Source organism: Oncorhynchus gorbuscha, linkage group LG04 (genome assembly GCF_021184085.1).
Source record: "Oncorhynchus gorbuscha isolate QuinsamMale2020 ecotype Even-year linkage group LG04, OgorEven_v1.0, whole genome shotgun sequence".
In the NCBI taxonomy this organism is placed as follows: domain Eukaryota; kingdom Metazoa; phylum Chordata; class Actinopteri; order Salmoniformes; family Salmonidae; genus Oncorhynchus; species Oncorhynchus gorbuscha.
The window spans coordinates 63,687,564-63,817,214 of record NC_060176.1 but is presented as its reverse complement, the minus strand read 5'-3'; the positions used below and the strand labels follow the sequence as shown (position 1 = coordinate 63,817,214).

The window sequence follows — 129,651 nt, the reverse complement described above, 5'->3', positions numbered from 1 at the left end:
TCCCTCGCACTCCATTGGGAAATCTGACCATAACTCTTTCCTCCTGATTCCTGCTTACAAGCAAAAATTTAAGCAGGAAGCACCAGTGACTCAGTCTATAAAAAAAGTGGTCAGATGAAGCAGATGATAAACTACAAGACTGTTTTGCTAGCACAGACTGGAACATGTTCCGGGATTCTTCCGATGGTGTGGAGGAGTACACCACATCAGTCACTGGCTTTATCAATAAGTGCGTCGAGGATGTCGTCCCCACAGTGACTGTACGTACATACCCCAGCCAGAAGCCATGGATTACAGGCAACATTCCCATTGAGCTAAAGGGTATAGCTGCCGCTTTCAAGGAGCGGGACTCTAACCCAGAAGCTTAAGAAATCCCGCTGTGCCCTCTTATGATCTATCAAACAGGCAAAGCATCAATACAGGACTAATATCGAATCGTACTACACCGGCTCCGACGCTCGTCAGACGTGGCAGAGCTTGCAAACTATTACAGACTACAAAGGGAAGCACAGCCGAGAGCTGCCCAGTGACACGAGCCTACCAGACGAGCTAAATAACTTCAATGCTCGCGTCGAGGCAAGTAACACTGAAACATGCATGAGAGCATCAGCTGTTCCGGACGACTGTGTGATCACGCTCTCTGCAGCCAATGTGAGTAAAACCTTTAAACAGGTCAACATTCAAAAGGCCGCTGGTCCAGATGGATTACCAGGACGTGTACTCCGAACATGTGCTGACCAACTGGCAAGTGTCTTCACTGACATTTTTCAACCTCTCCCTGTTGGAGTCTGTAATACCAACATGTTTCAAGCAGACCACCATAGTCCCTGTGCCCAAGAACACTAAGGCAACCTGGGGCGGCAGCGTAGTGGTTAGAGCGTTGGATTAGTAACCGGAAGGTTGAGAGTTCAAACCCCCGAGCTGACAAGGTACAAATCTGTCGTTCTGCCCCAGAACAGGCAGTTAACCCACTGTTCCCAGGCAGTCATTGAAAATAAGAATATGTTCTTAACTGACTTGCCTGGTTAAATAAAGGTAAAATGAAAATGACTACCGACCCGTAGCGCTCACGTCCGTAGCCATGAAATGCTTTGAAAGGCTGGTCATGGCTCACATCAACACCATTATCCCACAAACCCTAGACCCACTCCAATTTGCATACCGCACCAACAGAGCCACAGATTATGCTATTTGTATTGCATTCTATACTGCCCCTTCCCACCTGGACATAAGGAACACTTATGTGAGAATGCTATTCACTGACCACAGCTCAGCGTTCAACACAATAGTGCCCTGGAAACTCATCACTAAGCTAAGGACCCTGGGACTAAACACTTCCGTCTGCAACTGGATCCTGGACTTCCTGACAGGCCGACCTCCAGGTGTTAAGGGTAGGTAACAACACATCCGCCATGCTGACCCTCAACATGGGGGCCCCTCAGGGGTGTGCGAACAGTCCCCTCCTGTACTCCCTGTTCACTCATAATGATCGGCTATGAAAAGCCAACTGACATTTACTTCTGATGTGCTGACATGTTGCACCCTCGACAACTACTGTGATTATTATTATTTGACCATGCTGGTCATTTATGAACATCTTGGCCATGTTTTGTTATAATCTCCACCCGGCACGGCCACCCCTCATAGTCTGGTTCCTCTAAGTTTATTCCTAGGTTTTGGCCTTTCTAGGGAGTTTTTACTAGCCACCGTGCTTCCACACTTGCATTGCTTGCTGTTTGGGGTTTTAGACTGGGTTTCTGTACAGCACTTTGAGATATCAGATGATGTATGAAGGGCTATATAAATAAATTGGATTTGATTTGATGACTGCACGGCCAGGCACGGCCAGGCATTAAGTTTGCCGACGACACAGCAGTGGTAGGTCTGATCACCGACAACAATGAGACAGCCTATAGGGAGGAGGTCAGAGACCTGACCATGTGGTACAAGGACAACAACCTCTCCCTCAACGTGATCAAGACAAAGGAGATGATTGTGGACTACAGGAAAAGGAGGACCGAGCACGCCCCCATTCTCATCGAAGGGGCTGTAGAGGAGCAGGTTGAGAGCTTCAAGTTGCTTGGCGTCCACATCACCAACAAACTAACATGGTCCAAGCACACCATGAGTTGTGAAGAGTGCACTACAAAACCTATTCCCTCTCAGGAGACTGAAAAGATTTGTCATGGGTCCTCAGATCCTCAAAAGGTTTTACAGCTGCACCATTGAAAGCATCCTGACTGGTTGCATCTCCGCCTGGCATGGCAACTGCTCGGCCTCTGACCGCAAGGCACTCCAGAGGGTAGTACGTACGGCCCATTACATCACCATGGCCAAGCTTACTGAAATCTAGGAAGGGCCAAAAAATCTCAGACTCCAGCCACCCTAGTCAAAGACTGTTCTCTCTGATACCGCACGGCAAGCGGTACCAGAGCGCCAAGTCTAAGTCCAAGCCATAAGACTCCTGAACAGCACATAAAATTGCTACCCAGACTATTTTCATTGCCCCCCCCCACACTGCTGCTACTCTCTGTTATTATCTATGCATAGCCACTTTAACAACTCTACCTCCATGAACATAACTACCTCAATTACCTCGACACCAGTGCCCCCTGCACATTGACACATCGACTCACATTGTACCGGTACCCCCTGTGTGTAGCCCCACTATTGTTATTTACTGCTGCTCTTTCATTATTTGTTATTATTTTATCTGACTTATTTAGGGATTTTATTAAAAATGCATTGTTGGTTTTAAGGGCTTGTAAGTAAGCATTTCACTGTGTGTAGATTGATGAGGAAAAATAACAATATAATACATTTTAGAATAAGGCTGTAAAGTAACAAAATGTGGAAAAGTAAAGGGTCGGAATACTTTCTGAATGCACTGTAAATCCGAGACACTCCAATTGGTATGGAAAGGGAAAGGGGGATACCTAGCCAGTTGTACAAACTGAATGCCTTCAACTTAAAGGGTGGTGGCATAGGGATCCTTATCTCTCCCATGTGGTCATTCTCTCTTTCTCCCCTTACCCATCTGTCTATCGCCTCCTTTGAATTTCATGCTGTCACAGTTACCAGCCCTTTCAAGCTTAACATCCTTATCATTTATCGCCCTCCAGGTCCCCTCGGAGAGTTCATCAATGAGCTTGATGCCTTGATAAGCTCCTTTCCTGAGGACGGCTCACCTCTCACAGTTCTGGGCGACTTTAACCTCCCCACGTCTACCTTTGACTCATTCCTCTCTGCCTCCTTCTTTCCACTCCTCTCCTCTTTTGACCTCACCCTCTCACCTTTCCCCCTACTCACAAGGCAGGCAATACGCTCGACCTCATCTTTACTAGATGCTGTTCTTCCACTAACCTCATTGCAACTCCCCTCCAAGTCTCCGACCACTACCTTGTATCCTTTTCCCTCTCGCTCTCATCCAACACTTCCCACACTGCCCCTACTCGGATGGTATCGCGCCGTCCCAACCTTCGCTCTCTCTCCCCCGCTACTCTCTCCTCTTCCATCCTATCATCTCTTCCCTCTGCTCAAACCTTCTCCAACCTATCTCCTGATTCTGCCTCCTCAACCCTCCTCTCCTCCCTTTCTGCATCCTTTGACTCTCTATGTCCCCTATCTTCCAGGCCGGCTCGGTCCTCCCTCCCGCTCCGTGGCTTGACGACTCAATGCGAGCTCACAGAACAGGGCTCCGGAAGGCCGAGCGGAAATGGAGGAAAACTCGCCTCCCTGCGGACCTGGCATCCTTTCACTCCCTCCTCTCTACATTTTCCTCCTCTGTCTCTGCTGCTAAAGCCACTTTCTACCACTCTAAATTCCAAGCATCTGCCTCTAACCCTAGGAAGCTCTTTGCCACATTCTCCTCCCTCCTGAATCCTCCTCCCCCTCCCCCTCCTCCCTCTCTGCAGATGACTTCGTCAACCATTTTGAAAAGAAGATCGACGACATCCGATCCTCGTTTGCTAAGTCAAACAACACCGCTGGTTCTGCTCACACTGCCCTACCCTGTGCTCTGACCTCTTTCTCCCCTCTCTCTCCAGATGAAATCTCGCGTCTTGTGACGGCCGGCCGCCCAACAACCTGCCCGCTCGACCCTATCCCCTCCTCTCTTCTCCAGACCATTTCCGGAGACCTTCTCCCTTACCTCACCTCGCTCATCAACTTATCCCTGACCGCTGGCTACGTCCCTTCCGTCTTCAAGAGAGCGAGAGTTGCACCCCTTCTGAAAAAACCTACACTCGATCCCTCCGATGTCAACAACTACAGACCAGTATCCCTTCTTTCTTTTCTCTCCAAAACTCTTGAACGTGCCGTCCTTGGTCAGCTCTCCCGCTATCTCTCTCAGAATGACCTTCTTGATCCAAATCAGTCAGGTTTCAAGACTAGTCATTCAACTGAGACTGCTCTTCTCTGTATCACGGAGGCGCTCCGCACCGCTAAAGCTAACTCTCTCTCCTCTGCTCTCATCCTTCTAGACCTATCGGCTGCCTTCGATACTGTGAACCATCAGATTCTCCTCTCCACCCTCTCCGAGTTGGGCATCTCCGGCGCGGCCCACGCTTGGATTGCGTCCTACCTGACAGGTCGCTCCTACCAGGTGGCGTGGCGAGAATCTGTCTCCTCACCACGCGCTCTCACCACTGGTGTCCCCCAGGGCTCTGTTCTAGGCCCTCTCCTATTCTCACTATACACCAAGTCACTTGGCTCTGTCATAACCTCACATGGTCTCTCCTATCATTGCTATGCAGACGACACACAATTAATCTTCTCCTTTCCCCTTCTGATGACCAGGTGGCGAATCGCATCTCTGCATGTCTGGCAGACATATCAGTGTGGATGACGGATCACCACCTCAAGCTGAACTTCGGCAAGACGGAGCTGCTCTTCCTCCCGGGGAAGGACTGCCCGTTCCATGATCTCGCCATCACGGTTGACAACTCCATTGTGTCCTCCTCCCAGAGTGCTAAGAACCTTGGCGTGATCCTGGACAACAAACTGTCGTTCTCAACTAACATCAAGGCGGTGGCCCGTTCCTGTAGGTTCATGCTCTACAACATCCGCAGAGTACGACCCTGCCTCACACAGGAAGCGGCGCAGGTCCTAATCCAGGCACTTGTCATCTCCCGTCTGGATTACTGCAACTCGCTGTTGGCTGGGCTCCCTGCCTGTGCCATTAAACCCCTACAACTCATCCAGAACGCCGCAGCCCGTCTAGTGTTCAACCTTCCCAAGTTCTCTCACGTCACCCCGCTCCTCCGCTCTCTCCACTGGCTTCCAGTTGAAGCTCGCATCCGCTACAAGACCATGGTGCTTGCCTACGGAGCTGTGAGGGGAACGGCACCTCAGTACCTCCAGGCTCTGATCAGGCCCTACACCCAAATAAGGGCACTGCGTTCATCCACCTCTGGCCTGCTCGCCTCCCTACCACTGAGGAAGTACAGTTCCCGCTCAGCTCAGTCAAAACTGTTCGCTGCTCTGGCTCCCCAATGGTGGAACAAACTCCCTCACGACGCCAGGACAGCGGAGTCAATCACCACCTTCCGGAGACACCTGAAACCCCACCTCTTTAAGGAATACCTAGGATAGGATAAAATAATCCTTCTCACCCCCTCCCCCCTTAAAATATTTAGATGCACTATTGTAAAGTGGTTGTTCCACTGGATGTCATAAGGTGAATGCACCAATTTGTAAGTCGCTCTGGATAAGAGCGTCTGCTAAATGACTTAAATGTAAATGTAAATGAGTCTTCTGCATTTAACCCCTCTGAATCAGAGAGGTGCAGGGGGGCTGCCTTAATCGACATCCACATCGGGTATATTATGTTTTGTATGTTATGTATTAATTTGTGGATAGCCATCACCCACTTTGTATAATATGTTATGAATTAGAATTCGTATTATGTGTTCTGCATTTGCAAAACGTACAATGTATTACAAAATTGCAAATTGTACAATATGGTACGAATTTGCACAATGTATAATATGTTAGGAATTCTAGCTAAGTGGCTAATGTTAGCTAGGCTAGGGGTTAGGGTTAAGGTTAAGTTTAGGGTTAGCTTTAGGGGAAGGTTTATCTAAAAGGGTTAAGGTTAGGGTTAAGGGAAGGGTTAGCTAACATGCTAAGTAGTTGCGTATGGTGAAGACACTGAAACGGAAAATAACCACCCACAAACAAGTGGGAAAACAGGCTACCTAAGTTTGGTTCTCAATCAGAGCCTACGATTGACAGCTGCCTCTGATTGGGAACCATACCAGGCCAAACACAGAAATATAAACACAGAACAAAACATAGAATGCCCACCCCAACTCACGCCCTGACCAACCTAAAATAGAGACATAAAAAGGAACTAAGGTCAGGACGTGACACCATCCCCCTGAACCCAAGCCCAGCAGCATTATTCAGACTGATCCTCCAGTGGGAGTAATATCTGACCCTCAACACCACAGCACCTTAAATTAAATCTTGAGGAAAAAAGCCAACTTGGCACATTCATTCATTGAATCAGATGGCTCATTCATCAAAAAGCCCACTGATAATGCAAACTACTACAAATTACTTTTTCATTGGCAAGGGGGGGGGGTCTTGAGGCAAGATAAGCAAACTTATGGATGACATGCCAGCAAAAAACGCTAACACTACACATCCAAGTATATTGGACCAAATTATGAAAGACAAGAATTGCACTTTTGAATTCCGTAAAGTCAGTGTGGAGGAGGTGAAACAATTGTTATTGTCTATCAACAATGACAAGCCACGGGGTCTGACAAGCTGGATGGAAAATGACTGAGGATAATAGCAGACAATATTGCCACTCCTATTAGTCACATCTTCAATTTAAGCCTACTTGAAAGTGTGTGCCCTCAGGCTTGGAGGGAAGCTAAAGTCATTCCGCTACATAAGATTAGTAAAGCCCCCTTTACTGGCTCAAATAGCTGACCAATCAGCCTGTTATCAACCCTTAGTAAACTTCTGAAAAAAATGGTGTTTTACCAGATACAATGCTATTTCACAGTAAACAAATTGACAACAGAATTTCAGCATGCTTATAGGGAAGGACACTCAACAAGCACATCACTTACAAAAATGACTGATGATTGGCTGAGAGAAATTGATGATAAAAATGATTGTGGGGATGTCTTGTTAGACTTCAGTGCAGCTTTTGACATTATCAATCATAGTTTGCTGCTGGAAAAACGTATGTGTTAAGGCTTTATACCCCCTACTATAATGTGGATAAAGAGTTACTTGTCTAACAGAACGCAGAGGGTGTTCTTTAATGGACGCCTCTCAAATATAATCCAGTTAGAATCAGGAATTCCCCAGGGTAACTGTTTAGGCCCCTTGCTTTTTTCAATTTTTACTAACTGACTTTGAGTAAAGCCAGAGTGTCTATGTATGTGAATGACTCAACACTATACACATCAGCTACTACAGAGACTGAAATGACTGTAACACTCAACAAAGAGCTGCAGTTTCAGAGTGGGTGGCAAGGAATAAGTTAGCCCTAAATATTTCAAAAACTAAAAGCATTGTATTTGGAACAAAACACTCACTACACCCTAAATCTCAATTAAATCTTGTAATAAATAAAGTGGAAATTGAGAAAGTTGAGATTACTAAACTGCTTGGAGTTACCCTAGATTGTAAACTCTCATGGTCAAAACATATTGATGCAGTAGTAGCTAAGATGGGGAGAAGTCTATCTATAATAAAGCGATGCTCTGCCTTCTTAACTACACTATCAACAAGGCATGTCCTACAGGCCCTAGTTTTGTCGCACCTTGACTACTGTTCAGTCGTGTGGTCAGGTGCCACAAAAAAGGATTTGGAAAAATTGCAATTGGCTCAGAACAGAGCAGCACAGCTGGTCCTTGGATGTACAGAGAGAGCTAATATTAATAATATGCATGTCAATCTCTCCTGGCTGAAAGTGGAGGAGAGATTGACTTCATCACTACTTTTATTTATGAGAGGTATTGACATGTTGAATGCACCGAGCTGTCTGTCTAAACTGCTGGCACACAGCTCGGACACCTATGCATATCCCACAAGACATGCCACAAGAGATCTCTTCACAGTCCCCAAGTCCAGAAGAGACTACGGGAGGCACGCAGTACTACATAGAGCCATGACTACATGGAACACTATTCCACATCAAGTAACAAACACACACACACACTGTAGATATATGTCACTGGGCATATGTCACTGGCTCGTGTCACTGGGCAGCTTGAGGCTGTGCTTCCCATCCTTCATCTTCCTCCAAACACAGCAAGTGGAGTTTTGACCAAAAAGCTCTATTTTTGTCTCATCAGACCACATGACCTTCTCCCATTCCTCCTCTGGATCATCCAGATGGTCATTGGCAAACTTCAGACGGGCCTGGACATGCGCTTGCTTGAGCAGGGGGACCTTGCGTGCGCTGCAGGATTTTAATCCATGACGGCGTAGTGTTTTATTAATGGTTTTCTTTGAGACTGTCGTCCCAGCTCTCTTCAGGTGATTGACCAGGTCCTACCGTGTAGTTCTGGGCTGATCCCTCACCTTCCTCGTGATCATTGATGCCCCACGAGGTGAGATCTTGCATGGAGCCCAGACCGAGGGAGATTGACCGTCATCTTGAACTTCTTCCATTTTCTAATAATTGCGCCAACAGTTGTTGCCTTCTCACCAAGCTGCTTGCCTATTGTCCTGTAGCCCATCCCAGCCTTGTGTAGGTCTACAATTTTATCCCTGATTTCCTTACACAGCTCTCTGGTCTTGGCCATTGGAGAGGTTGGAGTCTGTTTGATTGAGTGTGTGGACAGGTGTCTTTTATACAGGTAACGAGTTCAAACAGGTGCAGTTAATACAGGTAATGAGTGGAGAACAGGAGGGCTCCTTAAAGAAAAACTAACAGGTCTGTGAGTGCCGGAATTCTTATTGGTTGGTAGGTGATCAAATAGTTATGTCATGCAATAAAATGCAAATTAATTACTTAAAGCTTAAAGATCATACAATGTGATTTTCTGGATATTTGTTTTAGATTCAGTTTCTCACAGTTGAAGTGTACCTATGATAAAAATGACAGACCTCTACATGCTTTGTAAGTTGGAAAACCTGCAAAATCGGCAGTGGATCAAATACTTGTTCTCCCCACTGTATATACACCTGTTCTGAACAGCCCCAGAGTCTGCAACATCACTAAGCAAGGGACACCACCAAGCATGCTGCACCATGTAGACCAAGGAGCTCTCAAACAGGTCAGGGACAAAGTTGTGGAGAATTACAGATCAGGGTTGGGTTATAAAAAAATATCTGCAACTTTGAACATCCCACAGAGCACCATTAAATCCATTATTATTTTTTTTTAAGGACATGGCACCACAAACCAAACCTGCCACGAGAGAGCCGCCCACCAAAACTCACAGACCAGGCAAGGAGGACATTAATCAGAGGCAACAAAGTGACCAAAGATAACCTTGAAGGAGCTGCAAAGCTCCACAGTGGAGATTGGAGTATCTGTCCATAGGACCACTTTAATCTGTACGCGCTGGGCTTTACGGAAGAGTGGCCAGAAAAAAAGCCATTGCTTCAAGAAAAAAATTAGCAAACACGTTTGGTGTTCGCCAAGAGTCATGTGGGAGACTACCCAAACATATGGAAGAAGGTACTCTGGTCGAGTGAGACAAATTTAGCTTTTTGGCCATCAAGGAAAACGCTGTCTGGTGCAAATCCAACACCTCCCATCACCCCCAGAATATCATCCCCACAGTGAAGCATGGTGGTGGCAGCATTGTGTTGTGGGGATGTTTTTCATCGGCAGGGACTGGGAAATTGAAGGAATGATGGACGTCGCTAAATACAGGGAAATTCTTGAGGGAAACCTGTTTCAGTCTTCCAGAGATTTGAGACTGGGACGGAGGTTCACCTTCCAGCAGGACAATGACCCTAAGCATACTGCTAAAGCAACACTCGAGTGGTTTAAGGAGAAACATTTAAATGTCTTGGAATAGCCTAGTCAAAACCCAGACCTCAATCCAATTGAGAATCTGTGGTATGACTTAAAGATGGCTGTACACCAGCAGAACCCATTCAACTTGAAGGAGCTGGAGCAGTTTTGCCTTGAAGAATGGGCAAAAATCCCAGTGGCTAGATTTGCCAAGCTTATAGAGACATACCCCAAGAGACTTGCAGCTGTAATTGCTGCAAAAGGTGGCTCTACAAAGTATTGACTTTAGGGGGGTGAAAACTTGAGCGTGCATAACTATTCTGTTTTTTTGTCTTATTTCGTGTTTGTTCAAAACAACAAAAAATATTTTGCATCTTCAAAGTGGTAGGGATGTTGTGTAAATCAAATGACAGAAACCCCCCCAAAATCCATTTTAATGCCAGGTTGTAAGGCAACAAAATAGGAAAAATGCAAAAGGGGGTGAATACTTTTGAGGGACCATATATATATATATATGTGGTTTCTTGGGTTGACTGTCTCTTGATGGACATTCTACCTGTGTCTGGCATGAAAATAATTCTAATTGTTTACTGATAAGCAAGCAGTATATTTGAGCCAAGGGCACCTGAGTGGCAAAGCGGTCTAAGGCACTGCATCTCAGTGCAAGAGGTGTCACTACAGTCCTTGGTTCAAATCCAGGCTGTATCAGGCCAGCATCCCGGAGTCGCCTCTTCACTGTTGACATGGAGACTCATGTTTTGCGGGTACTATTTAATGAAGCTGCTAGTTGAGGATTTGTGAGGAATCTGTTCCTCTAACTTGACATTCTAATGTACTTGTACCTCTTGCTCAGTTGTGCACCGGGGCCTCCCACTCCTCTTTCTATTCTGGTTAAAGACAGTTTGCGCTGTTCTGTGAAGGGAGTAGTACACACCTTTGTTCGAGATCTTCAGTTTCTTGGCAATTTCTTGCATGGAATAGCCTTAATTTCTCAGAACAAGAATATACTGACAAGTTTCAGGATAAATTTCTTTGTTTTTGGCCATTTTGAACCTGTAATCGAATCCAAAAATGCTGATGCTCCAGATACTCAACTCGTCTAGAGAAGCCCAGTTGTATTGCTTCTTTAAATCAGAACAGTTTTCAGCTGTGCTAACATAATTGCAAAGGGGTTTTCAAATGATCAATTAGCCTTTTAAAATTATAAACTTGGATTAGCTATCACAACGTGCCATTTGAATACAGGAGTGATGGTTGCTGATAATGGGCCTCTGTAGCCGTTTCCAGCTACAATAGTCATTCACAACATTAACAATGTCTACACTGTATTTCTGATCAATTTGATGTTATTTTAATGGACAAAATAGCTTTTCTTTCAAAAACAAGGACATTTCTAAGTGACCCCAAACTTTTTAATGGTACTGTATATTTCTAGGCTATTTATATTGAAAATTGGTATAAACTGTATGCATAATTATATGATAATATTTTAGGCTGACTATAATTCCCTTACATAATTTCTGATACATCACATGCCATGCTTTTATTTCCCTGCATATGTACAAGCAGGAAATGCATCCTCTATGGCTCTAATGCCATTGATTCCAATTAGACTGGTTTTGGATTTCTCCCTGAGATTTTCACCCCATTTGGGAACTTTGAGGGTATATGATATAACCCCTCCAGTAATTTAATATAATAATTGTATAATATGTTGCAAACAGCCTCCATTCTCAGTTAATCTTTGCTCAAAGTATTTTATAATTGTTTAATTCAGAAACATTATTGCAAAGATGTCAACAATACTGAATATGGTCCAGATTGCCAAAAAGGTAGTAAGAGGCTTGGCTTCAATGTCACCTCCATTCTATGTTACCTTTCTTACCCCTTCACAATTTCTGTCATGGCATGGCAGGCACTATCCATCAGGCAAGATAGTTCCATCATTATATTGCTTTCAACAAATATTAAAAATAACAGGATAATTAAGGTACCCTACATCAACCAGCATAATACAATGCCTCCTGGTGGCCCTGTGAATGTTATCCAAGGAGGGCACATGACAAAATAATGAAAATAAAATCAATGAGATAAAGATTTAAAACACATTTTGTACCTCATGGGATTGCACTGTTTACTTACTTAGACGATTCCCCTACACATGCACAAGCATACTGCATCGGCATGACGTTTCGAGCGCTCTTGCTATGGTCGTAAACATGTAATACATTTGAATTAATACAAACCACAACATCTTCGCTCCAACTGACAGCTAACTGGCGGGAGATGATGGTCGCCGGATACAAAGCAGCGGATTAGTTTTATTTACAGTGGGCGGGCACGTGAGAAAGTTCACTGCAGCTGTTTGACTGGGGCTCGTCAGCGCGTCAGCGACCTTTCTCTTATCGATTGGTTAGTTCTTTTTTAAGGGGCAGGCGTAAAAACTAAGCAGTTTGAAGTAGATGGCAGAGACTTTGGGAGAAATCACATGTCTGAGGGATTCAGTTGAGGTCGGTAGTGTGAAGGATTTCTTTTAATAGCTTTTTGTTTTAGTGAGTTAAAAATGCAAAGCTGTGCAAAGTCTTGGGGGATCCTATTCGCCAAATCGGTGAATTCACATGCACCTTGCAGACATATATCTGGTCAAAGCCGATTCTTTGGGAAACTACAGACTAGAATCCAATACCGCAATGCTTTTGTAACTGTCCGCGGTCTTCGGATGTCTGCAGTCTATGCTTCTTCCAGACAGATAGACAGAATACTGCCGAGACACGATGATTTTGCAGAGAGACATATTGGTCCAGGCGAACGGGAGAAAAGGGAGATGCTAGATGTTCTTGGACTTGAGGTAAGATTTACAAACATTTGGATAAATAGAGAATTGATAGGACAGAAAGTAGGCTAATGTGTCGATCTAATCCCTTGCAGGCGCTCTTGCATGTTTATTGTCATAAACAGCTGAACTTTCAACAATGGATATAGTTTTAGTGCGTTTTTTGTGATCTATACATTGTTTTACAGTCAATCGCCCAGTTGATAGAAGATACAGTTCCAGAATCCATCCGTATTCAAAGAAGTATGAAAATGGATGATCCTCTCTGTAAGTTTATCTTCTTTCATCATCTTTAACAGCACGTGTTATTATTGTTGATGTGTGTGTGTTCTCTATATAGAAGCGGGATTTTACAACACGATGAGGCAATTCATCGTGTTATAAAATTCCGCTTCTGGTATGATTTTGTTTTTCCAGTGCGTTTCATTATTGTTGTTGATTTCCCCGTCAATTGTAATCTTGATCTGTTTGATTTATTTGCATTTATGTTTTGTCTGCCTGTTTTGCTGGTCTGAGTTTTCTTTTAACATTGTAAATCAAGCCAAGCAAGCGACTGGCTGAAATGTAGGTTGCACTCCTATTGTGAAGCCCTCTTCACCGTTAAGTCTTCCTTTGAACATATTTGGAGTTGTTTTTGCGGAACTCAACGAGCAGCACCAATCTCCTGTTGGGAAGCCGATGCTAATAGGATGGCAATTGGAGTGTAAAGTTCAGCCTTGAGCTCCTGTCCCAAGTCCAGTTCAATCTGGTTATAGCGTTAACATTACATCACAGACGAATGACTTGTGCACACAAGCTTCATGGAATTCCTAATATGGTTAATTTGATGGGTGTTGGTGTTCTTACTTTAATACATTTCTTTTTGTTGCATTTAATAAGAGCCAGACGGAGTTTCAATCGATTAAGAGAAGTAGGAGACCTTTTAAATGTCTTACTATAAATAATAGTTTATTGTCTACAAAACACTCACTAGGCATATTTCCCTGGCAAACCCCTGCATTATTCCACCAGAGACTAAAGTCTCATACTGTTATCACTTGAGATTTACAAGTCTATAAAAATACTATTCTGGACAAGTACAGTACATTGTATTACTAATTGACCTTGTTCTGTGTAATGGGTTGCATTTATGAAAATCATTGTTCTTAAGCAACTGACAATATGGCCATTTGAAAACAGACAAAAGTATTGCTGATGACAATTTTCATCGAAGGCACATCAAAGATTATTCTTATTTTGCCAATATTCTCACCAGGCCACATTGATGATGCACTCTTAACAGTGACCCATCTCTACAATAATCAATGTAATACAAACTACTCGTTTTGGAGTGTCAATGTCATGTATTGAAACTCTCAGCTGTCAAAATCCCTAGTATTATTGCTGCATAATTTTGCATCAGTTACATTAGTCATTGTTTTCACTATCCTGATATTCCAGCAGTGCTCAACATGGTGAGAGGAATAAGTAATTGGTAATGAAGGCTTGGCCTAGTGTACTTATATACTACTGTACTACTTACTGATCAGATGCTATAAAATAACACTTACTGATCAAATCTAAAATAACACTTATCTGCTATTTGGGGATTTTCCAACATTGTTATGCAAACTGATTGACTTAATATTCACAATGCTTAATAAGTAATAAGGTTGAGGGGGGGTTCTAAGACTACCCTCGGTCACTCCTTTCTGTCTTGTTCCATTATGTAGCTAACCATGCTGAAGGAACAAACTGGAGGCTATACTGCTTTTTGCCTGTTCAGCTTTTTGGTGGGGGGGGGGGCTTGGTTTGCAAAGCCAGCAAGGGATTCTCTTCACAACAATAGATGTGCTGGATGGTTCTGAATCAGGCTTTTCTGATGCTTTGAGGAACTTTGGGACCATGGGAAAACTGTCCTCTCTAATGAAATGTGCAGCTCCACAGTAGCCCCCCCCACACACACACACTAAACCACTGGCCTCCACTACTGATAATGCTTTCACTTGTTTTTGTCAAATGTTAGATTTCCAAACACCCTTCTCTTGTGCTGCTGAGTCATAAAGCAAGCATTTTTTAATGGATTTACAGTTAAATTCTTTGCCACCTAAACTCAAACTGCAAATGTTCACCTTTTTCTGATCGTATGGTGGTATACCCCATTAGAAATAACCATAGAAATGCTCATCCTGAATGAGAGTACTTTGGGCACTCGATTCAGAGGGGTAGTATTGTCCATTCCTTGCTGAGGGCGTTGCTAAGCAGCGACGGCATGCCTGAGGAATTCCAGTGTCTAGGTGTATATTGGTTGATCTCCCCTACAGCACTGGAGAATTAGGCTAGATTACTAACCTTTGGGAAAGGGCCCATATGTTGCACATAATTGTCCCCTACAATAGATAGAAATATGATGCACAAATGGAAGTGCATTCTACACGCACAGAAATGTTGTATACAGTTCACACAGAACACGACACAGTGATGTGGAGTACACAAAGCTGTTTAGTGTAATTTCCTTTCCACTCCGTTTTGACAGTGAATCTGATGCTATATGATGTTACTGCCCATTTGTTTGACTGTATGGGTATAATTGTTTAATGCACTTTTTCCTCAAATATATGTGATGCCAATTGTGATTTCTATTTCTGCAGGCGAGAATCAAGTCTTGGAGCATCTCCAAAAGATTGCATCAAAGAACAAGGTGTGGAGGTCTTATATCGGAATGGGCTACTACAACTGCTCAGTGCCTCCAGTTATACAGAGAAACCTTCTGGAGAATTCAGGATGGTAACGGTCACTTTGGTACAAACCCACAAAAACAAAAGAGTTGTGATGTGTTCTGCATCTAGCCAAGTTGTATCCATCAGTAGAGAAATATACTGTTTGATTGTGCACTCAAGGTGCATATATGTATGGGCTTCTGCTTGTAATTAAATCACTAATTGCTACATTGCAGAAAAAATGTGCCCCTAATCAAATACATCTTTTGACTTGAGGCTCAAGTTTCCAGTTTAGGTTTGCACTGCATTAAATTACATCCTCACATGTGGGATCTTGGGATCTGTTTTTTGTCCAACTTAAAACAAGACAACACTGACTTTGTCTTTATTTTCATTAACTTCCACCCACTTAACCCTAGTATCTCGATTCCTTGAAAAAGAGTTTTGTTTTTTCTCTGTATTGTCATACATTCTTACATTAAAAAAACATATTTGAGTCATTTACCCAGAGTGATTAGTGCATTCATCTTAAGATGGCTAGGTGAGACAACCACATATCACAGTCGTAGCAAGTACATGTAATGTGTAATCATTTTTCTGTGTCTCCTGTTCTCCTCAGGGTGACACAGTACACCCCCTATCAGCCTGAGGTGGCTCAGGGTCGCCTTGAGAGTCTGCTCAACTATCAGACCATGATCTGTGACATCACGGGCATGGCTGTGGCCAACGCCTCTCTGCTGGATGAGGCGACGGCCGCCGCTGAGGCCATGCAGCTCTGTCATAGGTGAGGGGAGAATAAACATAAGAGAAATAGTGGCTGACCATTAAAGGGTAGTTAATTTAGTATCGTTCATGTATATGGTCTAGTTATAGTCTATAAATAAGGCCCAGAGTTTCTCCTGGTGAGGTTACTTTTTCATGAAAAACTCCTGGCCCTACACATGTTAAAGGTGCACTATGCGGAAATCGCTTATCCATTTCCTGGTTCCTAAAATGTGCAGAATTTGTGACAAAACAAGCAAGTATAGTGTAGAGAATCATTGTATCATTGTACTTCTTAGACTTGCTTTAAATGAGAATGACAGATCTATAACTGAATTTCTATGTGGATTTGGTCAGGCTGCCTAAAGTGACATTGCATCTTTAATTGTTTATGTTCCCTACAGACAGAACAAGAGAAGGATGTTCTACATCGACTCACGATGCCACCCTCAGACGATTGCTGTGGTGCAGACCAGAGCCAAGTACGGACATACTTCAAAGCTTCACTCAGACCAAGGTTAGAACTGTGTACTAAAAGCAGCATCCTCATTATGGGTGCTCTGATTGTTGACCAACAGCTACATCGGGGTCAAGACTGTGCTGAAGCTGCCTCATGAGATGGACTTCAGTGGGAAGGATGTGAGCGGTGTGCTGTTCCAGTACCCAGACACCGACGGCAGAGTGGAGGATTTCACTGCGCTGGTGGACCGCACTCACAAGGGAGGGGTAAGAGAGCTGCCATGTCTGACATTGGTAGTAATGGTTTATTAACCTTGGATGCTATCTTAAAGTAAATGTGGGTTGGGGTTTGGTAGTGTTATTTTGGAATTGTTGCTCCTCGTTTGGTAGGAAAGGACCCCTCATTATGTGGTGATTCCAGTTTGGTGCTGAAGTGACTTGTTTGAAGACTCTCAGTCTCTCATCCCTCCAGGCTCTGGCTTGCTGTGCCACTGACCTGCTGGCCCTGTGTGTGCTGCGCCCCCCTGGAGAGTTTGGGGTGGACATCGCCCTGGGCAGCTCCCAGAGGTTCGGAGTACCACTCTGCTACGGTGGTCCCCACGCTGCCTTCTTCTCTGTCAAAGAAAACCTGGTCAGGATGATGCCTGGCAGGATGGTGGGAGTGACCAGGTGAGAGCCCTTAAGATTCACATGGGCCCTGTTCAGAATGGAAGTCAGATCTCTTGAGATTGTTCAATGTTGGGCTTTATAAACATGTTGATTGACTTCATAGAGTTCTTGCTCACAGTGGAAAAGAATGAAATATACAGAATGCACATATACATAAAGACTATCTCAATGCACATTGGTTTGAAATGTCCCTTGTTTGTCTGCAGGGATGCAGCTGGTAAGGAGGTGTACCGTCTGGCTCTGCAGACCAGAGAGCAGCACATACGTAGAGACAAGGCCACCAGTAACATCTGTACTGCACAGGTACTGTACACCCCCCCCCCCCTTAATACCAACACTCTTTGCCCCAGGACAGGATTGTTACCTTGGTGTATTCATCTCTTATGAAAGTTTGTTTGTGTAAAAAATCTCAATGCAGTGGTTGTCTTCATTTATGAATTATTAATATATATATATATTTTTAAAGAGTTTCTCACCTTCAAATGTATCTGTCTTTCAGGCTCTGCTGGCCAACATGGCAGCCATGTTTGGGGTGTATCATGGACCCCAAGGCTTAAAGCACATTGCTGAGAGGACACACAATGCTGCACTGATACTGGCTGAAGGTATGTCCTCTGACACCCTGACTGCACTGATCCATTTTTACGTCACAACTTTTACAATCAATCAATGGTTAGCTAATTTCAACTATAAGGGTGCATTGAGAAAGACAATGGTAACATAGCTTATTTTCAGATGATTTACAAATGTATTCTTTGAGTTTTTAGAAATGCCTCTCTCCCTCCTTTTGTATCAGGTCTGAAGCGGGCTGGACACAGGCTGCACAGTGAGATGTTCTTCGACACGCTGAAGGTTGGCTGCAGTGTGGCAGCCAAGGACATCCTGGAGAGGGCTGACCAAAGGGAGATCAATCTGCGTGTCTACAGTGAGGGAGTGGTGAGTAGTAACAGATACAGTTTGGGAACAAGTTACATACACATCCACCCAGTGTTCCCATGTCGTCAGTTTGTTTTGATATTTTAACCAGCGTGTCGTGATCGCGTTTGGTGATGGGGTACAAAATAAATGTATGCACGATGGCGCGCGCAGCCGGTTTGGGTTCTGTGTTAGAATACATTGTCATTAAAGCACACAGAAGCATAGATACTCTCATATTAAGACCCCCTCCACAGAGCTCCACAGTGGCGGTGTCATAACCTAGCAGGGAAATGGTTCCAATTGTTTTCGTAACATTCATTTTTCGCATAGGGGATTTTTAGAAACACTTCAAATAAGGGCGGTGTTTCATTTAGGCTGACCCTGGCGTGATGTTTTGTTAACCATGTAAATCTCTCGGACCAGTTGACTTTTGGTTGAAGTTATTTATTTGTTTACCTAGTTAGGTGTGTCTCTGGATGAGACCGTGACTGAGAGAGACTTGGACGATCTGCTCTGGGTCTTTGGATGTGAATCCTCAGCGGTACGTTTGCTTTCAATGGAATAAGATGATGCATATATTCAGCATTGCTTTCTTAAGAGCGTGCAAAGGTCCGTCTTGAAGCCATAGGACAAATATCAAATTTAATTTAAATCTCAATTTACAGGAGCTGATTGCTGAGAAGATGGGTGAAAGCGTGAAAGGCATTATGGGTAGTCCTTTCAAGAGGACCAGCAAGTACCTTGTTCACACAGTCTTCAACAGGTTGGTCTGTTTGTAGCTGCTAAATATTACAATATTTGCCGTAATAAAGATGAGCTTGTTATGCTGTAACTGTTGATGACATGTTCTCAGTGATGATAGTATTATCAGTATGACACCAGACTGGTGAGAGACATTAGGTGACGTTCCGTGATTATTGTCTTTGTTGTCCCAAACTCAGATTGATGCTTGGTAGAATCATTCCTTGCACTGATAGCACAAGGTTGTTACACATGCAGTACCAGTAGAAAGTTTGGACACACCTACTCATTCAAGGGTTTTTCTTTATTTTATTATTTTCTACATTGTAGAAAAATAGTGAAGAGCTCAAAACTATGAAATAACACATATGGGTTCATGTAGTAAACAAAAGTGTTAAACAAAAATATATTTTAGATTCTTCAAAGTAGCCACCCTTTGCTTTGCACACTCTTGACATTCTCTCAACCAGCTTCACCTGGAATGCTTTTCCAACAGTTCCCACATGCTGAGCACTTATTGGCTACTTTTCCTTCAGTCTGCGGTCCAACTCATCCCAAACCATATCAATTGGGTTGAGGTCGGGTGATTGTGGAGGCCAGGTCATCTGATGCAGCACTCACTCTCCTCCTTGGTCAAAAAGTTGCCCTTATACAGCCTGGAGTTGTGTTGGATCATTGTCCTGTTGAAAAACAAATGATAGTCCCACTAAGCGCAAACCAGATGAGATGGCGTATCGCTGCAGAATGCTGTGGGAGCCATGCTGATTATGTGTGCCTTGAATTCTAAATAAATCAGACCGGGTCCCCAGCAAAGCACCATCACACCACCTCCATACTTCACGGTGGGAACCACACATGCAGAGATCATCCGTTCTCTTACTCTGCGTCTCACAAAGACACAGCGATTGAAACCAAAAATTGCAATTTGGATGCAATTTGGACACATTTCCACCATCTAATGTCCATTGCTCATGTTTCTTGGCCCAAGCAAGTCTCTTATTATTGGTGTCCTTTAGTAGTGGTTTCTTTGCAGCAGTTTGGCCATGAAGGCCTGATTTCACAGTTTCCTCTGAGCAGTTGATGTTGAAATGTGTCTGTTACTTGAACTCTGAAGCATTTATTTGGGCTGCAATTTCTGAGGCCGCTAACTCTAATGAACGTATCCTCTGCAGCAGAGGTAACTCTGGGTCTTCCATTTCCATTTACATTTACATTTAAGTCATTTAGCAGACGCTCTTATCCAGAGCGACTTACAAATTGGTGCATTCACCTTATGACATCCAGTGGAACAACCACTTTACAATAGTGCATCTAAATATTTTAAGGGGGAGGGGGGTGAGAAGGATTATTTTATCCTATCCTAGGTATTCCTTAAAGAGGTGGGGTTTCAGGTGTCTCCGGAAGGTGGTGATTGACTCCGCTGTCCTGGCGTCGTGAGGGAGTTTGTTCCACCATTGGGGAGCCAGAGCAGCGAACAGTTTTGACTGAGCTGAGCGGGAACTGTACTTCCTCAGTGGTAGGGAGGCGAGCAGGCCAGAGGTGGATGAACGCAGTGCCCTTATTTGGGTGTAGGGCCTGATCAGAGCCTGGAGGTACTGAGGTGCCGTTCCCCTCACAGCTCCGTAGGCAAGCACCATGGTCTTGTAGCGGATGCGAGCTTCAACTGGAAGCCAGTGGAGAGAGCGGAGGAGCGGGGTGACGTGAGAGAACTTGGGAAGGTTGAACACTAGACGGGCTGCGGCGTTCTGGATGAGTTGTAGGGGTTTAATGGCACAGGCAGGGAGCCCAGCCAACAGCGAGTTGCAGTAATCCAGACGGGAGATGATTAGGACCTGCGCCGCTTCCTGTGTGAGGCAGGGTCGTACTCTGCGGATGTTGTAGAGCATGAACCTACAGGAACGGGCCACCGCCTTGATGTTAGTTGAGAACGACAGGGTGTTGTCCAGGATCACGCCAAGGTTCTTAGCGCTCTGGGAGGAGGACACAATGGAGTTGTCAACCGTGATGGCGAGATCATGGAACGGGCAGTCCTTCCCCGGGAGGAAGAGCAGCTCCGTCTTGCCGAAGTTCAGCTTGAGGTGGTGATCCGTCATCCACACTGATATGTCTGCCAGACATGCAGAGATGCGATTCGCCACCTGGTCATCAGAAGGGGGAAAGGAGAAGATTAATTGTGTGTCGTCTGCATAGCAATGATAGGAGAGACCATGTGAGGTTATGACAGAGCCAAGTGACTTGGTGTATAGCGAGAATAGGAGAGGGCCTAGAACAGAGCCCTGGGGGACACCAGTGGTGAGGAGACAGATTCTCGCCACGCCACCTGGTAGGAGCGACCTGTCAGGTCGCAATCCAAGCGTGGGCCGCGCCGGAGATGCCCAACTCGGAGAGGGTGGAGAGGAGGATCTGATGGTTCACAGTATCGAAGGCAGCCGATAGGTCTAGAAGGATGAGAGCAGAGGAGAGAGAGTTAGCTTTAGCGGTGCGGAGCGCCTCCGTGATACAGAGAAGAGCAGTCTCAGTTGAATGACTAGTCTTGAAACCTGACTGATTTGGATCAAGAAGGTAATTCTGAGAGGGATAGCGGGAGAGCTGACCAAGGACGGCACGTTCAAGAGTTTTGGAGAGAAAAGAAAGAAGGGATACTGGTCTGTAGTTGTTGACATTGGAGGGATCGAGTGTAGGTTTTTTCAGAAGGGGTGCAACTCTCGCTCTCTTGAAGACGGACGCTCTCTTCCTTTCCTGGTTTTTGCGACTGCACTTGAAGAAACTTTCAAAGTTCTTGATATTTTCCAGATTGACTGACTGTCTTAAAGTAAGGATTTATTGTTGTTTCTCTTTGCTTATTTGAGCTGTTCTTGGCATAATATGGACTTGGTCTTTTACCAAATAGGGCGATCTTCTGTATACCACCCTTACCTTGTCACAACACAACTGATTGGCTCAAACGCATTAAGAAGGAAAGAAATTCCACAAATTAACAAGGCACACCTGTTAGTTAATTGAAATGCATTCCAGGTGACTACCTCATTAAGCTGGTTGAGAGAATGTCAATATAAAATATTTTCATTTAATTTCATCACACTTTTTTTGCTTACTACTTTATTCCAAATGTTTTATTTCATAGTTTTGATGTCTTCACTATTATTCTACAATGTAGAACACAGTAAAAATACAGAAAAACCCTGGTTTGAGTAGGTGTCAACTTTTGACTGGTACTGTATAAGGGATAATACAGGGTTTAAGCACTAAGGTTTTAAAGAAAAATAACACATTAGGCCTAAAACATATCTTTATAATCTTGATTCACTCCTATTCTTCATCCCATGCAGTTACCATTCGGAGACCAACATTGTGCGCTACATGAAACGCTTGGAGAACAAGGACATCTCTCTGGTTCACAGCATGATCCCACTGGTGAGTTATGGGAAAGCAAAGAAGAAATGTTTTTTACTTTTTTAAATTTTTACTTTAGCATTTTTTACATGGTCTGAATACTAAAAACTTACGAACTACTGAAAAGATTTCTCGGCCAACGCCATTTGTAATATCCATTTTGTTTTCCATGTCAGGGTTCCTGCACAATGAAGCTAAACAGTTCTTCGGAGCTCATGGTGAGTTAATATCAAGGTTGGGGTCAATTCGGTTAGAAGGCAGTCAATTCAGGAAGTACTGAGATTGCACCAATAATTAAAGGGCTTTAGCTTGCAATGATTTCCCAATAAACTTAAAAGTAAAAGCTATTTATTCTAAGTTTCCATTTTTAAATTCAAATCAGTTCCTGAATTGACTCTTCGATTTGAATTGACCCCAACCCTGATTAATTAATCTTTTCTTTCTCCTCCTTATGGTGGTGGTGTTGTGAAAAACACTAGCTTACCTTAAGACAAAACATTGTACAAGTCATAAGGACATCGCTGACTGTCATTTCCCATATTTCTCCCTTTGTTCTCTCTTTCCCACTGTTTTTAGCCCATCACCTGGAAGGAGTTTGCCAACCTTCACCCCTTCTGTCCCCTGGACCAGGCTGAGGGTTATCAGCAGCTCTTCAGGCAGCTGGAGAAGGATCTCTGTGAGGTGACTGGCTATGACAAGATCTCCTTCCAACCCAACAGGTAAGCCCCTCACTGACAGCAATATTCAGTGTGGGGTATTCATGACCAACTGGGATTTCAGTTTCCCAGACTCCTCATCCGAGCGTGATCTCCCTGTCGCCCTCTGTTACACATTTTATTTGATCATATAACTCAGTTTGTGGCTGATAACTATGGTTCCAAGTCCCCCACTTATCAGTATAAATGGGGCTGATGAAAAGCACATCGTGCTACATTGGCCTGGAAAGATAGCGGCCTGGTTGTTCAACTCTTATTCCATGCTTTTCCTTTACAGTTACTATGACGCTCATATAGACTTACCTTTGAACTCGACACATTTTGATTATGCTGAGACTTCACTGGGAGCATGTGTCTGTGAGCATGTCTGGTACATTAAGACTGTATAACCTCGTCTTTCAGTGGTGCTCAGGGAGAATACGCTGGCCTCGCGGCCATCAAAGCCTACCTGAGCTCTAAAGGAGAGGCCCATAGAACAGTAAGTATGGTTCTGATGAAACTAAACACATCTTTTCTAGCACACATGCTAGGCCCTGTAGAATCAAAATAACCCACCCTTGGTTAATTGTTATAACATTAGTTCAAAGTACATGTTGGGGTTTGCATACTACAAATGACTTTAATTCATTTTCAGTCTGAATTTTTGAGGTCACCCATTTCCCTGTAAACAACCTGTATGTAATACATGATACTTAGACCCACCTACAATAATTTATCACATGTAAAGCCATAAAGGGACTCATTTTAAGTACAATCACTGGTTTGTCAACATACATTGTATTGGAAAAGCTCTATCTGAAGAAGAGGGTTGTTTTGGATACCTCTACAGGAACTTTGAAAGGCCCCAAGTGTCACAATGTGCTGGGTTGAAGTGATTTGAGTACATCTAGTGATGTGAATATGATAGAACAGTGACCGAAGATAAGAATGCTCGTTCAAGTAGCTTTCCAGTTTTCTAATTTGGCCTTTATTTTTTAACTATTATAAGCACTTCTTTGATAGTGGTGTGAGCTCTTGAAACAGTCAAGGTCCACAGTTGTGCAAATAAGGGACAGAAAATACCACACTGTCTGGAAGTTACTTGATTCCAAGATCCCATATTTGGTGTTTTTTGTGAACTGCAAGTCATGGGCAAAATAGATTGAGCTCAGTTTGTTTTTCCTGTTGGGGGGGGGGGGGGGATTTAAACGTTACCCAACAAACACACAGGTCTTGGTGACCTTGTGTGACAATATTGCAAAATGTCAAAATAAGTCTCCTTATAAAAGGGATAAAATAATTGGAAGACCTATTTTAAATAATGTTTGATGTCAATTGTAGATTTGTGCTTTGAAATCTTAAGACTGTGTGATTGCATATCTAATGGTTGATTTGTTGAGTCTTAATTCTCTCTTTTACTTTGATGGTTTGAGTGCAACTGTTTCTGATAATTTCCTTTTGCTCAGGTTTGTCTGATTCCCAAGTCAGCCCATGGTACCAACCCGGCCAGTGCCCAGATGGCTGGCATGAAGGTGCAGGTGGTGGAGGTGGACAAGGATGGCAACATTGACATGGCAAATCTCAAGGCACTGGTAAGATCTGGTTGGAGTGATTCTGCTAATCTGATTCTATTAGAGTAGCCTTTCGATCTAACCAGCCGCACTAAAAAAATAATTGAGGAACATGATGGCCCGACAGTCGGGTCACTCACTATGTACTGGTAGTGTAATTGGCAGTCAATTACCCCCCTTAAAAGTGGACTGTCATGTTGCAGAGTCACAGACTAACACATTATTCCCCTCTCAGGTGGACAAACACAAGGCTAACTTGGCAGCCATGATGATCACCTACCCCTCCACCTTTGGTGTATTTGAGGAGAGCATTGATGATGTCTGCAATCTCATCCACCAGAACGGAGGACAGGTCTACCTGGATGGTGCTAATATGAACGCACAGGTGAGGGAAGAGTATAAGCTGTGTACTAAAACTGTAGAAAGAAATTTTTTGGTTAAAAAAAACAATTGGGTTACTTATCCAGATGTTAATTGAATCATGGACCCATTATTTTAATATTGAGTCATATTACAGAAGTGTATTTGAAAGAACCTTATGAAAGTATGTATATATTTTTTACAAGCGTCTCAGGGATTGCACTATTCTACAGCGTATGGTTGAATATTTTCAGTATTTTACAAATGTTCCGTCCTGAGAATAAATCACTTTTCTCTCCAGGTAAGCCAGTATTTCCCACCAAAACAGGAAGTGCCATTCTGAAGCATAAATACACTACATGGCCATAAGTATGTGGACATCCCTTCAAATTAGTGGATTTGGCTATTTCAGCCACATCTGTTGCTGACCGGTGTATATAATTGAGCACACAGCCATGTAATCTCCATAAACAAACATTGGCAGTAGAATGGCCCATACTGAAGAGCTCAGTGACTTTCAACGTGGCACTGTCATAGAATGCCTCCTTTCCAACAAGTCCATTTCTCAAATTTCTGCCCTGCTTCGAGCTGCCCCGGTCAACTGTAAGTGCTGTTATTGTGAAGTGGAAATGTCTGAGCAACAACTGCTCAGCCGCAAAGTGGTATGCCCCACAAGCTCACAGAACGGGACCACAGAGTACGTGTAGTGTAAAAAAAAAAAGTCTGTCCCTGGTTACAACATTCAGTAGTTGTTTACTAACTGCCTCTGGAAGCAATGTGAGCAGAATAACTGTTCGTCGGGTGCTTCATGGAATGGGTTCCATGGCCGAGCAGCCACACAAGCCTAAGATCCCCTTGCGCAATGCCAAGAGTCTGCTGAAGTGGTTAGTTCCAGTGAAGGAAATCTTCACGCTACATTATACAATTACATTCTAGTGAATTCTGTGCTTCCAACTTTGTGGCAACAGTTTGGGGTAGGACGTTTCAGCATGACAGTGCAAAAAATGAGGTCCATACAGAAATGGTTTGTCAATCGGTGTGGAAGAACTTGACTGACCTGCAGAGCCTTGACCTCAACCCCATCGAACATCTTTGGGATGAATTGGAGTACCGACTGCGAGCTAGCCTTAATCGCCCAACGTCAGTGCCCAACCTTGAATGCTCTTGTGGCTGAATGGAAGCAAGTCCCTGCATGTCCCAACCTCTTGTGGAAAGCCTTCCCAGAAGAGTGGAGGATGTTGTAGCAGCAAAGGTGGGACCAACTCTATATTAATGCCCATGATTTTGGAATAAGATGACACCTGCTCAGGGGACCACATACTTTTGGTCATGTAGTGTATTTGAGCTATTCAATTGGAATATTTTTGAACTCAGGTCTAATGCATTTTACCCCCAGAGTACAGTAGCGCCCTCTTCTGCAAATGAGTAACTTTGGAGAATTGCCTTTCTACCACATTGTCATCACCACTCTCTCCTACCTGGTCTGCTCTCTACTCTACAGGTGGGCTTGTGTCGTCCTGGTGACTATGGATCTGACGTCTCTCACTTGAACCTCCACAAGACCTTCTGTATCCCCCACGGAGGCGGAGGACCAGGGATGGGACCTATTGGAGTGTACGTGAATGCACATTGATGGGCTAAGCACAAACTCAACCTGCCCAAAGCGGATCCATGTCTGGCCAAATCCATTATAAATGTAGAGTTTTTTTTTTCCTGGTCAGGAAACTCTACTCTCACTAAGTATTAGTGCAAAAAAAAAATATGTTTTTAAAAAGTGGATAAGTAATTACTTTTGACTTTAAATCGAGTTGTGTATGTTAAACAGGAAGGAGCACCTCGCCCCGTTCCTGCCTAGCCACCCAGTGGTTTTAATGTCAGCAGGCAACATGTCCAGCTCCCTGGGCACCATCAGTGCTGCCCCCTGGGGCTCCAGTGCCATCCTGCCCATCTCCTGGGCTTACATCAAGGTCAGTACTACATCTATCCTAAGAGCAGGTTGATGTTTGTCATGAGTATTGGCTTGGAGGAAGAACTGAGTGATATCTGCTAGATTGGCCAGATGCAAAATAAATATTGGCGATATTGTGAAAATGTAATGGAAACCAAAATGTGGTTTTTGGTCTTTAATTTAAGGTTAGGCATCAGGATTAACAGTGTGATTAATGTTAGGTTTAAAATCAGATTCTATGACTTTGTGGCTATGCCAGCTTGTGACCACTGCAGAGCTGCCTCCAGTATACAAGTCATGACATTGCATGCCAACATGCATCTTATGGTTCAGTGCCATGGAATTTCAATAATGATAGATTTGTTAGAATAGTGTTATTCAGGATACTCAAATTGTCTTTCTAGGCAAATGCAGAGAACATGCAACTAAAGCAGCGACAACAGTTGAGTACATGTCGATATAGACCATGACCTTGTATCCTACTGTGTAGATGATGGGAGCCAAGGGGCTGGTTCACGCCACAGAGGTGGCTATCCTGAATGCCAACTATATGGCCAAGAGACTGGAGAGCCACTACAAGATCCTCTTCAAAGGCAGGAAAGGTGAGTGGTAGTTCCTATTCACTCCATATGGCAGCGTTTTCCAAACTAGGGGTCATGACCTTGTCGGATTTCTTGATTTAAAAATGGGGTCGCGAGAAACTAATGTGCCATTTAGTTCATAGAACCACGGGTACATGAGTAATCTTTTGATATCTGCTAAAAGCGGTCGGGACAGAGCGGTCTGTTTTACTTCCTACAAATGTGGCTCACATTTTTGAACAGTTGGAGCTATAAGCTATTATGACCCCATTCCTGAAAGCTAAGACTCGCAGGAACACGCACGTGTCTTTTTCCCTCTACGATATGCACAAGCTGCACAGGACTTAAAACAGAGTGGACTTGACCAGTCACCAAATCTGACTGGAGGGAAAAAGAACACCATCATTACTGAAAGCAATGATCTTTTCTACACAGAAGATCATACAATTATTGCCAGATGATCTTCTTAGATTTTGTTCCTAAACTTTAATACCTTTGCATCTGTCACTTGGAACCACATTCCATTTGTGATGGACGGTCACACTCCCAAATAAAAGTAAACATTTAGCTTTTGATTACATCACTTTATAAAGTCCTTCAGTAATTAGCCAACACTAGCAACATGTTGCTTTAACACCGATTTGTTTTGGTCCACAGGCTTTTGTGCTCATGAATTTATTTTGGATGTGAGGCCATTCAAGAAATCTGCAAACATTGAAGCGGTGGATGTGGCCAAAAGGCTGCAGGATTACGGTGAGCTGGAACACACTGCATTAACGGATAGTTGGGCTTAATCTAAGTTTAAAAAAATGGGAATAGTTTTATTGAATTTACCCGTGAGCCTTCTCATCCCCCTGTGTGTCTGACCTTGGTCAGGTTTCCATGCCCCCACCATGTCGTGGCCCGTGGCAGGAACCCTGATGATCGAGCCCACTGAGTCGGAGGACAAGGCAGAGATGGACCGCTTCTGTGACTCGCTGATGGGAATCAGACAGGAAATAGCAGATATCGAGGAAGGCAGGATGGATGCCCGCATTAACCCATTGAAGGTACGTCACTGGCCTGACTCAGACAACTAACAAATTGCATGTCAAGCCATGTAATCAGCTACATACAGTGGTCATTAAACTCATAGCAATTTTACTAAGTCAAATCGGTGTTAGTTTCAACTTAACTGTTTTGTGTTGTTGACATCCTCTGAGGAAATGGCAAGCATTTTTGAAACTGTCTGTTTTGAGATGGGGTTTCTGAAGTGTAATTATTTTTTATTTATGTATGGTTTGGGCACATACGAGAATAGGACGAGTCATCATTATTTGGGGTTGGAGTTTAGAGTGAACTTAAAAAGCAAGATTTTCACTAGACTGTTTAAGAAATACCACTGTGATATGGACAACCTTTTATTATAGTGCTATTGAGTATAAATCTGTGCTTTTAGTGGTGGCACCTAAAATGTAGCATGAGTTGCTTTATGTCACCAGACCAGCTAAAATAGGTGTGACTGGGGTCTGTGTCCACAGATGGCACCTCACTCCCTGGCAAGCATCACCTCCTCTACCTGGGACAGGCCCTACTCCAGGGAGTATGCTGCTTTCCCCCTGGTGAGTCTTTCCTCTGGAAAACATCACACTACCAACTCCACGAAAAATAGTTGTTAGCTAAATCTTTACACCTTACTCTTTCTAATTACAAACTGTTAACAAGGTAAACTCACTTTCCCTATTTCCAGCCATTTGTGAGGCCCGAGACCAAATTCTGGCCATCTATATCCAGGATTGACGATATCTACGGTGACCAGCACCTGGTCTGCACCTGCCCCCCCATGGATGTGTATGAGTCACCATACGAGGAGAAGAGAGCTTCCTCATGACAAACGTCTCCGTTATACCAGTCGTCACACTTCCAAATTCTGAAAATCCATTGAGTTGTATCGTCCACTGTAGTTTCTGTATTTCAATGTGCCTCGACTCTTTTCTGTTGTACAAATAGTTGCCTTGACTCTCCCTTCATGACGTTTTTATGCTCTAAAGTAGCGGGCCGGACAGACACGTAGATCAAGTTGTAGGGTTTTGTTAATATTTGCTGTGTTCTGTGCATGAAAATGTTTAAAATGTGTATTGACACTTTTAGTCACTAGTTACTAGTCTTGATAGGAATTATGGATAGTTTTAATGATCTTTAAGGAAAATAGTTGTATTGAACATTGTCAATCTTTTCTTGTTCAGTTTGAAGTAGACTTCAGTCATTTCTTTTCCAAATAAGGAAATACTGCCACCTAGATGTGAATGTTAAACACCAATAACGTTCTCACATGATTTGTTCTGAGACACTAATACACTTGGACATTAAAATATTTCCAAAACAGAGACTAAGGTAACATTGAAGAACATCAATTTATCAAACTAATTGGGCTTTAAGTATTAGTTCAAAGAAAGATTTCAGTTCTGTCTATGGACATGGCATGTGAACCCCAAGGAAGTTCATTCCTTTTGTTAATCCTATTGGGTGATCATCTTTCCTTAGCCTCAAATACATTGACTTAATGTCCAACTGGGAACAGTTGTGGGTGCACGACTTTAAAGTGCTGTGGTGAATATCAAACGTAAAGATTGTTAGACCCAAAACGGAACTTGTAAGAGCTACAGCCTGTATGCATGATTAAATTACACATCGACTTGCGATTGAGGTCATTTTTGCAACTCATTCAACACCATGTATGAGACTCAATTTGAAGAGCTTGCAAACTTGAGCATCAGTTCCAGTCACACACACCATTGTTCTCACAAATGACTAGCATATGCCTTGGTCTGGTTAGTGTGTAAGTGAAATGGTAGCAAATCAACTTCAGGATCAGAGGAGAGCGACTATGCCCTAGACAATTGACTCATACCCATTGGATTAAAAGGTGCAGATTTGTGCCATTGTACAGCCACCATTTTTTTATTCAATTGCAAAAATAAAATATTGATGGGTGCAAAAGTACCCTTGTATTTATGTCTTGTTATATTTGGGGGGGGGGGGGGTTAGTCTAGGCAATATCACACAGGCAAGTGTTTTAACTTGCAACAGCTGCATGTAATTTGTTGGATTTTAAAGTTGGGTGGTTTCACTGCATCCAGTGCCAGTGAAGGTAGGTTTAAAAGCCACAGAAGACATTCAGCTTTTGAAAGAAACTGATCATTATTTCAGAAACACCGTTATAAGGGGAGGACTAAATGGTGTGACTACAGTTGACAATCTTTGATGTGGATGGAAGGAATTTGCACAACCATGAGGCTTGATATACTTGAATAGAGTCTATTGAAGATATGGCACTGGTGACATGTGAAGTGCTGAGCCACAGCACCAGTACTAGATTGCCATGTGCAATTTTCTATTGTGTAAAGGGGATAAATAACATTGATCATTAACTCTATAGCACATGACATTCCAGTTAATGTATGGGTAAAACGGCACATCGAAAGTACTTAACTTTACTCACATTATGTGCCTCAGCATAGGTGTTAGCAGCAGGTCTAACCAAAAAAGCATTTAATATATGCATTGCACCAGATATTGAAACAAAAATAAACTTAATTTGTTCATACAGGTATACTGTATGCCAAGTATATAACAGACAATTTCAAGACAAATCAGTGAACATTCAAATACATCATGGTAGGCATTAAAAGTGATAACTACTGTACAACCTGGTCAAACATATGTAAAAGGGGAACTTCACAAATGGTGAATGACCAGGTATAATGTCAACACCCTCCATTACTTACTCCTGTGATGCAGCTTAATATAGATAAAACCCTGACTTGGTGATACAAGCTCAGAATGAAGCCATCCCAAGAGCTCATGAACTGCAAACATTAACTGCCATATCCCTGAAACAGAGTAACATTATTTGCAGTTGCTCTCACGAACAACCAGCTTCACTCCCATCTTGTAGGCAAAGGCCTGAGTAGCTCGGTTTCACTTGGAGAGACCTTCCGCTCGACAAGCCGGTCCACCAGCACCACAAACACACCAGATAGGATGAGAACCAATCCAGACAGGTAGAAGCATGCACCAAAGTCTTTGTCCAGGTCAACCAGCCAACCTGTGCAAAGAGAAGACATTTGAGCCCACAAACTGCTGCCCTGGATGAATAAACCAGTAGCTTCACTGATTAAAAGCTTAGTTCATGCAAAGTGAAAATGGGTGCAATTTCAGTTATTGCATGTCAACACTGTAATTTCACCCCATCTCACCTGCAGCAGGTGGACCAATGAAGCCCCCGATACTTCTAAAAAGCATGAAGAGTCCCAGGCCGCTGTCGAACCTCTCCAGGCCCACTATGTCCACAATCGACGTCACATGGATGGCTACAACGCAGCCAAACAGAAAACCGTAGAGCGAGGAGAAGACCAGAAGGACTGAATAGTCCTTGCCAATGGGCAGCAGCAGTAGCACTACCCCCAACATGGTGACAACCATTGTCAGCAGTTGTAAGTTCCTCACCAGCCTCAGGTTGGCCAGCCAACCACAGGCCAGACGACCAAGCAGGTCAGCTAATGCCAGCACAGACAGGATGGACGCCGCCCAGTAGTTCTTCAATCCCAGGCTGGTGGCATAGGGAACCACAAATAGAGGTGGGATGAAAAATCCTGCAGCAGCGAAAATGGCAAACAGGATGTAGAGCAGCAATTCTGGTTTCCTTAGCAACGTCCACTGGAAGCTTAGCTTTTTTGGTGTCGGGTCATCATCAGCTTTGGAGTCCTGGTGGTCGTCCTTATTTGGGTTTGTGTGATTATGGGGTTTGGATTCAAGAGGTCTCATGAGGGCTCCACAGACGCAGAGGTTGAGCTGAAGGCTCCCTATGACGAGCAGAGCTCCCTGCCAGGTGTAGACCTCGATGAGCCACTGGAAAAAAGGACTGAACACCATGGCGAAAACACACTCCCCGGAGCTGGCTATGGCGTACGCTATGGGACGCCACTTCAGGAAGTAGTGGCTCACTATGCTGTTGGCTGGTAACCAGGAAAATGAAAGTCCCAAACCTAAAAATAAAGCGAAGATAAATCTAGGCTCTGTGTTGGTCTGTTACTAAATGTAATACATGTGTATGTGCTCACAATTAATGAGCCTATATAGCTAATCAATAACTACACCAAGTTCAGTTACAATGTGTTCTGGTTGGGGTCACAAGGCAAAACTCATCAGGATTGTTTACCCTCAGGGATGAACATTTCAGTTCTATTTTCTCAAACTCCTGAAATCATAAATCACTTGAGGTAATGCCTTTTGTTTTCCTCTAACTGATTATTTTAACTGTACTGGTACAGTAGGTTTTATGGGTTGGTGTGGTGATCATAGTCTCCTGTGATTGGTCATCGACAAAAAAAAAGAAGTAACTTTATCACCCTGGGAACACACAAATGTAAACGGTTCTTAAATGTTACATTTATTTTCCCCCACTTGGGGAGCCCTCAACCCTACCTTGCAGTACGCCAATGCTGAGATACATCCATGGAAGACTGAGGTCGAGAGACGCCAGGATCATCCCTGAAGCACTGAGGAGCCCTCCCGTCATGATGACTGCCCTCTGAGTACAGTGCATGCTCAGGACACTGGCAACTGGGGCTGAGGGGAGGAGACAAATTATTACAGGAACCAGAGTGGATTGTTCTAGTGGTTACTACAACAAAATGTCAACCTGGTCTCTAGTTGCTTGAGCAGGTTTGTTTATTTGGCCAACTTATAACACTCTATAACCATGCAACACATTTCAGTTGAATAATGAAATAGAAGTTAAACTGCAATGGAAACAAGACAAGTTTCCCCTCACTTACCTCCCAAGTGAAACATGACTATCATAGTGGAGGTGACCCATGAGGTGGTGCTGGTGAGGACTCCAAAATGGTTCTGGATCTCTAGGAAGAATAGGCCGAAGTTCTTAAGGACGCCTGTAGTGAGGCCCATGATAAAGAAGGCTGAGGTGACCACCACCCATCCATAGCCCCCATCAGGGGGGCCACCGGCCTTCATACCAGGGCTCTGCATCACAGCTCTACAGCCTTCGAAGAACATATGTACAGTAGGCATATGTTCACTGCTGCAATGTGGTCAGTAAATGGGTGGATCCACCACTTTATTTCATATCATTTTGACATGTCATAAAGAGCACATGTTCAATTTAATAAAAAACTAATCTTGCCCCCCCCCCCAAAAAAAACTGTAGATATTAAAAAAGGCACTTAATTTAATATAACCGGATTTCAAAATGCAATGTTTGCGCACAATTTCTACTTATGTCAAATGCATGTAAAAGGCACTCATTTCGTGGACACAAATACACTTAGTTGCAACCTGGTCTCAGAGCAATTGTATTATTCTGTATGTAAATCCAACACGCTCCATTTAGTATGATAGGTTACATTAGACAGATGGTTACTTAAGGCAAAAACAAAAGGAGGGTTGGACATATACGAAAAGTCAAGCAACCCAAAGGCTGAGAGTTCGAAGCGCATCACATGCAACTACTTATCATGTTAGCTAACCCTTCCCCTAACTAACTCGTCACCTAATACTTAACCCTAAAGCCTAACTTAGCTAACATTCGGGAGCTAGCTAACGTTACTTCGCTAGCTAGAATTAGTAACATATGTTTAGCCAATTCCTAACTTAATTTTACATTTAGCAAATTCCTAACATGTACAGAATAATACGAAATGCTCCGAGACAAGGTTGACATCAAGTATGAAAAACTTTCTTAAGAGCTGCTTCAGCTTGTCTGCCTGAATGTATTTCTGAGTATGATGACTGTTTCTGAATTTCTGACTATTAAATCGTGTCCATCCGCGCTCTAAACTCACAGCTTCTCGGTTGTTCACGCGAATGACCGCACGTAGTGGACTTGCACTGCAAACCAAGCAATGACGATCCGCACCACTTGTGATACAATGCATCGATCCACAATATCTATTCTTCCTCGCAATGAGATAACAGCAGTTACGGCACTTGCATCATGTCTAGTCATTCTGCCTTTTTTTATGTCTAAATTGACAGTATTTATCCTGCTAACCGTTCTGAAAACTCAACGCAAGCATGGAATAAAGAAATTGAGTATCACTCACGACTGGATCGTAGCCTCCTCACTTCCTGCTCTTCTCCTCCTGGTTCATTGGGAGATATTGCTATTCTCTTCTACCGGCCATATCGTAATTTCTATTTCAGCGCGGGAAGGTCTTCTATATATACATGTCGGAGTTGGACACTCCCCTTCGAGCTCATGCTCATTATGTAAGTCACGACTGTAGTATGATCTAAAATAAGGACGCGCGACAACGATATTCTAGCTCCAGCCTGTTTATTCACCTGAACCTCACATGTCCTACATAGGTACGGATACCCCCAAGGGACATCCTACTACATCTTCCCCTCTCCCATGAACAAGAACTCAACATGCATAACCACTGAAGCATAACTGAAATGCAATTCGGAAACCAGTATTATTCTCTAACATGCTACTTCCCATCCTGAAACAGTATGAAAGCATTAAATCACACAGTATGAGCATTAACTTAGGTACAGTCTATTTTTGCTGGATATGAAATCAAATTTTCTTTGTCACATACACATGGTTAGCAGATGTTAATGCGAGTGTAGCGAAATGCTTGTGCTTCTAGTTCCGACAATGCAGTGATAACCAACAAGTAATCTAACTAACAATTCCAAAACTACTGTCTTATACACAGTGTAAGGGGATAAAGAATATGTACATAAGGATATATGAATGAGTGATGGTACAGAGCAGCATACAGTAGATGGTATCGAGTACAGTATATACATATGAGATGAGTATGTAGACAAAGTAAACAAAGTGGCATAGTTAAAGTGGCTAGTGATACATGTATTACATAAGGATGCAGTCGATGATGTAGAGTACAGTATATACTTCTGCATATGAGATGAATAATGTAGGGTAAGTAACATTATATAAGGTAGCATTGTTTAAAGTGGCTAGTGATATATTTACATCATTTCCCATCAATTCCCATTATTAAAGTGGCTGGAGTTGGGTCAGTGTCAATGACAGTGTGTTGGCAGCAGCCACTCTATGTTAGTGGTGGCTGTTTAACAGTCTGATGGCCTTGAGATAGAAGCTGTTTTTCAGTCTCTCGGTCCCAGCTTTGATGCACCTGTACTGACCTCGCCTTCTGGATGATAGCGGGGTGAACAGGCAGTGGTTCAGGTGGTTGATGTCCTTGATGATCTTTATGGCCTTCCTGTAACATCGGGTGGTGTAGGTGTCCTGGAGGGCAGGTAGTTTGCCCCCGGTGATGCGTTGTGCAGACCTCACTACCCTCTGGAGAGCCTTACGGTTGAGGGCGGAGCAGTTGCCGTACCAGGCGGTGATACAGCCCGCCAGGATGCTCTCGATTGTGCATCTGTAGAAGTTTGTGAGTGCTTTTGGTGACAAGCTGAATTTCTTCAGCCTCCTGAGGTTGAAGAGGCGCTGCTGCGCCTTCTTCACGACGCTGTCAGTGTGAGTGGACCAATTCAGTTTGTCTGTGATGTGTATGCCGAGGAACTTAAAACTTGCTACCCTCTCCACTACTGTTCCATCGATGTGGATAGGGGGGTGTTCCTTCTGCTGTTTCCTGAAGTCCACAATCATCTCCTTAGTTTTGTTGACGTTGAGTGTGAGGTTATTTTCCTGACACCACACTCCGAGGGCCCTCACCTCCTCCCTGTAGGCCGTCTCGTCGTTGTTGGTAATCAAGCCTACCACTGTTGTGTCGTCCGCAAACTTGATGATTGAGTTGGAGGCGTGCGTGGCCACGCAGTCGTCGGTGAACAGGGAGTATAGGAGAGGGCTCAGAACGCACCCTTGTGGGGCCCCCGTGTTGAGGATCAGCGGGGAGATGTTGTTGCCTACCCTCACCACCTGGGGGCGGCCCGTCAGGAAGTCCAGTACCCAGTTGCACAGGGCGGGGTCGAGACCCAGGGTCTCGAGCTTGATGACGAGCTTGGAGGGTACTATGGTGTTGAATGCCGAGCTGTAGTCGATGAACAGCATTCTCACATAGGTATTCCTCTTGTCCAGGTGGGTTAGGGCAGTGTGCAGTGTGGTTGAGATTGCATCGTCTGTGGACCTATTTGGGCGGTAAGCAAATTGGAGTGGGTCTAGGGTGTCAGGTAGGGTGGAGGTGATATGGTCCTTGATATGGTCCCCAACAGTATGTTTTCTCTTCACGTAACATAGTCTTTCAGCCACTCTGGTGGCTTCACATCCCGTTTTGGGCGTGCTTGTGGCTCTGTGAGCATTCTCTCTCCTTCACCCTCTTTTTTGTGCATTTTCTGTGTGGCTGGTAGATCTGGAAGAGCTCTGAGGTGTGTTTTGTTCCTTCGTACCTCTTCTGAGCCTGTGTCCACCACATAGGAGCATGGGGCATCCGCTTTCCTCAGCACTATTGCTGGTGTCTTTGAGTTTGTAATCCACACACGTTGACCTTCGGTCAGCTCTGGCCTCTCCTTAGCACGGGGTCTCCGATTAAAGTCTCCAGTTTGCGTTTGTTTCAGACGTTTGTCCCTCTAAGCGAAGGCCTTCCCGTTAGGCCATCGGGGTTTAAGCTGAGCCGGCGAGACAGGCAATGGGGAACGCAGCCTCCTGCCCATCAGGAGCTCGGCAGGCAACGGCCCATGATGCAGTGGTGTAACTCTGTAAGCTAACAGAGCCCTATATGGATCCTTGTTCTTTTTCAGCTCTCTCTGCCTCACCATTACTCTGTGCATGGAGGCTACTGGTCACATGTATGAAGTCATATTCTGCGGCAAAAGCAGAAAAGGAGCTTGTAGAGAACTGGGGAGCGTTATCTGTAACCAGGACCTCAGCGACCCCTTGCCCGGAAAAAATGGACTTTAATCCATTGATAACACCAGCTGATGTGGTTATGGGTGTCTTTGCTATTTCAATGTATCTTGAGTAGTAATCTGCCACTAGCAGATCAGTGTCATTTTTCCAATAGAACAGATCCGCCCCTACCTTTTTGCCATGGCTGTTTTGGCAGCTCCGTTGCCATCATCGGCTCCGGATGACAAGGTTGACATTTTGTACAGACCACACACTGGGCCACTAGCTTGGCAATCTGAGTACTCAGACCAAGCCACCACACTGATTGTTGAGCCCTCAGTCTGCATTTGGTTATCCCCATGTGTCCATCATGCACTCTGTCAAGCATTTCTGGTTGTAGAGTCTCTGGGATAACTATCCGTTGTCCTTTCATGTATATAAACCCTGGATTGCAGATGCTATGTATTGGCCAATGAGCGGCTTTGGTCACAACTCATTTCTTTTTATTTAACATGTATTTAACTAGGCAAGTCAGTTAAAACAAATTCTTATTTTACAGCCTACCCCAGCCAAACCCTCCCCTAACCTGGATGACGCTGGGACAATTGTACGTTGCCTTATGGGTCTCCCAATCACAGCTGGGATCGAACCAGGGTCTGTAGGGACGCCTCTAGCACAGAGATGCAGTGTCGTAGACTGCTGCGCCACTCTGGAGCTCATACAGCAAAGGGAGTTGTGGTTGTATCTATTATATGGTTGTATTAGGTTGGTTGTATCCTACAACATAACCATCGTAGACTACTAAAATGTGCAGTCAAAATTAAGTATTACTGGAATGGAATGGACCAAGACCCACAACCTAATAATTGATTAAATCATGTGTGTATGCTTAGAGTCCATGGTGTGTGCCACCATGGAGAGAACCCCATCATTAATGGTGTAATTTGCCCTTGCCTTGAGAATCAGGCATGTTCATCATTACATAATTGTCTGAAGGAAATTAATGATGAATATTAGGGCAAACTGGTCCATTTACAACATCTGACAGCCCTTTTCAACTGTCCATGCCCCATCTGTTTGGTATCTCAACAGGTTTCCTGCTCTCTGCACAGGAGAAGGAACCATTGAAGATTGTAGACAGTACTACTACATAGCAACACTTGATTCACTGTTTTCACAACGTATGCCAACTCCCACTTCTCCCTCTCACTAGGGTGCATGTCCTCTGAAAGGGATTGGTTTTCCCCTGAGCTTAACCTTTAAAAACAGAGAGCATGGTTGAGTGTGAGAATTCAAGCCAATGTAACACATTTTCCAGAGTTGTATAGTAATAAAATTTCCACAGCAGAAGCAAATACAATCCATACGTTTTTGGACAGTGAGCACTTCTAAAAAATGTGGCATTTTGTATTTAAGACAGAATGTTTCATATAGGCGACAGTATAGAATGTCAGGTTCTTTTTGAGAGTACTTTTAGACATACAGTGGGTATAGAAAGTCAGAATGTTAACCTTTAGTTGCCTTACAGCCTGAAATGAAAACACATCAAATTTGATTTTTTCCCAGCTTTATTTTCACACAGTAAGTAACCCACAATATCCAAGTGAGAAAAATAAAACAAAAACCTCAGTCTTAAACTAACACAGTAAAATACCCTATTTGGATAAGTGAACACCCCCCTGAGTTAATACTTGGTGGAACCACATTTTGCTTGAATTACAGCCATGAGCCTCTTTGAACACTTCTCCACTAACTTTGCACAGCTAGACTGTGCAATATTTGCCCATTGTTCCTTGCAAAATTGTTCACGCTCAGTCAAATTGTAAGGTGACCACTCAGGGGCTGCACTCAAGTCATTCTACATATTCAACAGGATTTTGGTCGGGGCTCTGTCTAGGCCACTCAAGGACATTCACCTTCTTGTCCTTCAGCCACTGTACAGTTGCTTTGGGTCATTGTCATGTTGAAACATGAACCATCTTCAACTTCCTGACAGAGGGCTGCAGGTTCTCCTCAAGAATCTGTCAGTATTTTGCACTGTCCATTTTCCCTTCTATCCTAACAAGTGCTCCAGTTCCTACTAAGAGAAACACCCCCATAACAGGATGCTGCCACCGGCTGGCTTTACTGTAGGCATGGTGCTTTGGGTGTAAAGATGTATTGGGATTTCGCCAGACAGTTCAATTTTGGTCTCATCTGACCATAGAACCCTTTGCCACGGCCTCGGAATCTACAATGTGTTTTTTGGCAAAGCTCAAATGAGACTTGATGTGGCGTTTTTTTCTTTCTTGCCACCCTCCCATAGAAGCCAGATTTGTGGAGCTTGTGATATTGTGGTCACATGCACACATTGACTAGTGTTTGCCAAAATGGCCTGGAGCCCCTTCAAAGTTGACATTGGCTTCTTGGTAGCATCTCTAATCAGTTTCCTTCTTTCCCAGTCATCCAGTTTGGAGGGAGGCCTGATCTATGCAGGATCTGGGTGGTGCCATACACCTTAAACTTCTTAATAATGGTCTTACCTGTGCTCCGAAGGACAGAGAAAGCCTTCGAAATCTTTTCATATCCATCCTGACTCGTGCCTTTCCACAACTTTATCTCGTAGATCTTTTGAAAGTACCTTTCCGCCCATAGTGGATTCTTTGCTTTGAATTGCACTACTCAGCAATAGAGTTCTCTATGAACACTCTGCTTTTATTCTGAACTAATCAAAGTCACTACAAATGGTCACAGATGGAAGCCAATTAGCTTGATTTGTGATCTGGAAGGTGGTTGGTTATACCTCAGCATATTTGCAATTACAATTCTAAGGGTGGGGGGGGGGGGGGTCACCTATTTCAAATAGGGCATTTTACTGTTTTACTTTTAATTCATTTTAATATTTTTTAGAAAGAAACATTTACTTAGATATTGTGGGCTACTGTCTGTAAATAATTGGATGTGTTTTCATTTTAGGCTGTAAGGCAACATCAAAAGGTGAACATTTTGAAAGGGGGGTGGTGACTTTCTATACCCATTGTATCTGTTTTACTGTTAAGAAATTAAAACACTATGTATCCAGTCCCACCATTTGGACAAATTCACTTAGTGTATTAAAGTAGTCAAAAGTGTAGTATTTCTTGCACGCAAGGACTACATCAAGCTTGTGACTCTACAAACTTTTTGGATGAATTTGCAGTTTGTTTTGGATTATGTTTTTCCCAACAGGAACTGAATGGTGAATAATGTCTTGTGCCATTTTGGAGTCTACATTCATCCTAATAAGGAAAATCATGAATTAATCATTTAGTCATATCATTGAAGAAACATTAAGTGGATGCTACCATGATTATGGATAATCATAAATGAATCATGAATGTATGAGTGAGGTTACAGAGGGACAAAGATCATACTCCCCCCAAAATCTTCCCTGTTATTGGTAATTGTGAGAGGGTAGCATTTTGTTACAGCCTCTGAATGGCATAATTATTCATGATTTTTCTTATCAGGATTAATTTATAAGTGTTCAAAAATACCTTACCTACTTAATTAGAAATACAGTTACTCTAGTCATCATTCAATTACTATTGGGCAAAACATAATCCAAAACACAACCAAAACAAACTGCTTGATTAAATAAGCATTCAAACCCTGAGTCAATACATGTTTGATGCACCTTTGGAAGAGATTACAGCTGTGAGTCTCAGTCTCTAAGAGCTTTGCACATCTGGATTGTACAATATTTTGCACATTATTGTTTTTTTAAATACGTCCAGCTCTGTTAAGTTGGTTGTTGATCATTGCGAGACAGCCATTTTCAAGTATTACCATAGATTTTCAAGACAATTTAAGTCAAAACTGTAACTAGGCCACACAGGAACATTTAACATTGTCTTGGTAAGCAACTCCAGTGTATATTTGGCCTTGTGTTTTAGGTTATTTTCCTGTTGAAAGTTGAATGTCTCCCACTGTCTGTTGGAAAGCAGACTGAACCAGTTTTCCTCTAGGAGTTTGCCTGTGCTTAGCCCAATTCCATTAATTTTTTAAATCTTAAACAACCTACCTAATCCTTTCAAATGACAAGCATACCCATATCATGATACAGCCACTGTCATGTTTGGAAATACTGATCGGTACTCAGTGATGTGGTAAATGACCTTTTAATGGCATCAGACCGAGGCTCTGCATCTATCCTCGTGCTCCTAGACCTTAGTGCTGCTTTTGATACCATCGATCACCACATTCTTTTGGAGAGATTGGAAACCCAAATTGGTCTTCACGGACAAGTTCTGGCATGGTTTAGATCTTATCTGTCGGAAAGATATCAGTTTGCCTCTGTGAATGGCTTGCCTCTGACAAATCAACTGTAAATTCCAGTGTTCTTCAAGGTTCTGTTTTAGGACCACTATTGTTTTCACTATATATTTGACCTCTTGGGGATGTCATTCGAAAAGAACATAATGTTAACTTTCACTGTTATGCAGATGACACACAGCTGTATATTTCAATGAAACATGGTGAAGCCCCAAAATTGCCCTTGCTAGAAGCCTGTGTTTCAGACAAGGAAGTGGATGGTTGCAAACTTTCTACTTTTAAACTCGGACAAAACGGAGATGCTTGTTCTAGGTCCCAAGAAACAAAGAGATCTTCTGTTGAATCTGACAATGTTAATAGTTGTACAGTCGTCTCAAATAAAACTGTGAAGGACCTCGGCGATACTCTGGACCCTGATCTCTCTTTTGAACAACATATCAAAACTGTTTCAAGGGCAGATTTTTTTCCATCTACGTAATATTGCAAAAATCAGAAACTTTCTGTCCAAAAATGATGCAGAAAAATGAATCCATGCTTTTGTTACTTCTAGGTTAGACTACTGCAATGCTTTACTTTCCGGCTACCCGGATAAAGCACTAAATAAACTTCAGTTAGTGCTAAATACGGCTGCTAGAATCCTGACTAGAACCCAAAAATTGATCATATTACTCCAGTGCTAGCCTCCCTACACTGGCTTCCTGTCAAGGCAAGGGCTGATGTCAAGGTTTTACTGCTAACCTACAAAGCATTACATGGGCTTTCTCCTACCTATCTCTCTGATTTGGTCCTGCCGTACATACCTACACGTACGCTATGGTCAGAAGACACAGGCCTCCTAATTGTCCCTAGAATTTCTAAGCAAACAGCTGGAGGCAGGTCTTTCTCCTATAGAGCTCCATTTTTATAGAATGGTCTGCCTACCCATGTGAGAGACACAAACTCAGTGGATTGAGTAGGTTGAGTCACTGATGTGATATTCCTGTCTGGGTTGGCGCCCCCCCTTGGGTTGTGCCGTGGCGGAGATCTTTGTGGGCTATACTCGGCCTTGTCTCAGGATGGTAAGTTGGTGGTTGAAGATATCCCTCTAGTGGTGTGGGGGTTGTGCTTTGGCAGTGGGTGGGGTTATATCCTTCCTGTTTGGCCCTGTCTGGGGGTATCATCAGATGGGGCCACAGTGTCTCCTGACCCCTCCTGTCTCAGCCTCCAGTATTTATGCTGCAGTAGTTTGTGTGTCGGGGGGCTAGGGTCAGTTTGTATATCTGGAGTACTTCTCCTGTCTTATCCGGTGTCCTGTGTGAATTTAAGTATGCTCTCTCTAATTCTCTCTTTCTTTATCTCTCTCGGAGGACTTGAGCCCTAGGACCATGCCTCAGGACTACCTGGCATGATGACTCCTTGCTGTCCCCAGACCACCTGGCCGTGCTGCTGCTCCAGTTTCAACTGTTCTGCCTGGAATCCTGACCTGTTCACCCGACGTGCTACCTGTCCCAGACCTATTATTTGACCATGCTGATCATTTATGAATATTTGAACATCTTGGCCATGTTCTGTCATAATCTCCACCCGGCACAGCCAGAAGAGGACTGGCCACCCCTCATAGCCTGGTTCCTCTCTAGGTTTCTTCCTAGGTTTTGGCTTTTCTAGAGAGTTTTTCCTAGCCACCGTGCTTCAACACCTGCATTGCTTGCTGTTTGGGGTTTTAGGCTGGGTTTCTGTACAGCACTTTGAGATATCAGCTGATGTACAAAGAGCTATATAAATACATTTGATGTGTTGTATTTGCCCCAAAATAATGTTTTTTATTCAAGAACAAAAGTGTATTTCTTTGCCACAGTTTTTGCAGTATTTCTTTAGTGCCTTATTGAAAACAGAATGCATTTTTTTTATTTGCAAAAATTTCTGTACATGCTTTCTTCTTTTCACCCTGCCATTTAAATTAGTATTGCGGAGTAACTACAATGTTGTTGATCCAACTTCAGTTTTATATCACAGCCATTGAAGTCTTTAATGGTTTTAAAATCACAATTGGCCTCATGGTGAAATCCCTGAGTGGTTTCCTTCCTCTCCGGCAACTGAGTTAGGAAGGACGCTTGTATCTTTGTAGTGACTGGGTGTATTGATACACCATGCAACATGTAATTAATAACTTCCCCATGCTCAAATGGGGATTCAATGTCTGCTTTTATTTTATTTTTACCGATCTACCAATTGGTGACCTTCTTTGTAAGGCATTGGAAAACCTCCCTGGTTTTCTTGGTTGAATGTGTGCTTGGGACCAAAAGATACTTTTATGTGTGGGGTAGAGAGATGGGGTAGTCATTCAAAAATCATGTTAAACACTATTATTGCAAACAGCATGAGTCCATGCAACTTATGTGTCTTGCTATGAACATTTTTATTCCTGAATGTATTTAGGCTTGCCATAACAAAGAGGTTGATTACTTATTGACTCAAGACATTCCAGCTTTTCATTTTTAATTAATTTGTAAAAATGTCTAAAATCATAATTCGACTTTGACATTATGGGGTATTGTGTGTAGATCAGTGACACACAATCTCAATTTAATCCATTTTAAAATCAGGCTGTAACAAAATGCTGAAAAAGTCAAGGGGTGTGAATACTTTCTGAAGGCACTGTATGTATGAAAATACCCTCAAATAAGATCTGTCATTCTGTACTGCCACTTCATATGAAACATTTGATCTCAAATCCAAAGTATAAAGTATGGAATATAAAGCCAAAAAAATAAAGAAATATTCAATGTCCAAATACATATGGAGGGGAATGCATGTAGACACATTTTAACAAATAGAAGAATCTGTCATAATCTTTGAAAAACGTCAGTAAACTTGTACCTGGGTTCATTCACTGACCAGTTGTGACCCCTGGATTTGATACACTAGTTTGTAACACTCACATTTTGTAATGACGTGGGGAGAAAATGCATGAGATGTTGCAATAATAAAGTAGCTCTAGGAAAAATAAAGTATCTCTAGGAACTTAAAGGCCAGTGGTGTCAAGTATTTGAAAGGGATTGTGTAGGACTATGCACCATAATGTCTTGATAGAGTTCAATGTTAGCTGACAAACCCAACTAGTGAAATTGAAGAGCTCATGTCACACTAAGATTATACTGATAGTGTGACCCTATACAAATGAAAGAGATCTTGTGATTTGAGGAGTGATATGATGAGTAGCCTGTTCGGTTGAAGGGATATTTTTAGAATGGACATGGGATATGGAAGGAATGAGTGTCACACACTCTCAACTACTTTTGAACTATCCTCAAGCAGAGTTCTGCCTGTGTACAAAGTATCAGAAGAGTCCTATAATCTGTACTGACCTTGAACATAGTATTATTGACTGTAAGGCCAGCAGAATAAATTACTGACCCCACTAACGGGTTTTGAAAAACATTCTACAACCCTTTTTCATATAGCATGGATATATATTTTAATCTTACAACACCTGCTTCACAATGGAATTTTAAATCAATGGATTTTTAAATCTCTAACTGTACTTCATTTACACTGACTTCTGGTCTAACATTTCAAATACAGACTGCACTGTATTCTTTTCATTTTATAAAATTATAAAATCCTCTTGACATATGTACACAAATATATGTATATACATACATAAAACGACACAAATAAAAAGAAGAAACATTCCGTTCCATCAGTCCAGCATACTTTCATTTTTCAGATGGGGGGACAGAAAGGTGAAGGCTAGCCCTGCTAGCTTAGAAAACAAAGGGCTGGAGAAGAAGAGAAAAAAACACACTCTCAAGAGAAATGAGACCTTGTTTGATACAAGTGTCTCTATAGTGTCCTGGTAGAAGATCTTGTTCTCAGTCCAATCTATTGCCACACTGCAAAAGGACAGGGGGGGGGCGGTCACACACACACACACACACACACACACACACACACACACACACACACACACACACACACACACACACACACACACACACACACACACACACACACACACACACACACACACACACACACACACACACACACACACACACACACACACACACACACACACACACACACACACGGCAACCAAGTGAATGCAGAAAAACAGTCTCTTAGAAGAGGGGCACTTAGGGTGTTTGTCTACGTATCCTTGCTGTCACGGAACAGGTCGACACGCAGGGCCAGCTCCTTGAAAGAGGGCCGCAAACATGGGTCTTTATCCCAGCATTCCTGCATTATCTCATGCATCTGAGAGAACGAGAGAGAGAACCAAAGACATGTTTATTTGGGATGGTCACAACTGGTAGCCTTCCTATGGTATATATTCATTGAAATCTGATTGTAACATAAACATGTTAACACTCACTCACATTGCTCAGTTAAGGTACTAAGTTAACTGTGGAAACCGCAACCCCTCTTTTACACATATGACACTGCATCATTAAGGAAGGCAAACGCACTATATAGACTGAACAATGCAAGACAAAACGGACATAATGACTACAACCCAGCCCTTACCTCCATGGGACAGCCCACAGGTTGAGGCAGCCTGCTGCCCGACTTGAGGAGCTCAATGAGATGATAAACAATCAGCTGGCCCTTCTTGTCATTACCCATCATGCCCATGAACATCTGAGGATGTGGAGAAAGGTTGGTTGGTCAGGTGTGAACTACAAATGATCAAACAAATATATGTAAACTAGGTCAGTGTAACGCAGGGATGTTAGCAGTTTTTTTTAGGTCTCTATTGCACACATACAGTATACTTTCCTTTATGTGCAGGCTCATGTGTAAACAAGTAGACTCAAGTAGAGTCTGTGACAATGTGTCTTAACATACAGTGCCTTCAGAAAGTACTCACACTCCTTCAATTTTTTTCTTATTTGGTAGTGTTACAAATTAGGATTATGATGGATTTCATTGTATTTGTTGGTCATTGATCTACACAAAATACTCTAATGCCAAAAAAAGCTAATATTTATGAAACATATGAAAAATAAAACACTTACATATATCTTGATTAGATAAGTATACACCCCCCTGAGGCAATACATGTTAGAACCCCCTTTGGCAGTAATTACAACTTTGGCAGTAATTTTGGGGTAAATCTGAGTACAATCAGAATCTCAGAGATTTACAATATTAACATTCTTTAAGCTCTGTCAAGTTGGTTGTTAATCATTGCTTAACAGCCATTTTCAAGTACGGCTATAGATTGTCAAGCCGATTTCAGTCAAAACTGTAGCTAGGCCACTCAGGAACATTCAATGTCGTCTCGGTAAGCAACCAGTGTAGATTTGGACTTGTGCTTTAGGCTATTGTCCTGCTGAAAGGTGCAATTTTCTCCAAATGTGTTGGAATTAATTAGACTGAACCAGGTTTTCCTCTAGGATTTTGCCCGTGCTTAGCTGTATTCGTCCCTAACACGGACGACGCTAGGCCAATTGTGCGTCGCCCCACGGACCTCCCGGTCGCGACAGAGCCTGGGCGCGAACCCAGAGTCTCTGGTGGCACAGCTAGCGCTGCGATGCAGTGCCCCTAGACCACTGCGCCACCTGGGAGGCCCCCATAGTTTGTTTTAACAGGCTATGTGATCTTAACGTAGTCTGAGGTCAGTAGGCTTTGCATATACAGTGGGGCAAAAAAGTATTTAGTCAGCCACCAATTGTGCAAGTTCTCAAACTTAAAAAGATGTGAGAGGCCTGTAACTCTGACAGACAAAATGAGAGAAAAAAAACCCCAGAAAATCACATTGTAGGATTTTTAATGAATTTATTTGCAAATTATGGTGGAAAATAAGTATTTGGTCAATAACAAAAGTTTATCTCAATACTTTATTATATACCCTTTGTTTGCAATGACAGAGGTCAAACATTTTCTGTAAGTCTTTTGACCCATTCCTCCATGCAGATCTCCTCTAGAGCAGTGATGTTTTGGGGCTGTTGCTTGGCAACACGGACTTTCAACTCCCTCCAAAGATTTTCTATGGGGTTGAAATCTGGAGACTGGCTAGGCCACTCCAGGACCTTGAAATGCTTCTTACGAAGCCACTCCTTCGTTGCCCGGGCGGTGTGTTTGGGATCATTGCCATGCTGAATGACCCAGCCACGTTTCATCTTCAATGCCCTTGCTGATGGAAGGAGGTTTTCACTCAAAATCTCACGATACATGGCCCCATTCATTCTTTCCTGTACACGAAACAGTCGTCCTGGTCCCTTTGCAGAAAAACAGCCGCAAAGCATGATGTTTCCACCCCCATGCTTCACAGTAGGTATGGTGTTCTTTGGATGCAACTCAGCATTCTTTGTCCTCCAAACACAACGCGTTGAGTTTTTACCAAAAAGTTCTATTTTGGTTTCATCTGACCATATGACATTCTCCCAATCTTCTTCTGGATCATCCAAATGCTCTCTAGCAAACTTCAGACGGGCCTGGACATGTACTGGCTTAAGCAGGGGGACACGTCTGGCACTGCAGGATTTGAGTCTCTGGCGGCGTAGCGGCGTAGTGTGTTACTGATGGTAGGCTTTGTTACTTTGGTCCCAGCTCTCTGCAGGTCATTCAATAGGTTCTGGGATTTTTACTCACCGTTCTTGTGATCATTTTTGAACCCACGTGGTGAGATCTTGCGTGGAGCCCCAGTTCGAGGGAGATTATCAGTGGTCTTGTATGTCTTCCATTTCCTAATAATTGCTCCCACAGTTGATTTCCTCAAACCAAGCTGCTTACCTATTGCAGATTCAGTCTTACCAGCCTGGTGCAGGTCTACAATTTTGTTTCTGGTGTCCTTTGACAGCTCTTCGGTCTTGGCCATAGTGGAGTTTGGAGTGTGACTGTTTGAGGTTGTGGACAGGTGTCTTTTATACTGATAACAAGTTCAAACAGGTGCCATTAATACAGGTAACGAGTGGAGGACAGAGGAGTCTCTTAAAGAAGAAGTTACAGGTCTATGAGAGCCAGAAATCTTGCTTGTTTGTAGGTGACCAAATACTTATTTTCCACCATAATTTGCAAATAAATTCATTAAAAATCCTACAATGTGATTTTCTGGATTTTTTTCTCTCATTTTGTCTGTCACATTTGAAGTGTACTACCTATGATGAAAATTACAGGCCTCTCATCGTTTTAAGTGGGAGAACTTGCACAATTGGTGGCTGACTAAATACTTTTTTGCCCCACTGTACAAGTATCAAGTATTTAATGAGACAACATATTAGCTGTATTTGAAGAAGAAAAAAATAATCATAGAAGGGAGAGAGAGGGATGAACTCACTGCAGGAGGGCTGCAGTTCTTGTCGCTGTGGGTGAACAGTTCATAGAGCACTACGCCAAAGCTCCAGATGTCAGAAGCCACAGAGAACTTGCTTTCCGTCAGAGACTCTGGGGCATACCTGCACAACAACACAAAAAAGTGTCCCAAATCTCTCTCTTATTCTTCTCTCAAAAAAAGGATGACTAGGAATTACAGTTACACCACATAGGAAGCCAAGGAAATGAGTGAAAACGAACAGCTAAAGCACAAATCTAACACAGGAACAAACAATAAAGTCAGGAACAAGATTGCACAGTTCATAGAACTCTAAACTAGGGCTGGACGATATGTTCAAAATACAGTATCATATCACAATATTATCCACATTTGTTTACAGAATGATGGCATTTGACAGTTGTTTATGTTTTTGAATAATAAAAGTTCTAAATAAGCTTCGAGTAGTGCATGACCCTAGGATGGCAACACAAATTCAAAGTGGATTTAATGGGGCTTTCTCTATTCTGACTGTTTTAAAACAGGGGTGTCAAACTCATTCCATGGCCATGTGTCTGCTGGTATTTGGTTTCACCTTTCAATTTGTATCCAATTAAGATCTAGACAACCAGGTGAGGGGAGTTCCTAACTAATCAGTGACTCTAATTAATCTAATCGCGTACACGGGAGGAGTGAACTCCATGCAATGAGTTTTGACACGTGTTTTAAACTGTTTAGTCAACTTCAAAATAATTTTCAGCATTTACCAATTTTTGCTATCATTTCCACACTGAGGCTTGTTTGTTTTGTCTTTATCATCAAAAAGTCACTTTTCCCTTATTTTTCTCTGTAACCGTGTTTCCATCCACAGTTTTTATGCGAGTAAAGGCAAACTGTATAAATAATCATCACGACAGCTTTGTTAGAAACAGGAAGTTTCAGTACAATTTTATAAATTCTGGCAGATGAATTTCTTCATTCGACGTTGCGATCCTTTTGTGTCTGTAAAAACGTGCGAGAAATGGAGGTGGAAATGCCTCAATACCGGTATGTAGTAATTATATGTAAACCGCCTGGTCCTACTTTAAACGATTATGTTGGTTGACTTCAAGAAATATCATTGGTCACTACAAAAATAAAAACTTTTCTGCCAGTGACCGAATAAAACTTTCCCTCCAGGATTTGCGGGGTTTTTAAAAATGATTTTCACAATATGCAATAATTTCAATGATGATAATAAGCAGGGAATTGTTAATTTTGCTAAAAAAGATAGCAGAATCCTGGAGGGGCTGCTAAAGGTGTCTAACCAGAAGATGGGGCTCTCTCCAGGCTCCTTGACCATATAGTACTCCTTGTCCTGGGGCAGGACTTTGCTCAGGCCAAAGTCCCCTATCTTCACCCTCAGCTCACTCTCTACCAGGATGTTACGGGTTGCCAGATCTCTGTGGATGTAGCGCTTGGTTGCCAGGTACTCCATACCCTGCGCACACAAAAGAACAAAGACAAAAACGTTCAGACCTCATACATGCTTTACCTTTACTTCCCACTAGGTTGCAGTCTGTATTAGAATGTTATGAACTATCACCATATGGTAAACATCAGGCATCAGTTGAGGGTAGATATCTGGATATGGAAGAGTAAAACCATTATAATCAAAAGGTTAAAGTTACTTTCATATCTGGTCACTATCAGTACCTTGCATATCTGAGCGGTATAATGCACCAGTTTCATGTGGTCTATTCTCTGCTTGTTCTTGATGAGGTAATCTCTCAGACTCCCATAGGGCAGGTATTCCATGATCAGTCGCAGGTTTCTCCGGCCTGCAGACAACAAACAAATAGAGAAACATTCACCTCTGCACTGACTTAGGATTCTACGAATAACTTGCTGAACTTGTCTTGTCTTCTGACTGAATTAAAAGGATCTGTTGGAGTTACAAGGCAACTACTATTCACCTTCTGTGCACCAGCGACTCCTGTGGCGGGCCGGGCGCAGTGCGAGCTAACCAAGGTTGCCAGGTGCACGGTGTTTCCTCCGACACATTGGTGTGGCTGGCTTCCGGGTTGGATGCGCGCTGTGTTAAGAAGCAGTGCGGCTTGGTTGGGTTGTGTATCGGAGGACGCATGACTTTCAACCTTCATCTCTCCCGAGCCCGTACAGGAGTTGTAGTGATGAGACAAGATAGTAGCTACTAACAATTGGATACCACGAAATTGGGGAGAAAAAGGGGGTACATTTTTTTTTAAACACAAAAAAAAGGGTTAGGGTTAGGGTTAACCCTAACCCTAGACTTATCTTTTCAGAAGCAAACGGGTTACTAATGATCGGATCCTGGATTAACAGGTTACTGGATCTTCGACTTCGCCCACGACTGTGTGGCCATGCACGACTATCACCATTATCAAGTTCGCTGACGACACAACGGTGGTAGGCCTGATCACAGGCAACAATAAGTCAGCCTACAGGGAGGAGGTCAGTGACTGGCAGCGTGGTGCCGTTCCCCTCACGGAGCTGTGAGGGGAACGGCACCTCAGTACCTCCAGGCTCTGATCAGGCCCTACACCCAAACAAGGGCACTGCGTTCATCCACCTCTGGCCTGCTCGCCTCCCTACCACTGAGGAAGTACAGTTCCCGCTCAGCCCAGTCAAAACTGTTCGCTGCTCTGGCCCCCCAATTGTGGAACAAACTCCCTCACGACGCCAGGACAGCGGAGTCAATCACCACCTTCCGGAGACACCTGAAACCCCACCTCTTTAAGGAATACCTAGGATAGGATAAAGTAATCCTTCTCACCCCCCTCAAAAGATTTAGATGCACTATTGTAAAGTGGCTGTTCCACTGGATGTCATAAGGTGAATGCACCAATTTGTAAGTCGCTCTGGATAAGAGCGTCTGCTAAATGACTTAAATGTAAATGTTAAATGGTTATGCTACAGAGGGTTATGCGGACAGCCCAGTACATCACTGGGGCCGAGCTCCCTGCCATCCAGGGCCTCTATATCAGGCGGTGTGAAAAGGCGGCCTGGAAAATCATCAAAGACCCCAACCACCCAAGCCATTTTACAATTTTCTCTGCTGCCGCATCGCAAGAGGTACTGGTGTATCAAGTCTGACACCAACAGGCTCTTGAACATCTTATAGCCCCAAGCAATACGGACCGAGTTTACCTTGCATCTTATTGACCTTATATTTCCGTGTCTCGACGCACACTTATAGGGCCCTACACACTCACGCCATCATTTGCTCACTCACACAAAATATGAACATACATTTATACACTCTACATACCCACTCACATGCAAGCTGCTGCTACTCTGTTTATTTTATCCTGTTGCCTAGTCCCCTTACCCCTACACATATCTACCTCCATCACTCCAGTATCCCTGCACATTGTAAATATGGTCTTGGAACCGACCATGTACATAGTATGTTTACTTACTTATTGTGTTCTTCATATTTCATCTTATTTCTCATGTGTTTTTTTTCTAGTATTACATTGTTATTGATTATTGCATGGTTGGATTTTGAGTTTGCAAGAAAGACATTTCACTGTACTTGTGCATGTGACATTAAAACTTTCAACTTGAGCCTTAAAAGGGATACTTCAGGGTTTTGGCAATGAAGCGTTAGCGCAATGGCTGGAAGTTTATGGGTATCTGCTAGCATGCTAGTACATTGAATAAAAATATTAAAGCAACATGTAAAGTGTTGGTCCCGTGTTTCATGACCTGAAATAAAAGATCCCAGAAATGTTCCATACGCACAATAAGCTTCTTTCGCTCAAATTTTGTGCACGAATTTGTTTACATCCCTGTTAGTGGGAATTTCTCCTTTGACAAGATAATCCATCCACCTGACAGGTGTGGCATATCAAGAAGCTGATTAAACTGTATCATCATTACACCAGTGCACCTTGTGCTGGGGACAATAAAAGGCCACTCTAAAATGTGCAGTTTTGTCACACAACCTAATGACACAGATGTCTCAAGTTTTGAGGGAGTGTGAAATTAGCATGCTGATTGCAGGAATGTCCACCAGAGCTGTTGCCAGATAATTGCATGTTCATTTCTCTACCATAAGCTACCTCCAACTTCGTTTTAGAGAATTTGGCATTACGTCAAACCGGCCTCACAACCGCAGACCACGTTAACCACGCCAGCCCAGGACCTCCACACCCAGCCTCTCCACCTGCGGGATCGTCTGAGAACAGCCACCAGGACAGCTGATTAAACAGAGTATTTCTGTCTGTAATAAAGCCCTTTTGTGGGGAAAAAATGATTCTGATTGACTGGGGCTGGCTCCCCAGTGGGTGGGCGTATGCCCTCCCAGGCCCACCTATGGCTGCGCCCCTGCACAGTCATGTGAATTCCATAGATTAGGGCCTAATTTATTTATTTCAACTGATTGATTTACTCAGTAATATCATTGAAATTGTTGCATGTTGAGTTAATAGTTTTGTTCAGTATAAATACCCATAGACTTCCAGTCATTGCGTTAATGCTAGTTAGCATTGGCTCGCACAACTACTGTACCTCTAACTTCCTTCATACTGGACACAGAGACATAAGTTGTTGCCATATGTAGGACAGTGACTTGTAAAGTGAACTGAGGAGTTTGCTCCTCTCCTCGATTGCCTACTCCGGCCAAAGATACTCAGGTGTATCCTATTGCAGAATTGTTTTGAAATCTGCAACACCCCCTTTGAATCACCTGTTGTTTTCTCGGAGGAGAAAATCATGCACATGTAAAATGGTATGCTACTTATCCATGTATAGATCTATACATGGATGTACCTTACCACTTTACATACGTATTTTGGGATTCCTCTTCTGTAAACGTAATTTGCCTGATGACGCAGTAGTGGAGAGTAATTTCAATTGTACCTTTTTCGAAAGGAGGAGAGGACGCGAGGAATCAAGCCAATCCCACACGTCACACGGTACCTGCGCTGTAAGACACTCCTTTGTATTTGACGATATTCTCATGCTGAAGAGACTTGAGGATCTCGATCTCCCTCTCAAAGTCCCGCATGTGCTCTGCCGTGCTGTGCTGAAGCTTCTTCACAGCCACAACCTCCCCCGTGTTGTCCTGGAGTGGGTCGTACCGGCACATCTCCACACTGCCAAAGTTACCCTGATGGAAGAAACCAACATGATTAAGTAGGACGGAAGAGATGACATTAAATTCAGCTGATTACTTAATGAAGCGCTTTGAGACGGAATCAGACACATCCACAAACGAGAACACTGTGTGGTGTTCAAAGACCATGAATGATCATCTGTGGTCATCATTGTTCATGACAATGAGTGTGATTCCTTAGCTTGTGGCCATCATTGGCTATGACACTGTGGTTCCTTACCTTGCCTAACTGCTGTAGGAAGATGAGGTGTCTCTCCTCAAACTGGACTGGCTCTTGGTTCTCAAAAGCCCCAGTGACCCATGGTGACGCTGCTGTTCTGTTTGGCAGGAGGTCACTCTCCACAATCAGCTCATATTCTGTGGGCAAAAACAGCACAATGTCAAATCACACAGACATGTTCAAGAATGACAGTATTCTTTGCAGAGACTTATTTTTTCCATGTCTGCTTGGATTCTCCCCATCTCTTTTAAGCCTCTAGCAGCACTTGGTCAACCTAAAACACAAACACCGGTAACAGCCTAGATATAATATAGGCTGGTAATATGGCCACCATTACACCCATAATTTCCTCTTCCTATAACAACATGATGTGTGACAATTATAATAATCAATAATCTTGAGACAATCAACTCAATGAAGAGACCGTAGGACCCATCAGTATGACCCAGTTTAAATCTGCAATGACTGTAGCAATGCACTGACCAGGTGTGAACAGGCTGTTGAGGTCCCTGATGATGACCCTGAAAGAGGGTCTGAACGTGGGCTCGTAGTCCATGCAGCTGGTGATCAGGTTAGCAAGCTCAGTCCACTTAGGAGCAGGCAGCTGGTGGCGGTCCTCGTAAAAGAGGTTTTTCTGAACCAAAGAATCATTAGATGTATGTTTGTTTGTAGTAGGACTGCTTGTAGTAGGACTGCATATCAAGTTGCATTAGTGTAAACATACTGCTACATATTTCTAAAACATAACCTACTGGTATAGCTGATGTGATCCTCACCTTAGAGTTGTCCAGTGTTGCCAGTGGTTTCTCCCCTCCACTGCAGATCTCCCACAGCGTTGTGCCAAAGCTCCACTTGTCTGCTGCAAGGCTCAGGTTGGTAGAATCCTCAATACATTCAGGAGGCACCCAGGGGATTCGCTCAACCAAAACTGGGCCAGACCATAATATGTAATTAATAATTAATTGACAATCAATTCACACAGCATTTAGTGTTCAATAATCATAACTCTGAAATAGTACAATATGATTTGAATATAATATCTAGGTTGTAATATTTTAAGATGTGAAAGGTCATAAAAACTGAGGTATTCAAGGATTTTTGGAGGTGTGGCTCAGGTCAAAGCTGGGGTAACTTCGTGCACACAACTGAGTTTTGATGGATAAACGTTGCCCCCTTCTGGCAGCCTAGTGGTAACACCGGTGTATCAGAGGAAGAGAGAGGAGAACTCACTATCTTTGGGCAGGACAGTGATGCTGACACCAGGGTCACTCAGCTTGATGAAGGGTGGATTCCCAGTTTTCCGATCCTCTTCCCGGATCAGCAGGACGTTCTTGGCACAGACATTCCCATGAACAAGGTTCTTTTCCTCCTGCGGGATTGAGGGGAGGGGACAGTCAGGAGGGGAGGAGACGGGACAGTCAAGAGGGGATGGAACAGTTAGGAGCAGAGGTGCATCACACCAACTAACTAAACATTCACAAACTTCCTGCAGGAACTGATGGACTGGTGCAGTCTGTGGCTTGTAACGCTGAGAATGTATAATTATCCATAGATTCCCTTTATCAATGAGCAGCCATGTCTGTAGTACAGGTTGGGTTCAGCCTTACCAGGAAGTGCATGGCCCAGGCAAGCTGCTTGGCCACTTGAAGCTTCCACAAGATGTTGACTGAGTTTTTGTTCTTCTTCAGGTATGTGTCCAGGGAGCCAAACTTCACATACTCCTGCACCATGATATCTGTAAGAGTTAACAACATTTTTACAGGGGTTAAAACACAAGACATTGTCCCAAAGGATTTATCAAATGCCACTATTAATGAACCTTTTTGCAATAAAGCATAAATATCGCTATATCAGCTTTCATCGAATCCATCCCTCCAGTCATATGCAGCACTACATTACATACCAGAGACAACATGGGTCAATCTAAAAGCAGCAGAGGAACACTCATAGGGCACAGAGGATGGCAGATTAAGAATGGTCAGGTAAGAGGGTTTTGATGAAACAGCTCGGTATTGTAATCCCCCTAAGAATAGCCCACCTTGACTCTACTGTGGTCTCTTCTTCAGGTTACACAGATTATTACAACGGGTCAGAGGATCATCAGTCACAGTAGGGTAGTGGACATTAAAGGATAATAACCTAAGCTTAAAACGCAGGCAGGTATTATGGATGGAGGGACACACTCATTCACTTGCTTTATCTGTTATATACATTTCCCAACTGAGACAGATTGATTGACTCACTCTCCTCCCCGCACACACACACGCCGTAGGTCAGCACCAGGTGCTTGTGCGATAGCTGGCTCATCATGCTGGCTGCCTCAAAGAAAGACTGTAGAGAAGGAGAGAGATAACCATCATTAATAAACACCGTCATCATTCATTACAGCCCACCATAGACAATGGCTGATTTAAGACAATAACGCCAATAGACATGGCCACAGGCAATTAGTCACCTGCTCTTACTTTCTTTGTAGAAAGATTAAGTACTTAATTTTTTGCCAATCAACTCAGGAAACTGTTTAATGTCTTCTATGTGTATAAAATCTTAGTTTCTTACATCCGAGTAGTTCCTGTGGGCCTTGTCCAGGACTTTCATGATGACGTCTGTTTGGTGCATCTCCCCATAGTCTCCCAGCTCCTTGCGGACCCCTTTGAAGATCTTTGTGAATGTCCCTTGGCCTTGACTCTCAGTCTAAAAAACACACAAACAAGATAATGTCTACAATAAAAGGATGCATTCCTGAATCTTTCATTGATAAGAAACAGACACTGCATGCTGGTTATCCAAAACTGTACTAAACAGTGAGATGATGACATCTACAATTTTGCTGTATGAATGACAATAAGACTGTGTGTCTGTGTTGAACGTGAAATGCTTACATATTCCAGGTCCTCTTTCCTGATCTTGTGGAACACCATTTGGTTGATGTTGCGTCTATGTAGGGAGGGAGAGAGCGGCACGTCTGAGCCCTTGTTACTCCTGGATACCAGTAAACTGGACTTGTCTGTCAAGAAAACAAGAGGACCATATAAATCAGCCTTAAGCATTGACAGTATATTGAGTTTAAGTGGAGCAATGCCTCAACATGCCAAAGAACTTCTCTGCCGATTTAGAGGCAAAAAAAATCTAGATTTAAGGTGGCACTCCAGTCTCCTTTTCACCTCATTTGTCACCCGATTTACTTAATAGAAGGCACATTCAATAGCTAGTCTTGGTATGACATGGCACAAGTAGGCAAGCAAGGGGGAGGCCGGTGACATCACATCAGACGAACCCCTTGAATGGCCTACAGCTTGAAGTTTCCCGTTTTTATTTTTTTATTTAACCAGGCAAGTCAGTTAAGAACAAATTCTTATTTAAAATGACGGCCAAGGAACAATGGGTTAACTGCCTTGTTCAAGGGCAGAACGACAGCTATTTGCCGCCCCAGTTGTGTCTAGAAAAATTATATTTTGCTCAAAACATATATTTTTACCATTAAGTGTGTGTACATTACTGTATTTACGCTTGGGATATAGTTTTTGTTTTTCAATCGGAAAAATTCCAACATAGCTGGAGTGAGTCTTTAAACTCAGTTACCTTTGGATTTGGGTGGGCAACACTTGCTGAACTGGAAAATGATGCCATCAGAGCGCACAGTCTCCTTCTGGTAGCAGCTCAGCAATTCCTGGAGGTTGCTGAAGTTCCTTTTGGTTCCACTCAGATTGAACTCTCCATTAGCAGCCTTAGTGATCTGGCAGTGCTTGTACTCAATGCCATCGTATAACTAAAGGAAAGCACAGGAGCAAGAAATTCTAATCAAATCAGTGTTCCTGTGACATGATAGTTAAATATGTTCCAAACTGCTTAAATTCTACACAAAGGTTTTCCAAAATGGCAAAATTCATTAATTTAAAAAAAATCTGTTATGTACTAAAAGTATAACTTAAATACATTACATACCCCCACGGTGAAGGTCAAAAAGTATTTGTTAAAGTCCTTAGGGCTGCATCGCAGGATGTACAGACCCCGCTTGTTCCCAGATTTTTGCAGTCTATTAATTGCAAAATCCATTCTGTGGAGAAGCACAGAGTGTATCTATGTATGCATCTCTGTAAGTTATTGATATACAATCATGATGTCATAAGGTGAATGCACCAATTTGTAAGTCGCTCTGGATAAGAGCGTCTGCTAAATGACTTAAATGTAAATGTAAACAATCAGATGATGCACAGTGCTCTATAAGGGTAGGATTCCAAACTTCACTTACGAAATGGGACCATGACAGTGGCTGGTAATGGCCTCCACCAGTGCAGGGGGTGCCACTTCTTTACAGAGGTAGTGGTGTGCATCTGTCGTCAAACGATAGTAGCCATCAATCAGCGATATAAAGGACAGAGCTTCAGAGAGGCAATTGAACTCCAGCTCCTGAGACAGTGCAAAAAGGATGAGAATACAATTGTCAAAATATTTATCCAATCCAATAAAAACTCAATTTGATAGAATGAGGTTTCAATACTGTGGCTGTTTCAATGTGAATATTAAGAAAGGCTAGTGAAGGTGAGAGGCTGACGTCAGTCTTACCAGAGTCTTGCCGTCTTGTTTATTGATGGTAACCACTCGACTCTCCATCGAGCCCTCCTTATTGGCGTGTTTAATACTGATGTCAGTAACGTCTGGAAAATCACAGTAGGTCTGCAGGTCCTGCCCGGAAAAAGGTGGGAAAACAAGACGTCATTTGACTCAATCTAGAGGATATCATTCTTCTGAAACAAAGCAAAATGTGTTGATTGAGTAACCTTTAGTGCCAAGAACCAGAAAATTGCATGATGCAATGTTCTAAGCCAGCAATGAGCCAAGTACAGTATTTGCTTTTGCCCATCTTCACTGGAGAAAATTAAGTCCTTGAACATTTTAAATTGTTAAACACCACAGACTGATCTGATGCAATCCATCGGCATTAGATTCCATTAGCAATGTAAGCCACTGTTGACCTACTGTAACAGCTCTTAAACCCAGTAATTACTCAATTATACATTAACACCTCTAACCGTGGATTAGGAAAGAATAAAACGGCCAGGCCAAAGCTACAAAATAACATGACATTACCACCCTAAATTCAACTTCACAGTAAAACCCTCCTGACAACAGCATGAAACCATTGTAGCTAGCTAAATCACTGGGATTACTGTATGAAATTATTTCATAGGCTATACTAAGGAACCAGGAGTTCAGTCATGTTTCCACTAAGTAAGAGATTCCACTCAAATCATAGTGTACTAATTTGCTGTATTGATCCTTCCGCTTTCAGGGAAATATAGTCAGTGATAAGTCTGATGATTATAACATTTCAGCAAATTCCCCTTAGACAAGTGAACATGAACAACCTGGACAACCCTGCTGTGAGTACCTGCTCAGAGTCTTTGTGCCCGTCTCTGCACCACTGGATGCCATGATCAGCCGTCACGATGATGGTGACCTGCCCTACCGAGGATTCCCTGACCTGGAAGCGTTCTGTGTAGAATGCCTGCTCGAGAGACTCCATGTTGATGAGGTATTTGAGCTTCAGGTCGCGTGCCGTAGCCCGACACTGGCTGAACTGCTGGATGAACTTCTTGAAGCGGTAGCGGATCCTCTTCCTGGTCACGAAGTTGCAGTCCTGGATGTGAGCCCTCATTTCCTTGGGCAAGAAGGACTTGTAGCTGAGGTGACAGCGGGGAAGAATAGGATAAGTCAAGCCATATGGAATAGGTTAGTATAATAGGTACCTGTAGAATACCAAGATACACAATAGACCATAAATAATTTACATTGCCAATTCAAGTCATTCTGTTGGCCATACCACTTACAGTATTGTTTTAGGTATGGCCTTATGGCATTGTTGTACATATGCAGCAGAGACATTTGTCTCTAGCTACAACTGACCCCCAGTACTACCAGGTTAAACCACTTAAGTGGTTGGACATGTATTTATCTTTCCTCTGCACCTTATGGAATTGTAGATATCCAGCGGAGACATTTGTCTTTCCTTGGCTGTCCTCATCATGTCCAATACAGCCATGCCAAGGCACTCCTCCTGAGTCTCATGTGTGTTGGCGATCTTCACCCAGCCATTCACAAAGTCACTCCTCCACTAAACACAGAGACAGAGGTGGGCTGGTTAATATATTGTAGTTGTAATGACTCTCCTGTGAGGATGCAAAGATCAGGTTACAACGGCTCAACGACTACAGATCCCTCTCACCCGCAGAGGGGAAGAGGGATTGGTGTGGGGGTTTTATGACACCTCACGCCAATCGTAAATTATATGCAGCAGACAACTCCTTTTGGTCTCTAGTATTGGGATTGGAATGTCCCTGTGTCTCCAGAAAATTTTTCCACTCAGAAATGCTAATGTCCAAAAGTGAACACTGGGACAATATTTCTAGCATCCGGATGTGGGGAATTATGAGACGAGAAATTAATGTCTATTTTGTGTTGTCATTAAATATGGTCTAAAAATATTGTAACTTGAGGAGTTTTCACATTGTGTATGTCAGGTTAAATCCTTTACGGCGTGTAGGAAATATCAAGGATGAAGATAATATTTTTGTTAAGATAGGAATGTGGTTTTAGTTTTCTAACAAGATCATAGCTTGGATGATACTTTGCCAAGTAATTATCCACACCCGAGGGAGCTCAGAGAGCGTGTCAGCATGACGGAAACACCCCCTTTTTACCTGAGTGTATAAAGGGTGAGTTGAGAATGAACATATATCAGACTAGAAGGACTCAAGCTGCAGCTTAGGTCTACATTGGTCACAACCCTGAAAATCAACACGAGGTGAAGATGACAAAGTAGCCTCCCTAACAATCGATGTTACGGCTGAGTAGCTGTTCTAAGTATCTAAGAAAGTGAATTTAAGTAGGATCATCCTGTTATTCTCTTCGAATCATCGTCAACTACACTGCTCACATCGACACGGCTGATTAGCTGTCTTCAGAGGATCCCCCCCTTCCTGGGAAGTGAAAGTAAACACCACCCTGTAAGCCTGCTTCAGACTACATGACAAGGACATTGTGACCTCTTGTGGACAATCAGAGCCTTACACTTGGGAGCTTGGGAGGATGCCCATCAGAGCCCTTTCGACGAAGGCCTGAGCCAACAGAGAGAAACGACGAAGGAAGACCTTGAAACATGTAAATGCATTCATTATTTATTTCCCAAATGGGCGGCGGTTCGGAGCAAAGTATTAGTATTACTTTGAGCGTAGTTAGAAGTGTAGCCTCTCTTTCTTTGTCCCCTCTACTTCTCTCTCTTCTGATTAACAAGCAGTCATGTTGTCGTTAGTCTACTAGGGACCTGTTTTCAACGTATTAAGTTTCTAATCAATAACCTATACTGTGTGTGTGTGTGTGTATCCTGTGTTATCATTTAGTTAGTAAATAAATAATTACATCAATTTGCGTGGTACGGAATGATCAGTAAGACTCGGGTCCCTAAATCTCGATGCAGTGAAAAGATAGACAAGACAGATGTGTGCAATGTTTTACTTCGAAGCCTGAAGGATGATTCAAATGTTTTTTTTTAAATCAGTTGTGTGTGCTGTTCACGTGAACGGGGCATGTTGAATCCCAACTAATCAATCCTGGATGGTCGCGTTGCAAAAAGCAAAGAAGACTAAAGAGCAGTGAGAGCCATCCTCCTGGCGGAGGAGCTGAAGAACTGGAAAAGCCTCACGCTTCATTTAAGTCTCATGTATGGGAGCATTTTGGCTTCCCTGTCAAATATGATGACAGAAGAAGGGCGGTGGACAACACCATTACAGTGAGGAGCCATTGCGTTACAAGAAAGCCGTATGATCATGGAAATACATCGAGCATGGCCACACATTTAAAGCGTCATCACTCTGGTGTGTCAGTGATGGGAGGCAACAACTTCTCACCATGGAATTTAAGCAGCCCTTTGCTGCAGAATCATACCGGGCTAAAGCCATCACCAAATCTATTGGGATGTTTATCACTGCAGCATTAAACTCATATAAAAAACAATGAATCATAATCACTAGTTATAACTACTAATCCAGTTTAGCAGGCAATATTAGCCAGGTGAAATTGTGTAATTTCTCTTGCGTTCATTGCACGCAGAGTCAGTGTATATGCAACAGTTTGGGCTGCCTGGCTCATTGCGAACTAATTTGCCAGAATTTTACGTAATTATGACATACATTGAAGGTTGTGCAATGTAACAAGAATATTTAGACTTAGGGATGCCACCCGTTAGATAAAATACCGAATGTTTCCGTATTTAATTGAAATAAACGTTGTTTTTTTTCTCGAAATGATAGTTTCCGGATTCAATCATATTAAATGACCAAAGGCTCGTAATGCTGTGTTATAATTAAGTCTATGATTTGATGGAGCAGTCTGACTGAGCAGCAGCAGGCCCGTAATCATTCATCCAAACAGCACCAAACAGCACTTTTGTGCGTTTTAACAGCAGCTCTTCGCAAGCACAGCACTGTTTATGACTTCAAGCCTATCAGCCTAATGGCTGGTGTACCCGATGTGAAATGGCTAGCTAGTTAGCTGGGTGTGCGCAAATACTGTTTGAAACGTCACTCGCTTTTAGATTTGGAGTAGTTATTCCCCTTGCGCTGCAAGGGCTGCGGCTTTTGTGGAGCAATGGTTAACGATGCCTCGAGTGTGGCTGTTGTCGATGTGTTCCTGGTTCGAGCCCAGGTAGGGGCGAGGAGGGGGACGGAAGCTATACTGTTACACTGGCAATACTATAGTGCCTATAAGAACATCCAATAGTCAAAGGTATATCAAATACAAATGGTATTGCACGTGATCAATTTAGCATCCCAAAGGGGAATCTCAGTGAACCAGATGGACCGCCTCCTTGGGAGGATCAGGAAGCACAATAGCCGCTCATGTGCTTAAGACCAACCAAGAAATGCTACAGCTACCGACCCACATCTCATACAAGATGTCACAACAAGATGGAACTCCACTTATGACATGTTGGAGCACCATCTTGAGCAGCAGGCAGCTGTATACTCTGCACTGGCAGACAAGACCCCTAAACAAAATAAAGACATCGTCACCTTGTCTGATGATGACGTGAAAGTGGCAGAAGAGTTCCTCCAGGTGCTCAAACCCCTCAAAACGGATACAACCCTATTGAGCGCTGAAACTGCACCGTCTGTGTCCATGATCCTACCTCTGAAAACAAGGATTCTACAATCCATGGCCCAAAGTGAGGAAGAAAGCACCATCACTAGATATGTCAAGGCTGTCATTAGAGAGGACCTGAACCCCAGATACCCCCCTAATGCACAGGACTACCTTCATAGACCTACTGCACTGGATCCAAGGTTAAAGTCCGTCTCACCTAGACCCTGCCCTATACCGGAGGACATACAGTGATCTCACCACTGAGATTTGTGGCCACTGAAGAGGTTAAAAATTACAAATAATAAAAAATAATGAGTGAATTACTTAAATAATAAATATAGTGCAGTCTAATCTTAGTCTATGCTATTGCTATTAGAATTAGAAATGTTATTGCCATAATTCTAGTTCTATGAAATATTGAAATAAATAGTTAGTTTAATCGATCAAGTCATTTTTTCTGCAGGGTCAAGCCACAGAGCCGACAGGAGCAGACTCAGAGGCATCTCCTCCACAAAATAAAAGAATTTGGCCATGAAGGAGCTTTTCGGGGAGACCTTTGCGAGCAAGGACACAGGCAAGACATTTGCCAACACCATCAAAGAGGAGATGGCATCTTACAAGGCAGCAAGTGGCGTTCCACTGGATGGTGATCCACTGGCATGGTGGAAAAGCAATGAGTGTAAATACCCTCACATTGCCATGATGGCAAGATGCTACCTGGCTGTGCCTGGTACTTCAGTTCCTAGCGAAAGGGTGTTGAAGGGGACATGAAGACTGCAAAGAGGTCTACTCTCTCCCCAGACAATGTAGACATGCTCATATTTTTGTTGTTTAAGTTATAAGCTCAGGTCTGCTTTGCTTTTCTTTACTTTTTTTAAATGATGTAGACACAGGCCATTGTTTCATTCACTATTGTTCAAAAGAAGAAGGTATCATGCCTCATATTGCACTTTAAAGAGGTTAAGTAATAAATGGAAAGTTGTCTCCCCCTTTTCTTTGCTGATCCCGAGAATTGGTGAGTCAAAACCGTGATCCGACTGAACCGTGAGGTTTGTGACCCGTTGCACCACTAAGCACCAAAATTCACATTTTAAAATACAAAAAAACACATTGAAACTACACATTCAGACACACAATAAAATGCACAACAATACACGAAAAGCAAAACACAATCATAAAAACAGACACATTCTTCAGTTGAAAAGTTCCCCTAACAACCATCTGAAATGCCCTAGCACCAATTCCTCCCATTTTAAAGTGTATTGTAGATCATTCCACACATAAGGTGCAAGGATATTAAAGGCTGATTTACCTATTTCTCAATACACCAAAGGAGTGAACGGGTTTGATAACTTGTCATTTTAAATCTTAACAGTGATGTAAGGTAAGTCAGAAGTTTGTGGAGCAGGGCTTTGCAAACAAAAAGAGCGTAATGATGTGATCTACATGATTTCAAAGAGGTCCAGCCAACCTTTTGGAAAAAGAATACATATTGTAGTCATCCCTCTACAAAACAAAGCGACTGATAGGGAAGGCAACAAGTCGGTATGAGGCCAAAGACACACAAATGGTAGAGAAGAATAAACATAAAACATTTAAATAACCCTGTATAATCTTGTCAACAAGCATGAAGGTACAATTCAAGTGATAAATAATTGCATTGGTAAAAAATGCATTTCCTCTCTTGTAAAAGCATAAGTCTTTGTTAGGCTTGACAAGACAGGTTTTATTTCAAAGGTATGTAGAATTAGGAGGGATACCATCTTAGAGAGAGCACTTGTATCAACCACTGTATCTACTAACTACTTGTATGGTAATCTGTAAGAATGTTCAGTATCATGTGTTCAATAAGTGTCTACTTGACACAAGCTTAGCAACATATCTAAACCTAGAGATAAAGTGCTGTTGTATGGACTGAAATAACTGTGCCCTCGTGTCCACATCCCCTCCATGGCCATTCTTCAGTCATAGAAATAGCTTCGACTACCGGTCAAAGGTTTTAGATCACTTACCCATTCAAAGGTTTTCTTTATTTGTACTATTTTCTACATTGTAGAATAATAGTGAAGACACCAAAACTATGAAACAACACATATGGAGTCATGTAGTAACAAAAAAAAAAGTGGTAAACAAATCAAAATATATTTTAGATTTGAGATTCTTCAAATAGCTACCCGTTGCCTTGATGACAGCTTTGCACACTCTTGGCATTCTCTCAACCAGCATCACCTGGAATGCTTTTCCGAACTGTCTTGAAGGAGTTCCCACATATGCTAAGCACTTGTTGGCTGCTTTCCTTCACTCTGCAGTCCGACTCATCCCAAACCATCTCAAATTTGGTTGTGGTCGGGGGATTGTGCAGGCCAGATCATCTGATGCAGTATTCCATCACACAGGTGTGTTGGGTCATTGTCCTGTTGAAAAACAAATGATAGTCCCACTAAGCGCAAACCAGATGGGATGGCGTATCGCTGCAGAATGCAGTGGTATCCATGCTGTGGTATCAATGCTGGTTAAGTGTGCCTTGAATTATAAATAAATCACTGACAGTGTCACCAGAAAAGCACCCCACACCATAACACCTCCTCTATGCTTTACGATGGGAAATACACATGCGGCAATCATTCGTTCACCCACACAGTCTCACAAAGACACGGCGGTTGGAACCAAAAATCTCCCATTTGGACTCGTCAGACCAAAGGACAGATGTCCACCCGTATTATGTCCATTGCTCGTCTTTCTTGGCCCAAGCAAGTCTCTTCTTCTTTTTGGTGTCGTTAAGTAGTGGTTTCTTTGCAGCAATTCAACTATGAAGGCCTGCTTCACACAGTCTCCTCTGTATAGTTGATGTTGAGATGTGTATGTTACTTGAACTCTGTGAAGCATTTATTTGGGCTGCAATTTCTGAGGCTGGTAACTCTAATGAACGTACCCTCTGCAAAGGTAACTCTGGGTCTTCCATTCCTGTGGCGCTCCTCATGAGAGCCAGTTTCATCATAGCACTTGATGGTTTTTGCGACTGCCCTTGAAGAAACGTTCAAAGAGCTTGAAATTTTCTGTATAGAATGACCTTCATGTCTTAAAGTAATAATGACTGTAATTTCTCTTTGCTTATTTGAGCTGTTCTTGCCATTATGTGGACTTGGTTTTCCCAAATAGGGCTTTTTTCTGTATACCACCTCTACCTTGTCACAACACAAATGATTGGCTCAAATGCATTTAGAAGGAAAGCAATTCCACAAATGTACTTTTAAGAAGGCACACCTGTTAATTGAGGGGCTACACCAGAGATGAATGGTTATCTGCAGGGGGAAGGTATATGGTGGGTGCAATTAAGCTTGGAATATACTGAGTGTAGGGAAAGTGATCACGTGGCAGGCATTGATAAGGGGAGAGAGCCATGGATAAGTGATGAAGGGGGTCAAGGTCAGGTCACGTTATGGGAGAAAGAACAGTTTATGGCCCGTGTCACTTAGTTTCCTGCCTAGCAATAAAGATACAATATTTGTTCAGATGTGCAGGAGGAGACTCAGCATAGGAGAAAGAGTTAAATATTAGTGCTTGTGTGAATATGTCTTAGTCGATTCAGCTGTTCGATCCTTTGGGAAGAATAAACTTGGTTTAAGATTTCATAGTGTCCGTCGAGTTCTTACTCTAATAATTAGAACCTAACAGTTGACGTTGTCGACAGGATTCCCAACGATTTTGAATCTAACCAAAGAGTCCAGATCAGTGGAATAGGATCGGCACAACAAGAAACGTAGGCACAGTTCCTACACCTGTTACCACTCATTTTGGCATCTTGGGGAGATGAGAATCGTAGGTTGAACAATAATAGAATTCGGACCTAAAAAGCCTGCTCTTATTCAGTAGTCCCATTGTGTTATGACTAGTCATAGATTTATGGTATAGGGTAAGTCCCGGAAGGGAAGACCGGACAGGTTTGTACCTGTAGAGGGTAAGTCCTAGGGGGTAAATCCCGAGTGGGTTAGTTCCTGTGACTAGTATAAAGTATAGAGTGAGTCCCGGAAGTTAAGCCTGAGCAGGTTTGAATCTTCAAAGGGTAAGACCTAGGAGGTAAATCCCGGGCGGCGTTGGTTCCCTGCATAACCTATAACGGGGTTAGAGCCCAGCCACAGTGGCCGTGAAGCCGGAGGTGTGTGTGTGTGTGTGTGTGTGTATGAATGTTTGGACAATGTTAGTCTGTGGTAACAATAGTAAGAAAGAGAGGAGCTGGTTTAAGCCCTGTTGAGACAGATTAGGTGAATTGATAAACACAATAGTGTAAACCAGCACCAAAAGTGTACAAGTAGTGACCAAATTATTAATAGGCTAAACTGTTATTACTAAACCTAGAGATAACGCCGAATCAATAATAACTGAGATTGCTTCTAGAGGCCAGGATACTCCCGGGGAGGAGTAGAAAGTGAAACTGTTACCATAGCTTTAGAGGCACTAAAAAGAGCATATGATCAGCACCAAGTACCAAATAAATGGTGGGGAAAACAAGACAAATTGGACAAAGTTGGTACAAATTTTCTGGTTGATGGAAAGTTTAAAACCAGCCAAGAGTGTATAGGTGCACTGAGATCAAAGAACGGTCCAAACCACAATACACAGGCATCCTAACCACATTTTATCAGCAGTGGATAGAACTACAAAAAGAGAAAAATAGAGATCTGCGAAGTAAAATTGAACAGGCAGTAGATAAGAATGAGGCAGCAAATAAATAAAAAATAGGAATATCCGAAGGGCATGCGCATAGATTAGATAAACAGGAATTGGCTAATGAGCTAGAAAAGAGTCAAAACATCAATCAAGAGTTAGAGAAAGACCTTGAGGATAGGCAAAACCAAATTAAACAACTCAGGGTTATGCTTCAACAGTATCAGAATACGTGTGGAGGAGTATATCCAATTGCAACTCCTCCGCCGTTCGCCCCATGCTATAAGGTGAAACAGGTCACAACTGATGGGCCACCATTATACCCATCTCTTAAAAGTGGAAAAAGAGCGATATGGGTTGCGAGAGGCAGGGTGCAAGCACAGTACGAGTCCGGACATAGTTGTACCGGACTGGGTAGTTGATCAGCATGAACCAGGTAATCAGAGAGGTGCAACCAGTACGAACACACGCAACACCTGTTACGTATTACCCAGGACAAATAGAGGTAACATATTTGAGGTAACATATTTGGGGGTGTTGATTTCTAAAGGCACTAAACACATTACACAGGATCAGGTAGAAACAATGCGTTCTTTGGCACGGCCAAACACTCCTCGCATACTCAGGAAAACCTTAGGAGTTTTCAATTTTGTGAGACATTTTATTCTGTAATTCTCTGAAATTGCTGAGCCACTTAGACTTGACGAAAGGGGGATGGGTCCCATGAAAGGATAAAGTGGAGTCAAGAGTGCGAGGAAGTGTTTGTCGAGCTAAAGAAGTAATTGTGTCAAGCGCCAGCATTGGGATTGCCAAACCTAAAATTACCTTAGGTTTGGCAATCCCAATGAACAGGAAGGACATCATGGGGGTAGAGAAAGACCAGTGATGTACTGGAGTAAATCGCTAGACTTGGTGGCAAGAGGAATGCCATTGCGCCTTAGGGCGGTACCAGCGACAGAAATGGTGTTGCATAGCATGGCTCTCTGATTACAATGGTTCAAAAAGTGGATATGCATGTTCCACACACAGTAGCAACCATAGTTAACAGCACAAAAACACAACATGTTACTGGTGCAAGATGAACAAAATGGGAGTTGACGTTAAATGGGGAGAATCTACAATTCCATAAGATTGATGCTTGAATCCTACATCGTTAATGCTGTTGTCTGGGGAGGGTGCATACATGTAACCCAGATCAAATTCATCCAAAGCCTAGGCCTGATTTGCAAGAGACAGCATTGGAATTGGGACACGTATTGTGTTCAGATGGCTCTAGTTACATGACCATAGAAGGGAAGAGAGTAACGGGGTACGCTGTGTGTGATGACAGGGGAGTAGTGAAGACTGGCCCACTGCCAGCCTCAGTGCCAGCCTCTGTGTCAGCCCAAGGGGCGGAGTTACATGCATTGTCCGAGGCTTATAGGCTGTCGGAAGGGGAGAATGTAACAATACACACAGATTCTTGATATGCATTTGGCGTAGTTTATGATTTTGGTATATTGTGGTCACAACGGGGCATGTTAACAGTGACAGGAATACTAACAAAAACATGGACTGGCGGTATAGGCATTATTAGAAGTTACCCAGTAAATTAGCAGTGGTGAAATGTGAAGCTCATAATAGTCGTACAGATAAAATCGCCATAGGTAATCGCAGAGCAGACAAAATGGCTAAGGCAGCAGCCTTGGTGAGAGAAAGTGATAAGGAACCACATGTAAATATTGTGAAAACGAGGGCTGGGATTCTATGTCTAATAGATTTACAGCAGCAAACTAACAAGAAAGAAAATGTGGGAGTGGTTAGAACATGGGTGCCAAGTAGACGCTGAAGGGTTGTGGTAGAACACTGCCACTGGAAGGCCCGTGGCACCATTCGGGATACATGTTAATTTTTCTGAAATGTATCACGGACCAACACATCAATCAGCTGTGAATATGTACACTCAGTTCAAGACAACGTGGTGGGGAAAGGGTGTGTTAGGAACATTTCGGGACTGGGTTAAATTGGACCTAAAATGCCTCCTCCTGCCCGATAGCAACCCCTGCCGAAAGGACCATTCACATCATTGCAGATAGACTTTATAGGGCCACTCCCTCGAAGCAGGGGGAAGACCCATGCATTGCTGGTGGTGGAGAGATTTTCCAAATGGACAGAAGTATTTGCAACTTATTTCGGAAATGAGATTCCGATCAAGGAACGCTGCTACAGGCAGTATTTAAGGTTTTGGGAATCTCCCATGCTTTTCATTGTCGCATAGGTCTCAACCGGCGGTGATTATGGAGCGTCAGAAGCGTTCTAATAAAGAGAAATTGTCCAAGACTTTAGGCCCTGGGTTGCGAATTTACCCGTGGTACTGATGTCAATGAGGGCATCAACTAACGCCACTACCGGCCACATGAAGTAGTGACTGCCAGACCGATGAGGGTACCAGGGGCTGTTATTCACATTTCACAAATTAATGATTTGGCAATAATGGGAAAAACTATGTTGTCCTATTGTCAGAAAATGACCCATGCGTTGCAGTGTGTATATTCCCAGGTAAAAGGAGCACATGAGGAGCAGGCGCCAGGAGATAACCGAGAACACAGGCTGACTCCTGGAGATCCAAGTGTACATCAAGATCCACCAGGCGGGGGTGTGGGACAGCGTTGGTCAGGACCACACACACAGTACTCCTCACAGCACCCGCAGCGTTAAAGACCACAGCCTCTCCTCGGTGGGTTCACACTTCTCACGTGAAACGATTTGCCTAGGCATAATGGGTGAGCTAGAAGTCGCCATGATAGCGGAAGCGGAGCTAAAGAGAGAGAGGAAGAGTAGATTCCACTGTAGACAAGCGGTTGGGTCTGGGAGATACTTTAACCGCCATAGTTTTGGTGTCGGTTGCTTTAATAGTTACTGAATCATGTAAAGATATATTGACTATTAGCATAGAATGGGTTGCTAAATATGAAGACACGAGAATGCATTAGGGTAGAGTCGGTACTAAAGCTACACATACTTGACAGATCACTAATCACAAAGGTATGGTGATATGGGAGGAGCCACTTGATAACAGAACTAGCACATTGGACGTAGGTGTTGCTGAACAAGGTGTGGTTTTATGACTGAGAGGAGTGTGGAAGGAACGTAATAATACTGAGTCTGAAGACTGAAACTAGATCTTCTCTTTTGCCACAGATGGATTTCATGCTCAGTCGATAACTTTCAGATTAATGCTACCAGAACTCCAAACATTTCAGGTTGATAGCGTGGACACAATCATTGCTGACGATGGAGCAGCAAAGGATAGTGTGGGGGAAGTGCTATCTTGTAAAAGGAGGTTTAATTCACCAGTAATGCCCTTAGTACAGCAACTAGGGGAGTGAAGTGGTCAGGGAAAGTTTTAGACACCAGTAGACCACAAACCTGGGGAAAGTCCTACGGAGTGTTAGTTGCAGATTCTGGCAGGGAGGACGTGCATTCTATGGAGTCCCACAAACCAAGGCATTAAAGTTACAGGGAAGTGGGAGAGCAGAATTTAATACGACTGGGGCGGAAGTTTGTGCGCTGTCTTAGGCGTCTCTCAGTACGGACATTGCAATTTATTGCCCTGGCCACATCTGCAGTCCTCATGCCTCCTTGCAACATGCCTAAGGCATGTTCACGAAGATGAGCAGGGACCCCAGGCATCTTTCTTTTGATGTTTTTCCAGAGTCAGTATATACAGTGGGGCAAAAAAGTATTTAGTCAGCCACCAAGTGTGCAAGTTCTCTCACTTAAAAAGATGGGAGGCCTGTAATTTTCATCATAGGTTCACTTCAACTATGACAGACAAAATGAGAAGAAAATAAATCCAGAAAATAACATTGTAGGATTTTTTAATGAATTTATTTGCACATTATGGTGGAAAATAAGTATTTGGTCAATAACAAAAGTTTCTCAATACTTATATACCCTTTGTTGGCAATGACAGAGGTCAAACGTTTTCTTCACAAGGTTTTCACACACTGTTGCTGGTATTTTGGCCCATTCCTCCATGCAGATCTCCTCTAGAGCAGTGATGTTTTGGGGCTGTTGCTGGAAAACACGGACTTTCAACTCCCTCCAAAGATGTTCTATGGGGTTGAGATCTGGAGACTGGCTAGGCCACTCCAGTACCTTGAAATGCTTCTTACGAAGCCACTCGTTGGTTGCCCGGGCGGTGTGTTTGGGATCATTGCCATGCTGAATGACCCAGCCACGTTTCATCTCCAATGCCCTTGCTGATGGAAGGAGGTTTTCACTCAAAATCTCACGATACATGGCCCCATTCATTCTTTCTTTTACACGGATCAGTCGTCCTGGCCCCTTTGCAGAAAAACAGCCGCAAAGCATGATGTTTCCACCCCCATGCTTCACAGTAGGTATGGTGTTCTTTGGATGCAACTCAGTATTCTTTGTCCTCCAAACACGACGAGTTGAGTTTTTACCAAAAAGTTATATTTTGGTTTCATCTGACCATATGACATTCTCCCAATCTTCTTCTGGATCATCCAACTGCTCTCTAGCAAACTTCAGACGGGCCTGGACATGTACTGGCTTAAGCAGGGGGACACGTCTGGCACTGCAGGATTTGAGTCCCTGGCGGCGTAGTGTGTTACTGATGGCAGGCTTTGTTACTTTGGTCCCGGATCTCTGCAGGTCATTCAATAGGTCCCACCATGTGGTTCTGGGATTTTTGCTCACCGTTATTGTGATCATTTTGACCCCACGGGGTGAGATCTTGCATGGAGCCCCAGAATGAGGGAGATTATCAGTGGTCTTGTATGTCTTCCATTTCATAATAATTGCTCCCACAGTTGATTTCTTCAAACCAAGCTGCTTACCTATTGCAGATTCAGTCATCCCAGCCTGGTGCAGGTCTACAATTTTGTTTCTGGTGTCCTTTGACAGCTCTTTGGTCTTGGCCATAGTGGAGTTTGGAGTGTGACTGTGAGGTTGTGGACAGGTGTCTTTTATACTGATAACAAGTTCAAACAGGTGCCATTAATACAGGTAATGAGTGGAAGACAGAGGAGCCTCTTAAAGAAGAAGTTACAGGTCTGTGAGAGACAGAAATCTTGCTTGCTTGTAGGTGATGAAATACGTATTTTCCACCATAATTTGCAAATAAATTAATAACAAATCCTACAATGTGATTTTCTGGATTTTTTTCCCTCATTTTGTCTGTCATAGTTGAAGTGTACCTATGAAAGGTATAGGCCTCTCTCATATTTTTAAGTGGAGAACTTGCACAATTGGTGGCTGACTAAATATTTTTTTGCCCCACTGTATTAGCAACTGGGACTGACGAGCAGGCCGTTTACTCTGGGTGTAACAGTATACTTTTAAACCGTCCCCTCGCCCATACCCGGGCGCGAACCAGGGACCTTCTGCACACAACGACAACATTCAGTATAATTTTAAACCGTCCCCTCGCCCATACCCGGGCGCGAACCAGGGACCTTCTGCACACAACGACAACAGTCACCCTCGAAGCATCATTACCCATCACTCCACAAGGGGAAACAGCTTCAAGGTCTCAGAGCAAGTGACGTAACCGATTGAAACGCTATTTAGCGCACACCGCTAACTAAGCTAGCCGTTTCACATCCGTTACACTCACCCCCTTTTGACCTTCCTCCTTTTTCCGCAGCAACCCTTGCAAAGCAAGCCGCGGCCCTTGGGGAAACACTACTTCAAGGTCTCAGAGCAAGTGACGTAACCGATTGAAACGCTATTTAGCGCACACCGCTAACTAAGCTAGCCGTTTCACATCCGTTACATGGGCACCTTTCATCCAAGCTACTCAATACTGCTCCTGCAGCCATAAGAAGTTAAACCCTTTACAATGAAGATCTGTGAAGTTATTTGCATTTTTACGAATTATCTTTGAAAGACAGGGTCCTGAAAAAGGGACATTTCTTTTTATGCCGAGTTTATTTTGTATGGGGTAAAAGGGATCTTGAAGAAGGCTATCACTCCATTTTGCACTTAATTGGAGCCAATTTCCTCTTACAATAGGACAATGACCCAAAGCACAGCTCCAAACTATGCAAGAACAATTTAGGGAAGAAGCAGTCAGCTGGTATTCTGTCTATAATGGAGTGGCTAGCAGTCACTGGATCTCAACCCTATTGAGCTGTTGTGGGAGCAGATTGATCGTATGGTACATAAGAAGTGCCCATCAAGCCAATCCAATTTGTGGGAGGTGCTTCAGGAAGCATGAGGTGAAATCTCTTCAGATTACCTCAACAAATTGACAACTAGAATGCCAAAGGTCTGCAAGGCTGTAATTGCTGCAAATGGTTGATCCTTTGACAAAAGCTATGTTTGAAGGACACAATTATTATTTAAATTAAAATTCATTATTTATAACCTTAAACATCTTGACTATATTTCCTATTAATTTTGAAACTCATTTCATGTATGTTTTCATGGAAAACAAGGACATTTCTAAGTGACCCCAAACTTTTGAATGGTAGTGTATCTCATAACCATTGCATAATAAATTCCTCACCTTTTCTATCCACGATGAGTTAATATTCCCGAAGTAGCCATACAACAAATGACCATGCACACCTCATTTAATTGAGCCTATTAGATTTTCATTATAATTTCAAGTTTTTTGCTCTATGCATCTGACAGGGAGCATGGCTTAGAACAGCCAGTATCAATTAATAGTTGATATTTTGCATTGAAGTGTGTAGGCTGCCACTGTAAGTAAGCCTACTGTAGTTTACAATGTTTCAGAATGTTTCAGAATTGGCTAGCAGTTCAGCATATTAAGGTTTGGGAAAAAGTGAATGCAAAACATTATTGAAATCAAACTATCTGTTTACAGGTCCACAAGAATTTGCAATTGTTTTTGCCTTTCATATACAGCAAATGTCACTGCAGAAAAAAACATTCTGCCAACACCTCTAAACGACATCTCATCCAGTTCACCATTACTAGGCTACTTCCTTTACCGTCTTGCCCTAATTCCAAAACTTCCAAAGTATACAGCAAATAAGGGAGTTATTGTCACCATAAAAGTTGAATGATGGGTGTTTTTCAGGCGGCGTTATAATGCTACTTCATGTGCGTAGTTTTATGACAGGTCTAATTTATAGCGGCAAACATGCATATGTATGGTGTGCGCCAAACGTATGAATCTCAATATTTCTGTGCACGTGCAGTCTTTTCAGAAAAGCAGCATGCAGATATTTAGTGTTAAATTTACCCAACGGTTATAAATGAGGCCCCAGAGCACCGTGTCACTGAAACAGATTTCCAGGGTATTTTTATTTTTTTAACCTTTATTTAAGGCAAGTCATTTAAGAACAAATTATTATTTTCAATGACGGCCTAGGAACAGTGGGTTAACTGCCTGTTCAGGGGCAGAACGACAGATTTTGTACATGGTCAGCTCGGGGATTTGAACTTGCAACCTTTCGGTTACTAGTCCAAAACTCTAACCACTAGGCTATGCTGCCGCCCCAGTCATAAATCCATATAATCCTTAGAGTTCAGCCCCAGTCATATCGCAGTCTCAAGATACCTGGGTTCACCTCTCCTCTTTTCCATCGAGGCACATGGGAAGTTGCATTGGAGAATCTCCAATCTAATTTGACCCCAGACCTAAAATTAGCTTGGAAAATTTAAGGTGTTAGTCGGTTTATCTCAATGTTATATCCCCTTAAAAATAAACTTTCTATTAAATTGTGGCTTAATAGATAATTCATGTTTTACAGAATGGGGGGACAGTATGGGCACCTCTAAATGTATTCACTGACTGGACAAATTATATCAAAGGCCTAAAGAAAAGAACAAACCGATCAGGCTACATGAAGAGGTGGTAAATAAATTAAAAATAGCTTTGTGTATGTGTGTTAATTTTGAAATGGTCTCTAATAAGAAAAGACACAAATCTATAGATTACTGTAAATGTGTCCTCAGCGATTAAAATAGTCTCCCTTTCTACTTCCGTGATAAAGACATGTTCCAATCAGCACTAAACCATACACGTCACTCAACAGTAAACATCCCAAACAAAAATATTGATGGCCAAACAGGCATCGCCCATCAGCAATGTCAGGCGGGCGTAGAAATTCTTCATTTTATCATGCAACTTCCCTAATAGGGGGCCCTTATCAAACGCAGTTGGAACATGCTCACATTCCACGGCTGATGTCTCGATATATACAGCGCATTTGGAAAGTATTCAGACCCCTTGACTTTTTCCACATTCTGTTACGGTACAGCCCTATTCTAAAATTGATTGAACTGTTTTTTCCCCCCTCAATCTTCACACAATACCCTATAATGACAAAGAAATCACAGGTTGCACTTTTTTGTGTGCAAAAAAAAAACAGAAATATTACATTTACATATGTATTCAGACAGTTCACTCAGTATTTTGTTTTAGCACCTTTGGTAGCAATTACAGCCTCGAGTCGTCTTGGGTGTAACGCTACAAGCTTGGCACACATGTATTTGGGGAGTTACTCCCATTCCTCTCAGGTTGGATGAGGAGCGTCACTGCACAGCTATTTTTAGGTCTCTCCAGAGATGTTTGACCCGGTCCAAGTCCGAGCTCTGGCTGGGCTACTCAAAGACATTCAGAGACTTGTCCCGAAGCCACTCCTGCGTTGTCTTGGCTATGGGCTTAGTGCCATTGTCCTGTTGGAAGAAGAACCTGGAGCAGGTTTTCATCAAGGATCTCTCTGTACTTTGTTCCATTCATCTTTCCCTTGATCCTGACTTGTCTCCCAGGCCCTGCCACTGAAAAACATCCTTACAGCATGATGCTGCCACCACCATGCTTCACTGTAGGTATGGTGCCAGGTTTCCTCCAGATCTGATGCGTGGCATTCAGGTCAGAGTTCAATATTGGTTTCATCAGACCAGAGAATCTTCTTTCTCATGGTCTGAGCATCCTTTAGATGTATTTTGGCAAACTCCAAGCTGGCTGGCATGTGCCTTTTACTGAGGAGTAGCTTCCGTCTGGCCATTCTACCATAAAGGCCTGATTGGTGGAGTGCTGCAGAGATAGAGGAACTTTCCAGAAGGACAACCATCTCCACAGAGGAACTCTGACAGAGTGACCATTGGATTCTTGTTCACCTCCCTGACCAAGGCCCTTCTCCCCCAAAATCTTTGTTTGGCCAGTCGCCAGCTCTAGGAAGAGTCTTGGTGGTTTCAAACATCTTCCATTTAAGAATGATGGAGGCCACTGTGTTCTTGGAGACCTTCAATGCTGCAGACATTTTTTGGTACCCTTCCCCAGATCTGTTCCTCAACACAATCCTGTCTCAGAGCTCTATGGATAATTCCTTCGACCTCATGGCTTGGTTTTTCCTGACATGCACTGTCAACTGTGGGACCTTACATAGACAGGTGTGTGCCTTTCCAAATCATGTCCAATCAGTTGAATTTACCACAGATGAACTCCAATCAAGTTGTAGAAACATCTCAAGGATGATCAATGGAAACAGGATGCACCTGAGCTCAATTTCAAGTCTCTTATCAAAGCGTCTGAATAATTATGTAATACATTTTAGAATAAGGCTGTTCAATTATTTTATATTTATTTCATCTTTATTTAACCAGGTAGGCCAATTGAGAACAACTCCTCATTTACAACTGTGATCTGGCCAAGATAAAGCAAAGCGACACAAACAATACAGAGTTACACATGGAATAAACAAACGTACAGTCAGTAACACAATAGAAAAGTATATATACAGTGTGTGAAAATTAAGTAAGACTAGAGAGGTAAAGCAATAAATAGACCATAGTGGCGAAACAATTACAACTCGGCAATTAAACACCGGAGTGATAGATGAGCAGAAGACGAATGTGCAAGTAGAGTGCAAAGGAGCAAAAAAATGTGCAAAGGAGCAAAAAATAAACAGCAATATGGGGATGGGGTAGTTGGGTGGGCTATTTACAGGTGGGTTTTGTACAGGTGCAATGATCGGTAAGCTGCTCTGACAGCTGATGCTTAAAGTTAGTGAGGGAGATGTGAGTCTCCAGCTTCAGTCATTTTTGCAATTCGTTCCAGCCATTGACAGCAGAGAACTGGAAGGAAAGGTGGCCAAACGAGGAGTTGGCTTTGGGGGTGATCAGTGAAATATACCTGCTGGAGCGCGTGCTACGGGTGGGTGCTGATATGGTGACCAGTGAGCTGAGATAAGGAGGGGATTTACCTAGCAAAGACTTATAGATGACCTGGAGCCAGTGGGTTTGGCAATGAATATGAAGCGAGGGCCAGCCAACGAGAGCATACAGGTCGCAGTGGATCGGTGATGCTTAATGTTAGTCTGGAAGGAGAGTTTACAGTCTAACCAGACACCTAGGTATTTGTAGTTGTCCACATATTCTTAGTCAGAACCATCCAGAGTAGCGATGCTAGACGGGCGGGCAGGTGCATGCAGCTCGTCTGGAGGTTAGTTAACACAATGTCCAAAGAAGGGCCAGAAGTATACAGAATGGTGCCGTCTGCGTAGAGGTGGATCAGAGAATCACCAGCAGCAAGAGCGACATCATTGATGTATACAAAGAAAATAGTCGGCCCGAGAATTGAACCCTGTGGCACTGCCAGAGGTCCGGACAACAGGCCCTCCGATTTGACACACTGAACTCTGTCACAGAAGTAGTTGATGAACCAGGTGAGGCAGTCATTTGAGAAACCAAGGCTGTTGAGTCTGCCGATAAGAATACGGTGACTGAACGGAGTCGAAAGCCTTGGCCGGGTCGATGAATACGGCTGCACAGTATTGTCTTTTATCGATGGCGGTTATGATATCGTTTAGGACCTTGAGCGTGGCTGAGGTGCACCCATGGCCACCTCGGAAACCAGATTGCATAGCGGAGAAGGTATGGTGGGATTCAAAATGGTCGGTGATCTGTTTGTTAACTTGGCTTTCGGAGACTTTTGAAAGGCAGGGTAGGATAGATCTGTAACAGTTTGGGTCTAGGATGTCTCCCCCTTTGAAGAGGGGGATGACCGCGGCAGCTTTCCAATCTTTAGGGATCTCAGACGATACGAAAGAGAGGTTGAACAGGCTAGTAATGAGTTGCAACAACTGCGGGGGATAATTCTAGAAAGAGGGTCCAGAATGTCTAGCTCAGCTAATGTGTAGGGGTCCAGATTTTGCAGCTCTTTCAGAACATCACCTATCTGGATTTTGGTGAAGGAGAAATGGGGAGGCTTGGGCAAGTTGCTGTGGGGGGGTCCAGAGCAGTTGACCAGGGTAGGGGTAGCCAGGTGGAAAGTACGGCCAGCTATATAAAAATGCTTATTGAAATTCTCTATTATCGTAGATTTATCGGTGGTGACAGTGTTTCCTAGCCTCAGTGCAGTGGGTGGAGGTGCTCTTATTCTCCATGGAATTTACAGTTTCTCAGAACTTGTTGGAGTTTATGCTACAGGATGCACATTTCTGTTTGAAAAGGCTAGGCTTTGCTTTCCTAACTGCATGTGTATATTGGTTCCTAACTTCCCTGAAAAGTTGTACATCGCGGGGGCTATATGATGCTAATGCAGTACACCACAGGATGTTTTTGTGCTGGTCAAGGGCAGTCAGGTCTGGAGTGAACCAAAGGCTATATCTGTTCTTAGTTCTACATTTTTTGAATGGGGCATGCTTATTTAAGATGGTGAGGAAAGCACTTTTAAAGAATAACCAGGCATCCTCTACTGACAGAATGAGGTCGATATCCTCCCAGGATACCCGGGCCAAGTCGTTTAGAAAGGCCTGCTCACTGAAGTGTTTTAGGGAGCGTTTGACAGTGATGAGGGGTGGTCGTTTGACAGCGGACCCATTACGAACACAGGCAATGAGGCAGTGATCGCTGGTTGAAGACAGCAGAGGTGTATTTAGAGGGCAGGTTGGTCAGGTCGATATCTATGAGGGTGCCCGTATTTACGGATTTAGGGTTGTACCTGGTAGGTTCCATGATCTTTTGTGTGAGATTGAGGGCATCTAGCTTAGATTGTAGGACGGCCGGGGTGTTAAGCATATCCCAGTTTAGGTCACCTAACAGTACCTACTCTGAAGATAAATAGGGCGTAACAAAATGTTGTGATGTAACAAAATGTAGAAAAAGTGAAGTGGTCTGAAAACTTTCCGAAAGCACGATACATACAGACAGTACAACAGTCTGACAGCAATACTGATACTTCCTCAAGGATATAGCTAGTCTATGTTCTTATCTGAGATACCGCTTGGCTACAGTAACTGTCAGCCAATCAACCACCATTATTTTTCCACAGCATTATTGAAGGAATAAGGCCACATGTGCACCAATGGACAAACGTGTGCTTTAGTGATCAAATCTTAACAAACATCATCACAGTGAAGAGTGAGACAATTTGCTAGATTGCTTGGTTCCTTATGTTACAGACTGACTCTTACCTGGGCAAAGAGGTATGCCATGACAAAGTCATCGAGGACAGGACTCTCAGAGCCCTTGGTGACTCCATACCGATATGCCCTCGTAGCTCCACTGCTGTACCAGCCAGGGAAATAGTACCTGAGAGACAGAGAGTGAGAGAGACAGACAGAGAGAGAAATTAATAATGTATAATTAGAGTGCGTGAGATCTAGCCAACAAAAATGCAGAAACCATGAGCACAGAAAACACTACACATACCTTATTCTGAAGACCATGTCTTCATTGGCATATTCATCTAGCTGGAAGACATGGTTCGGGGAGAACCACATGCCGTCTCTCTCTCTGAAGAGCCCAAACAGGCTGCAGTACAGAGGCGACACACCTAAAGAAGAGTGGAGACAGAAGATACATCATGAGATGGCATGCATTGTGCTTATGAAGCACTTCCACGGTACACAACTAGGTTCCATCCAATTGGCGACAGAATCTCATATGAATATTCTAAAAACCTCATTAAGAAAATACGCACATTTTCCCACCAGTGGTGTTTCCAACAAACATACTTGTTGCGGATAAAAATCTGCGTGTGAAGAACAATAATGCACCCTCAAATATTTTTCCATCACTGAGCAAATTTCAGGTCTGCTCTAAGAAAAATCTTACATTGTGAAAATTCTGTGCAACTTCCAGCGTTTACTGCGAACATTGATGCTGTACCCGCTTTAAGTTACCATTTTAATAGTGGCTATTTGATCATCATGTCGGCCTACCAGAGTTGCCTTCCATTAAAAAAAACGATGGAAAATGCACCCCATAACATTTTAACATGGAAATAGCTGTTCTATCATTCAGCCTACAGTAGCACCCAATGTGTGGTGTTCAATCTAGGTCTACATTTCATGAGACTTTTGAAAAAGAACATACAGGGCTTGACTGTTTATCCACGTCCTTCAGACAAGGAGGTGACTGACAATGCTGTTGTGTTGTTTGATGCAAGAAACCTCTTTACAAAATAAAATGCATTATTGTCATACCATTATTACAGAGAATCAGAAAAATTATGCTACCCTCTGCCTATTGGCTACTTAGCCTATCTCAAAATACTACACTGCCCTTTTAAGACAAAAAAAATATCTTTACCTCTCTCCCTTTTCAAATGTGTCTAGAAATGTACATGTTTTGTGCTCTTGTAGGAAGCGATAACTCCCCTTTTACTGACTACAAATTATCTATAACTGGGCTAATAGCTCTCACTAACTAGTAAAGGATATAAACTAAATTTGCACGTGGCTTAATGCAGCTCTCGCTTTGCTCTCAAAACAAGCGCATCTACTCACGACCTCTCATGCTGTAAACACAATCCAGTTCCAAGTAAATGGCACAGATCTATATATGGCAATGGTCTATTTGCATAAAAGCTTACTGCAACTCTGATTGTTTATACCGCACCGGTCTGTGTAGAGTGTGACAATACAATAGAATCCTACTCCAATGCTTTCTGCCTGTATGTTGCATTGAAAGTGGCTAATATTGCGTTGATTCGATCACAATTGCCACATTAAAGGGAAACGTTGACAGTGTTAACAGGGCAAACTCTAGAACTGTGGTCACCAACCTTTTCTGACTCAAGATCACTTTCTGAGTCAAAATGCAAAACGAAATCTACAGTGAGGGAAAAAATATTTGATCCCCTGCTGATTTTGTATGTTTGCCCACTGACAAAGAAATGATCCATCTATAATTTTAATGGTAGGTTTATTTGAACAGTGAGAGACAGAATAACAACAAAAAAAATCCAGAAAAACACATGTCAAAAATGTTATAAATTGATTTGCATTTTAATGCGGGAAATAAGTATTGGACCCCCTCTCAATCAAAAATATTTCTGGCTCCCAAGTGTGTTTTATACAGGTAACGAGCTGAGATTAGGAGCACACTCTTAAAGGGAGTGCCCCTAATCTCAGTTTGTTACCTGTATAAAAGACACCTGTCCACAGAAGCAATCAATCAATAAGATTCCAAACTCTCCACCATGGCCAAGACCAAAGAGCTCTCAAAGGATGTCAGGGACAAGATTGTAGACCTACACAAGGCTGGAATGGGCTACAAGACCATCGCCAAGCAGCTTCGTGAGAATGTGACAACAGTTGGTGCAATTATTCGCAAATGGAAGAAACACAAAAGAACTGTCAATTTCCCTCGGCCTGGGGCTCCATGCAAGATCTCACCGCGTGGAGTTGCAATGACCATGAGAACGGTGAGGAATCAGCCCAGAACTACACAGGAGGATCTTGTCAATGATCTCAAGGCAGCTGGGACCATAGTCACCAAGAAAACAATTGGTAACACACTACACCGTGAAGGACTGAAGTCCTGCAGTGCCCGCAAAGTCCCCCTGCTCAAGAAAGCACATATACATGCCCATCTGAAGTTTGCCAATGAACATGTGAATGATTCAGAGGACAACTGGGTGAAAGTGTTGTGGTCAGATGAGACCAAAATGGAGCTCTTGGCATCAACTCAACTCGTTGTGTTTGGAGGAGGAGGAATGCTGCCTATGACCCCAAGAACACCATCCCCACCGTCAAACATGGAGGTGGAAACATTATGCTTTGGGGGTGTTTCTCTGCTAAGGGGACAGGACAACTTCACCGCATCAAAGGGACGATGGACGGGGCCACGTACTGTCAAATCTTGGGTGAGAACCTCCTTCCCTCAGCCATTGACAATGGGTCGTGGATGGGTATTCCAGCATGACAATGACCCAAAACACACGGCCAAGGCAACAAAGGAGTGGCTTAAGAAGAAACACATTAATGTCCTGGAGTGGCCTAGCCAGTCTCCAGACCTTAATCCCATAGAAAATCTGTGGAGGGAGCTGAAGGTTCGAGTTGCCAAACGTCAGCTTCGAAACCTTAACAACTTGGAGAAGATCTGCAAAGAGGAGTGGGACAAAATCCCTCCTAAGATGTGTGCAAACCTGGTGGCCCACTACAAGAAACGTCTGACCTCTGATTGCCAACACGGGTTTTGCCACCAAGTATTAAGTCATGTTTTGCAGAGGGGTCAAATATTTATTTCCCTCATTAAAATGCAAATCAATTTATAACATTTTTGACATGTGTTTTTCTGGATTTTTTGTTGTTGTTATTCTGTCTCTCACTGTTCAAATAAACCTACCATTAAAATTAGAGAGTGATAAATTCTTTGTCAGTGGGCAAACGTACAAAATCAGCAGGGGATCAAATACTTTTCCCCCCTCACTGTACCTCTCAGATCTTTTTTTTTTACATGACTTAAAAAACGTTAGCCTATGCAACATTAACCAATTAAAAACAGTACTGTAGCAATGAGGTTTGTGCAGTAAGCTAAAGGCCCAACACATTAACACTTTGCTTGAACTGCCCTGCCAATGCATTGTTGTTTGGGACATTTTTAAAATTATATTACAAAATTTGAGGTAGGCTATATGATCACACCGGTACTAGACATGTTGTTGTATTACTTGTGAGGCACAGCTGATTGAGCATACAGTGCCTTGCGAAAGTATTCGGCCCCCTTGAACTTTGCAACCTTTTGCCACATTTCAGGCTTCAAACATAAAGATATAAAACTGTATTTTTTTGTGAAGAATCAACAACAAGTGGGACACAATCATGAAGTGGAACGACATTTATAGGATATTTTTAACAAATCAAAAACTGAAAAATTGGGTGTGCTATGCCGATTAATCGGTCGACCTCTAAACCACACAACATATCAAAGTAAACTTGGAGTCACGTGATGAGATGATGGTTATTATACGATGGTTTCCACCACCATTTCTCACCAAAAAAATTACCGACACAAAAAGATCTGACCATGTCGAACGAACAAATGATCTTTCAGCATTTATATAATTTGTGCCGAAACGTCCAGTTTACATCACAGTACATAAAAAAAGTCACGACATCTGTATGACTTTACTCGCATAAAAACTGTGGATGGAAACATGATTAATTTCAAAACAACATTGTATCTTTCATCAACATTTAGGAGACCAGATAATGCACTGTGCCTTGAGTCTTAATAAAAAGCTTGAAAAGGATTTGAATGTTACGATAATAAAATGTTCTACCTACAGGGTCACCAAAAGGTCATTAAACACAAGACCTGTATTTGAGCCGTTGGAACCTGGGACATATTCCAACAAACGTACCTGTTGCCGTTTGCTTAAAGGGCAATTGTGAAATGTTTCAACCGCATATTCATTATCTCCTGCACCAAACCAGTGTCTACATATGTTAAAACAGCATGTCTGTATGATCTGTGATTAAAAAGATGAGAAGGTAGGTCTTAAAAATTTGCTTCTCTGTGACATCTCAGGGTAGGATAAAAAAAAAAAAAAAAAATGTAGAAATGTGCAGTTTTCACATACTGTATGTAGACACATATTTCCAGCAACTGTTATTGTGCTGGAGATAATGAAAATGAGGTTGAAAAGTGGTTGAATTGTCCTTTAAAATGTCCCTCATGTTTTGCTTTTCAATAAATCTTGTGGGCATTTAAAAACATGCGGGTTAAGTTTCTCCTCGCTGACATTTTTAAGTTGTCGCACATTTTTATTGACCATTGGGAGTGCAGCTTATGTCAGAACTCACTCAACCTTAGTTATTATATTTTACGCGTTCATGACAACAGCACATAAAGGTAGACAGGCTGGAACAAAGTGTATAATATAGTTTATTTTTTAAATCAACCAAGACCATAACCTCTGTGTCTAGTCCTCTATGTCTGAGCTAGTACGGAGTACATTAACTCAATGAGCATGTAAGTTATATGGGGATCCTAATAAAATACTGTACCAAAATACCATTCAAACCCAATTCCCTCTATCCCTTTTCAGAGGAAATGCAACGATGCATTTTGGTGCAGAAAGGACACCTCATGCCAAACCCACAGGACCTAACCAAAAACTATGATTTTAAGTTATTAAAGTTACAAGTCTACAACTAGAGTCCAGAGGTCTTCTTGGCCAGGTCACTAAGTGGGGACAAACTCATGACCGTTATCATGCTGTTTTGAAAGAATTTGACTGGTACTCACTGCACTCCTTCGCTGCATTGACACACAGTTGCTCGACTACGTAGTCCCCTGGTGGGTAGCTGAGGGGGGATGAGTCTAGCCCAGCCAGGCTGCTGTGGTAGAGGTGGACCCGCAGCACCGGAGCAGTGGCTGGCCTGGACCCCCGAGGCTCCCGGTGAGCAGTCCCGTTCTGGTGCACAGGGACCGGAGGGCATGAAGGCGTCTCCATGTCCAATACAGAGACACCGGCCATCCGCAATCAGCTGCCTGCATTGAACAGCAGACGGGGAAAGAAGAAGAAAAGGGAAGGTGATGAGTTATTTTGTCAGACAATACAAGACAGGTAGGTTAGTTAGAGCATTTTGAAAGTAGTACAGCCAGTGTTGTTCCACCATACTGCGGAGCATCTCATGTTTTGATTAGCTTAGCAGGGAAACCGTGAAACAAATGTCTGCAGAGAGCTACAATACAGAGGGGCCCATTGTCAGCGCGTGCTACAACTGTCTGCAATCAAGATCTCAGAATTCATCTCAATGACAGATAGTAGTGGCAGTCAAAGAAATTGAGCATAGAAGCGCAACAGGCTAGCACACAACTTTTCAACTGCCCGGCAGGCAATAGAGGGGTTTCATAACAAACAAACATATAACCTTGAAACAAAGATGCCTTAGAGCAGAGGAGTGCCTTCTTCTGTTGATGACTGGATGTTTTGGTCTATTGACTACTGTAAATCCTCCACTAGTACCACCGGAGTACACACACTGTACACACACAACCTCCTGACACTGCCTGTGGGCCCGGAGATGAGCAGCTCATGATAGGACTGCCCTACTCAATTAACACAAACACTTAGACCAAAGCAGGAGTTAAGCCCTTGGCAAAGTTGAGCCGAGATGAATAACTTCTGATCGGAAGAAGTAAATGACAAAAGCTGCCTCTGGGCAAAAGCTTGTAATATGATTACAGAGAGGAGCACAAGACCTTTTAATGGGGCTGAATCAAAATCACAGAAGACTGGTGTATAACACCATCAAGAGTTTGTATAAGGCTATTACTTAGCAACTCATCAAAGAAAAACCTTTGTTAGCAGCTTTGTAGTAACTGTTGTGAAGATGCAGGCCTTATCATTCCTTTACATAATATTACAACTTTCCACAGTATATCTGTGCTGGCTTGGAAGCAATCTGAACTGGCTACCGCCTACAGCTCATCACAGACACAAGGAGCAAATATTCACCACACTGCAAAGTGAATGCATGTAATGTGAGCTAAAGGGAGGTTTAATAAAATAAAATAAAATGTAACCTTTATTTAACTAGGCAAGTCAGTTAAGAACAAATTCTTATTTTCAATGATGGCCTAGGAACAGTGGATTAACTGCCTGTTCAGGGGCAGAACGACAGATTTCAACCTTGTCAGCTCGGGGGTTTGAAATAACGGTCAATTAGAGTTTCAAAACATGGGCAAACCCAAATCCTTGTGTGTGCCTATGTTGCATGAGTACATGCAGAATAGGTAATGTCATTGACTCATGGTCTCTTGGATCTTCATGGTGACATGGTGATGTATTGAGTGACTTCAGTGCCAACAGAAACTGTATTTGAATTAAATATTTTCAATGTGTATAAGATATTGCACTTCAATTCAATACATCGATTTTTAAAACTGAATTGAATGAATAGTGCATTCAGTTTTAGTGAAGTGCAAATTATGTTTGAGCGAATTGTAGGCTGTGGCAGTGAGGGTGACCAAGAGACATCACCCAGGCCGACACTGCAAATAATGTGTGAGTGACTCAAAGTGTCCAGATACATATTAATTAGCTAATGTTACACCTATTCATTACTAGATGTAAAAAAAACAATCAGTCCATACTTTACTGGGTATATACGTAGCTAGCTAGTTATCGCGCAAGAGTTACGCCCCACTTCCGGTAGAAATGGGAGCAATAACCTCTACATCGGCACAGAAAACTTGTGTAGAAACTGTTAACCACCATACAATTCAAACAGAAAACACATTATGCATAAAAACAAATGAGAAATGTATGCCTGACAACTTGCTTTCAAGCTTATTTAGTTGGCTAATGTTAGCGAAACAATTAGTTAACTAGTGTTAGCTAGTAGCTAAGTAACCTGTTGACGTCAGCTAGTTAACTACGCAAACTGGGCCTTGATTGCTAGCTACTAGCAAGGATATGCTATTGTAATGACAAATGAGTTACTTTTCTTATGATGTATAGCTAGTGGAACAAATGACTTGCAATTCAACTTGAATATGGTGACTATTCGCTTCGACTTTATCGTAACAACGTTAAGTCAGCTAGCTTAATGTAGCTTTCTAGCTCGGGTCAACTCAATCTTACGGGCTGCACCTACAACTTCAGAAAATACAAATCCATATGTAAAGTTACTGTACAGTGCGTAACATTTTTATACATACTAGCGTTAAAAGTGTTGCGTTAGCGTAACGCGTTATAGAACTTACTCGGTTGTTGACGCCAGTCAGCTACCGTTAGCCCACTTAGCTAGCTAGCAGGGCGAGTTTACAGCTTGCTTGTCAACGCCAGGTCCGATCCAATTCTTGTAAATCAATCTTTGCCAGATGAAAATTCATTTGTCAATGTATCTCAAAATAGTATCTCTCTCCATTCTTCCCCTTCACGAAACAAAAAAAAGTACAGTAGCGAGGACTAACGTTAAGCTAAGATGTTGTGTTCTTGTCGTCAGGCTAACTAGCTACACCACAGTTTACCTGAAACGATTTATCTAGCCTTAACAGTTAGCTAGCGAATATAGCTATCTAGTTAACCTGCATTGTTACAGTACCGTTAGCTTGGCCAATAACATTAGCTAGCTGACTGGTAGTAAGTGGCTAGCAAGCCAGCTGGTCAGCTCTCCGAGTCTGATCCCCAGTGCCAACCCCCGGCTAGCTAAACTAGCTAACAGGCTAAGTTTTCAAAAGCAGGCACAACTTGTCAAGCTCCCACAGCTCTATCAACCCCGTTATAAAGACAACGTTATGTCGAAAACAGTTTCTAAACTACAATTTAGTTAATACCAGAAAAATAAGAATACGGCATAAGGTAACGTTAATAGCTATCCCAGCAAGTCAGCTAGCAATATTATGTCAGTTCTAGCTACCACCCTTATGGAGATCTGCATAACAGTAACACCAACCAATTGTAGCTTTAAACTAAACTAGCCAGAGTGGACGAAATTGACGAGCTTGTGAGTGAAGGCCATCTATGTCAGTTATTTGCCCTGATTTGAAAACTTCTATCTCGTAAGTTCTACTTTGTTTCGATTATAAACCCTTGCCGTTCAATTTCTATATCTATGTCAATTTCAATTTAGTTTTTTTCTTAGGCTGGCCAAATGTTGTAATACATTTAGTCCAAAATGTCCATTGAATGGAACTGATACCCATAAGAAGGAACCACAATTTTTCTAAATTGACAAATATTTTATTAAACAGTTTTGTTTTCATTAGCGTTCTGTGCCCTATATTACTGTGTTATATGTGTTATCCACTGACTAACGTTGTAATTGTTTAGTTCAGGTAAGAAAGGGATAGCTAAATGGCCTAATTGAGTTTCACAGTGTACAGTTACTGGCCTCAACCAAGGTGTCTGGAGTCTGGACCTTTATAGTGTAAACTCAGTCATGCTCTATAACCTCAATGAACTGTTCAAACCCTTATCCCATTCCCAGCTGTTCCCCATAATTTGGTGGAAAGTGCAACATTAGTGTCATCACAGTCCCTCTGGTCTTGTTGGAAGCCGTTTTTGTGTTTGCATTTTCAGCATACACCCTAAAAAGTGAAATAGTTATAAGTGTATTAGCCCATTAGTGCACTTGGTATACCTATGGATTTATTGGTTCAAGCCCTAGAACCAAGTTGTTTCCCTTCTACAGGTCCACTCTTTTTCACACAGTGTCTATGGATCTATTATGGGAGGACATTTCTTAAAAAATTAAAATCATGGATCTGAAATTTAATGAACACTGACAAAATTCTTAAATGGCATTATTAAGACCCACTAGAGGGAGCTGAAATGGTTTGGTAAAATGTGGGGCAGATCTGCTCAAGTACAATTGTTTTCACCAGACAAGAAGTTCCCTCAAGGGAAAAATGAAGTTATTCTAATCAAAATCTTGTTTATTGTTGATTTCTGGACCTGTGTATACAGTATAAATGGTGTACATTTGCTTACAGAAAACCTGAGATTTAAATAGAAAGGTTTAATGATGTAAAGCGATGTTGAATGATTCAGCAATAATGTTAAGCAGGCCTCTATTTTCCCTCAGGTAATAGGGTTATATTGATAGCTTCCAATGTCAACCTTCAAGACATTTCAACCCACTATCCCATATTAAATACAACAGATTCTTCATGTACAACACGTGAGGCAGTGATGTATATGAGTAATATGACTCAGACTTGTTATAGAGTATGGCAACAGTTCTCTGTGTATTCAATAGTGTTATTGTACAATACATGTATGTAAAGTAGAGAGCGAAACAGAAGACCCAGGATATTTAAGGCTCATGCGCTCCTATCTTGGTCCAGTATGATGGTGTGGAGTTCTTTAACCAATGTTTGCTGTTAGGTCCTTAAAAAGTGAGCAGATTGTATTATATAAAAAGCAGCACACAGAAACGCTCAGAAAACCCCATTGCTATAGAAATGTTATTCTCAATTAATGTAATTTCTACTCACTTAATGCCCACAATCAGAGCAGGGATCTGTATAAGTAGTCGAATGAAAAAATGAAAATAACAAAAGGTGAAATTTTAAAGCAACACATTTAGTACTTTTTTAAAAAGTGGCACAATGATTATATACAGTTCAATGGCACCAGTCCAAGTCCTACGCTACAAACACAGTTTGTGCTGTGTTTGATCAGTCATATTTACCTACGAACGATGGGGTCAGAATGGAGTCTGCAGAGAAGCCCAGAGACAGAGAATAGTTTCTAAATCTCTCCACCAATTCTTTTCTCAGCGTTGGAGAGCGACCTTAAGAAAAACAGAGTGGGAAATATTGAGAAAAACATACTTTTTTGATAATGACTAGAATAACTGTAGGAGTAAGGGGATCCCACATGAAAAAGGCAATTCTGTATGTAAATTATCTTTACCATAAAGAGACACCTGGGAGAATTCTTTCACAATCTTCTTGTATTTCACCACCAGACCATATTCAGTGTAATTGCTCTCTACCACAGTGATGTCCTTCAATATCTGATGGCCTGTCAATTAGGTCATTTATTAGTTAGAATACTTTATGGTTTGAAATGTTTTTTCCTTTACAGGCTCAGGACATGATACCATAAAGAGACAAATGAAACCGCACAGCAACAAAAATAGCACAGATAATAGTGGATCAGCAAACGTCATCATACATTGAAACACAAATGGATTATGGGAAGGGTTAGGGTTAGAATCTAACATACATAAGAAACGGATGTCTGTACTCCCCCTCCCACTGCAGTGTCAACATCGGCGTGTCTATTTCTACATTTACCCCATGCTGTACTGTGTCTCCTCCCTCATACCATCTCCTCTAACCAGCTCGAGACAGGAAGCACAACTTACGGTCACTAAAGTAGTTGAACTGGCCTGGGAGGTCAGTCTTCTGGTAGTAGTACACACGACACATGCAACCTTTTAACCTGACAACAGGAAATTGAGAAAGGGGTTATGGGTTTGTGTGCTGCAAGTATTTATAACATGTATTAATAAGTATGAATACACATATTAGTGTTTACTTTCACTACTTGAGTATTTAAGCATTGTTAATAATTTATAAACATTGATAAGCATTTACAATGGCCTATTACTGAAAGTCATAAAGTAGGTATAACGTTTATCCCAGTGTTAACTTAATGACTAATATGTGTAATGTTCCTAAAAACTACAATGTTTTTATTTGTTGGAGTGTAGATCTCATTTAAAAGACAAAATAGGGTAAATACCCTGTCCCCCATACAGTTAGGTTGGCATTGCCATCCATATCATAGGTTACATTCCCATTGGAGACCTGCACATAACTTCTCCATGGCACAAATTCTGGCGAGTCATATGCCAGGCCAACACGATACCACTGTCCTGAAAACTGAGCAAAAAACTATGAATTTTAATAAAGACAATACATTATTCCCTACAACATTAAATAGGGAAATAAAATCCTTCCATCAAAATCCATCAAGTATAGTAATAACAATTCAATAACACAATTGTGTTTTTAAATATATAATGACGAGAGAACAGCATTGATTAAAATGAAGAACAAATATTAATTGCTTTAAAATAATATTTCAGGGTACACGTTACAATAAATGTTCAAAAAACAGGATTCAAAAACACACAAAAAGACCAATCTTATGTAATGGTCTAAACAAACAACAACAACGTTGAAATTTCACTGTTCTTTGACCTCACTACTGTTTGTTTTTCAATTCAGTAACTTTTCTGATTCAAACAAGGATTTCCATATACTATGGTTAGACACAGACATTTACCATAGATACATTTAGTTAATCAGATTTCAGATAAATAAAATGGTCTAAAGCAGGCATTTAAAAAGAGTAAAACCTGTAAAAAAAAGATCAAAGAACCACAGTGCTTTTATCAGAAAAAACAGACTACCACAGCACATTGACAAATATACCATTGTTCTCACCCTTTGTAGATCAAAGTCCTGTTGTGGATGAATATCAGCATTGATACACTGAGTCCATAGCATCACGCTGAAGACGGTTACCACTAAAAACATGATGAACAAATAGAGAAATACTGACCCTGTTGTGAGACCAAGCAGGTAGAATCAAATAGATAAGTGGGAGGTCTCCTGGATGTGGACCTTTATATCTTCCTCGAAGTACTTGGAAATGTTCCTAATGCCGCCTTCACATTCACCTGTCACCAATTAGGTAATTGCACATTCCTGTACCCTGTGGGTAATGCATATTCACTTTTCAAAGGATAAAGTAGTGATGGGAATACTGAAACATACCATATTGTCCAACAAAAAAATGTTTATCAGAATGTAACTTCCACATTGTAATGATGCATCTACAATCTTTTAACAGAGGTGATAAAATATGCTTAACATAATGGAGACTCATTCCTAACGTGAGGCCAGGAAACAAAGAAGCTGACATTTCCATTCACAGTTGAAAGGATTTAAAACATGATCTCAGAAAATGTTAATGACATTAAAAGTGCAGAAGTCAAATGGTCTTACAGAAGTCAAATGGTCTTACAAGTTTATACAAATGTAAGATGGGAAATAAGGCAGATGATTGCAGGTGTAGGCGATCAAACGACCCACCACAAGTGAGAAAAGTCTCTCAAGGGTCAGTCACACACTCATTTCATTGCAATTCCATGTAGTCTTGTTAAAATCACTTTATTCATCAATTATACACTTAGTCTACTTCTGCTTTTATCCCATCCCCTCCGACAGACACACAGGTTGGAAGGGGATGCACACTGGGCGCCCATGGAGCAGTTGTTGTGCTCAAGGGCACAACAGCAGGCAATGGCATCTAGGATTTGATACCAGCTCACTTCCCGCCAGAATTTTCCCATCAGACCTGGGTTAACAACTGGAAACCCACTAACCGCTAGGCTTTCATACAGTTGAGTGCCCACTGAACAGACCCCATAACCCCTAGAACTATTCAGAATAAGAAAACAATAGAATGTCTATGGTAAAAAAACAATGTACAGAGCTAGTATGGATGAAATAGACAAGATTTTATTAACATGATATTATGACCATTCACTACTGTAGAACATTCAGTTTCAATGTTTTGGCACCAGTAATAGTATAACACATTATATTACAGTGTGCATTGATACTTCATGTGTAGTCACAGCCATTCTTACCAAAATGACATACTTTTCTCCACCTTCCTAATATGTTTCAGTAAAAACATTTAGTTATTTCAGAAGAAAAACATGACAAATAATACCCCCATGGTATAAAGAGAACATTAAATCAGTAAAGTCTCTAATTATCAATATGGGCCAAATTCTAACTTACATGCACATAGCCTTAATTGTTCTCACATTTGAAAATGTTGTAAACTGTTCTTGTACTTTTACCCCCAAAAAATACATAAAACATAATGAAATGCAAGCATTGTAAGTTGAATTGACAAATATTTCTGGAGCACACATATTTTGCAAATCTTCAAGTGTGATGTGAGCTAAACTATTCCAGAAATGTTTTGTTGTTGGTAAAAGTACCCTTAAAAAAAGGGGGCTTAAGAGGTCCAGCATTAATTCAGGATGCCCAAAAGGCCAATGGCTCAGAATGCAAGGCCCACTATTAAGTCTGAGCGTATCAAATAGGCATAAGTCAGCCACAACCATTTATACCTTCTCAAGTCACAGAATGAGATAATCTATCGCTAAGGACCATCCAGAAAACTATTGACCACAAAGTATCGGGAAACGCTGTCGTTGATGTTATATTTGTGGTTGGCATTAAGTTAGTCTATTGTAGCTTAATTATTCTGGAGTCCCTTTGAATTGTGTCTGGATCTGCTCCAGAGTTTTGCCTTTGGTCTCCGGGACGAAGAGGATGGTGAAGACTATGTTGAGCGCACAACACCCAGAAAACAGCCAGAAGGTCCCAGCATTGGTTAAAAGGTCCTGAAATAAATTCATCATGGATTGTTATTACAATTCCCAAATTCATCCTTACAGTTACCAGTATTACCTCAGACATCTCAGCTGATCCTGTAAACTGTGTTTTGTCTTGGACACTGCATGAAACTACCTTGCTCGATGTGTTTAGTATCCAAATATATACATAGCCATTTGTGTGCATCTGTAATAAAACATGAAGACATTTGTCTCTATTAGGCTAAGAACATGCAAACCATAACTGCAAAATGGCTTCCTGCCAAGCCCTCTGCCTGCAAAACATCCCTTTATCCCCCTCGTCTGCCACACAATGCCCCAAATCAGCACCAGCTCACCATCAGGTCCTGGAAGGTCTTGGTGATGATGAAGGCAGAGCCCCAGTTGGTGAGGACACAAACAGAGCTGGCAAACCCCTTTACTCGCGAAGGAAAGATCTCAGACATCACCAGCCAGGGGATAGGACCCCAACCAAGAGAAAAACCTGAACGGACAACAGGTTATGCCGATTAGAAAACATATCACACAAGGCAAAATGTCAGATCTGAACTTACTCATTTATATTTTATGGTTAATAGTCATTTCAATATTATAGCCAAGAGACATGGAACAACTTATAGGTGACTAAACCCACTATACTCTAAAAACATTACTAAACACTCCTACAGTGCATTCGAAAAGTATTCAAAACCCTCAACTTTTCCCAGATTGTTACTCTACAGCCCTTTTCTAAAATGTATTAAATTGTTTTACCCCACAATAATTATAAATGCAAACATAGGTTATACATTTTAGCAAAACTAAAAATCACACATTTACATAAGTATTCAGAGTGAAATGCTTGTTTCTCTAGCGCCGACAGTGCAGTAATATATAACAATTTCACAGCATACACAAATCTAAGTAAAGGAATGAAATTAAGAATATATAAATATATGGAAGAGCAATGTCAGAGCAGCATAGACTAAGATACAGTAGAATAGAATACAATCGTGGCCAAAAGTTGAAAATGACAAATATTAAATTTTCTGCTGCCTCAGTTTGTATGATGGTAATTTGCATATACTCCTGAATGTTATGGAGTGATCAGATGAATTGTAAAGTCCCTCTTTGCCATGGAAATTAACTGAATCCCCCCCAAAAACATTTCCACTGCATTTCAGCCCTGCAACAAAAGGACCAGCTGACATGTCAGTGATTCTCTCATTAACACAGGAGTGAGTGTTGACGAGGACAAGGATAGAGATCACTCTGTCATGCTGATTGAGTTCAAATAACAGACTGGAAGCTTCAAAAGGAGAGTGGTGCTTGGAATCATTGTTCTTCCTCTGTCAATCATGGTTACCTGCAAGGAAACGTGCAGTCATCATTGCTTTACATAAAAAAAAGCTTTACAGGCAAGGATATTGCTGCCAATAAGATTGCACCTAAATCAACCATTTATTTATCGGATCATCAAGAACTTCAAGGAGAGCGGTTCAATTGTTGTGAAGGCTTCAGGGCGCCCAAGAAAGTCCAGCAAGCGCCAGGACCGTCTCCTAAAGTTGATTCAGCTGCGGGATCGGGGCACCACCAGTACAGAGCTTGCTCAGGAATGGCAGCAGGCAGGTGTGAGTGGATCTGCACGCACAGCGAGGCAAAGACTGAGGATGGCCTGGTGTCAAGCAGGGCAGCAAAGAAGCCACTTCGAGGAAAAACAGACAGACTGATATTCTACAAAAGGTACAGGGATTGGACTGCTGAGGACTGTTGTAAAGTCCCCTTTCCGATTGTTTGGGGAATCCGGAAAAAATACGACAAGTTAAGCACTACCATCAGTCCTGTGTCATGCAAACAGTAAAACATCCTGAGACCATTCATGTGTGGGGTTGCTTCTCAGCCAAGGGAGTGGGCTCACTCATAATCTTGCCTAAGAACACAGCCATGAATAAAGAATGGTACCAACACATCCTCCAAGAGCAACTTCTCCCAACCATCCAGGAACAGTTTGGTGATGAACAATGCCTTTTCCAGCATGATGGAGCACCTTGCCGTAAGGCAAAAGTGATAACTAAGTGGCTCTGGGAACAAAACATAGATATTTTGGGTCCATGGCCAGGAAACTCCCCAGACCTTAATCCCATTGAGAATTTGTGGTCAATCCTGAAGAGGCGGGTGAACAAACTCAAATTCGGACAAACTCCAAGCATTGATTATGCAAAAATGAACTGCCATCAGTCAGGAGGCAGGAGGAGCCTTTGACACATGTATGAAATGCTTGTAATTATACTTATTCCATAGTAACATCTGACAAAAATATCTAAAGACACTGAAGCAAACTTTGTGAAAATTAATATGTCATTCTTTCAACTTTTGGTCCACGACTGTACAGTATATACATAGATGAGTAATGCAAAATATGTCAACATTAAAGTGACCAGTGTTCCGTTTATTAAAGTGGCCAGTGATTAAGTCTAAGGCATTAGCCTCTAATGTGCTAGTGATGGCTATTTAAAAGTCTGATGGCCTTGAGATAGAAGTTGTTTCAGTCTGTCGGTCGGTCCCAGCATTGATGCACCTGTACTGACCTCGCCTTCTGAATGATAGCAGGGTGAACGGAGAGTGGCTTGGGTGGTTGTTGTCCTTGATGATCTTTTTGGCCCTCCTGTGACATCAGGTGCTGTAGGCGTCCTGGAGGGCAGGTAGTTTGCCCCCGGTGATGCGTTGTGCAGACCGCACCAGGTGGCGATACAAGCCCGACAGGATGCTCTCAATTGTGCATCTGTAAAAGTTTGAGGGTGCCAAGCCAAGTTTCAGCCTCCTGAGGTTGAGGAGAGGAGAGCCAACAGTCGTTGGTTGCAGGCCGTGTCGGTGGCACGGTGTTATCCTCAAAAGCGTCCGATGGTGTTTAGCTTGTCCGGAAGCAAGATGTCAGTGTCAACGAGTCTTCTTGGGTATGACGATACAAGCGTGTCACCCCTATATTTGGTGAGTTTCTCCCATTCTTCTCTGCAGATCCTCTCAAGCGCTGTCAGTTTGGATGGGGATAAATACAATAAAAGTACCACAGGGAAGTGTTAAAGTTATCATTTTTATCCAATCAAGGAGCTTGATCCTAATTTATATCACGTATAAATGAGAATCTACAAAAACTATTATTTATTAGCTGCACAGCTATTTTCAGGTCTGTCCAGAAATGTTTGATCGTGTTCAAGTCCGAGCCACGCAAGAACATTGAGACCTGTCCCAAAACCACTCCTGTGTTCGCTTGTTTCATCAGACCAGAGAAGCTTGTTTCTCATGGTCAGAGTCCTTTAGGTGCCTTTTGGCAAACTCCAAGCAGGCCATCATGTGCCTTTTCCCGAGTGGCTTCTGTGAAACCTCTACCATAAAGGCCTGATTGGTGAGGTGCTGCAGAGATGGTTGTCCTTATGGAAGGTTCTCCCATCTCCACAGAGGAACTCTGGAGCTCTGTCAGACTGACCATCGGGTTCTTGGTCACCTCCATGACCAAGGCCCTTCTCCCGAGATTGCTCATTTTGGCCGGGTGGACCGCTCTAGAAGAGTCTTGGTAGTTCCAAACTTCTTCCATTTAAGAGTGATTCAGGCAACTTTTCTTGGGTACCTTCAATTCTGTAGAAATGTTTTGGTACCCTTCCTCCAGATCTGTGCCGCGACACAATCCTACAGCAATTCCTTCAACCTCATGGCTTTGATTTTGCTCCGACATGCACTGTGTCAACGGTGGGACCTTACAGTTGTGCTTTTCCAAATCATATCCAAACAATTGAATTCACCACAGGTGGATGCCAAATCAAGTTGTAGAAACATCTGAAGGATAATCAATGGAAACAGGATGTACCTGAGCTCAATTTCGAGTCTCACTGCAAAGGGTCTGAATACTTACGTGAACGTTGTTTTTTTTGTTTTTTTACATAGATGTACAAACATTTTTTTAAACCTGTTTTCACTTTGTTATTATGGGGTAGTGTTTGTACATTGATGAGGTATAAAAAAAGTAATACATTTTAGAATAAGACTGTATGTGGATAAAGGGAAGGGGTGCGAATTCTTTCCAAATGCACTGTACATTGCCAACAATTTGTTTTAAATGTGTTTATTTAGCCAGGATAGTTTGCTGGGCAACATTAGTCACTATTTTCTAGACTAGACAGAGCCCAATCCAAGTGTGGAGCTCACCTGTGATGAAGAAGCCCATGCTGGCCAGTGCGAGCCAGGACAGCCCAACCGCAGGGTTCTCTGCAAGGGGACTCTCTACTAGGCAAAGTCCTGAGGAGTTACCATGGGTTTCACTGGACAACTTGAAGTAGACACCAAAGGCAGCAGTGCTTAGGCACATAGAAACTCCTTGATATATAAAGGGAGGGAGAAATTGACATTTTTCACATTGGTGAACAAGCATAAAGATGGCAGAGTACAGACATGATGTCATAGTTCTAAAACTATGGCACGCGACATGGCTCAATCTTTTTCTTCTTTTTGAATTGCTGGTGTCTTTGGAGATTTGGATCATATACTGTGCTAATGCCGATACAAATTTAAAAAAGAACCAAAAAGCGTAATGAGAGCAAGCTACAATACAGCAAACGAGGCATTTGTGGTAAGTGCATGGAGGCCTCCATATTTATGCATGTCCGCCATTGAACAATTATTTTTAGGGAGTTGGGGCCCAGTTTGGGTGAGATAATCTGATCTCAAGCTTGACAGCGCCTTATTTCCACCCCCTACATTTTGAGCGGGACTGCCACAAAGGACTCAATTGATGCATTATAGTCAGTGGTGGAGGAAAGTTAAGTATCTGATATTACACAGACACGCTTGAGACATATGCACCTGAGAGGATGAGGAGAAGCTTTCTTCCAGCGCGGTCCATGACCAATGCTGCTACTGCAGTGAACACTACCTGGATTGCTGCTACTACCACCGTAGCAACATTGCTGTTCTGAAAAACAAAATCACAATCTGCCATTTAACCCAACTGGCATGTCAATATCCATAGTATTGATATTATTTGGATCATATTACAGCTTATGAATAGTAATGTGTAAAAAACAAATTGAACCAATAAAGCGACACTGAACAAAAATATAAAATGCAACATGTAAAGTGTTGGTCCCATGTTTAATGAGCTGAAATAAAAGCTGATCTTAAGTTGTGTGCACAAATTTGTTTACATCCCTGTTAGTGAGCATTTCTACATTTGCCAAGATAATCCATCCACCTGACAGGTGTGGCATACAAGGAAGCTGATTAAACTGCATGACCATTACACAGGTGCACTTTGTGGGGACAATAAAAGGCCACTTAAATTAGCAGTTTTCACACAACACAATTCCACAAATGTCTCAAGTTTAGGGAGCGTGCAATTGGCATGCTGACTGCAGGAATGTTAATCCACCTAGCGTGTCAGATTGTAATTTATTTTTTACAGCAAAAGCTATCCAAGCGTTTATGTTAGGACATCTCTCTCAGCAGACAAAACATCACAAACAGCTAGCAGCAAAGTTGGTCACGAAAGTCAGAAAAGCAATTAAAATAATCTCTTACCTTCGATGATCTTCAGATGTTACACAATAAATGTTCCTTTTGTTCCATAAAGATTATTTTTTATATCCAAAATACCTCCATTTGGTTGGCGCGTTTTGTTCAGAAATCCATAGGCTCGAGCGGTCACGACGGGGCAGACAAATTCCAAATAGTATCCTTCAAGTACGTAGAAACATGTCAAAAGTTTTTATACTCAATCCTCAGGTTGTTTTTACAATAATCGATAATATTTCAACAGGAGAGAGAAAATGTCTGCTCCAAGCTGTTGCGCACGCAAAACTCTGCTGGCATCCAGCCATCCACTGACGCGATGTGATCCTTCTCGCTCATTTTTCAGAATAGAAGCCTGAAACTATGTCTAAAGACAGTTCACATCATGTGGAAGCCATAGGGAAAGGAATCTGGTTGATATCCCTTTAAATGGAGGGAAGGCATGCAATGGAACAGGGAGATGTTTCTCTTAGGCACTTCCTTGTTGGATTTTCCTCATGTTTTCACCTGCAATATCAGTTATTTTATACTCACAGACAATATTTTGACAGTTTTGAAAACGTTAGTGTTTTCTATCCTAATCTGACAATTATATGCATATTCTAAATTCTGGGCCTCAGAAATAGGCAGTTTCATTTGGGTACGTTTCTCATCCAAATATCAAAATACTGCCCCCTACACTCAACAGGTTAAACACAGTTTCCCATGCTTGTTCAATGAACCATAAATGAACATGCACCTGTGGAACGGTCGTTAATTGCCTAGTCTGTAACTGTTAGTGTTAAGGTCACAGTTATGAAAACTTAGGACACCAAAAGAGACCTACAGTGGGGCAAAAAAGTATTTAGTCAGCCACCAATTGTGCATGTTCTCCCACTTAAAAAGATGAGGCCTGTAATTTTAAATCATAGGTACACTTCAACTATGACAGACAAAATGAGAAAAAAAATCCAGAACCACACAGGGGGACCTAGTGAATGACCTGCAGAGAGCTGGGACCAAAGTAACAAAGCCTACCATCAGAAAGACACTACGCCGCCAGGGACTCAAATCCTGCAGTGCCAGACGTGTCCCCCTGCTTAAGCCAGTACATGTCCAGGCCCGTCTGAAGTTTGCTAGAGAGCATTTTGATGATCCAGAAGAAGATTGGGAGAATGTCATATGGTCAGATGAAACCAAAATATAACTTTTTGGTAAAAACTCAACTCATCGTGTTTGGAGGACAAAGAATGCTGAGTTGCATCCAAAGAACACCATACCTACTGTGAAGCATGGGGGTGGAAACATAATGCTTTGGGGCTGTTTTTCTGCAAAGGGACCTGGACGACTGATCCATGTAAAGGAAAGAATGAATGGGGCCATGTATCGTGAGATTGATACTTAAAACCTGTTAATCCTACCCCCTACTTTTTCGAACATTCTGTTAAAAATAGTGCAACATTTCAGCGCCCTGCTACTCATGCCAGGAATATAGTATATGCATATGATTAGCATGTGTGGATAGAAAACACTCAGACGTTTCTAAAACTGGTTAAATCACGGCTGTGACTATAACAGAATGTGTGTTTCATCGAAAAGAGCAGGAAAATCTGATCACTGAAAATTGGAAAATATATCAATGCGCCACTTGCATGTATTGTTGAATGGAAACCACATTACCTAGAGCCGAGATTGCAATTCCTACAGCTTCCACACGATGTCACCAGTCTTGTCAATTGCCTAGGCTTTGTTTCTTGGTCAAACGAACAAGAGACAGCCCATTTCCTCCGGTCTCCGACAGGATGTTTTGGAGTAGAAATTCTGAACATGATTTAAAGACGGAGCTATTGAATATACATCGCCTCGTGATCAATTTGATAGATTATTAACGTTTACTAATACCTATAGTTGCATTACAAAAGTATTTCGAAGTGTTGTGAAAGTTTATCGTCGACTTTTTTAATTTTAAAAAATGGCATTGTGTTATAAAACGCTGTTTTTTTCCTTGATCACACAGTCTTCATAGATCGATATCTAGGCTATATATGGACCGATTTAATCGGGGAAAAAAAGACCCAATAGTGATGTTTATGGGACATCTAGGAGTGCCAACAAAGAAGATCGTCAAAGGTAATGAATGTTTTATATTTTATTTCTGCATTTTGTGTAGCGCCGACTATGCTAATTATTTTGTTTACATCCCCTGCGGGTCTTTTGGGGTGTTGCAAGCTATCAGATAATAGCTTCTCATGCTTTCGCCGAAAAGCATTTTAAAAATCTGACTTGTTGGCTGGATTCACAACGAGTGTAGCTTTAATTCAGTACCCTGTGTGTGTTTTAATGAACGTTTGAGTTTTAATGAGTGCTATTAGCATTTAGCGTAGTGCATTTGCATTTCCAGATGTCAAGATGGGACGCATGCGTCCCGGGTCGACCCAAGAGGTTAATACTTATTTTCCACCATAATTTGCAAATAAATTCATTTAAAAAATCCTACAATATTATTTTCTGTTTTTTTTCTCTCTCATTGTCTGTCATAGTTAAAGTGTACCTATGATGAAAATTACAGGCCTCTCATCTTTTTAAGTGGGAGAACATGCACAATTTGGTGGTTGACTAAATACTTTTTTTGCCCCACTGTATATACTGACTCTGAAACACATCAAAAGAAAGATGCCCAGGGTCCCTGCTCATCTGCGTAAATGTGCTTTAGGCATGCTGCAAGGAGACATGAGGACTGCAAATGTGGCCAGGGCAATAAATTGCAATGTCCGTACTGAGATGCCTTACACAGCGCTACAAGGATACAGGACAGACAGCTGATCGTCCTCGCAGTGGCAGACCAAGTGTCTGCTCGTGATTTCCTGCAAGTCAGGAATGTCAGTGTTCTGCCATGGCCAGCGAAGAGCCCAGATCTCAATCCCATTGAACACTTCCAGGATCTGTTGGATCGGCGATTTGAAGGCTAGGGCCATTCCCTCCAGAGATGTCCAGAAACTTGCAGGTGCTTTTGTGGAAGAGTGGGGTAACATCTCACAGCATGAACTGGCAAATCTGATGCAGTCCATGAGGAGATGCTCTTCAGTGCTTAATGCCACTGGTGGCCACACCAGAAACTGACTGTTACCTTTAAACCCCCCCCCTTTGTTCAGGGTCACATAATTCTATTTCTGTTAGTCACATGTCTGTGGAACTTGTTCAGTTTATGTCTCTGGTGTTGAATCTTGTTATGTTCATACAACTATTTACACATGTTAAGTTTGCTGAAAATAAACACAGTTGACAGTGAGGACATTTCCTTTTTTGCTGAGTTTATAGAGAATCCCTCTCCTATAAACTGCATAAGTAAGTAGCCAGAGAGCATATCAAACTAACGGAACCTTCCCCTTTGGTCAGAATGCATAAAAGGATTGCCAACAGAAATTAAAATTAGACCAGGAAATGTGAACCCTGAGTATCGACTCGAGGTGTTGGCGAAAAGCTCATCTTCCAGACAATCACTGTACGCTAGTCTCATCAAACAGTGGGAACCATCGACACTGCTGGCTAGCTAGCTATCTTCCAGAGTGAATAACAGTAGAAAACGGGACAGGGGAGACCCCTTTCGGACAATCAGAGCCATACAGCTTGCCACTGAAAGGACAACCTTCCTAAAGAGGGCTGGTTCCGACAGACTAAGGAACTCACAAATACATACATAATTTCTTATTCCAAACGGGCAGTGTGCAAACTATATGATTAAGGAGAATAGTTCTGAAATGTATGAACGTACGATAAGCATCTTTCTTTCTCTCCCCCTCCATGTTGCGTATCCTGTTATTATTAAGTTAGCTAGTAAATAAACCAATGTGTAGTACTGGATCATGAGGCTGTTTTTTTTTAACCCCCTTTTCTCCCCAATTTCCATGGTATCCAATTGTTCGTAGCTACTATCTTGTCTCATCGCTACAACTCCCGTACGGGCTCAGGAGAGACAAAGGTTGAAAGTCATGTGTCCTCCGATACACAACCCAACCGCACTGCTTCTTAACACAGCGCGCATCCAACCCGGAAGCCAGCCACACCAATGTGTCGGAGGAAACACTGTGCACCTGGCAACCTTGGTTAGCGTGCACTGCGCCCGGGCCGCCACCGGAGTCACTGTTGCGCGATGAGACAAGGATATCCCTACCGACCAAACCCTCCCTAACCCGGACGACGCTATGCCAATTGTGCGTCGCCCCACGGACCTCCCGGTCATGGCTGGTTACGACAGAGCCTGGGCGCGAACCCAGAGTCTCGTGGCACAGCAGTAAAGCGCCCTTAACCACTGCACCACCCAGGAGGCCCATAGGCTGGGTTTTTTGCAGATGCATGAGATTACAACTATTTAGAATGATGATATGAGGTAATAATTAATAAGATTGCGGTTTATCGATGTAATAGATATACCATAGACTAATTAAGGAGATGATAACTCTTCATCTCTTCCGTGGTGCCCCAAATTCCTTCTGAGTTAATTGTTAGATGATCATTTTAAAGTCGGGTAACAATTAAACATAGTTAGTGGATTAAATAAATAAGTAATCAGATTAATTAAAGTAAAGTCACAATGGCCACTGGCAAGCTGGAGAAGTGTGCTCTTCACAGATGAATCCCGGTTCCAATTGTACCGGGCAAATGGCATCATGTGGGCAAGGGGTTTGCTGAAGTCAACATTGTGAACAGAATGACCCATGGTGGCGGTGGGGTTATGGTATGGGCAGGCATAAGCTATGGACAATGAAGACAATTGCATTTTATCAAATGGAGATTTGAATGCACATTTGAGGCCCATTGTTGTACCATTCATCCACCACCATCATCATCTCATGTTTCAGCATGATAATGCACATCCCCACATCGCAAGAATATGTACACAATTCCTGGAAGCTGAAAATTTCAGTTTTAATTGATTTAAATTGACCGATTTCCTTATATGAACTGTAACTCAGTCAAGTTTGAAATTGTTGCATTTATAATTTTGATCAATGTATTAAAACTGTAATCATAAAAAATAAAATACCTCATTCCAGCAGCCAAAATACCTCAAATAACACCTGACAATTCTTACCTTAAAATGGGCTTCCTCAAAGATAGTCTCAGCATAGAACATGATGGCGTTGATACCGGTGAGCTGTTGGAAGAGCATCAACATGATGCCCACTACAAGGGGCTTGTATACTCCAGGGTCCTTAAGATCAGCCATCCCCAAACTACCTCCCTGGGTTTAACACAAAGCACACAGTCATCACACCCTCTTATTCCCATTATTAACATGAGTCAGATGTGTTAACATGCTTCTTTGTTCCCGATTCTCCTCACACTATATCCACTGAATGGATGACAACCATTTCTCAGCTCTGCCAAGTTTATCTCTGCTCTGCTTCCATATAGTAGTGGGGCTGACCAGAATATACTCACTCAGATACAAAACCATGCAAGTAAAGACAAGAGTTCCTTCAGCTGAAAGTTTTGGATTTTCCCCCCACATGTTCTTATTGATTTGGTTAAGTGCAACACAGAGGTGACTCAATATTTCACAATCCATACCTTTGTCCCTTGTATTATGCCATTGCACAATGTCTTTTTCAAAGCAAGTCTTATACCTCCTGATTATTAGGGAATACACAAAGCTCACCTGGTTGTCAGAAGCATCCTCAATGCGGGCACATTCCCACTCTGCAGGGGCATCTGGCCCCCTCAGAAAGCGCACTGCCTCCTCGGCTTCCCTCCGTTTACCCTGAGACAACAGGAACCTGGGGGTCTCGGGCATGAAACACATGAACACCATCATCATGGTGGGTGGGATGGAGCAGCAGATTGCCAGCCAGCGCCAGTCCAGAAACATCCCTGGGATGTTAGTAGAGTAGGGAATGTGAGAGGACAGTAGTGGGATGACCCTAGTTGGATCCTTCCCAGTGAAAGTTAACCACTGACATTCTGGATTCCACATACAGTGGTGTTGATATTATGCAACTCCAGAAGATGAACAATGAAAATCTATAGTGTCGATTATTAGTATCCATCACCCCACTAAATTGAAATATGCATAATTAGAAGAGCATATGCAGACAATGGGATAATGAAAAGCCTCTGCCTTACAACATTCCTCAGCCAAAGACCATTCCTTCTAAACAGAAGACAATAATGAGACAAAACAGCCTACCACGCCTGCAATAGTACTGTCTATTGAGGAAAGTATCTTGAGAAACAAGCATGTCATGTCAGTAACTTGATTAGGCATAGCGGTGGCTTGGGAGGCTGGCACAAATGAGAGCTCTCAGTTAGCAGGGTGGAATCTTGATCATTCCTGGTGATGATGATGATCACATGACATGTTTATCAAGGTTCAGTAGCCAATACTGATTGGGATTGGAAAACCTTGCACCACATCATTAAAACATGAACCTCTACCCGTATGACTACTGTTGTAACCTCAAAGTTGTACAATACAGAGAAATCCTTAGTGACATGGTCAGAAATCCACTCCACTGACCAGATACAATATTTTTTTTAAATTAAGACTTTCTCATGAGATTCAAAACGATAAAGTCATAACATCCAAATACTGCTAACAAACAGACACCTACTGTGGCATACCTGCTATATATGCCCCCATGATCCCTGTGACCACCATGAGTTGAACACAGGAGCCCATTGTCCCACGGACACGCTCATGGGCAATCTCTGAGATGTACAGCTAGGGCACAGAGGAAGAGAAAAGTGAAAAACAATTTTCACACAGGAAGAGTAAGCAGCATGGCATATCAATATAAATAATACAACATTTGAGGTGCTATGTAAAATAGAACTGTATGATGAAATAAGATCATTAGAATGCAGGCATTCACATAATACACTTATCATGGTCAATTGTAACTCCCTCGGAGCTTAAACTGATAGCATAAGAGTAGACATTCCATAGTACTTACTGGCACCACGAGTGACGTAACCCCACTTGCCAGTCCTGTGAGTACCCTCCCAAGATACAGCATCCAGACATTCTGAGCAGCAATGACGATAGTAAAACCAAAGATATAAGGTAGAGAGCAGAACATAAGACTCAGCTTCCTCCCGATCTTGTCCACCATCCAACCGCCGAGTAGACCTCCTATAGCAGCTCCAATCGTCACGATAGACTACAAAACAAAAACAGTCAAATAAGTGGCTAATGTCCACTTTCATCCACTCAGGAATAATTAGGGCCCTAAGTCCCCACCCCCTCCAAGAGTGGCATGGCCTGACCAAGAAAAACTCTGAGTCCTTGTTATAGCATGACAAGGATTCAAAGCATATCCTAGTGGGGTTATGAGAGGGGGGAAAAAAACATTCTTGTCATGGGACCCAGAATTGATCTTACCCCAAACCACGAAGCCTCGTCATCATCTAGTCGTAATCTTGGGTCAGTGATTGTGCTTAGTTCAGGGATGGCAGGGGAACTGTACCCCAATACAAACCCAAAACTCAAGGGACCAAGGACAGCTGCGAGAGTGGCCAGGAACAGCTTTCCATTCTTCACCTTGCTGTTGAAAGACAGAACAGGTGGGGTTACAAATCAGTATCTATTGTAACAATAACATTACATATTAGACTTCATTTCAACAACACGAGACCATGTTTTTAGTAAAGAACAACATCATGTTATGTGGTATAGGGCCACCAAAGATATTGGGTTAAAACTTTTCTTGCAGACATGTTTCTAACAATCAATAACAAACTTACTCAAGATATGCGTCCTGTTCCGACCTCACTCCTATTTCTTCTCCATCTTCTGTATCAAGCAATCGTCTTGACTCATTTTGGATTTCAATCATGTTTTGTCCTGTTCGCAGTCACTTAACAACCATGAATGTTGAACATGCAGAGCCAGCGACAGATAATTTAGCAAACCTGTGCAAAAAATATACGCGAATTGAAAACTACTACCGCGCGTGAGACTAGAACCACCAAATTCAAATCGACAATGATCAGGAAAGAACGAAAATCATAATTATATTACAATTTTTAAAGCAATATATTCGTTTCAATGTTGTCAACTGACAGACCGACCAGCGGATTGTGAAATCTGGTCTTGTGTTTTCATATAATCAGTTGATGCACACGCTAGCAATTAATTGCAATTTCCGGTTTGGTTTTTCAAAATAAAAGTGCAGCTGTTCCCAGGACGCAGTTTCGTTCGTTTCACAGGGAATGCGCTCCCTAACGGAAATATGCAAATATCTGCTACAACGCGCCAATAGGATCTCGGTAGCTCATGGCTTTACCCACATGTAATACATGTGGCTTTGCCCACATGCTTAATTTGCTGAAACTGTAAACGACACAGATAAACTATTTGGCGTATACCACGGGTATGACAAAACATGTATTTGTACTGCTTTAATTACGTTGGTAACCAGCTTATAATAGCGATAAGGAACCTCATGGGTTTGTGATATATGGCCAATATACCACACTCGTGCCTTATTGCTTAAACATCCTCTATCTAGCTCTGACAACAGGCACACTTCTCATTTAAAGTAATTGTTTTTTATTGCCTAAATGCCACGTGCGTCCACTCCAGTGTATTTGTAACAACCTAACTATTACGAAACGTATATTCGATTAAATCCGCCTCGTGTAGGAAATTAGCAAATAATAATTGTTGTTGACCAAATTCACTATGAGGGGATTCGATTAATCCGACCCGGGTGAAAGTTGATTGTAATTCGCTTGGTACCGCGCCGTCTCCTGGGCGTGTGCCAGGAACCCGTTTCAAAGACCACGGCAAAATTGCCTCAAAACAAAATGTACGTAAGTAATTAAGCACGGAGTAATGATAAGGATGCTATTTTCACCTGATTGCCTTTGAAAAAAAAAACACTTAATCTGCCTTCTCAATGAAAACTAGTTTGAAAATTCATTCCAAGATTTATGTAATATAAAATAGATATTGTGCGTTTCTGAGCGGAGCAGATTACTGTTCGATTTGAGAAGGGCGGGACTCCCGCTTTTGCACGCCACGAGCACTATTACAGGGGTCCCCGGGAGTTCAGCATAATCGAATCAGCCCACTCTCTCCTTGACTGCCATACAAAAATTCCTCACTTCGTGTGCCTATTTTTATGGACCGATTTTGGGCCGAGTAAAACAAATTGATTCTCCTTTGCCTTTCAGGTTAAAGTTAGAAATTCTTCTCAAAACATTACAATTGTAATTATTTATGTAACAAAAGCTTGTGATCAATCAGACAGAATGGGCGTGGTAAATCCACTAGCCGCTCATGCACATGTTGTTCGTTCCCTTGGTTACATGGCGCTCTCAACAGGGACTGAAAGCAAAGAGAGAAAAACAACTGTAGAAACTTTTCGCACTAATAGCTAAGTAGCTAGCTACCCTGTTATATGCAAATACTTTGGTACGTTAGAATGATAAAGTAGGCACTTTTGCGATCCCCGAAATTAGCTATGAATGCCAACAAATTGCTAGCTAACGTTAGCTGCATAATATAATGCATGTCTGTTCCTGCTCTGAAGATGGACCAACAGGTGGACGACGACAGGGTTTTGTTCCCCACTGCTGTGTCGGAGGAAGTGCTCGTGGAGGCGCGGCGTAAACATGCCATCTGCCGGCTCTTTGGGTCCAGCAGCATTTTCCTATCATCTGAAAGCCGGAGAGGGGACCGGCCTGATCTCGTTAACATTTTAACAAACAAAGCCATTGAACAGTGAGTTTGACATGGCAACAGGTTGATGCACCTTCTTTGACAATGTATTACTTTGATCACATGTCAATAGGATCTCTGAAGATGAGTTTGCCAAGGGTCACTCACCTATATTTAACCATTTGCAGCTATGAGAATGGAGAAGAGGCAATGGCAGAGTCCCAATTTTCAAAGGCTGTGACATTCTTCACCAAAGCTATCCATCTTCAGCCGAAACAGGTACAGAACCACATAAATTGACATCAAGTACCAAATTATTCTGAATATCTACAGTAACTGCTTTTGGAAGGAGAACAAATGGGAGTGAGGTTGATTGTTTAACTGAAATATAGTCTGATTTGTCTGAAAGAATTGTCTGAAGTTGTCATACGTGTCCTGACTTCCAGACCCAGCTCTATGTGAGCCAGGCGGAGGCCTATTTACAGTTATGTGACTTCCAGTCTGCAGTCGTCAGCTACAGGCATGCCTGCCTCCTGGAGCCTCATACTAAGACCTTACACACACGTCTAGCCTTCATCTATTACCTACAGGTGAGAGTGAGGAGGGAGAATGTCCCCCAAAGCGGCCTGCTGTGTGATGCAAACAGGATGATCATTCCTACACAGTCAAGCAAGCATCCAGCACTATTGAAATACTTCTTGCTTTCACTTGAAAACAGTTTGTAATATATAAAATCTTGTCCACTCCACAGGGCCAATGTTTGTATGATAAGGGCATGTTTCTGGATGCTCTGGAGTCGTTTGCCAAGGCCGCCGAGCTCAAGCCTAGCTGCAGGTCATATCACATGAGGAGGTCCGTGTGAAATACGAGTTATTCACATGGAGAGCTACGTGCATAAAAATAATAGATGTATTAATGTTTCCTCTATTTACAAACACTTTCTTTGGCTTTATCCATATGTTATCTGCCTAACGCCTCGTGCATACCGGTTGCGTCAAACTGTAAAATTCCGGCAGATGTCCATTCATTTAATTGGGAGACAATCTGCACTGCTGCGACTCATCTGCGGGACTAGGTTGCGGTTCGTGGCACTGCGTGCAGTGTGTCGCATGCGTTGGATTTTTAAAGCATGTGTGTTGCTTTGCCGCGTGGTGTCAGTAGTAAACCACAGAAGAAGTTGCTAATGTGTGGTGTGAATCTTTTTGCTGTGATGCAGCACTTGGATTGTGAAGACTACGTAAAATGTACCGTACGGCAATAACCTGTGTGGATGCGGCATAAGGAGGTCATGTGAGATCCTTTGACCTCAGCCTTCTCTACAGATAGACAGACACCTTGTACAGCCATGTGATGGTGCTATTCACCTAAGATTTAAAGTGTGAACCACTGAAGTGTCCCCCTTTGTTGCTGTTGTAGCCTGGCATGTCTGACGGCCCTGGGCCGCTATACTGACTGTCTGAGGCTGGTCAGTAACTGGCTGGAGGCAGACTCTCAGACCGCAGATCTGTTCACCCTCAGAGCACGGCTCCACAAACAGCTCAACCAGGTCAGTAGTACACTCTCACACTCCATTACCTCTGTGTTAAACACTGGGCAATATCTGACAAAACCATGCTAGAAAGAACAAAGGTGTGGCGATTTCTAGTTTTAACCCTAGGGATAAATAGCTTATGTACTAGCTCAACACGTGACGTCATTGCCACTTTTATCTATATAAATGATCAAAAGTCTAATTTACATGCAATGTAATGTAATTACTGCACAATTCTCTATACAGGTAAAAATGTGCTACCATGATCTGAGGTCCGCTTTGATTCTCAGTCCGTCGTGCCCAGAGGCAGGTGCCCTGCTGGGCCAACTAGAGGAGGCCAGTGAAAGGGCCAGGCAGCAGGCCGTCAGCAGGGCCTTGGCAGGGGAGCTCACAGAGGCCCTGTCCAAGATCAACACAGCCCTGGAGCATTGCCCTGAGACTGGGCGGCACTACCTCTTCAGGTGTTGATGGCAGAGTATTTATCAGGTTCTGATACACCAAGCAAGGTGGTTGATTAGGCCTGTGGTTTATCTGATACATGCCTGACCCCATTTTACCATACCGTTCTCTGCTACCACTGAAGAGATATACATCTACATGTACCTGTTAGGAGAAGCTTCTCTACCAATCTATAGTAAATGAGGATACATACTGTCTATTATCCACTAATATGTAGTATTTTTGCACCATAGGGGTATTCTGTACCGCAGGCTGAAAGAGTTTACTGCTGCCATTGAGGACTTGGTCCTGGCTGTGGAGCTGAGTGAGGCTGGAGATGCGGGAGACCAGGGGTCGGAGCTGAGCGGACACACCCAGGAAGACTGGAGGGCCGTGCAGGGAGAGGCCCAGGTCCAGCTGGTGCTCACCTACAACGACTTTGCTGTGCAGTGCTTCTCCCGTAGCTTCTACACAGAGGCAGTCCTGCTGCTCAACAAGGCCATCCAGGAGCAGAAGGAGGAGAGTGGCCTCTACATCAACAGAGGAGGTGAGAAGAAATGAGCGGAGGGGATAATAGGAGGGTAAGATCAGGGAAGTGAGGTGTGTCTGGGGGGTGAAGGAGGTGAGTTTGGCTGAGGTGAAATTAAGTGAGGAAGGCTGTGGGCTCCCTCTTGAAAAAGGTGCAATTGAAGTCTGGCCCAGTGAAATAACAATATTGTGTAGATGGTGGGCAGGAGTCTCTGAGATCAAAAGAGAATGTGTTTGAAGTGACGGGTGAATTTATATCTCCTCATACAACTTGAATACGTTAATGCAGAAAGTCGGTACCTATCCATGGCCATGGGAAGATGTTTAGAGGTTGGGGTGCTGACAATTTTTTTCTCCCCAGCACCGGAGTAATAAAGGGCCAGGGCACTAATTTTGTGTATTTAAAAACATTTTAAACGGATTATCAGGGGGCGCTGCAGCACCCTCAGCACTCCTACTTTCTGTGGCTATACCTACACCCATAACATCCAATTTCAGGAATGCGTGCATCTGGGTAGACCGCACACATCACTTCAGATATTTATAAAGGTGGTTGTGGTTTGTGCAGACTGTTTCTTCAAGCAGGATGAGTGGGAGTTTGCCCTGGCTGACTACCAGCAGGCAAAGGAGATCTCTCCTGATGACCAGGTCATTAGGATCCGCCTCGCTGTCATCCACAACACCCTGGGAACACACTGCTACCAGGACCGGTGAGTCTCATCCACAACACCCAGGGAATACACTGTGACCAGGACCAGTGAGTCTCATCCACAACACCCTGGAAACACACTGCTACCAGGACCGGTGAGTCTCATCCAAAACACCCTGGGAACACACTGCTACCAGGACCGGTGAGTCTCATCCACAACACCCTGGGAATACACTGTGACCAGGACCGGTGAGTCTCATCCACAACACCCTGGGAACACACTGCTACCAGGACCGGTGAGTCTCATCCACAACACCCTGGGAACACACTGCTACCAGGACCGGTGAGTCTCATCCACAACACCCTGGGAACACACTGCTACCAGGACCGGTGAGTCTCATCCACAACACCCTGAGAACACACTGCTACCAGAACCGGTGAGTCTGTCTATCATCCACACCACTGTTTCTTGTCTTCACCGCAGGAAGTACCAGGAGGCAGCTGACAAGTTCTCTGAGGCCATCAATTATAACCCTGGAGTTAGCCGGTACTATGAGAACCGAGCCAAAGCCCACAGTAAACTGCCCAACGTTGAGGGGCCAAGCAGGATGCCATCAGTACCCTCATCCTGGACCCCACTAATGATCAGGCAAGACCCTCAACGCCTATATGTCTCATCCATGCTATCCATAAAACTAACCTTGGCCTGTACAAAAACTATGGACCAGATATTCTGAGCTTTTATGGCAAGGGCTTAACGTGAGTTTGTCAGGAAATACGAAGGGCCCTAGTTATGCAAGTACAAAGCTCTCACTACTTGTTTCCTATGCAGTTGGGGGGAAACCAAACATGTTTTTTTATAAATACATGAATGGTTGATTCTTTTAACCAACGTTTCATTTTATGTAATAAATGTTTCATAAAGTGGTGCGGAACTCCCACGGTGCAGAACTGACTGCTGTAGTAAATCTGTCCGTGTGTGTGTGTGTGTGTGTGTGTGTGTTTGTGTGTAGGTGGTCCCTCTGCTGCTGAGTCTATTCCCAGGCTGCTCCGTGTCAGATGTTCTGTCCAGTGAAATGGCCAGGACGGTCAAAGCCCAGCTGATGGACAGCATCCAGGCCTGCAAACAATCTGCATCCTCCGTGCTAAGGTTAGGCTAGCACTGTTTGTCTGCAACCCCTTCCTATTACTGCTAAACAGGTCAGACCTGAGTCAGAAAGATATATGTCCAATACTTAATCTTCACTTGGTTTAGTTTGCCAGGTTCAATATAACCAGTGGAATAGTTCCCAAAGTGCAGACTCCAAGCTAAATTAAGCACACCTCAAGTACTTTAATGTTTTTGACATATTTTAATACAATAATAATAAAGGGCAGTTGCACAGGTCCAGATGAAGCCTTATCCTGGACTACAAATAAGCTTTTTCAACAGAGAGTCTCAATTGTAAGTGATTTGTAGTCCTTTCATAGGCTAAATATGGGTGTGTTCACCAGTCCCAAAGTGTACAAACTAACTGTGGTGGATGCTAATTACAGATTTCCTTAACCTGTTTCCACAGAATGTGCAGTGAGCTTGACAAGATAACCCTGTCGCATGACGCAGACAGCCAGTCTGACAGCCAATCCTCAGAGGACCAGTTCGACCAGGGGGCGGAGCCTCTTAAAGCCTGTGTGGCCCCGCAGGAGGTATACCAGCAGATTGTCAGGATCAACCAGCAGGTACGGGACCAGGAAGACATCCAGACACTGGGACAGACAAACTAATCTAACCTCATCTAATGAGGTCACTCAATAAAGCCCTTCAATTCAAACTCTCTTTTCCATACCTCTTATTCACCAAATCACATAAAACGCTCATGCTTTCCACTCACATTCACCATTGATCAGTATTTGTTTTAGTTGGATCCTCCACCCGTTGAGAGCATCTCTCATACTGACCAAAGGTGCACTTTCTGTGTTTGCTGTGCCAGGTGAAGCGATCAGTGCGATTGGCCCTCGAATGGCGGCAGCCTCTACATTATGACGGGCCCCGTCTGTCCCCCGGCTGCACAGTGGAACAGGAGCAATCTGCACTGGGCTCAAAGGACAGGCCATACCACTGGAGGAAGTTTGGGGGGTTTGGAGTGAATTCCAAATGAGCAGCAACACTATGGCATTTACTACTGTTCAGTTGACATGGTGGAACTGTTGGTCCACTGTTGCTCTTCAGCCCTCTGAGCTTGAGTGTGGCCATAGTAATGTAGAGGTTGTGATGGTACCATATTGTTCTTAATCCAATAGGTGTCAGTAGAGGCACAATTTTCCATAGTTCCACCTCACCTGTTTGGATTTATTTAATTGATCCATTAATCTAGATTGTCAGGGCACAATGATTTTGTTATGGTATTTTCCTCAAGTTTTTGTATTGTTTATGTCCATAGATTAACATGCATATGGAGACATTTGAAGGGCGTATGACAAAAGGGAATAGGTGGGGCAGTTCAGTGATATGACAGACATAAAGGATGGAGATACTGTACTGTAGCTCTATTGTGTCGGTTCTATAAGCTTGAGAATTTAGTTGAATGGTAATACCATTGTCTGTTTAGCTATTTTTTTTAACAGTATACAGTAAACCTTTATTTTTAACAGATTGTTTTGTGTTGGAAATTTGTCTGAAAAGTATGTTTTGCCAAATTAAAAGATATTTATCCAGATTATAGACCATTGTATAGATTTAATTCATACTGGTCCTGTAAATAGATCTAGAGTTTAAAATATTTTATGCGTGGCAATAAAGTGGTTTACAGTGTGTAATAGTTGGGGATTGTAGCATATTGTACATGGGAGACTGGAGAGAAGTTGTTGTTTTGAGAGCGAAGCAGCTGCCCCCTCCCAGCACTGTGGTAACATTGGAGGAGAAAGGAGTTGTGACACTCAACCCTGTAGAAAACACCCCAGCAGTAGCTGATCACATGCACTCCATCCATACCAGCTATTTCAATTGCTGAACAAACAATACTTCATTTGGCTTAATTTCTGACCAGAATGAAGGAACAGTACAACGTCTCCTCAAGCTCCCCTTGCCGGTATAAGAATTGGAGAGCAGTGGCATAGTCACATGCGGAGTGGAACAGCGGAGAAAGTAATATGAAAGTACATGTTCATACACTGTACGCCAGATACCACCCAAATCTTCTCAATGGTGTCTGTCCAATGTTGGTGCAGACGACCACGGAACCCATGCCCAGACTGATGTCAATCCTCAGATGTGGTGTTGACTTTCAGTCGCTCCATTTGGAGAGCGTGGTCGGGCCGCCGCCTTACAATGTGGTGTCTCAGTGGGGATGGTGCTTGGTGCCTGGTTCAGCTCCCTCAGACAGTGTGTGTGTGTGTGTGTGTGTGTGTGTGTGTGTGTGTGTGTGTGTGTGTGTGTGTGTGTGTGTGTGTGTGTGTGTGTGTGTGTGTGTGTGTGTGTGTGTGTGTGTGTGTGGGCTGCAGCCCCTGAACAAAGTGGTCTGGGACAGACGGTGGTCGTAAAGGAGCTGAAAAGTGTTTCACACCCGCGTAATAAAAGTTTCAGGTTACTGTCCTGTCAGGAATGGGAAATGCGTCCAGAAGATCTCAGTGGCCGTCAGGTTTTTACCCCAGACAAAAACACCTTTCTCTGGGCACAGGAGCTGGTGGCTTGGCACCCTGTCAAATAATTAATGGTGAACCGGAGAAGTTTCATTCACGTTTTGCTGGAAACTGTTTTGTCTAAGACATTCAGAACACGTTTGAACTCTTTGGGTAGTGTTCGGAGCAGGTGACGTGCAGCTAACGCACGCCACTATGTCGTCCTGAAAGTCTTGCCGTTTTATTATGTGTAGGTCTTTAAGTGAAAGTTGCTTGGTCACTCACTTTACTGGAATAAATACCTGCCGCCTCAAAAACATTCTAAAGTTTTGCAGTTGGTTTACAGCCTAGCGTCTGGACCGGATTCCGCTACACTCAAAAGTCTGTTGCACCAGATGACATGTTTGGCACCTAGGGGATATATTGAAGCAAGTACAATGTGCTTTCACAATCTTGTAATTTTCATAACCAAATTTAACTGCATATTTTCTTTCTCAGAGAGAGGAGCAGACATTAGGTCCTTCTGAGAAACGTTTGAAAGACAATTTATTCATCTTGGAGAGATAAAATGTCTGCCGGTTTGTGCTACTCACAAATTTTCCAGTCAGTTTTATTGGCTTGCCTCAGGAACACTCCCTGTCAGTCTCCCCGTGTTTTGAAGTAGAGGGCTGATCGCCTGTTTTCTGTACAGGGGGAAGAGACAGCCATACTCTTCAGGTCCTTGAGGGCACAGTACAGGGCTTGACCTTTGCAGATATGTTTTCCCTGTAACCCTTAAATTGTATGACATTTCTCTAGTTGCTCTCTCTCTGGACATCACCAATACCAATTGACTTATAAAAGTGTATCGGTCTTGTGGAGTCACTTCCAGCCATTCTGTTCTTTGAGCATGCTGATGTTCAGTCCTTTGTGAACAGGTTTAGTGCTGCTGAAGTCCAGTCCTTTCTTAACGGGTGTACTAGGTGGGATGTACAGAGAAAGAGAGTTGGTGAGCTGCAGGCCCGTGTCCAAGGCCGTTCAGTGGGAATGGTCCAAATGGTTAGAGACGGGTCTTCTTGTCCTCATTCGTAGAAGCAGGAAAGGGTGGCTGATAGTAAATGACAGAGTGAGAAAAGTTAGAGCATTGTTTCCCAAACTCGATCATGGTGACCCCTAGGGGTGAACATTTTGTTTTTGCCCTAGCACTGCACAGCTGATTCGATTAATCAAAGCTTAATGATGTGTTATTTGAATCTGCTGTGTAGTGCTAGAGCAAAAAACAAAACGTGCACCTCTTGGGGTCCCTGGGACCAAGTTTGTGAAACACTGAGAGAAGTGAATAAGAGACAAGTAATATTTTTCAGTGCTGAGTTTAGAAACAAAGGTGTCTATTGGCGCTTACGGCACATTATATCTGACTAGCAATTTAGCAAGTATGTTTGTTCAACTGTAGACATGGCAGCTCCGGTACAAGCACCATTGAAGTCACTGTGAATTATTATCTAAGTCAGGGCTCTCCAACCCTGTTCCTGGAGAGCTAAACCCCAGTTGTAACTCACCTGATTCAGCTTATCAACCAGCTAATTATTAGAATCAGGTGCACTAGATTAGATTTGTGTGTATTAGGTAGTTGTTGTGGAATTGTTAGATGAAATGTTAGATATTGCTGCACTGTTGAAACTAGAAACACAAGCATTTCGCTACACTCACAATGACATCTGCTAACCATGTGTATGTGACTAATAATATTTGATCTGATTTAGATTAGGGTGGGAGTGAAAACCAACTGGACGGTAGCTCTCCAGGAACAGGGTTGGAGAGAACTGATCTAAGTGAAGTATAGGCACAATTCAGCTACTCATTGAACAAGCTGAAATGAACTTGTTCTGTGCTTCCTGCAATATGTTTCCAGCACTGAAACCATGTGCATTGTTGAGGTAAAAAGGATGTAGCAGCTGAGCTTGGCAGGGTCATCAGTCCCTGCATAGCGGTTCATCTTGGGTAGCAGCAACACGAAGGACACAGCCATAGACAGGTGATAGAAACTGTGGACATAGGCATATTCCCACTCGTGTAAAACGAATTAAAATCAATCATTTAAAAAAAAAAACTTTTTGATGTCAATGTGTTCACACTTGTGCAAAGCCGAACACATCTCAACTAGGTTTGACATTTACTCTTGCCTTCATTGTGAATGGAAAGGGGAAGGAGAGAGATTGCGTTGTGATGATACCTGAAAGTAGAAGCGGAGCATCAGAGTCAGGGCACCGAAGCAGCATCCTGGTCCCACCAGTTGGTTATATACACGTCTCTGGTAGAGGTCCTTTATCTCTTTCATTTTCTGTAACTGAAATATGATACAGTACACAGGATCAGTTTAGAATAACAGGTTCAGTTGAAGAGATAATCAATGCAATGTTGCTAGGGAGTATCTAAAACCAGGTATGAACTTTGGTATACATTTCGCATTGACAAGATTATGAGATATCTATTAAATGACTGTAAATATGACAATTTTAGGGCATATTGTTATCAGTGTTTGTCATAGTCATATTATAAGTTGTGTTCACACAACCCTGACAGTGATTATGAATACTGCTGATTCTATTGGTCCAGAGTAGATCCCACAGCACAGGTCAACACCCCAAACATGGAAGCTAATATAAAAATATATAGTGTGTGTGTGTGTAGCAGAGAATGAGAGACAGACACAGCACATTCTTCCAAACAATTGCTCAGTGATATTGCATGCAGAGCTCACTTGCCCTCTGAACATAGTTTTATGCCACTTAACAACGCACCCTGAGGATGGGCCATTACAGTGTCAGGATACGATGCTGTTTACATTCACCTATCAGTGTGATTCAGATAGAGATGGCTGTTCCGTACACGAGGACACTTAATGAAGCATATGATGGAGAGGCCTGGCCCATCATATGCATGGTGAATCTACACGAGGACACTTAATGAAGCATATGATGGAGAGGCCTGGCCCATCACATGCATGGTGAATCTAGGTATGTCATGGTAAATCTAGGTATGTCATGGTAAATCTAGGTATGTCATGGTAAATCTAGGTATGTCATGGTAAATCTGGGTATGTCATGGTAAATCTAGGTATGTCATTGTAAATCTAGGTATGTCATGGTACATCTGGGTAGGTTATGGTAAATCTAGGTAGGTTGTGGTAAATCTAGGTAGCTCGTGGTAAATCTAGGTATGTCATGGTAAATCTAGGTATGTCATGGTGAATCTAGGTATGTCATGGTGATTCTAGGTATGTCAAGGTAAATCTAGGTATGTCATGGTAAATCTAGGTATGTTATGGGAAATCTAGGTAGGTTATGGTAAATCTAGGTAGGCTATGGTAAATCTAGGTAGGTTATGGTAAATCTAGGTAGCTCGTGGTAAACCTAGGTATTTCATGGTAAATCTAGGTATGTCATGGTAAATCTAGGTATGTCATTGTAAATCTAGGTATGTCATGGTACATCTGGGTACGTTATGGTAAATCTAGGTAGGTTGTGGTAAATCTAGGTAGCTCGTGGTAAACCTAGGTATTTCATGGTAAATCTAGGTATGTCATGGTGAATCTAGGTATGTCATGGTAAATCTAGGTATGTCATGGTGAATCTAGGTATGTCATGGTAAATCTAGGTATGTCATGGTAAATCTAGGTAGGCTATGGTAAATCTAGGTAGGTTATGGTAAATCTAGGTAGCTCGTGGTAAATCTAGGTATGTCATGGTAAATCTAGGTATGTCATGGTGAATCTAGGTAGGTTATGGTAAATCTAGGTAGTTTATGGTAAATCTACGTATGTCATGGTGAATCTAGGTAGGTTATGGTAAATCTAGGTAGGTTATGGTAAATCTAGGTAGCTCGTGGTAAATCTAGGTATGTCATGGTAAATCTAGGTAGCTCGTGATAAATCTAGGTATGTCATGGTGAATCTAGGTATGTCATGGTAAATCTAGGTATGTCATGGTGAATCTAGGTATGTCATGGTAAATCTAGGTATGTCATGGTAAATTACATTTACATTTACATTTAAGTCATTTAGCAGACGCTCTTATCCAGAGCGACTTACAAATTGGTGCATTCACCTTATGACATCCAGTGGAACAGCCACTTTACAATAGTGCATCTAAATCTTTTAAGGGGGGGGGTGAGAAGGATTACTTTATCCTATCCTAGGTATTCCTTAAAGAGGTGGGGTTTCAGGTGTCTCCGGAAGGTGGTGATTGACTCCGCTGTCCTGGCATCGTGAGGGAGTTTGTTCCACCATTGGGGGGCCAGAGCAGCGAACAGTTTTAACTGGGCTGAGCGGGAACTGTACTTCCTCAGTGGTAGGGAGGCGAGCAGGCCAGAGGTGGATGAACGCAGTGCCCTTGTTTGGGTGTAGGGCCTGATCAGAGCCTGGAGGTACTGAGGTGCCGTTCCTCTCACAGCTCCGTAGGCAAGCACCATGGTCTTGTAGCGGATGCGAGCTTCAACTGGAAGCCAGTGGAGAGAGCGGAGGAGCGGGGTGACGTGAGAGAACTTGGGAAGGTTGAACACCAGACGGGCTGCGGCATTCTGGATGAGTTGTAGGGGTTTAATGGCACAGGCAGGGAGCCCAGCCAACAGCGAGTTGCAGTAATCCAGACGGGAGATGACAAGTGCCTGGAATAGGACCTGCGCCGCTTCCTGTGTGAGGCAGGGTCGTACTCTGCGGATGTTGTAGAGCATGAACCTACAGGAACGGGCCACCGCCTTGATGTTAGTTGAGAACGACAGGGTGTTGTCCAGGATCACGCCAAGGTTCTTAGCGCTCTGGGAGGAGGACACAATGGAGTTGTCAACCGTGATGGCGAGATCATGGAACGGGCAGTCCTTCCCCGGGAGGAAGAGCAGCTCCGTCTTGCCGAGGTTCAGCTTGAGGTGGTGATCCATCATCCACACTGATATGTCTGCCAGACATGCAGAGATGCGATTCGCTACCTGGTCATCAGAAGGGGGAAAGGAGAAGATTAATTGTGTGTCGTCTGCATAGCAATGATAGGAGAGACCATGTGAGGTTATGACAGAGCCAATTGACTTGGTGTATAGCGAGAATAGGAGAGGGCCTAGAACAGAGCCCTGGGGGACACCAGTGGTGAGAGCGCGTGGTGAGGAGACAGATTCTCGCCACGCCACCTGGTAGGAGCGACCTGTCAGGTAGGACGCAATCCAAGCGTGGGCCGCGCCGGAGATGCCCAACTCGGAGAGGGTGGAGAGGAGGATCTGATGGTTCACAGTATCGAAGGCAGCCGATAGGTCTAGAAGGATGAGAGCAGAGGAGAGAGAGTTACCTTTAGCAGTGCGGAGCGCCTCCGTGATACAGAGAAGAGCAGTCTCAGTTGAATGACTAGTCTTGAAACCTGACTGATTTGGATCAAGAAGGTCATTCTGAGAGAGATAGCGGGAGAGCTGGCCAAGGACGGCACGTTCAAGAGTTTTGGAGAGAAAAGAAAGAAGGGATACTGGTCTGTAGTTGTTGACATCGGAGGGATCGAGTGTAGGTTTTTTCAGAAGGGGTGCAACTCTCGCTCTCTTGAAGACGGAAGGGACGTAGCCAGCGGTCAGGGATGAGTTGATGAGCGAGGTGAGGTAAGGGAGAAGGTCTCCGGAAATGGTCTGGAGAAGAGAGGAGGGGATAGGGTCAAGCGGGCAGGTTGTTGGGCGGCTGGCCGTCACAAGACGCGAGATTTCATCTGGAGAGAGAGGGGAGAAAGAGGTCAGAGCACAGGGTAGGGCAGTGTGAGCAGAACCAGCGGTGTCGTTTGACTTAGCAAATGAGGATCGGATGTCGTCGACCTTCTTTTCAAAATGGTTGACAAAGTCATCTGCAGAGAGGGAGGAGGGGGGGAGGGGGAGGAGGATTCAGGAGGGAGGAGAAGGTGGCAAAGAGCTTCCTAGGGTTAGAGGCAGATGCTTGGAATTTAGAGTGGTAGAAAGTGGCTTTAGCAGCAGAGACAGAGGAGGAAAATGTAGAGAGGAGGGAGTGAAAGGATGCCAGGTCCGCAGGGTAGGTTATGGTAAATCTAGGTATGTCATGGTAAATCTAGGTAGGTCATGGTGAATCTAGGTATGTCATGGTAAATCTAGGTATGTCATGGTAAATCTGGGTAGGTTATGGTAAATCTAGGTAGGTTGTGGTAAATCTAGGTAGCTCGTGGTAAATCTAGGTAGTTTATGGTAAATCTAGGTATGTCATGGTAAATCTAGGTAGCTCGTGATAAATCTAGGTATGTCATGGTGAATCTAGGTATGTCATGGTAAATCTAGGTATGTCATGGTAAATCTAGGTAGGTGATGGTAAATCTAGGTATGTCATGGTACATCTGGGTAGGTTATGGTAAATCTAGGTAGGTTGTGGTAAATCTAGGTAGCTCGTGGTAAATCTAGGTATGTCATGGTAAATCTAGGTATGTCATGGTGAATCTAGGTATGTCATGGTAAATCTAGGTATGTTATGGTAACTCTAGGTAGGTTATGGTAAATTTAGGTATGTCATGGTGAATCTAGGTATGTCATGGTAAATCTAGGTATGTCATGGTAAATCTAGGTAGGCTATGGTAAACCTAGGTAGGTTATGGTAAATCTAGGTAGCTCGTGGTAAATCTAGGTATGTCATGGTAAATCTAGGTATGTCATGGTGAATCTAGGTATGTCATGGTAAATCTAGGTATGTCATGGGGTAAATCTAGGTATGTCATGGTAAATCTGGGTAGGTTATGGTAAATCTAGGTATGTCATGGTGAATCTAGGTATGTTATGGTAAATCTAGGTAGGTTATGGTAAATCTAGGTATGTCATGGTGAATCTAGGTAGGTTATGGTAAATCTAGGTAGGTTATGGTAAATCTAGGTAGCTCGTGGTAAATCTAGGTATGTCATGGTACATCTAGGTAGGTTATGGTAAATCTAGGTCGTTTATGGTAAATCTAGGTATGTCATGGTAAATCTAGGTAGCTCGCGATAAATCTAGGTATGTCATGGTGAATCTAGGTATGTCATGGTAAATCTAGGTATGTCATGGTGAATCTAGGTATGTCATGGTAAATCTAGGTAGGTGATGGTAAATCTAGGTATGTCATGGTAAATCTAGGTAGGTCATGGTGAATCTAGGTATGTCATGGTGAATCTAGGTATGTCATGGTAAATCTAGGTATGTCATGGTAAATCTGGGTAGGTTATGGTAAATCTGGGTAGGTTATGGTAAATCTAGGTAGGTTGTGGTAAATCTAAGTAGCTCGTGATAAATCTAGGTATGCCATGGTGAATCTAGGTATGTCATGGTGAATCTAGGTATGTCATGGTAAATCTAGGTATGTTATGGTAAATCTAGGTAGGTTATGGTAAATCTAGGTATGTCATGGTGAATCTAGGTAGGTTATGGTAAATCTAGGTAGGTTATCGTAAATCTAGGTAGCTCGTGGTAAATCTAGGTATGTCATGGTACATCTAGGTAGGTTATGGTAAATCTAGGTATGTCATGGTAAATCTAGGTATGTCATGGTAAATCTGGGTAGGTTATGGTAAATCTGTGTAGGTTATGGTAAATCTAGGTAGGTTGTGGTAAATCTAGGTAGCTCGTGGTAAATCTAGGTATGTCATGGTAAATCTAGGTAGGTCATGGTACATCTAGGTAGGTTATGGTAAATATAGGTATGTCATGGTAAATCTAGGTAGGTTATGGTAAATCTAGGTATGTCATGGTAAATCTAGGTAGCTCGTGATAAATCTAGGTATGTCATGGTAAATCTAGGTAGGTCATGGTACATCTAGGTAGGTTATGGTAAATATAGGTATGTCATGGTAAATCTAGGTAGGTTATGGTAAATCTAGGTATGTCATGGTAAATCTAGGTATGTCATGGTAAATCTAGGTATGTCATGGTGAATCTAGGTATGTCATGGTAAATCTAGGTATGTCATGGTAAATCTGGGTAGGTTATGGTAAATCTGGGTAGGTTATGGTAAATCTAGGTAGGTTGTGGTAAATCTAGATAGCTCGTGGTAAATCTAGGTATGTCATGGTAAATCTAGGTAGGCCATGGTAAATCTAGGTATGTCATGGTAAATCTAGGTAGGTCATGGTAAATCTAGGTAGCTTATGGTAAATCTAGGTAGGTCATGGTAAATCTAGGTATGTCATGGTAAATCTAGGTAGGTCATGGTAAATCTAGGTAGCTTATGGTAAATCTAGGTAGGTCATAGGAAATCTAGGTAGCTCATGGTAAATCTAGGTAGTTTATGGTAAATCTAGGTAGGTCATGGTAAATCCAGGTAGCTCATGGTAAATCTAGGTAGGTCAAGGAAGGTCATGGTAAATTTAGGATTAAACAATTCCCATAAATGTGAAGTACCATTGTATTACACAGTAACTTAATTTCTGTCCATGTCAATTCTGACAGGACACAGTGCCATCAACAAATACTGTCTCTGGTAGGTTAGCAGTGATAGAAACACAACATAAAGGTAGACCCACACTTCAAGTTGTAAACATATGTGCCCCTAATAAATGACACATATGACTGTACAATGCATTTTCTTCAGTATTAAAATGATAATCATAACTTTTTCTTATTATGTATTGTATGGATCAATGTTTTTCCAGGGGCAGTTGTGAAGTAGTGAATATAAATAGTGCATGAATCTAATTGAGTTAATAGAGAGAGTGTTAGAGAGGGTGAACCCTTTAATTACGGCAGGGTGCTAAATCAGGGTCACAGAGTGTTTCTTGGTAGTCTTATACAAATCTACTTTCAAACAAAAGTACACCCCTCACACACATGATTATGGGCTTAAAAGAATAAGACACCTGTACCATGTCAGATATAGAGTTTAAACGTATTCAATTTTGAGTTTACATCCGAATATTACACTTTAAATATATCACAGAACACTGAAATATAACCAACACATTGGACATAGAAACACCAGATTTTTGTCTGTTTTTTTAAGTAATGTTTATTAATTATGAAATGCTGAAAAATATTAAACACTCTCCCCCACGAGGCCACTCGAGGACAATTTGGTAATTTAATTGCAGAAAAGGGCTACGCCCTTAGAACTAGCTGGTGGTGGTCCTCATCTCTCCTCAATGGTTGCACTTGCCCTGTGGGGCTGATGAGAGAACACAAAGGGGTGCCGTGTAGTTGGGAACACACCCTCATGCCTCAGATTCCAGGAGGAGATATAACATTAGCACTCGGCACACGACTAGAACACCACTCAGGCTTAGCTTGGGGACCCCAGTGGGTGTTCAGTGCCACTGGTCTCTGGCCTCCCCATACCAGCCCATTGTACAGCCTTTGGAATTTGTAATGGCCCCTGGAAAGGGGCTGACCCCAGAATTCTGAGGTTAAAGGTTATGGATTGAGCCTGTTGAGAGGGCAATGTGAGAGGAGGGGGAAAGCAAACAAAATGAAAGTGTATCATGCTTACTTTCACCTCAACAGGCCCATACCCCCGCTCTGTCCCTGTCTAAACATAGTCGTGGACAGTAGTGTGGGAATGTGGCTGCCAGGGATTCCTGTAAGCATCTGAGAAAACACTGGGCTTCCTTTTGATTAGCTCATAAATAGTTCTGCCTTCTGCCCTCCAGTTCTTTTACAAATAATAAAGAAGATGTTTTAGTTGGTCAACTCTGTGAACGCATAATACTCAAAACAATGTTTTAAAGCTGTCGGGATATTATCCAAAGTATATTTGGAAAGTGACTTGGAGATACATAGAGTATACAAAACATTGAGTTGAACCCCCTTTTGCCCTCAGAACAGCCTCAATATGTTGGGGCATGGACTCTACAAGGTGTCGAAAGCGTTCCACAGGGATGATGGCCCATGTTGACTCCAATGCTTTCCACAGTTTTGTCAAGTTGGCTGGATGTCCTTTGGGTGGTGGACCATTCTTGATACACACAGGAAACTGCTGTGTGGAAAAACCCAGCAGCGTTGCAGTTCTTGACACACTCAAACCGGTGGACCTGGCACCTACTACCATACCCCGTTCAAAGGCACTTAAATATTTTGTCTTGACCATTCAACCTCTGTCTCAATTGTCTCAAAGCTTAAAAATCCTTCTATAACCTGTCTCCTCCCACGGATTGAAGTGGATTTAACAGGTTATATCAATAAGGGATCATAGCTTTCACCTGGATTCACCTGGTCAGTCTATCTCATGGAAAGAGCAGGTGTTCCTAATATTTTGTACACTCAGTGTACATACTGTATGAGTATAGAATAGTTATCTGTTAAACTCCCATGTAGAGAATATATCCAGGGCACATGCATGCTTTGTGTGTGTGTGTTGGTATGTAGGTATGTAGTTATATTGTGTGTGTGTGCCTGTCTGTCTATGTGCTTGATGATGTGTAGGTCTGCCAATCTGTGTGGCTGTCTGTCTGTGAGCATGAATGTGTCTGTCTAAAGAGCAGTACCAGCTTGAATAAACTTGGGCTGTGAGCCAAGAGGACATCAGAGAATGTTATGACAGCTCCTCTGCTGAAGAGGAGCAGTCACTGTGCTTCTGAGCTCAGAGGAAGTAGGTGAGAATTTAAAAAGATAAAACTATAACCATTGAAATGGACTAAAATGAATTTATCAGGTACCTCAATAGCTTACATAATTTTAAGAGAAGTGAGGCAGTTTAAAATAAACTGTTAAAGACACCTCAGCAATAAATAGAGCTTAAACAATTCAAATAAAATGTGTTATAATTCAGATTTGATTTCAGACATATAAATGATAACTAAAATGAATGTAAATAAAACCTAAAACATGCCAGTATTGTTTATATCTCAGTTTGGGAATACACCTTTTTATTCTAGAATCTCTCTCTCACTGAAAGAGCGTCATTGACTGAAACAGTATATATTTATTTTCCAACATCTGTGGAGGGAAAAAAACTCAAATGTTTCCTCTTGTCTGTGTGTACTAACCATACTGTCTCCAGACCGTTTCTCCACACAACACCAAACCTCAGGATTATTGTTAGCCTTCCACAACATTTCCTCTGTTTGATGCCTCGTACTTTACACTTTTATAGGAAGGAGAGAGAGAGAAAGAGAAAGAGAGAGAGAATATCACTCAACTTGCAGTATATGCAGTTCTCTCTCTGACCTATGCATATCACCATATATAAACTACATGACCATAAGTAAATTGACACATTCTTGTTGAACATCTCATTCCAAAATCATGGACATTAACATGGAGTTGGTCTCCCTTCACTGCCACAACAGCCTCCACTCTTCTGGGAAGACTTTCCACTAGATGTTCGACCATTGCTGCAGGGACTTGCTTCCAATCAGCCACAAGAGCATTAGTGAGGTCAGGCACTGATGTTGGGTAATTAGGCCTGGCTCGCAGTCGACTTTCCATTTCATCCCAAAGGTGTTCGATGGGGTTGAGGTCAGGGCACTGTGCAGGCCAGAGCCCTGACCGATCTCAACAAACCATTTCTGTATGGATGTTACTTTGTGCATGGGGGCATTGTCATGCTGAAACAGGAGAGGGCCTTCCCCAAAATGTTGCCACAAAGTTGAAGCACAGAATCATCTAGAATGTCATTGCATGCTGTAGCATTAAGATTTTCCTTCGCTGGAACTAAAGGGCCTAGCCCGAACCATGAAAAAAAGCTCCAGACCATTATTCCTCCTCCACCAAACTTTACATTTGGCACTATGCATTGGGGTAAGTAGTGTTGTCCTAGCATCCGCCAAACCCAGATTTGTCCGTCAGACTGTCAAATGGTGATGCATGATTCATCCCTCCACAGAACGCGTTTCCACTGCTCTCGAGTCCAATGGTGGCAAGCACTCCAGCCGACGCTTGGCATTGCGTATGGTGAACTTAGGCTTGTGTGCAGCTGCTCGGCCAAGGAAACCCATTTCATGAAGCCCCCGACGAACAGTTCTTGTGCTAACGTTGCTTCCAAAGGCAGTTTGAAACTCGGAGTGAGTGTAGCAAACGAGGACAGACCATTTTCTACGTGCCTCATCACTCGGTGGTCCCCTTCTGTGAGCTTGTGTGGCCTACCACTTTGCGGCTGAGCCGTTGTTGCTCTTAGACGTTTCCACTTCACAATAACACCACTTACAGTTCTAGCAGTGCAGAAGTTTGACGAACTGGAATGATGCCACGTTGAAAGTCACAGAGCTCTTTAGTAAGGCTATTCTACTGCCAATGATTATCTATGGAGATTGCATGTCCGTGTGCTCGATGTTCTACACCTGTCAGCAACGGGTGTGGCTGAAATAGCCGAATCCACTAAAATTAAGGGTTTTGCATATATAGATTATCTGTGTGATTGTATGGAACATATGATTGAAGCCTAGCAGTGTAGCCTATTAGAGGAATCCTAATGCACATAGCAGACACAGAGGCAACGTAGCAGAGAGAACATGTGGCTGCTGGGTGCAGACGTTGTGGGCAGGCATGGTGGTCCTCCCAGTCCCAGTCTCTCACTCTCTCTCTGTGCTGCTCAAGACATTCTAGAGACTCAACCTCTCTTACTTTCTCCATCGTCTTTCTCTTTTTCGTTCATTCTCTTCTAATTGAAATGTTTGTTTATGTATAGGGCCTTAGCTATTCTGGATCCACCTCAGTGATAGGTAGGGTCCTGCTCTGAAACTCATCACAAACTACTTCCTGGTGTGTTCACTCGACATTAAAATAAGCACACAGGGCAAGATATCAGCGCCTGAAGAGGAAATGGGAGAAAGGATGTTCAGGGAACTGAGAAGATGAGGGGAAGGGGTGTGGGAGGGGAGGTTGGGGGTTTAGGGGAGGGGGTAGGGGGGGGTGTCCCACTGTTGGAAACAGCAACATCCTCCTCTGTCTGACCTGCGAGTGGAGTGGAGCGATGTGGAGTGGAGGGCGAGAGCAGAGAGAGAGTTGAGCTGCCAGGCTTGCGCTGGCCTGTTAATAGGACAGAGTCCCCACCACATACAGCAGCAGCAGAGGCATGCACCCCAGTGCTTGGCACCGTTCGGGAGCCTCCTGTTTGTAGGCGTTCCTCACTCCCTACTACCACTCTCTTCCTGCTGCTAGGAGGAGAAGGGGGTGGAGGGGAGGAGAGGGAGGGAGGGAGGGAGGGAGGGAGGGGAAGAGGGATGCAAAGCACACACCTTACCTCTCTCCCTCTCTCTCCCTCTGCACACACATCTCCACAGCAGCACCACCACCACACCACCCACTTTGACCCGGCATCACACAACTCGGTGGCCCCTGGACTGCAGCTAGGTGAGTGGGTAAATATTTACACTCCTCCAGCCTGTCTGTGTGTAAAAGTGTGTGTATATAATGTGTGTGTTCATAAGTGATTCTGTGTGTGTGTGTCTACCGTGAAGTATGTTTTGTGATGTGGTAGTCGAGCCAATGAGACTTGTCTCCTGTTCCTGGGCAAAACAAGTGTGTGTGTGTGTGTGTGTGTATGGTTGTGAATGCGTGTGTATTTTTGTGAATGCTTGTGTGGTTGTGAATGCGTGTGTGGTTGTGAATGTGTGTTTATTAATGGAGAGCTCCCTAC

The 129,651-nt window shown here is 42.8% G+C and overlaps 6 protein-coding genes across 11 annotated transcripts; 2 read left to right on the top strand and 4 right to left on the bottom strand.

Moving 5' to 3' along the window:
- The first annotated feature begins 12,400 nt into the window (after positions 1-12,400).
- On the top strand, positions 12,401-30,556 carry LOC124034474 (glycine dehydrogenase (decarboxylating), mitochondrial-like). The gene is made up of 25 exons (XM_046347725.1): positions 12,401-12,785; positions 12,959-13,037; positions 15,401-15,536; positions 16,089-16,253; positions 16,636-16,713; positions 16,810-16,957; positions 17,163-17,359; positions 17,566-17,662; positions 17,859-17,964; positions 18,156-18,295; positions 18,738-18,818; positions 18,943-19,040; positions 22,348-22,432; positions 22,588-22,629; positions 22,988-23,130; positions 23,530-23,605; positions 24,573-24,698; positions 24,913-25,062; positions 26,539-26,651; positions 26,863-27,004; positions 27,476-27,587; positions 28,224-28,319; positions 28,443-28,615; positions 29,087-29,167; positions 29,296-30,556. Exons 1-25 carry the CDS (start codon positions 12,501-12,503, stop codon positions 29,434-29,436), a joined length of 3,090 nt encoding a protein of 1,029 aa, XP_046203681.1. The 5' UTR covers positions 12,401-12,500; the 3' UTR covers positions 29,437-30,556.
- zgc:114041 (uncharacterized protein LOC574425 homolog) lies at positions 30,535-34,935 on the bottom strand. Of its 2 annotated transcripts, none has more exons than XM_046347727.1 (5): positions 34,670-34,935; positions 33,386-33,466; positions 33,033-33,176; positions 31,805-32,593; positions 30,535-31,653 (listed from the first exon to the last, which is right to left on the bottom strand). In XM_046347727.1, the coding sequence occupies exons 2-5, from the start codon at positions 33,408-33,410 to the stop codon at positions 31,487-31,489; spliced, it is 1,125 nt and encodes a 374-aa protein (XP_046203683.1). In that variant the 5' UTR covers positions 33,411-33,466; positions 34,670-34,935; the 3' UTR covers positions 30,535-31,486. The 2 variants fall into 2 exon arrangements, with proteins under 2 accessions (XP_046203683.1, XP_046203682.1); XM_046347726.1 differs by having other exon boundaries at positions 33,386-33,610; positions 34,670-34,934.
- A 10,184-nt stretch (positions 34,936-45,119) lies between these two features.
- jak2b (Janus kinase 2b) lies at positions 45,120-88,737 on the bottom strand. Its single transcript, XM_046347724.1, has 24 exons — positions 88,018-88,737; positions 85,552-85,797; positions 80,725-80,848; positions 80,487-80,604; positions 60,246-60,391; positions 59,669-59,960; positions 58,843-58,962; positions 58,529-58,686; positions 58,222-58,333; positions 57,859-58,045; positions 57,159-57,283; positions 56,836-56,970; positions 56,520-56,607; positions 55,884-56,011; positions 55,507-55,645; positions 55,053-55,204; positions 54,760-54,910; positions 54,277-54,413; positions 53,861-54,050; positions 50,612-50,736; positions 50,224-50,396; positions 48,944-49,061; positions 46,189-46,302; positions 45,120-45,918 (listed from the first exon to the last, which is right to left on the bottom strand). Exons 2-24 carry the CDS (start codon positions 85,781-85,783, stop codon positions 45,811-45,813), a joined length of 3,372 nt encoding a protein of 1,123 aa, XP_046203680.1. The 5' UTR covers positions 85,784-85,797; positions 88,018-88,737; the 3' UTR covers positions 45,120-45,810.
- A 928-nt stretch (positions 88,738-89,665) lies between these two features.
- Positions 89,666-92,373, bottom strand: lcn15 (lipocalin 15). Its single transcript, XM_046345399.1, has 7 exons — positions 92,218-92,373; positions 91,511-91,650; positions 91,131-91,207; positions 90,674-90,784; positions 90,450-90,551; positions 90,253-90,278; positions 89,666-90,145 (listed from the first exon to the last, which is right to left on the bottom strand). The coding sequence occupies exons 1-6, from the start codon at positions 92,308-92,310 to the stop codon at positions 90,253-90,255; spliced, it is 549 nt and encodes a 182-aa protein (XP_046201355.1). The 5' UTR covers positions 92,311-92,373; the 3' UTR covers positions 89,666-90,145.
- A 902-nt stretch (positions 92,374-93,275) lies between these two features.
- LOC124034472 (solute carrier family 2, facilitated glucose transporter member 8-like) lies at positions 93,276-107,838 on the bottom strand. 2 transcript variants are annotated; one of them, XM_046347721.1, is made up of 10 exons: positions 107,451-107,838; positions 107,089-107,251; positions 106,661-106,867; positions 106,329-106,428; positions 105,367-105,578; positions 104,800-104,949; positions 99,024-99,132; positions 98,370-98,537; positions 94,529-94,674; positions 93,276-94,199 (listed from the first exon to the last, which is right to left on the bottom strand). In XM_046347721.1, exons 1-10 carry the CDS (start codon positions 107,540-107,542, stop codon positions 94,056-94,058), a joined length of 1,491 nt encoding a protein of 496 aa, XP_046203677.1. In that variant the 5' UTR covers positions 107,543-107,838; the 3' UTR covers positions 93,276-94,055. The 2 variants fall into 2 exon arrangements, with proteins under 2 accessions (XP_046203677.1, XP_046203678.1); XM_046347722.1 differs by having other exon boundaries at positions 107,186-107,251; positions 107,451-107,504.
- A 59-nt stretch (positions 107,839-107,897) lies between these two features.
- LOC124034471 (tetratricopeptide repeat protein 16) lies at positions 107,898-115,218 on the top strand. 4 transcript variants are annotated; one of them, XM_046347718.1, is made up of 13 exons: positions 107,898-108,079; positions 109,244-109,434; positions 109,560-109,650; positions 109,818-109,961; positions 110,123-110,223; positions 110,788-110,917; positions 111,149-111,363; positions 111,595-111,887; positions 112,437-112,578; positions 113,002-113,166; positions 113,531-113,667; positions 114,077-114,236; positions 114,488-115,218. In XM_046347718.1, the coding sequence occupies exons 2-11, from the start codon at positions 109,244-109,246 to the stop codon at positions 113,547-113,549; spliced, it is 1,491 nt and encodes a 496-aa protein (XP_046203674.1). In that variant the 5' UTR covers positions 107,898-108,079; the 3' UTR covers positions 113,550-113,667; positions 114,077-114,236; positions 114,488-115,218. The 4 variants fall into 4 exon arrangements, with proteins under 4 accessions (XP_046203674.1, XP_046203676.1, XP_046203675.1 ...); XM_046347720.1 differs by lacking the exon at positions 107,898-108,079 and adding an exon at positions 108,167-108,517; XM_046347719.1 differs by lacking the exon at positions 107,898-108,079 and adding an exon at positions 108,927-109,125.
- Positions 115,219-129,651: the final 14,433 nt, after the last annotated feature.

Coding starts and splice junctions, on each gene's coding strand:
- LOC124034474 (XM_046347725.1), top strand. CDS start 12,501: ATGCAAAGCTGTGCAAAGTCTTGGGGGATCCTATTCGCCAAATCGGTG. Junction 12,786..12,958: donor TAGATGTTCTTGGACTTGAG/GTAAGATTTACA, acceptor ATTGTTTTACAG/TCAATCGCCCAGTTGATAGA. Junction 17,360..17,565: donor AGGATGGTGGGAGTGACCAG/GTGAGAGCCCTT, acceptor GTTTGTCTGCAG/GGATGCAGCTGGTAAGGAGG.
- zgc:114041 (XM_046347726.1), bottom strand. CDS start 33,596: ATGCAGAGCCCTGGTATGAAGGCCGGTGGCCCCCCTGATGGGGGCTAT. Junction 33,177..33,385: donor AGTCATGTTTCACTTGGGAG/GTAAGTGAGGGG, acceptor TCCTCCCCTCAG/CCCCAGTTGCCAGTGTCCTG. Junction 31,654..31,804: donor CATTGGTCCACCTGCTGCAG/GTGAGATGGGGT, acceptor CTCTTTGCACAG/GTTGGCTGGTTGACCTGGAC.
- jak2b (XM_046347724.1), bottom strand. CDS start 85,783: ATGGCCGGTGTCTCTGTATTGGACATGGAGACGCCTTCATGCCCTCCG. Junction 54,911..55,052: donor CAACACTGGACAACTCTAAG/GTGAGGATCACA, acceptor TCTTTGGTTCAG/AAAAACCTCTTTTACGAGGA. Junction 54,414..54,759: donor CAACAGCCTGTTCACACCTG/GTCAGTGCATTG, acceptor TTTTGCCCACAG/AATATGAGCTGATTGTGGAG.
- lcn15 (XM_046345399.1), bottom strand. CDS start 92,310: ATGTTTTTAGTGGTAACCGTCTTCAGCGTGATGCTATGGACTCAGTGT. Junction 90,552..90,673: donor CTCCCAGGTGTCTCTTTATG/GTAAAGATAATT, acceptor GTTTTTCTTAAG/GTCGCTCTCCAACGCTGAGA. Junction 90,279..90,449: donor TCTGACCCCATCGTTCGTAG/GTAAATATGACT, acceptor CTACTTATACAG/ATCCCTGCTCTGATTGTGGG.
- LOC124034472 (XM_046347721.1), bottom strand. CDS start 107,542: ATGATTGAAATCCAAAATGAGTCAAGACGATTGCTTGATACAGAAGAT. Junction 99,133..104,799: donor TTGAGGAAGCCCATTTTAAG/GTAAGAATTGTC, acceptor TTTGTTTTTCAG/AACAGCAATGTTGCTACGGT. Junction 94,200..94,528: donor AGACCTTCCAGGACCTGATG/GTGAGCTGGTGC, acceptor AATTTATTTCAG/GACCTTTTAACCAATGCTGG.
- LOC124034471 (XM_046347717.1), top strand. CDS start 109,223: ATGTCTGTTCCTGCTCTGAAGATGGACCAACAGGTGGACGACGACAGG. Junction 109,651..109,817: donor TCCATCTTCAGCCGAAACAG/GTACAGAACCAC, acceptor CCTGACTTCCAG/ACCCAGCTCTATGTGAGCCA. Junction 112,579..113,001: donor ACACACTGCTACCAGGACCG/GTGAGTCTCATC, acceptor TCTTCACCGCAG/GAAGTACCAGGAGGCAGCTG.